Genomic DNA, 144,179 nt, shown 5'->3' with positions numbered 1-144,179 from the left:
GTATTTTGTTTGGTTTAATAATTAACATTTGCGAGTATGACTCTCACTTGGCTTGTGAATGAGCGTAACTTGCACGCAGCCACTGCAAAACTGTTCATGAGCGTCTATGGGTTTGATTTTGGTTGCCATTTGCTGTCCGCTGAATGTGACCCTCCGATTCTCCTCCGTGGTCATATATGGGAATATTATATAAGTGAATATTTACAAAGACAACATTAAAACTACAGTTACATTTACACCCTTCCAACAAAGAAATGGATTGACGTCTGTCAGCTTGTTGAACACATTTTTTTATTTGGACATTTTCTACCATCTGATGTCTGAAGCAGCAGCGCGTTAAACTGTTTCCACAGTAAAAAGTTGTGAACATTGTGAACAGAATTCTACAAAACTGAAGTGAAAACACCAAATGATCATGCAATGGGATAAAATATCTCCTCTTCCCTGCAAACGATACCATGAAGAATGTGATTATTTAACCAAGTCGAAAACAAAAAAGTGAAGCAGGTATCTATATTCATTCCAGTATCAGCAGATGCAAAACGCTATAAAAGGCGACAACTTTTAAAGTTAAAAAACGATAAAAGCTCCTTGTGGTTTCTCGGTTGATTTGACGACGCAAAACATTTGAATTTTGAGTTTGTGATAGGATTAAATCTTCCTGCCCTCCAGCTGCATTTCACGCCACAGCAACGACGTCATGTGCAAACAACCTGTTGAAAGTACACTCTAGAAAATGCTGGGTTAAAAACAACCCAACTTGGGTTGAAAATGGACAAACCCAGCGATTGTGTTGTTTTAACCCAGTGGTTGGGTTAAATGTTTGCCCAACCTGCTGGGTAGTTTTATTTAACCCAACTATTGTTTAAAACTGTATTTCTTGCTTAAACTGAACCCAAAATATGTTGGAAATTAACATTTATTAATATGTTTAATAAATGAACATTTACTAATAAGTTTAATGAAAAATCATTAAACAATAAACATTTATTAAATTGCTTATTAATAAATGTTCACCTTTTGATTATTATTGTTTCCTCTAGTAATTATGTGTCTGATTTGTCTGCAGAACATAGGCAAAATGTTCTTAGAAGGTGTTTTTGTTAGCTGGGTTCATGCTTTATTTGGACTAGTATCAGGGAATCTCAAACATATGCAGATGATGTGCCTGCAGAAGAGAGAGAGGGATGGTGTAGCCCGTCTCAGCCCTCCACGACTCATTAATGTCCTCCTCACTCAGGACTCTGAGCGCTGGCACAGCACCAGCAGCGTGGAGCGGGAAGATAACTGGCTTAAGAAGCAGCCAATTCACACCGCCAGCCAACATCCTCTGCTCCAGCACATATATCTGTCTCCTACCAGACAAAAGCGATGCTATCCATACATCCGCTCCACGCACATTCACCATGTGTTGGGCTAGTAAGTGATATCCCAGCTAACAAAAATATGCACTAAGAACGTAAGAACAGTAGTGTAATTTATTTGATACTGAACTTTTATTCAAAAGCTGACTACCTGATATTCGTGTTTTGTATTTTCATGCTTACAATACCAATTTTTTAGCTTAGCAACATATTAATGTTTGCTTCCTGTGAAATCAGTGTTCTCGTGTGCTGCATGTGAGTAGTGCTGATAAGCCTGTTTAGATGTTCCAAATCACTCTCAGGTTCAGTTTCAGCCTTTGTTTTGTTTTAATTTTGTCACTAAATTGCCATTGTATTGTCAGTTCTTTTGTCATTTGTTTTAAGTCATTATAAGTTTCAGTTATTAATACTTTAAATGCCTTTATTCAATTTAAGAATTATTTTTTTCTTCCGACAATCCAGTTTATTTATCTTTAATCTACTGATGGTGCAAAGAATAATGATTAAATGAGATTGGAAGGTGATTAGAAAACACGATATCTGTGAACACATGACATAAAATAACTGACAGGGAAGCAATTAAAGATAAAGTGCTTGGTTTTGCGTGAGATGGAGTGATTGTGCGTGGATGTGATCACTGAGCTGTTCATCATTCTGACAGTAAGTTGTGTGGTAACTGTGAAAGGCGCGTGCATGAGCTCTGCACGTCAGCCAGAAGACACCAAACAATCCCCATGTCATACTGACACACGAACACATTCACAACAGTATGTGAGCAGGCTCTTTTTGTCTGAACATCAGATTAAGAGGTTTTGCGAATGGATTCATTAATATATATATCAATACATATTGCTAGGCTAACAATGTGACTATCACAGGTGCAATCCAACATAACCGATATAGTATTTTAATATATATAGGGAGAACTAAACGAGACACAGGTGGAGCTAATTGGTAAATAAGCAACTAACAGAAAGTAATTAAGGTCAAACTGAAATGAAACTCAAGTCACAGGAACAAAAACACAAAGAAAACCACCATTACACTGACAGAACTCCCACAAGACATGACCTCATGCCATAAATAACTGTCCAAAGGTGGAGGGCGAGGGCGAGGCACTGGTGATGGACAAGGAACTGGAAGAGCTTGCAGAGAGGAGGAACACCACGGTGGAGCCGATGGAGGGAGGAGCCAAGGTGGAGCACGGATGAACCTCCTGGGCAGAGCCTGGGGGCCGACCAACAGAGGTGGAGCTGGACGAGATGGAGACCCCAGAAAAAACATGAGGAGGATGGCCCAGGGTGACATCGCTGGGCAGGAGGTTCTAGATGAAGCCACCAGCTTGAGGGACCAAGGCGGAGATGGTGGCCTGGCAGAATGGGGTGACACCAGAGGCAGTGACAGGGCCGGACAGATGGAGAGTTGAGGTGCAGCCGGAGACCTGGAAGTCTGCAGCAAAACCAGGAAGACCAGTGACCAAGGTGGAGCCAGAAGGGACGAGGGAGCACGGTGGAGCCAGCGGAGAGGATGGGTACAAAGGGGTGTGGAGATTACGAGGTGGGACTGGGTCATCAAAGAGGTTACTTGGAGCAGGATGAGGGATAGGGTGGGAGCTGGCTCCGTATAAAAGTCAATGAGCTAGTGCTTCTCCACTGGCTCGGGTGTGGATTGTCCTTAGGCTGCAGACTCTGGGATGGACCTGATGGCGGGACAGATCTGGCTCTGGCTCCGTGGCTGGAGGTAGCTCAAACTTGTGGTCCATGGCGGGCACTGGCTTGGGCTCTGGTTCTGAAGCGGGGTCGGATGTCATTGCTGGGTCCAGGGTGGAAGATATTCCTTTAGCTCCAGGGCTCTCCGGGGCTAATTGGCAACTAACAGACAGTAATTAAATTCAAACTGAAATGAAACACAAAGACTCCAAACATAACCCTGACAGTGATATTGTAAGCATGAAAATACAAAACATGCTCAGATATCTGGTAAAATAATAAATTTGATTATTTTTGATTAACATTTCAGTATTGAATAAATTATACTATTATTCAAAAGTTGTGGGTGAAAATGCCTTGTTGAGGTCTGAGGTTAGAGGTCAGAGGAGAGTGACCAGACTGGTTCAGCTGATAGAAAGGCAACAGTAACTCAAATAAGCACTTGTTACAGCCGAGGTCTGCAGAAGAGCATCTCTGAACACGTCCAACCTTGAAGCAGATGAGCTCCAGCAGCAGAAGACATACCGGTGACCCTCCTGTCAGCTGAGAACAGCAAACTGAGGCTACAATTTACACGGACTCACCAAAACTGGACACTAGAAGACTGGAAAAACGTTGCCTGATCTGATGAGCCTCGATTTCTGCTGTGACATTCAGATGGTAGGGTCAGAATTTGGCATAAACAACATAAAAGCATGGATCATCCTGCCTTGTATCAGCGGTTCAGGCTGTTGGTGGTGTAATGGTGTGAGGGATATTTTCCTGGCACACGTTAGGACTCTTAGTACCAATTGAGCATCATTTAAACGCCACAGCTGAGCTGAGTATTGTTGTTGACCATGTCCATCCCTTTGTGACCAAAGTGGACCATCTTCTGATCTACTTCCAGCAGGATAACATGCCATGTCACAAAGCTCAAATCATCTCAAACTGTTTTCTTGAACATGACAGTGAGTTCACTAAACTCAGACGGCCTCTACAGTCACCAGATCTCAGTAGAGCAGCAGAACAATATGGAGCAAAATCACTGAGGAATGTTTCAGGAACCTTGCTGAATCTGTGCCACAAAGAATTAAGGCAGTTCTGAAGGCAAAAGGGGGTCCAACCCGATACTAGCGAGGTGTACCTAATAAAGTGGCTGGTGAGTATGTACTGTATATACACATGTAAATAAACATATTTTCATTGAAATAAAAAAACAAAAACATATAGAAAAATGTATCATTAATTTTAATGTCATTGTTTACTATTTAAAAACTGTGTCACCTTCATTCTTCTTATATTCCTTTTGCATCGATGCCAAAGGTTTCTGATTGAAAGCAATGCTTTGGCATGCAGATGTTGGTGGAGTGGACAGCGCCTGGTGCTGAAAACTACAACCCCAGAGCTGTGATGAGCAAGACAGTGAGAGGAGAAGCCCTGGGTAAAGGATCAGCAGCCCGTGTTCTTACATGTTATCAACAATATTACGCTGAAAAATAGCTGAAACACAGCTGGAAGTTGTAGATTGTGAGAAATAGAGGAGATGACTGTAAATATGTTTGTGTTTTGAAGGAGCGGGGCATTCTGGCTTTGATATGAGGGGGTTGTACAGCTACAGCACACTAATATTTTAGGAACTAGGTCAGGTTTTATAGCCTGCCACACAACACACAGCGAGCAAAAATAGACATTTAGTTCACATGACATTCGAACCACTTACAGCTGAATTCAAATACTCCTGCCAAAGATTAGTGAATCGAACGTTACCAGATTCAGAACGTAAATTTACCATAGCAAAGACGATTAAATGATTTCATGCTCGCAGTAACTGGGGAATGCAAAGTACTGAAATAACAAGCAGTTAATTTCAAGACTGGCAATCAGAATCCCTGAATAATTCCCATATTTCAACTTTTGCATTACAAGAGAGCGTGTGAGCGTTTGCTTCAGCATTCTATTTTGGGATTGAATGAATAATAAAAATGTATTTAAATTCATATATGCTTTTCGTGCAAGCATGGCTGATTTGATACAGACCTGGAGTTTCATGCTCACACCAGGTTTCTGGAACAAGAATCTCCCAGTGTTTTTCTGTAGTGAACTGCAGCTCACAGGGATCTTTGGCTAACGTTCTGGCAAAGTTCTCTCAATGTTACGAACATTATTTCAGTAACGTTAACGGCACAATATGTACGATTTTTGGATTAAAATATCCAAAAACCACTAGAACAGTGTTATATATATTGTTGACTTGTGTACTTACATTATCCTAAACATTTCCAACAATGTTTAAATCCAGAGAAATCAGCAATTTTAACCAGGACACGGACCGTGTCATTTTGTCGCCTGTCAATGATGTCATATCCACGTTACCCTCGATTTCCGGTTTTACTTCCGTAGAAACCATGAAATCACTAAAGACACTTTAATATGTTTTATTGGGCATGTGAGCAACTGTTTAGATTCATTTATCAACAGAAAACTTATTGTTAAACAGCTCAACACGGGTAGTCTTATTGTTTGAATCGCTTGTTTTCTTGATTTACTATGAGTACTATGTTTTTACCATGCCTCAGAGACAACACCATTTTGTCAAGTGGCTAACATAGCATAATCAGAGAGAGCTTTATCCATCATACAATACATTTTTTAATTAATTGCATGTCATTTAGCCACACAAGTCATCCGGTTTTTAGTAATATGACATTCTAATATTGATCTAGATTACTGCAAAGTGCAACAAGTCTCTCAGTCTGTGGAGGTGAAGATGACAACTCCCATGATTCCACGCTCATTCACGGCATCATTAAGCTACGCCTTTGTTTTTGTAATGTTGACATGCATTCTCTGTAAAGCTGCTTTGAAACGATATGTATCGTGAAAAGCGCTATACAAATAAATGTGAATTGAATTGAATTGAATTGTTTTGAATAAGTGACCTCTAGTGGTGAAAATTACATATTGTGCCTTTAATTGAATATTTGTTCAAATCTTTAATAATGTTCTCAAAACATTAGCACAAAAACGTTATTTATACATCGTTCATTAAACGTTTTTTTTCTGGAATGTTATAGTTGGACATTTTTTAATATTACTTCTGGTTTAGAATGTTTAGAAAACATTCAGAATTAACGTTCCTATAATATTTGCAAAATGTTAAAATGTAATGTTCCCTTAATGTTCAGATAACCAAGAAAAAAACATTTGAAACAATTAAAAAAAGTGGATGTTTTGAACATTCAGAAATAATGTTTTCAGAACTTAATGGGAACGTTCGCCAAATGTTTTTAGAACATATTTTTGTCCGCCGGGATGAAGGCCTCCGTTTAGCCCTAACCGTTGTTAGATGACGCTATAATAAAGCTCACAGACTGTTCCAAAGCACAGCCACGTACAGTGAACTCACCAAAATAAACATCTGTGCTAATAATGGTTCACACCCCTACTCGTCCAACCCCCTAAACAAACACACACACACACAACCTCTCTGTCTCTCTCCTTTGCCGCCTCCAAACCCATGGCATATGACCTTCTGTTAAATAGATAAAGAATGCGCTTATCAGTCATGCAAATGAGGCTGAATTCATTTTGCACAACAGATGGTCTCATAGATAATGATGATGGAGGAGAGAAAATTAAATGTCTCTTGTGCGGTGGTCATGGCAACGGAGCCCAGAGTAATATCAATAACAAGCACGGCGCATAATAAGGTTGTCAGTCCTGCTAATCAAAGTCTAAGCCGGGGAAGCCCTCGCAAGTTTACTTCAGAAATACAGCATCGACACTGATGCTGCTGATGACAAATTATGATGATGATGATATTGAAGACAAACGTCATTTAAAAAGTCAAGTCATGTTTATTTATAAAGCAGCTTCACATTAATAAATAGGAAAATTAATGTTGTAAAATTCATCAATTATGAAACAAATTCAGGTTCAGCTGTAAAAAGTACAATTTTACAGAGCTTTAGAATAACATGTACTCATGACAATATGACTGGCTGATTTAAAAAAAAGAAACTAAGTAAATAAAATAATTACAATAATCTTAAAACTCTAATATTGAACTGACTGATTAATAAACTCATATTAAAGAATTAACAGACTGTGTCAACAACAACTTGTGATAAAGTGTTTCTGTTGTCTCACTTTAATGAAGACTTTCTAAACTATTTTAAGTTGTTCACTTTTTTTTCTGCTATTGAAGTGGTCTACCACCTGAAAAGTTTGAGAGCCAGTCATTTTCACAACACATTAATTCTTTCATAGGATTAATACAATAAGCAAGGCCCTACTGCCCCCTACCTGCTCATGCGCTTCCTGTTGTGCCCAGTCCTCAGAGCACTTCCTGTGAGATGAATCAGCGGTTTGCTGATGAGGCTGATGGAGTGACGCATGCGTCTGCCCGTCTGTCTGCTGTGGAGGAGCTCCAGCATTACATTATCTCAGTGCCGGCCGCTAACCTACGCCATTAAAGCCTGCCTGAGAGGCTGGGACAGAAGAAATGATTTAGTGTGATGTGTACGACAGTCAGGCATGAGGAATCACAAATGGTTTTGAAAAGTGACGAGAGAAAGACTGAAGAATAGTGCAGACAAACTACAGGAGTCCAAGAAGACACGCTGCAGGAAAAGACTGAGAAAGTTTGAGAGAAACATGAAAAACACAAGCATTTAAATATTGTGAGAAAAACAGATGGAGGAAACAATCCAGTCTCAGTGATTCTCACAAAACTTGTCAAGTAACATGAAAATCAGATAAAAGGAATATTATATTTGTTATATATTTTTTGGCATGAATCATATTTTGCATGAAGAAAATAAACATTATAGGAGCATTGTGGTGTTTTTGTTAGCACTAAGCACAATTTCCCCTCTTTCTCCATGTCATTCTTTCTTTTTTACATTTTTCAATCTTCCCATGATAAAACATTCTATTTCTGTGTTATTGTGACTATCAGCAGAATAATGATATTGATAATAATAAAATGAGAACAAAGGAGAATACTTTGAAAGACTTGTGCTCTTAACTGTACATTAAACGGAGCAGAACGTGGAAAATTAAAGGGCATCTATTATACAAAATTCACTTTTGCATGGTGTTTGGACATAAATGTGTGTTGGCAGTGTGTGAACACAACCACCCTATAATGATAAAAATCCATCTGCTCCTTGTTTTTAATCCCCATTAAACCAAAGCAGTCTCATTAGACAAGCCGTTTTGATTCTCTGAGCAGAGTGATGTCACACTGCTCAAGCCCCGCCCACAGCTGCTGACTGACAGTCCTGTATTACTATAGTTTCCGCCCTCAGCCAGTTGAACACTGTCCACCATTTTCTCTGTGCTCGAGCAGCTGTAGCGTCAACAGTGTCTTGTAATCCTGGTGTTCTGTTGTTGGATGTAAGACTGAACAAGGTAATACCCCGAAATATATCCAAATTAATTTATGCCTGTGCGAATAATTTCACTCCAGACTGCTTTGTGAATGAGGGAAATACAAAACACAGGTTTTGCTAAAAGGTTGTTACTTCAGGATGGATCAGTAACAACATGATCCAGATTATAATCTCTTCAGAGTAATACTGGATACAGGCAGTAATGAAAGGAGAGCACACACTTTATTACAGTTCATCTGAGTTGTTTTATGGATATTTAAGTGTTTCTGTGTAATTCGCTGTGTATGTTGATGATAACGCAAGAGAGAGAGAGAGTTTATGGATAAGACTTTAATGCGCACTTATTGTACTGTGTTTTATTCAGCTCTTACTGTGATTTTCTAGAGTGAAAACAGACACTTCATCTTTTGTGTGATGTATGATAAAACTCATCAGTAAAGTTTTGGCCATCATTCAGACGGGGTCCGCTACAACAGGCTTGTACTAATAGTGGATAAAAGCAAGTTATAATTAAACTAATCTATACCTGTTCTGTCCATGCAGCAGATATTCTCTGGCTCTATCGGCATCATTGTCTGACTCCGGTTCAATCAAATCAATCTGAACACCACTAATGACAGTTTCCGACATTTTCAGTGCATGAGATTGTCCTGTTTTGTTGTTGCATGAGCTCTTGACGCTCCGCCCTCTTCTGGAAAATGGGCTGCAAAAAAAAATATGACTATGCAAGAGTGCATCTGTTTACTGCTTAGTGTTTAATACACTATAGGAGGCTGTACTGTACTAACTACCTCAGGGGGACTAATGGAGCTTTTCCACTGCGTGGTACGGCACAACTCATTTTACTTGGTTTGCTTTTCCACTGCATTTCTTTTCATTTCTTTTTTCAAGTTGTGTGCGATGGTTGTTTAAAGCAAGTCATTTAAAAAATGATAACAAATGATACTGCGGAAGCTGTTACTGACAATTTCAATCTAGCGGGTTTGGTGTCTCGTGTTTCAAATCCAATGACGCTGGTAGTGACGACTCTCTCTGACCAATCAGTGATCTGCAGTGTTTACACGTCACATTTAGTATCAGTACGGCACGCTGAGAACCTCAACCGAGGTGGTATTATTTAAATGAGCCTGTACCGAGCCGTCCTATGCAGTGGGAAAGCACCATAAATGCCTTTAGGTGGAACAAACAGTGATTTGCACTACTGTCTGTTCAAAATAACTGAAAAGAAACCTAACATTGTGGATTTGTTGCTTTTTCTGGTAACACTTTAGTTTAGTTAATCATTGCTTATTATCATGCATATTACTATGATATTGGCTGTTTATTAGTACTTATTAAGCACATATTAATGCCTTATTCTGCATGACCATATTCTACATCCCTTAATCCTACCAATACCTAGACAGATAGACAGACAGATAGATAGATAGATAGATAGATAGATAGATAGATAGATGATAGATAGATAGATAGATAGACAGACAGATAGACAGATAGATAGATAGATAGATAGATAGATGATAGATAGATAGATAGATAGATAGACAGACAGATAGACAGATAGATAGATAGATAGATAGATAGACAGATAGATAGATAGATAGATAGATAGATAGATAGATAGATAGACAGATAGACAGATAGACAGACAGATAGATAGATAGATAGATAGATAGATAGATAGATAGATAGATGATAGATAGATAGATAGACAGACAGATAGACAGATAGATAGATAGATAGATAGATAGATAGATAGATGGAAAGATAGATGGAAAGATAGATAGATAGATAGATAGATAGATAGATAGATCTCCTTCCCACAGCCAGCACTTATATTCCATACATGTGAGAACGCTGGTATATTACAGCGAGTGTGAGTCGTGTGAGAAACACCCCACAGATGGGCATCTGTGAAGGCTTCTGTGTCCTACTTTAACCGCTCTTGTAAATAATGCATTTGCTCTTCGATTGAGGGAAGAATAAAGAGAGGGATAAATACCCATAATGCAGTGCTCCAGCACAGATGAGAGGATGTGCTCACACTGGAATGTTGAATTACAGCTGCATATACGAGCCTGTACGGCATTTAAATAAACAGAAAAAAGACGCTGTCACAGAGAAACATATGAGCTGTGATAAAAGAGAAAAAACAGAAGATCTTTAAAATATAAAACAGCCAAGTCTTTCTATGTTCCTCTTTTTTTTCTACTTATATGCTATCTTTTCCTCTACCAGATCTCTGACAAATACAGGGTGGATGGTGGAATATTGTGGCAGTGCATAAATATTATTAATATTATTTTTATATTTATTTATTTGCATCATTTTATGATGTAAATCACAGATTTGCAGAATAATTTAGCAGTTCATATGTTTGTGAATTGCACTGCACTGGTTGTGTTTGTTATTGTATGCAACCAGCGAGAACATCACAAAAGACACAATAAAAAGATAAAAATAAAGACAAATAAAAAAATGTGTATTATGTTGCAGTGTCCAGATTTCTCTCATCACATTTAGTTCAAACTGCAAACTGAGTTGTTGTTGTTGTTTTGTTTTTTAAGTTTAACGAACATTTTAGGACAGTGCTCTGTCTGCATGATCGGTCTGTGCCACATCCCTCCTGATAAAACATCTCATCTCATTTTTTAAACTATTTAATGACATCAAACCCCGCGCATTAGATATCACGGGCAGTGCTGCGCGCGGGCTCAGGACGGACTGGTAAAGTCATCTGTGTGCATTTTAAGTCTTTGAGCTTGATTGCAGGTATGTGAGAATCAGCTGGAGGAAAAAATTCAACATTCCTCAACACTGGCTGACTTCCCTGGGGGAGACAAGATGGTTGTCTTCCCAAGCTTATTTTGGGAAGAGCACATCTGGAGACGAGGGCAGAATGGCGGCTGTTTACAAGCCCAACACTGCTTTCAGAAGAGCCTAAACTCTAGCTGAAGGAGAAAGAGGAGAAACGAAAAGATGGAGGAAGACAGGATTTCAAAAACTCTCTTGGAGAGGCTTAGAATTACAAAATATTTGATGTAGATTCTTTTTTATTGTGTCAAATAACCAAAAGGCTGCAGTGAATCAAAAATGAAATCTTTTCTCCTACAAAATGTGTTACTCCAGATATAAAAGCAGAAATGACATGTCTTATTGAACACACAATTAAAGGAACTAGATAAAGCAGTCAACAACAGAGTACTGACATCAAATGACAATGAAAAAAAGGACTATATTGTTAATTGTATTACAGCCAGATGCAAAGCTTTTTGTATCTAATATTGAGAAAACAATCATACAAATCAATCATACAAAAAGACATTATGTATAATGATATATTGCGAAATATTATAACAGTGTAAATCAGCTGTTTTCTATGTGAATATATAGTAAAGTGTAATTTATTCCTGTGATCAAAGCTGAATTTTCAGCATCATTACTCCAGTCTTCAGTGTCACATGATCCTTCAGAAATCATTCTGATATGATGATTTGCTGCTCAAGAAACATTTATGATTATTATCAGTGTTGAAAACAGTTGTGCTGCTTCAGATTTCTGTGGGAACCATGATACATTTTTTGATGCAAGTTTCTCAAGAAGTAGACCTAATCTTTGTAAAACTTTGTAAAGTAAGTTGATAAATTAGCTCTTCAGAAGGGCAGTAATATAGCATGTACAGAAAGGTTGTGCTGCTCCTGTGCAAAATAAATCTGTCTGTTTTAGATTGCCATGTTCTTCGGTTGGGCCGTGTTTGTTTGTTTGCTCTGATGCAGCTGAGTAAACAAACAGCATTTTGCAGGCTCTCAGCATCGTCCAATTAAAGCGTTTCATCAGCCAGAACAGGAAAATGGATGGTTGCAGTAGATGGGTGTAACAGCCTGGATTCTCCGTGCACGTGGCGCCGCTAGACACTTTCATGATATGAAGGACTGCATTTTGCACCGTACTCACATTCAGTTGAAGAAAAAAGCATGATTTTAGAGAAAACAAATAATCAGCCCTATTCTACCCCCTTATAAACGCACTGTGGGCTGGTGTTGCCACTCAAATGTTGACTTCCCAGAACCCCCAGTGTGTCCTTAAAACGGCCGCAGCGCTGGGATGTGTGGCACGCCTCAGTGACCCCTGCCTCGCAGCGGGCAGCAGCATCTGCTGAAGGCAGCCTCTAATGAACCCCGAGCTCCACACAGACCTTCCTCAGCCTCTCATTTACTACCGGCCAGGGGTGCTGCCCGTCCTGGAGAACAAGTCATGCTGTCAGACCGGACAGCAAAAACAGATCAAGGGATTTGGCAGCAAATGCAAAGTCTGTTGATCGTATCGTCATATTATTGCCCGGCTCTTTATAGAAAGTACAGGTGCTGGTCATATAATTAGAATATCATCAAAAAGTTGATTTATTACACTAATTCCATTCAAAAAGCGACACTTGTATATTATATTCATTCATTACACACAGACTGATATATTTCAAATGTTTATTTCTTTTAATTTTGATGATTATAACTGACAACTAAGGAAAATCCCAAATTCAGTATCTCAGAAAATTAGAATATTACTTAAGACCAATACAAAGAAAGGATTTTTAGAAATCTTGGCCAACTGAAAAGTATGAACATGAAAAGTATGAGCATGTACAGCACTCAATACTTAGTTGGGGCTCCTTTTGACTGAATTACTGCAGCAGTGCGGCGTGGCATGGAGTCGATCAGTCTGTGGCACTGCTCAGGTGTTATAAGAGCCCAGGTTGCTCTGATAGTGGCCTTCAGCTCTTCTGCATTGTTGGGTCTGGCATATCGCATCTTCCTCTTCACAATACCCCATAGATTTTCTATGAGGTTAAGGTCAGGCGAGTTAAGTTGGCCAATTAAGAACGGGGATACCGTGGTCCTTAAACCAGGTACTGGTAGCTTTGGCACTGTGTGCAGGTGCCAAGTCCTGTTGGAAAATGAAATCTGCATCTCCATAAAGTTGGTCAGCAGCAGGAAGCATGAAGTGCTCTAAAACTTCCTGGTATACGGCTGCGTTGACCTTGGACCTCAGAAAACACAGTGGACCAACACCAGCAGATGACATGGCACCCCAAACCATCACTGACTGTGGAAACTTTACACTGGACCTCAAGCAACATGGATTGTGTGCCTCTCCTCTCTTCCTCCAGACTCTGGGACCCTGATTTCCAAAAGAAATGCAAAATTGACTTTCATCAGAGAACATAACTTTGGAGCACTCAGCAGCAGTCCAGTCCTTTTTGTCTTTAGCCCAGGCGAGACGCTTCTGACGCTGTCTGTTGTTCAAGAGTGGCTTGACACAAGGAATGCGACAGCTGAAACCCATGTCTTGCATACGTCTGTGCGTAGTGGTTCTTGAAGCACTGACTCCAGCTGCAGTCCACTCTTTGTGAATCTCCCCACATTTTTGAATGGGTTTTGTTTCACAATCCTCTCCAGGGTGCGGTTATCCCTATTGCTTGTACACTTTTTTCTACCACATCTTTTCCTTCCCTTCGCCTCTCTATTAATGTGCTTGGACACAGAGCTCTGTGAACAGCCAGCCTCTTTTGCAATGACCTTTTGTGTCTTGCCCTCCTTGTGCAAGGTGTCAATGGTCGTCTTTTGGACAACTGTCAAGTCAGCAGTCTTCCCCATGATTGTGTAGCCTACAGAACTAGACTGAGAGACCATTTAAAGGCCTTTGCAGGTGTTTTGAGTTAATTAGCTGATTAGAGTGTGGCACCAGGTGTCTTCAATATCGAACCTTTTCACAATATTCTAATTTTCTGAGATACTGAATTTGGGATTTTCCTTAGTTGTCAGTTATAATCATCAAAATTAAAAGAAATAAACATTTGAAATATATCAGTCTGTGTGTAATGAATGAATATAATATACAAGTTTCACTTTCTGAATGGAATTAGTGAAATAAATCAACTTTTTGATGATATTCTAATTATATGACCAGCACCTGTATAAGTGGCAAACTTTATTCGCATACATGCAATACACTCATGTAGGCCAATCTCAGCTACATGATTCTTTATATCAGCGCAAAATGTGTTATTGCTCAGCTCTCTATATAATATATTGTATATATTATGTTTCATACTCGCATAAAGCATTATAGGTTACACTTTATTTTAAGGTGTCTTTGTTACAGTGTAATTATGCATTTAAATACTGAGTAATATTAATTAACTACATGTACTTACTAAAGAGTTACAGTTAGGGTTTGGTTTAGGGTTAGGTACTTTTAATTATGCATAATTTACTGTTTTTACTATAGTAAGTACATGTAGTAATGTGTAACTACATCACCACATTAAAATAAAGTGTTACCGCAATATATACTATATATTACAATATATACACAGATCTTTACACAATATATGAGCACAGTTTAGAACTCTATATAAAGATGGATATATAGGTTTCATCTGCATACATACAGTATAGTCATGTATATATATATATATATATATATATATATATATATATATATTTAAAAGAAAATCTCATTCTCAATTGCATGATTGTTCATATTGTTGTAAAAATGTAAACTGCATTATGCATTATGAATAATATTGTATATATATTATATCCAACTTTATTCACATATCTCAACTGCTTGATCTTTTAATTTGTTGATAAATGTAAACTATATTAAGGCCCACCTCTTCATATAAAGTTAGATGTAGTATATCTAAGTGTATCTGCATGCATACAGATACTCACATACTATATAGAAAATCTCAAGTGCATTAGTGTTTATATCATCGCAAAAATGTAAAATGTATTATTGCTCAGCTCTGTATAAAGCTGAATATAGTATACTATATTGTAAATCTCAGCTGTGTGATTGTTATATCAGCACAAAATGTGACTATATTATCTCACAGCTGACAGCTCTTTATATAAAGTTGGATATGTAAGTATGTTCAAATTTATCTGCATAAATCACATACAGCAATATATGCTATATTTAATCTCAACTGCTTGATTGCTGGTATTTGTAACGCTCAGCTTAAGATAACACAGTGTTTCATAGAATAATCTAAATAGGTAGCCAACATGCTCAGGACACAGACGATACTGGACACTGAACTGAACAGCTGTGATGATGGTTAGTGTCCACAGGTGACTGATGAGTGGCGGCAAATGAGCAAAGAAGACACGTGACAAATGAAAACAACCTGAAAGTCCATGAAAAAGAAACTAACAGAAGAAAACTGTGACAGTATCGTCACAAAATGTAACAATATTATTGTCCAGCTCTAATCTGCTAAATGCGGCTTTAAGTCATGAATAATTTTTGATATTATAAACATCATGAAGCTGTTTTGACAGAGTGTGTATTGTGAAAAGCGCTATACAGATCAGTTTGACTTGACTTGTTTGTTAGATTCGCACAGTTTAGAATCGAGAATCTAGAACTGATAGAAAAACGTAATTTGGTTTAAACTTTGAGATCTCTTCATGTACCATCTCTACCTATAATTACTATGATTATGATGATGATGATAATTATGATAATGATGGTGATGATTAATTCCAAACAGAGTAACAAGCCCCATTATAAAAGGGGGCGCACACTTATGCAGCCAGGTTAATTGTTTGCAGACTTTTCATTTTCTTGGTTTTTCTTAAAATCTTAAAGTTTCACTGGTCTTTTCTTCCCTGTTGTGACGTACTGTACATCTGAGTGAAATGTCTTCATAAACAAGAAGAATGTAGGCCTTGATTTTGTCTGTGGGGAATTGATTGGGTGGTTGTGGTTTGCTATTGGTGGATCTCATGTGAGTGACAGGTTGCCCCGCCCTCATCATCAGAGAAGAGAAGAGATGCTGCATGAGGGAGGAGAAGATATTCTGATTCAAGATTACAAGATACATGAATTTAACATGGTTTTTCTTTGGATTTTTTTTTTTTTTTTTTTTGCACCTTAAAAAAGCTGCAATTTTAACAGGGGTGTGTAGACTTTTATATCCGCTGTATATCCTCACATGTCTCACATTAATACACTCTTGGCTGCTGAAATGCCAGACTCTGAAACCATTGGAAAAGCACTGGAATGAATCGATAGATCTCGTTTCCAGCACCTACGAACACATCTTATCTTTCTGTCCCCCTAGAACTGGCACATCTTGTATTATATAAGTTGTATTATATTTACACATCATTACACACCTAACACACCATTACACTTTACAGCAGGTATATACTAAAGCTGAACTACCGTCACTGGACACACTGAAAACACTGCTAATAAATTTCACAAACATTACTAAGTAACAAATGTGAAATTTTGAAGTAAAAAAATAGCAAAAAAAAAAAAAGCAAAAAAAAAAAAAAAAAAAAAAAAAAAAAAAAAATATATATATATATATATATATATATATATATATATATCACGTGACTTTGCCTCAGCAGAGGCTGTGATTGGATAACTGGACTAACCAGCGGACCAATCGCATCGCAGCATCTCATCAGAATGATTTGGTTTAATTCCTCCAGAAGCGTCTCACACGATTGTGTTCCCAAACACCAGCATCCGAACACAAGAGAACATGACAGCGTTTATTGTGTTTCGTCTGACGCTCTGAGACCAACTCATTTATGATGGAGGAGAAAAGATCCCGATTGAAGCAACTTCCATTTTTAACTGATATTTTGCACCATTTTCCCAGGAAGTGATGATTTTGTTCTCTTGAACACATGGGATGGAAACGCTGCTTTATTCGCAAATGTTTTATGCGATACTCCAAGTTAAATTCGTAGCTTTGGATGGAAACACAGCTAGTGTGTAATGGCAGTGATCTCTGCACATGATCTGGCAAATCAGGCGTCTAATTTGCAGTTGTGAATAAATATTCTGCTTTCATGCGTCCAACATGCACATGATGGATTTGATTTATGACCTCAGCTCATGCATGCATTTGTGTTGGAATTAATTTGAAAAATCACCCTAATATAGTATGCTTGTCATGGTCTTACTATTGCCAGTGTCCGACCTTGTAAATGAATTTTCTTGATTTTTCTCAGTTGATCAAGGAGCTTTCAAAACATTTTATAAAGACTGCACTCACAACAAGCAATTAAATATTTTAACATTTACTGTATGAATTACTTTTTCAGGCTTGAAAAATCTACATGTTAAAATTCCTCCATGAAGAGCCTTTATTTTGATAGTAGTGGTGCTCATGCGTCATTGCCCACATTAAACCTGTGCTGTAACTACAAGAACATTTGCAAATCAGTGTTATTTTAGCATCCCTGATATACTGTTATAGTTTTTGTTATTATTTTGAATTTTGTCAATTTAGTTTTTATTAAGTTTGATTTTTATTTAGTTTCAGTGCTTCAACTGAAACTAAACAAAATAATAAACGTTGCCTTGGCAACTAGCTGTTAAAACTAATGTTCATTTTGAAAAAGTTTATGGTTTTAGTTTTAGTTAAAGATGATAATCCTGTTGGAAAGAATTCCAAAAATATTTTAATTTCACTTATCATGGGGCATTATGCGATTGATGGACAAAAAACAACTCATTTTAAATGTATGCGCACACAATATTAAATAAAAATCTGAACAACACACACAGGATAGATTAGGTGTCCAGTGAATTCATGCTGTCGTTTCTGACTCTCTCTGAGCTCCTCTATCCGTGTTCTCCCCATCTCTCCCTCCATCTGAGGTCTTTAAAAATTAATTCTGTCGGCAGTGACCCTTTGGCCTTTTGCATCTCAGGCAATACTGCGGTTTCTTGCCTCCTCCCACGCTACATCAGTGCGCTGCTGCTACAGCTCAGCACGCTTTTACCCATCAGTCCATGCTGCTGCACATCACCATCCCAATACGCTCTACACACCCTCATAAAACAGACTTTAGTGGAGAAACATGACCTAAATAGTCCCATATATGAGTTAAATTGACTTATAATCATCATAAAGTATACTGTAAATATTTAAATATTTATTGTTGCAAGCATAGGAGGGCATACACTTGACACTTTCCAAAACAAAACATAAGCATTACATTCTGATGAAATATATTCTGTATTTCAGCAAAGTTTGACCCTGCGAAAAAAAAGTGCCAAATCATACATTTTACAACAGATTGTGGAGGTACATACAGTACAAAAAGTCAGAATGTGACAGACATTGATACACACACAACAAACTTAACAAATAAATCATTCTACCCCTCGTGAAACGGAAGTACACATCTGCGTACTTTTAAAAAGGAAATAATATACTTTAAAAGTATATACTTGTGAAATGATTTTTTTGGACATTTAATTGCATGTTGTCTGCAATTAAATAAAAATGTATTATATTTAAATTTTTTATTAAATGCAATTAGTTCAAATTAAGATGGCTTTTTTGATCCACTTAAGCAGGATTTAAAAAAGACATCTTTAATTACAACAGTAAGTAATCTTTAACTATGTGTAATTTCATATTCACTTCTATTGTCTTTGAAATATAGCTCAAATGTACTGACAAGCATTTATGCTAAACTAAAATATACTTTGAAACTTGGATGTCATGTATTTAAATATATTTTGTACTTACACTTCCTCATCTGTTGGTCTCTTCGTCATTGTGTTGAAATATCGACACTAGGGGTCGCTCTTGGGAGCCCAAAACACCTCTGATGTTTTTAGAAAAGGCCAATGTGAATTAGAGAGTGAAATTTGCGTGCTCTGCGCTCGCGGCTCTCGTTCTTTTTTAAGAGACCGAGAGTCACCCTTAGATGCTTCCCATCCTGGTCCTTCTACCTCCAATGTGCACTGAGGGTGAGCAAGGGGTTGAAATGGGAGTGTCTCCACTGGGTGAATCCCCATGGGCCTCCCATTCCTCCACTCGCATATGTCTTCCGGTTGAGCTTCGGGATGAGTTTACCGGCTCGCACCAGGGTATGGCTGAGCTATTAATTGCACCTTCAGAGGCTGAAGACTAGTCTGAGCTTCCACGACGGCTTAGTCTGATGCAGATGCCAATTTGGCAGCTGTGCTTTCCTGGGCGGCCGCGAGCATTGGGCTGGAGTGGATTCCTCCACCCTGGTCCCAAGTGCTTGGTTTGACGATTGGTTCTTGGGGTCTGAGTGCAACACACCACCACACTCTGCCCGAGTTCCTTTCTTCCCAGAGGTGCACGAGGAGCTGACGAATTTGTGGAAGGCACCTTTTTCTGCCAGAACAGGATACACCAGCTCCTCCATCCTTACCACCCTCGGTGATGGGGAAGTGCGGGATACTCAGAGGTTCCTCAGGTGGAACGGGTGGTTGCGATACATATATGTTGGAATTGTCCTAGGCTCCCATCCAGGGTGTGTAAAGCCCCGGGTATACTTCACTTTCCGCGCCCGGACGCGTCTCGTGCGCAGTCGCGTCTGCGCATACTAAACCACGGATGCGCGCAGATGACTGAGTTCGACACATGCGCAGTATAAGTTTTTCTATACTCTTTACCAGACATTGTGTCATCAACGGGACATTCGCTGGGCAGGATCGGAGAAGAAAAATAATGCATCCACCATTGCAACATAGTTCAGAAGATACACCAACAGAACAAGAATCAAAAACGATGGAGAAGGCATGCCTCTAAATTTACTCGTCTTGTTTTTGAATCACTCTTTACACACTCTTCTTCAACGACTGCACATTGTGCTCAGTACTGTGCATATTGCCACCTAGTGGACTCTTCTGTCCTGCTTGCGCATGCGCTGTTGCATGCGCACCGTCTCGAAATTTGGGCTGCACGCGGACGGCCGAAGTATACCCGGGGGTTAAGTTTATCTCGTCTTTCACGGCGAGGGCTTACAACTCCATTGACCAGCACGCTATAGCGATATCAAGCCAAAGCATTGAGAGCTCTGCATGAGGGTGGTCCCAACCCGGAGATGATGCAGGAACTGCATTTGGCAAACAACTATGTCCTACGGGCTACAAAGATCACAGTTCAGGCTCTAGGTCAGGCTATGTCCACACTAGTGGTCCAGGAGCACCACCTGTGGCTTAACCTGACGGAGATACGGGATGCTGAGAAAGTGCACTTTCTCTATGCCCCCATCTCCCAAGGTGGCCTATTCAGTGACACTGTCGTGGACTTTGCACAACAGTTCTTGACAGTCAAGAAAGACGGAGGTGAGAAAACACATCTTGCCTCAGAGCGGGTCGGCTTCCCCACCTGTTCACGCCAAGGGCAGCCCCTGTGAAGGCTGCTCCGACTCTGCCACTGTGTGGACTGGCAGCCAGACCAGCACAGCAGTCCTCACAAAGGTGGCACCGCCGGCCCATTAACAGGCCACCCCCCAAAGAACTCTCTGAAGGCTTCAAAGGGGACCTTAGATGGGCAACCCAGCGAAGGAGGAGGGGCTGCTACCCTGCTCGCACCTGGACTGGGGTCGAGCCTCACTCCCAGTGGAGGGATGGGAGGAGAGCACTTATTTCCTTTGGCCAGATGCCACGACTACCACACAGTCAGCAAAAGAGCAGTTTCCTCTTTCCCTGGTCACACACACGGTGCTTATGGCTCTCGTTATCATGACGGCTAGGCATCGAACATTCGCCACAAAGCCTTGGTGAATGCGCATACCCCACCTCCTCAAATTCTGCTGCATTGGGCCTGCTTACAGGATCAGGCAGACGTGACGAGCTGCGACAAGGCACAGTTTCCTCCACCATCACCCGCCTCTTCTGCAGCGGGCCCCCAGAACCATGTAGATGCTTCAGCACACTGTTTACCATGAGTGTCAACGAGGTACACGAGGTCTCCCGGAATAGTGAACCTTGTTCCACAAAGCCACAAGGACCCCGCCAAGGGTCTAGACGAGAAAAGAACGCTGTTGTGAAGAATGCATTAGAGCCTGTCCTTCCAGCCGAGATGAAGAAGGGGTTCTACAGCTCTTACTTCATTGTACCCAAGAAGGGTGGTGAGCTCAGACCGATTCTGGATCGGGCCTTACACAAGCTCCCGTTCAGAGACACATGTTGACTTGTGTCAGATACCAGGATGGGTTTGCAGCGATACATCTTCCATGTCTCGATCCTTCCTCGGCACAGACCGTTCATAGATCGCACAAATAAATAGAAGGATAAGATTATGACACACGTAATTCTTATTAAATCAATGTCTATTTCACCCCGTCCTCACTACTGATGTATTCAACTTAATTGTTGATCGTTAACAGAACTGGGAGCTTGTTCTGTGATGCATCATGTGATGCATCATCAGCAGACATTAAATATAATTACCACATGATAAGATAAGCTCTAAATCATTTAAGTAAAGACACCTGCATCTCAATCAGAGGAGAAACATTTAGGAGAAAATCTCATTGTCTGCCTCAGTGGTGTTAAATTAATTCTTGGTAAAGCGTTGTTTATGTCCCTTTATAATTGCAGAATTAAAAGAGTGTATGCAGAAAGCAATGATGTCTTTAAATTATGATAAGGATGACTGAAGGTGTAAGTCTCTGTGGTCTGGGACTGTAATACTTTTCATTTTACATTTGTTTAGGATCAGCAAAATTTTTTTGTTTTTAAAAGAAGTATCTAATGCCCTCACCAAGGCTGCATTTACTTGATCAAAAATACAATAAAAACTGTAATATTGTGAAATGTTATTACAATTTAAAAAAAACTAATTTATTCCTGTGATCAAAGCTGAATTTTCAGCATCATTACTCCAATCTTCAGTGTCACATGATCCTTCAGAAATCATTCTGATATGATGATTTGCTGCTCAAGAAATATTTATGATTATAATCAATGTTGAAAACAGTTGTGCTGCTTCAGATTTTTGTGGAAACCGTGATACATATATTTTTTGTCTGGATTCTTTAATGAATAGAAAGTTCAAAAGAACAGAATTCATTTCAAAAAGAATCTTTTGTAACAATGTAAATGTCTTTACTGTCACTTTTGTACAATTTAATGCTTCCTTGCTGAATAAAAGTATTGAAAACATCTTAGTGATGCCAAAATTTTAAACAAAAGTGTATAATTATATTTTTTATATTACAAAATAATTTTTCATGACTTTAAAACATTATTCTGATCACTTGCAGCATTGACTGCCAAATATTTTTGTATTGACTGCTAAATGGTTAATTTAACTGTCTTGAAGATTATAAAAACGGTCAGTTTAGAGCAGCAACAGTTTGAAGAGAATCTTACTGTGGACGTGTAAGCGATAGTGACGTGATAAATAATCCTTGAGTACAGAGGTTTGTTTCTACCATAGTAACACATTAAAGTCGGCATGAAACGTAAGTTGCAATAGTATTTTCTTCTCTATTGTGACGTACATATAAGTGAAACATCTTCTGGAAGAAGAAAAAATGGTGGGGCGGGACTTGATTTTGTCCATAAGGAATTGGTTGGATGGTTGTAATTTGCCATTGGTGGATCTCATGTGAGTGACAGGTTGTTCCTCCCTCACGCCAGTAAACATGTCATCAAAGAAGAGAAGAGATGTCGCTGCAAAAGGGAGGGGCCCAGCTAACCGGGAACATTCTCAGAACTTTCTGGCAAGGTTCTCTCAAAGCTATGAACAAACGTTCTTTCAGTTACGTAAATAGAACGTTTCTTTAAAGTTATCTGGTCTTTAACTATGTTCTCAAAAGGTTAGCAGAAAAACGTTATTTATACATTGTTTGTAGAATGTTTTTTGTATGTCCTTGGAACATTCTTGGAACATTCTTTAAACATTTAGAATGGCAACTAACTTCAAATGAATAAATACTAAGAATGACTAACTCTCTGGCTTAAAAATTGCCTAAGGTTGTGTGCTACACAGCAACATTCCCTGTGTTTAATGAACACCGCTCGGTGTTCATATGTTTCCACACTGCAGAGTGTTAAAAGTAAAACTGAAGCAGTGTTGAAGTTAATTAGATCATTACGTGATGACCTTTAGTGATGACATCTGAAGTTAACAAACAAACAAACATTTGAAGTCACCATTATGGTGATCAGTGCTTCCTTTAGTTGGGCTCTTGACCCTCGACTTCTTATGTTATTTTTTTTTTCTCTGGTTGCTTTGACAGTGTTTTTAGTAAACAATTAGTGTGGCAGAGGAAGTTGAGACACAAGTTGCCTGTATTTAATGGTGACATCATCATGAAGCTGATCACATCAGTATATGAAACTCAACAACGGCGACGTGCTTCTTGTTGCAGTGCAGGCTGGATACCAGCATAGTTCAAAACTCATTCATGGCTCCCAGCATGCATTGTGGCACACACACACAAAAAATATGCAGCTAAATTTTTTACTATTTATATCGATTTTTTTATTATTATTATTATTGTCACCATTGGTGAGGTTTTTATGATGAGCGTTGATGTCTAAGTGTGTCTCAACTTTTATACAAAAGATGTTGTAGCATTTTTGGATGATCTCACAAAGATCTCTTCATCTTTTCAGTGTTGATGCATTACAATGATCTTTGTATTACAATCATTTATTTATGTTATTCATTTTATGCAGTCATTTGACTGCCATTAAAGCACACATGTTGATCTGCTTTTCATCAGTCCCTTTCTTTAGAAATGCAGAAATGTTCTCTGAAAACATTATTGCAATTGCTGAAAGAGAAATAAACGTACAAAAGTCAAGGGTCAAGAGCCCAACTAAAGCAAACACTGACCACCATAAGGGCGATCTTTACATCTAAACCCACAGTGAGTAGTGTTCATTTAACACTGAGGACTGTGCTGTGTCACATCACTATAACGCTCTCCACTGGATCAATTAGTAAAGTTTTTGAGGACTTTATTGTGTAGAATGTTGCATTGTTAATAAAAATGAAGTTGAAAGAATGTTTCAGGAACATCATACTAACCTTAAAACAAACAAACACATGTTCCATTTTTTGTTGACATTTTAACCAAAACCAGAATGTTTGGAAAACATTCTTAGAAAAAAAATTGTTAGCTGGGGGAAGTTATTTTGATTAAAGATTATGAGAGCGTCATTCAAAAAATTATGTGCACGGATAAATAATTTTTAATAAGCAATATTCCATAAAAAAAGACTTGCCCATTTTGATTTCATGCCGACTTTTAGACTACAATATTCTCATGCTAGCTGTGTGTTGGTCATGCTTTCATGTCAGCTTTTGTGTAGAACATGTTTCTAGTTAGGGGTGGGCGATATACCAGTAGACAGGATTAACCCGTAGAAATGTGTCAACCCCTAGAGATATTGGACTATATCGTCTGTATCTGCTCACGTGACATTTCTGTGCAGCACGTTCATGAAAGCTTATCATTTAAATGTGTTTTTAGCATTGTGGTTTAAGTGATTTTAAACCATTGAAGCGCAGTCATTTCGCTAAATGCGAGTACTGTCAGAGAGATTGTTTCTGAGTGCTGTCTGATAGACACATGCACATGAAGCTGCTCATAGAGCGAGTTCTTGGGCTTGAACGGTTAAATACACATACTTATGTGTCAAAGTGACTGTCTTTGCAAGTAAACACAGACATTTATGTCTTGAGTGAACGTAAACAGTTGAGAAAGAAAACGCACGAGTATATTGGATCCATGCAGTCGGTCCTAAAGTGACCAGATATACCTGCTGTCGTCTGTCAATAATGTTAATCGAACAACAAAAAAGGATTTCACTTCCCTTGACTGAACCGATTTTGTAACTTTAGTAAGAATAATAATACATTTATGTATTATTATGTACATATATTATATAATATCATAGTATCAAATTACTATGTATTATTGTATAATACAATAATACATTTACACAGTGAACACTATGCAGTGTTTATATATATATACATACATTTGATTACTTCATACAATTTATGTAGTATTTCTTATTTCTAGTGCTCAAAGTTTTTCAGGTCTATTTCATTTGTGTCTTTGTTATATTATAGTTTGTGTTCCTATATGTTAGTATTGAGCTTCTTTGTTCTTTTTATCACCGTTTACTTGTCTTCAGTAAGCTTGAGTTTTTTTTTTCTTAGGCTAGTATTAATTTGTGATATTGAAAATGGTGACAAGAATTATGAAATTTCAATGGTATAAAACATTTTGATGTCATAAAAAATAAACTTATTTAAAGACAAAATAACTGTATCGTGATATATATCGTTATTGTGAAATAAAATGACTGTGATATAAGATTTTGTTATATCGCCCACCCCTGTTTCTAGCCTTAATTAACAAACCCATATCTGTAATCGACAGTCAATTTTTCAAAACTCATCTATGCGACATTATCATATAGCAAAATGGGTTTTTGACTGTATCCATTAGTACCCATTACAAAAGAAATGTGGTACACAGCTTGATAGCTACTGATATGTTGAGTTTCACTTTAAACCACACGAGCTGCTGCCACATTAAATATATCAGCACCCTGCTAATGAGCATGACAATCAAATCAATTACTGAGCGTTAAAAATAAAGCAAGGACTGCAGCGTATACCCGTGCGCAAACCTCACGCCTGACGTGTGCGCGCAGATGCACCTTACAGTCTATGACACAAGAGCACGCACACACAATGACAGGGGTGTTTACCTTTCTTTTTTCTTTAATTAAAGCATGCTGTAAGTGTGAAATGAACTCTCTCCTGCTCCACGGCTGAAGGCTCTGAGTGGGCGGCTCATTCAGTTTCCTTTTGTCTCTCACGTAATTATCACCCGCTATAATGAGAGCGCAGCACGCGTCCACTAGCAGCAGGATGAAAGCGAAACTGTAGAAATAGTAAAGGACAGACGGAGAGAGAAGGAATGAAGGAAGGAATGAAGAAGAGAAACATGGGGGGTGAAGGAAAAGAAGGGCTGGTTTATTAGCACCTTGAAGAAAGAACCCTGCATGCCGAGTCCCGTGATAATTTACCATTCTGCCACCCTGCTGAAGAAATGCAGAGAGCAGAGAAGACGAGAACAGGAAAGAAACAATATACAAGATGATAGATGGCACAGTTTGGAGGGGGAGTCCTTTATGAGCTGCCGGAGTCTCGATTGAGACAGAACGGCCCTTTAGACTTCCGTAATAACGTGTAGATTCATCCTGATTAGTTTGTCTTGTACTCTGTTATCAAATCGCTTCTTCTCTTTGTCTACATGAGCTACCAGCTGTCCCCTCCGGGTGAAAGACAGATAACTTACACTCTCCCTATGAAAAAAATATCTTTCACTTATATTCTTTAGCATTGGGAAAGTTATTCATAGGGACACCAAAAAATGAAGGTTCACCATTAAAAATAAAGGTTCCTAAAGTTTTTTTTGTTTTGCAGAGATGCCATTAAAGAACCATTTTATTTCCCAGTTCTTAAAAGAACTAAGAACTTTTTAATAATCTTAAGAACGTTTTTTTTCCCCACTTTAAATAACCTTTTGTGAAATGGAAAGGTTCCATGGATGTTTCTGGAGCGATCAATGCAATGATAAAGAACCTTTATACATCTTGCAGAAGATCTCAATGTTCTGCTGATGATTCTACCACATGTACGGACCCTCTGATACTGCACACAAGAACTTCAAATGGCATGCTCCAATATGACTGGTGGTGTCACGATCACCAGCTGGAGTGCCCTTGATAGCCAACAGAGGGCACTCCACCCTAATCAAGGACTACATTTCCCATAACTCACTGCCCTGTCTCGTCATCCATGACTGTCTTTAGCTGTCTCATTAGCTCATATAAGCCTAGTTCATTCTGTCATTCATCGTGAAGTCTTGTATGTGTCATACTACATTTCTGGGCTCTCCTTTGGTTTTGTTTGCCTGTCTCTCGTGGATTTCCCTGTGTTCCTGTGCCCTGTTATGGTTTGGACTTCTTACCCTGTATTTATGACCTTCTGCCTGTTTTTGACTACGATTGTGGATTACCCTTTCAATAAACTACTGCGTTTGGATCCTCAAGTTCATGACAGGCACACTGTACGTATTTTCCGAGCCGCACAGGGATTTATCAGTCCACCTGGAATCAAAGTCATGCTAATAATCTTCCATAACAATGAACACTTCTGAGAACTATGGAGAGTTGCTGGATTTGCCAAAGTTTGTGAGATTTGCAGCATCAAATCTGTGTATGATTTCCAATAGTTTTGTGTCGAAACACATTGTGGCAACTATGTAAAGATATCCTGGAGTAAACCAGTAATCCACAAGGCTTCCAGGGTTATATCCCATTATCTCACAAGCCAGACATTTAACCATTTGAACAAAGTCTGGCACATATTGTAAGTTATTCTGCAACAAACTTTGTTCCCCTCTATCCAGAAGTAATAAACACTGAATGTTTCAGTGACTCAGAATATGCAGATGAGCTCAAAGGATTTTTTGGCAAACAAGAGCCTGGTCATATGTGCTTCATACAAAACTCTTTCTTTCGTTCTTTGAATCGTGATTTCTTGATTTCTTGAAAAAACAATATGCAATTCAACTATTTTTTTCTCAGAAGAATTTACTGAAAAAGTCTTCTTAACTTCTACATAACATTCCAAAATGTTGCTGCATCACATTTCATTGGTCAACTCAATCACACAGTCAAAAATTCAGACTTCATGGATTGATGGATGGATCTGACTACAACAAAAACTGATTTAAAAATAAAAAGCACCTCATACACTATTACAGCATTTTTAAAAACTCTGATTTTCAGTCAGGGCTTTAGCTCGAGACGAGATCCAAATGCAACAGATGATCTGTGTAGAGAATCAAATTTAAAATGATAAACACATGATTGTAAAAGTCAAAGAAGCTGACCTATGATATGGGTTTAAAAATAGAAGCCTGGTCTTCTTCAGAGGCTGAACGCATGTGACAGGCTCTTCTGCCTGGCGCGAGTTGTTTCTCCAGCTTATATGTGGAAAGAAGCAAAGCGTCCAGCCAAACTAGCAGCGAGAGTCAGTCTGGAGCGGCTGTGTTATCTCTCACACATATGGTCACCTCAGGGACATTCAGCTCACTCTGATTATCCACCGACCAAATGTGCACTGCAGGCGCAAAGTTTAGTCCACTTCTCAGTGCTGTCTGTCAGATAAAACAATTAAAATCCTCTGAAGGGCCCTGCAGAGACCACACACTGCTGCTTCTGTCCTCCAGTTCCCCTCTCTGCATTAAACCATTTAAATCGAACAAACTCAAGCACAACAAACTGGTAGTACTGTTGAAAATATACTAGAAGGAAATGGGCAGATCACAGCTACAGTATCAAAGGGACAGTTCACCCAAAAATAAACATTCTGTCATCATTTACTCCAAACCTTGATGATTCTTTTTCCTTTGTAGAACACAAAAGCAGAAATTTCTCTTCAGTCTTCTAAAGTCCTATGAAATCTGTGTGAGGAACAGACTGAAATGTCTGCTGTTATTCACTAAAAAATCATTGATCCAACCCAAAATGACTCACTTACTTCACCAATTAAGTCTCATGCAAACCATATGACTTCAGAAGACCAACAAGCTGCACTGACCACTTTTATGACCCATTTTACATCCTTTTTGAAGCTTAAAAGCCCTAATATTCTGAAATTGCGTGAAGAATAACGTTCAGTTCATTATTCAAAAGGGATCTTTTTGTGTTCCACAGATGAAAGTCTTCTGGGTTTGTGATGAACAGATCTAGACTTTGAGAGTCAAGGCTTGCCAGAAAAAAAAAAAAACATGTTTACAAGCACCCGAATAATTTGTTAATAATCTGTAAACGCCTCAATCTGACGGAGCGTGACTTTGATTAGTTTGGAAGGGATGCTGTAGATCTGCTGTGGAACCCGGAGCATTTGTTTCCCCTGGGTTGACATGTCATTCAATACAAATCCCAGATATGCTCAGTGTGGAATCAGCTATAAATACGAGTAATGTCTTTTAAACGTACGTGATTGAGTACGGTGTCATGAAAGTTTCTGGGTGATGCGAGTGTTATTTGACTGAAACTTTTCACTGATGTCCCAAAGCCATTTACAGAGCCGCTGCACATTTGCTACTGATGTGAAAACATAAAGCGAGACAGTACTGTACATGTCAAAGATCTGAAAAATTATTCCATTAAGCCCTTCGCTTCAAAGTGCGTGGTTGGGAGAGGAATACGAATGGCTTTCACCCACAAACATTCGCATGAATATTACATGATTTCCTGTTTATTATGTGGAATTAACACAATGACTCCGGTGGTTTTTGGTTGCTTGTGCCTACATTATAGCCTGCACTCATTTCACATACTAACGGATCTCCTATTAAAATTCATATGAATCCTGTTCAGTTCTCTAAGCTCATTTACCCGATAGAACCCGTCATAAAACTTGAGTCCTATTAATCCACGGCAAAGAGATGCCAATTGCTAAACGCGGCACACGTGTGTATGGAAATGCCTACAATATGCAGATACATTCACAGGGATAAAGAGACACTCAATTTATGGAAAGCAGGCTGTTGTTTAGGACACACAGGATTAGACGAGTGCCCTTGCTGTGTTTACGGGATTTCTTTGAGAGCTGGCAGAGTCCTCAAATGTTTTGCAGGGACACAACCCTTTATTAACAGTTAACCAGACTGCTGGACCAACAGATGAAACTATAATGCACAATGTCCAGTCATTCCAATTAACTAATTAATCAATCACACAGAATAACGTATGAGGGTGAAAAGTTCCTGGTGTGGATTTTGCTCATTTACACACTGACTAACAGAAAGTGATATCTGTGTGAGCTGTGCTTTATACATCGCAGGCGAGTAATAATTAATTCTAGAATGCAAAATTGAACAGATCAATAACCAGAGTGTTGCAGGTGTAGTTGGAGATTGTGGATTCGTGGATGGTCCAAACAGGTGAGTATACAGGTATGGGAAGCGGCTGAGAAGAGGATTGTTGGGGATTCGGAGACACTAGGTGTTGGAGAAAGATCGCAGAATCGTTGGAGGTGAGTGTTCAGGTGAGACCTCGTCGTAGACCAGACGCCGATGAAGTGTGTGCTCGTATAGTGCTCTTGATGAGGGTGCTGATTGGTGCAGGTGATCAGTAACTGGGTCATGGTGAGGGCTGTGAGGGTGCAGGAACAAACAGGCAGACAAAGGAACTGTGACAGCAATGGATTTATACATTTTTGTTTTTACAGCATAATTTTTGATCAATTATAACACCCAGGAATTTATTTTCATACACTTTTTCTATTTCCTCATTATTAATCCTAATTTTATCTTTGGTATTACTTTGCCGATTACTAAATATTATGAAATTAAATTCAGTGAAAGTCTATTATCATCAAATCACTTTTATAAGACTATCAATTCAATTTCCACTGTATTCAGAAGCAGTTCCAAATTTTTCCCTAAACAATATAAATTTGTGTCATCAGCAAATAGAACAATTTTTAATATTTTAGATACTTTACCAATATCCTTTATATACAGTACAAACAATTTGGGGCCAAGCACCGAACCTTGTGGTACACCACAAGTGACTTCCATTAGATCCGATTGAGCATTATGGTAACACTTTATTTTAGGGTCTTTTAACTAGTTGCTTATTATCATGCATATTACTAGAAAATTGGCTATTTATTAGTACTTATTAAGTGCATATTAATGCCTTATTCTGCATTCTTAATCCTACCCAATACCTAAGCTTAACAACTACCTTACTAACTATTAATAAGCAGTAAATTAGGAGTTTCTTGAGGGGAAAGTCATAGTTAATAGTTTGTGTTCCCTATACTAAAGTTGTCACGGTTGGGTTGTAGTATTTAAAGTCACGATGAATGAGATATCTTCAAGAACATTTAATGGAGTACAAGGAACAAGAAAAAATCACCAGGAAAGTAACTTACAACAGCATGTAACAAACAAAGCTAGACAAAGACTTATGTACAAGGTGAACAAAGGACTAAATGAGACTAATTAACAAGAAACAGCTGAACTCAAACACTAATCAAATGAGTAACCAAGGATACAAACAAGTGGCGGGAAACTGAAAACAAAGGAGAACGTGACTAAAGAAAAACAAACTCATACATGAACAGGACAGGGAAACAGATCAAAAACTCAAACTCAAAACGTGACAAAAGTGTTACCAGCATTATTTATTTATACACATTGATATCTATCAACTTAACCAAGAGTAGGCTTTCCCTCTTATACCATATCTCTCCAGTTTCATCATTTATAAGCCGTGATCAATAGTGTCAAAAACTTTTTAAAATCTAAGAGCACTCCCACAGTATATTCATTATTATCCATTAACCAGTTCCATCACTGCCATTGTGGTCGACCTATTTGTTCTAAAGCCATACTGATGTGATCTATGAAATCATCAAACCTGTGTGCAAACTGGGAAAACAGAGAAATTGGTCTGTAATTGGAAAAAAACATGTCCATCTCCAGAATTCAGGGGTCTCCAGATTACAGAGCCCCTAAAAGGACACGGTGAAGGAAAAAATATATACATTTCAAACGCATTCGCTCGCAAAACTTTTGTGCTCCCCAGAGAAACTTTGCATTCGCTTACAAAGAACTGAAACGTTTCTCAGGGGAACGCAAACATTTTGTGAGTTTCTTGGAGGAGCGCAAAAGATTTGCGAGAGAACACAAAAGCATTGACATAATTTTTCCTCCATCTCATATTTTTTTTCCATCATGTCCCTTTAGAGGCTCCGTACAAGATACCTTTCTGAAATCTATTTTTAACTTGACACGGAGTTATAAACATGCTGTGCTCATGCTGTGAGACTCCTAAAAACAACCAGACATCTAAAGACATCCATCCGCAGACCTACATCTTAAAATTGCCTGTGTCAGGGTGTGTTTTGTGATTTAAATGCTGGTATGTTTTATGTGAATGTTTGTTATGATCATCCAGTCATACCTACACGAAGTCCAACAACCTGTATTTATTTTGTACTAAATGAATAAAATCAGCTGAAATCTCTCAACATCAGCAACCCGACAAAGGAACAATAACAGCAGAGACCAGGAGCTTCAGCCTTTGTCTCTCACTGAACCGCATTACATCGCATCATTTTTGGAGAGCAGTCGTGTTATTCATCCTCTCCTGAATGCAGAATCCAGCTGAAGCAGTGAGGTGGTGGTTATGTAGGTCACTTCCTCCTCCTCACAGGAAAAAGGAAGAGGCACAAATTCTTATTATAGCACACACGCACACATACACAGAGCAGATAAACCAGCTTCAGTCCGTAAAGCAGGCTTACTTATTCTCAAATCATGGACGCAGTGCCTTAGATAGAGGTAATAACAAACTACTGAGAGAGGAGGAGAGGAGAGACGGATATTTTCTCCTCCAGAGGAAGGAGGGGCTGAAAACACCAAGGGAAACGGTCTACCGCCACACACACACACACACACACTCCCTGAAATAACTCCTCTTCACTACATTGTGAGAGCGGGAGGAATATTCATACACTGCTCAGGCTGTAGACGTGTTTGAATAATTACAGTGTTCAATTACATTTGCATCACCAAGACGGTTTCTGGTGATAATAACAACAACAACAACATGAAAACGCATTCCAATAATTGCTGTGCATAAAACAATATAATGACTTAAAATGCTGGCAGCTTGAATGGCGCAAACTGATCATTAAATGGATCCGTAAACTCGAGCTTCTTGACCAAATAATTACATTTTTGTGTGCAGTGATAACATGCATGGGCAAAAGCCAATCAAACATCTATTTCATAATAGAATATTTCATAAGAATAGCAATAATATGTGCACTGATAGAAAGAAATACTACCAATAAATTTAATAAAATGCTAGGAATTGAGTACAGTGTAGTATAGGTAAAAATAACGGAGTGTCGACGCGGGTTCAAATCCACCTTTTGCCGAGCTTGCATTTATTTTTAATAAAAATGAAAATAATGTTCTAAAAGTGGAAATAAACTGTGAACGAGTGATTAATAATATTAAAAGAGTTTATTGGGTAGGGTTAGGGGAAGGTGTGGGGAGGGTTTTTATTCTCCCAATAAGGCAGCATCCACTTAATAGTTTTAATAAATATAATCATTTACACTCTATGATTTTATTGCATCCTGTTAATGTACAAAAATACTGAGGTGCAAATAGTATCTGCCAATTTAAAGTATAGATAGCATCTAATTATTTACTTACTTATTGCAAAGAACTGATACTTTTACATGGTGTAAATAGAATCTATCGCTATTTTCACTTAGTGTAAATAGCCGCTGCCTAAAAATAAAGGTACAGTACAGGCATTGGGTCTCACTGAATTCACTGTAATTATGTTTGTTTGTTTGTTTGCATTGAAACAGAACTTCTCACTGAAAATTTCTGCAAAATTCTGTGCATAGGCATGTGAATTTGTTCTTAACGTTGTTCTAATATTAATTTGGAATATTCCTAATGAGTGACCATGTGCACATAATTTGCATAAAACACACCCAAACCATCTCCATATATAGGCTTTCCACACAGTCTGTCCTATACAGCCATTTCTTTTTCTATTTTCTAAGTGCATGCTATTGATGTTATTAAGAATTTGTATATAAGAATTTGTTCATAGAGTGAAATGAATTTTCAGTTTTAAGAATTAAGAACAACTTCTTAACATTCCAAATACATTTCATTCTCCATTGTCTAAAAATGCATGTTATTGATATAAATGTGGATATGTGAATTTTGTGTACATGTGGTTTCAGTTGTTTCTAAATTTAGAAAAAATGTAAGTGCAAATTTATTGGTGAATCAAGATTTATGTTTGAAGACATTGGCATGCAGACTTTTAAGCACAAATGTGTGTGTTTGTACAGTTAGTGAACGAGAACTGTTTGTTTTGATGCATTTGTTAGTTTACTGCCGTCAGTGTGTTCTTTGAGCTCCAGACAGACGAACCAGGAGCTCATCCTTGTGAAAAAGACTAAATAAAAAGAAAAAAAATGTACTTGCAGATAATATAATATTAATAAAATAAAAGGCCACTAGTGTATTTAAAGAAAGTACACTTTCATGACTGTTGATTAACACACTAAAGTACAATTTTAGAAAGTGAACTTTGTAATAATGTCAAATGAAATGTTTTACTTTTTAATTAAATACATTTTAAATCATTGTTTTAATAATCTTTTGTCGTTTTTTTTTTTAAGAAGTACGTTATTTTGATGTGGTAACTAACATATTAAAGCACATGTAAAGAACTTGATTATAATTTGAACTGTAGTGTGTTATTCGATATTACATTTAAAGTTAATATATTTTAAATGTACTAAATACATTTAAAGGATTAGTTCACTTTAAAATGAAAATTACCCCAAGGTTTATTCCCCCTCAACAAGCCATCCCAGGTGTAAATGACTTTCTTCTTTCTGACGAATACGTCAGTTACTCGTAGGACGTAGCGTAAGCTTTATGAACTGTGAGAGTTTTACACTTTCTCTTGAATACGGAAGGCGGTCTTGCGGAAGCTGCATATTTTACTTTATAACTTGTTAAATATGGATATTTTGGATATTTTTCTTACACAAACGCATCACTTGACTTCAGAAGGCCTTTATTAACTCCGTGTGGAGTACGTTTATGATGGATGGATGAACTTTCTTCAGCTCATACTCGTTGGTATCGTTCACTGCCATTATAAAGCTCAGATACGTCAGAATATTTATTAATACATCTCTGATTGTGTTCATCAGAAAGAAGAAAGTCATGGTACACAATGGTTACACAATCATGGGATAATTTTCATTTTAAAGTGAATTAATTCTTTAAATGACAAGTTTCAATAGAAATTACACTAAAGTATATTTTAGTTTAACATAAATCCTTGTCAGATCATTCAGCAGTAACTTTAACCATATTTTAAAGACAATAGGAGTATTTATGAAATCACATACAGTAAAGATGTACTAAAGTTCACCTGACTGTATTTGATATAAACAGTTTAAACTGTTACATTTTCATGTAATTGTAAATAATAATTAAGTGTATGAAAACATAAGCCTGCAATTAAGCATATTCTTTTACATTATATTATTTCCGTAATAAAAGTGTGTCAAAGAGTCAGCCTCAGGTGAAAATCGACTGACTCTCCAGAGAAGAAACTTGTTTTCTGTTGGTCAGATTTTGCTCTGTATTCCTCAGTGTCACTGACACACATGACGCGCAGAAGTCTGTCTGCGGTGTAATATGGGTAAATGGCAGAACTGCACCTTCCTTAGCGCTCAACATCAACACGGACAGAACAAGGAGAAACGCCTCAGCTGTCTTCTGCGGTATCTTCATTAGACCTTTGAACACGCTGGACCTCGAGGTTACAGATGAGGAATGTTACTGCAGAGGCAGGGGACGACTTTGGACGTGGTTAGGACAGAAATGGCTTCAGTTTAAAAGCAATCAATGGCTGTAACCCAGAAGAAGAGCTCTCGATCTAACACATTCCTCAGAGGGCATATCGCTGGCCACAACAGACATGAGAAATGAACGCAATTACGGCATTCCAGAACCAATTATGTGTTCAATGTGTGGGCAAAAGCCCATAAATAATATCACACTTCACACTTTTAATTGGCACAATGAAGTTCATGTAAGACAAAGGCATGTGGCGTGTTCATATGCCTTCAGATCCTCTTGTGAAGACGCTGCTTATGAAGTTGCTTTAATCAGAAAATGAATGAAATGACAACAACTTAGAAATTTCAAGACTGCTACAGGATCATTGAAGGTAAATGTCACTTTATGTGACTACACATTACTCTTACAACCTACTAGCTTCATTCAGCCTTAAGAAGAAATGGTGCGAACAAAGTTAGTTGAAAAGCAGCCTGTAGTTCTGATTTAAGAATGGCTGGTGCACTGATATATAGCACGATGCTTTATCTAAGAATTTTATCATTTTTATTGAGAAAATATTGCGTTGAATCTTCTCTGTGCTTTTATAGAAAACAAAAGTCCAGAGCAGAAGCTCCAAAACACTAAAAATGAGTCCATATTCCAGTCAGTCAGCATATATCCAAATGTACAAAAATAAGACTGACATCAGACTGGTCCAAATTTTAAGTCATTATTCCAATAAAAATTTTTCCCTCCACTGAAATGGTTGTGCAACGCTCAAACTAGCATGTGCCAAATATAGAGCACACATATTTAATAGCTGGAGGTTTTATGCAAAAATCAAGTAATAGCTGCATGAAGACTGATAGACTTTATCCGGCTGGCGGGTGTCTTACGTTAGCAGTCTCTCCTCATCTGCGTATCACTTGTCACTCATAGTAGCTGTTCACATTTGCTGTATATGGAATATGGAAAAACATCCACTGCCACCAAGCTAATATACTTAAAGAGGCTGTATTCAGAAACTCTTGTGCGACACCGGTGGCTGTTAAGTGAACTGCAGCCTGAAACTTATTGCTCACACTCGTGTACACGTAACGTACAAGAACCTGATTACACGTTACAAAATTAGACTCGGAAGCATGTGTAAACATCACATCCTTAGTCCTCCACATAAAAATCAGTCTACAGGCTTTCAGAGACATCCTAGGAAGTTCGTTTAATGCCTTGTTTTAAAGGGGACCTATAATGCCCCTTTTACAAGATGTAATACATGTTAATCTTTTGTGCAAATCCAGCGTTGAATTGACCCTCGTTTGTGAAGCAGTCCGGCGTAAAATGACGGCATGACAACAACACTCTACTACAACAACTCTTCCTCTTCTGTAAAGCAGCCCAACATGGCCCCGCCCCCTTTGTTGTGTGTTCTCGGGGGCGGGGTTTATGTAAATTTTAGGGTTTGTGATGTCACCAACCCAGGAAGAAGCTCGTTCCTACCAGCCGTTTGTTGTAGTCCTTAAAAAGCGATTTCTGTAAAAGAAAATATCTCTCTTTGCATTGAACTTTGAGCGTCGTAACTTTGTTGTTTATGATCAAACAGCAACATTACACACTAACTAAAGCTAAAAAAGTGAAATCATAATCAACCACCCCTTTAAGGCCTAGTTTTTTAAAGTTTCATTACAAGCTGTTCACTTACTGGCAATAAAAAAGCAATTAATACATGAAAATTCTTACATATAGACCCTTTAAAGCAGATGCAAGTCATTTCAGCTCCACTAGTGGCACCAAATGGAATGGCAAAAAAAAAGAAATAAATAAATTTTAATCCAAACTGGTTTTCCAAAACACTTGAACCGCTCCTTGGGGCCCCGTCAAACAAACAGATAGTCCTGCCCCAAACTCACATAAAACTCAGATTGGAGAAAGTTGTTTCCCAAAAAAATGGTGCTTCACCTCCTTTTAGCCTGAAAGAAACGCGGAGACACAAGACAGTGATTTAATGACACTCGTGCCTGCTCTCATTACTCGTCTGCACTGTCCTTCACTCAGAGAGCAAGGTGAAACATGGAGAGACTGATGCTTCAAATTCAGCTTTGCATCACAGGAATAAATTACATTTTAAAATATATTAAAATAGAAAACAGTTATTTTAAATTGTAATAATAGTTCACAATATTACTGTTTTTACTGTGTTTTTGAACAAATAATTCCAGCCTTTCTAAAACATTAAAAAATCTTACCGACCCCAAACTTTTGAACTGATAAAGGCCTTTCTCAGAAAAATGTCATTCTGAGCCAGAACCATTATCCAAACACAGTAGGACACTAGTCAACTTGTGCAATGGATTCAAACACATTCAACGCTTTTGAAATGCAAATAATCTGAAAGAGAGACGTCAGCTGAGGAAAGCAGACACGCAGCGAGAGTGAAATGAAAGAATCTTCCCCGTGAGGTTTCCACAAATAGAGAAACACTGAGTTCAGAAACATTCCCAAGGCCATCCCAATAGCCTCCGATTACTCATTCCCAACCAGTCCTTTTCTATCCCTCAGTTTGTGCGTTCTTTTCATTTGCTGGGGTTTATTTCTGAATGCTAATCAGAGCTCTTGTGAAGGTAATCATCACCTGGGCTCCCCAAGGGCCGCTCTCCTGCACAAGAGACAGAAATAAATTATTAAATGAAATCTAATTTCATTTAATTCATTTGCGAGCAGCTGAATCCAATTTTGGCAAGGCCCTCTGGGAACTGCACAACAGTGACCCCGTGGTTTTAATATTGAATGTATTCAACAGATTTAACAGTATTTAAATACGACCGATACAAATATACACCACTAGAAACACATGAGAGAGCTCCAAACAGACACAGATAACACTCAAATAATTATATCACAGAAGTATAACACACAGATGAATGACAGTCACTGCAGCGCTGTGAGAAAGTGACCCGACACAGTCTGCTGTACGGATCTGTGCGCTGAATGCAGACTGTTTCGCTTAGAGACATTTTCAGCAGTACTTTTCCCATTCATTTTTGAAAGTTGGCTGGTTTATAGTTTTAAAAAATTTTTATTTTTTCTTACACACTCCTATCGTTTGGGATCACTGGGATCATATCGTCACATTGGCTGTATGTGATTTTTGGTACATCAGCATTTGGACACCCATTCACAAGCATTATATGGACTCAGAGATGGATTATTTTTCACAAAATCTTTGTTCATTTGAAGAAAGAAACTCATATACTGGAATATCTCCTTTTTGTGTGAATGAACCACTCATCCCAGGAACTATTACAGTATCAAATGAAAAACAATGGCAAAACTATTGACTTACAGTCATTGCTTAACTAAAAACATATATTTTAATATACACCGATCAGGCATAACCGATCATGACCACCTTCCTAATATTGTGTTGGTCCCCCTTTTGCTGCCAAAACAGCCCTGACCCATCAAGGCATGGACTCCTCTAGACCCCTGAAGGTGTGCTGTGGTATCTGCACCAAGATGTTAGCAGCAGATCCTTTAAGTCCTGTAAGTTGTGAGGTGGAGCCTCCATGGATCGGACTTGTTTGTTCAGCACATCCCACAGATGCTCGATTGGATTGAGATCTGGGGAATTTGGAGGCCAAGTCAACACCTCAAACTCGTTGTTGTGCTCCTCAAACCATTCCTGAACCATTTTTGCTTTGTGGCAGGAGCATTATCCTGCTGAAAGAGGCCACAGCCACCATGAAAGGGTGTACATGGTCTGCAACAATGCTTAGGTAGGTGGTGCGTGTCAAAGTAACATCCACATGGATGGCAGGACCCAAGGTTTCCCAGCAGAACATTGCCCAAAGCATCACACTGCCTCCGCCGGCTTGCCTTCTTCCCATAGTGCATCCTGGTGCCATGTGTTCCCCAGGTAAGAGACGCACACACACCCGGCCATCCACGTGATGTAAAAGAAAACGTGATTCATCAGACCAGGCCACCTTCTTCCATTGCTCCGTGGTCCAGTTCTGATGCTCACGTGTCCACTGTTGGCTCTTTCGGCGGTGGACAGGGGTCAGCATGGGCACCCTGACTGGTCTGTGTCTATGCAGCTCCATACGCAACAAACTGATGCACTGTGTATTCTGACTCCTTTCTATCAGAACCAGCATTAACTTCTGGAGCAATTTGAGCTACAGCAGCTCGTCTGTTTGATCGGACCACACGGGCCAGCCTTCGCTCCCCACGTGCATCAATGAGCCTCGGCCGCCCATGATCCTGTCGTCGGTTCACCACTGTTCCTTCCTTGGAGCACTTTTGATAGATACTGACCACTGCAGACCGGGAACACCCCACAAGAGCTGCAGTTTTGGAGATGCTCTGACCCAGTCGTCTAGCCATCACAATTTGGCCCTTGTCAAACTCGCTCAAATTCTTACGCTTGCCCATTTTTCCTGCTTCTAACACATCAACTTTGAGGACAAAATGTTCACTTGCTGCCTAATATATCCACCCACTAACAGGTGCCGTGATGAAGAGATGATCAGTGTTATTCACTACTGTCAGTGCTCATAATGTTATGCCTGATCGGTGTATGTTTAAATAATATATTTTGTTAATACACTGTAAAAAATGTCTGTAATGTTTACACTGAAAAATTGTAAATGATTCTGTGAAATACTGTAAAATGTATGGTTTTTGCATGTTGGTGTTTTGTCTTTGCGTTTATGACTCTGTGCACCATATATGAGTACTGGCCAAGTTTTATGAATTGGTAACTTATGATGAACTCTGATCTATCATGTGGCTTTCTATTGTGCCATCTGTATTATTATGGTGGTTATGAGCAGATTTTTTACACTGTATTATTTATGGTGAATTTCTGGCAACCACAGTGTATGGAGACCAACTTTTATAGCACTGAGTAGTACTGCTGAGCTTTTTCATCAACTCTGTTTCTACAGTAACAGCACCTTCTCTGATTGGTGGATTTCTCTTTGGGATTATGGGTAGTGTAGTTCTTCACCGGGAGTTCAGCAGTTCAGAAGTGAACCGTATGGTATCTCATCACTGAATTATCTCAGAGCACACAGCGGGTGTTAAATGTTTTTCATTCTGTATGTAGAAAATGAATAAGATTTTTACTTCCAGAACTTGACAGCTGTGCTCTATTAGGATTTTTGAAGCATGTGAAGGCATGACACATATACAACCTTTCAGGTGGGAGAGTCGAATCTCTCCATGCACTCACATCCGGCACGTTCACAGAAGAACAGGGGCAGCAGGGCTTGTGACAGACCCTTTCAGAGCAAAAAATGAAAGTCCCTAAACTCCAAAACCTTTTAACCTCCCAGCATCACTGACAACAGACGGCGGTACGTAAAAGAATCGGTGCCACTCGAGACGGCGAGCACTGACATTATGCATTCAGAGACTCGTTCCGCCGGCACTGGTATTGACGGATCGGACCGTGGCCATCCCTTGACAGCCCGAGATGTGGAGAGTCAAGCTGCAATTAAAACAGGCTGTCACTGGAGGTGCTTTAACGAACGCTCACGCCGCAATTACAGATGGAGGAGAGGAGAGGCAGATAAGGAGAGAAGGACATCAAATCTTGCTCTTTAATTAAAGCTGTTTTATGGGAAACATACAGGGGTAATTAGGCTCTCTCTGACAGCTCCACAGAGCATTGCTTTTGTTACAGTGTACATGATAAGACACATAATCATAATTAATCTTCAAGGTTCTGATTTCCCACAGCACCAAACAGTACACGCAAAAACACAGAAACACCGATATCTGCATTCATATGAACTAATGCACGGCAAACCAGCCCAATAAATCATCAGGTGTTAAGAAATCACGACACAAATACAGCACAGCTGCTGCAGACGAGTTTACTCCAACTGTCCAGTATGATTTCACTCGTGCAGAAGCTGGGAATGTGAGTTCATTCTGGGAAAGAGAGAGGAAAACGTCTTGCTGTTATTTCTTACACATACTCATTGCTGAATACGTTTTCAAGCGTTGCTCACCTGCTCTACAGTAGGATGCGGTATTTGAGGGCTCGGGGCACTCTGTTGATCACCAGCCGGCCGTCATAGCTGAGGGAGGCGAACAGCCAGGGGTCCGCTGCTGACCACTCCACCGCATACACACTGTCCTCGTGCTCCTCGTATGTGGCGATGATGCTGTCCTGCAGGGGCTCTTTCACCCTTCACACAACATACATGAGCACAGTAAGTCACACTCTTCATATTTTGCTGGACTTGTGCTGTGACACACAGACTGAATGCAAGTGAATCAAATTGAACCAAACTCAAACGAACTGGCATTGTCAAATATACTGTATTTAATGTCTTATTTATTAGATTAAATTCAATTGAATTGATTGAATTGTACTTAATTGTATTTAACTGGACTGACTAAACTAAAATTAACACATACACATTTTGTTCAACTGAAATTAATGAAACTGAATAAACTTGACTGAAATAAACCAAATTGAATAGAATTCAATTGAAAAGATGTAAATTGTGGAATTTAACTGAATCAAACTGGACTGAAAAATACTGAGCTAGACTGACTTGAACTAAACTGGACTGAATTGAATAGAATTGAATAGAACTGTACTGAACTCAATGAAAAAAATAACAAACATATTTTGTGGAATTTAACTGAATTAAACTGGACTGAAAAATACTGAGCTAGAATGAACTGAACTGACCTGAACTAAACTGGACTGAAATCAACAGAAACGAATAAAACCTTTCTGAGCTCAATTGAAAAGAATACATATATTTGGTGGAATTTAACTGAATCAAACTGGACTGAAAAATACTGAGCTAGACTGAATTTAACTGAACTGAACTAAATTGTACTGAACTGGATTGAAATGAACCAAATCAAATAGAATTGTACCAAACTCAATTCAAAAGAACAAATGTTTTTCCTGGAATTTAACTGAATCAAATTTGACTGAAAGATACTGAGCTAGACTGAACTGAACTAAATTGTACTGAACTGGATTGAAATGAACCGAACTGAATAGAATTGTACTGAACTCAATTCAAAACAACAAATGTTTTTCCTGGAATTTAACTGAATCAAACTGCACTGAAAGATACTGAACAAGACTGAACTGAACTAAATTGTACTGAACTGGATTGAAATGAACCAAATTGAATAGAATTGTATTGAACTGGATTCAAAAGAACAAATTTACTTTCTGGAATTTAACTGAATCAAACTGGACTGAAAGATACTGAGCTAAACTGAACTGAACTAAATTGTACTGAACTGGATTGAAATGAACCGAACTGAATAGAATTGTACTGAACTCAATTCAAAACAACAAATGTTTTTCCTGGAATTTAACTGAATCAAACTGCACTGAAAGATACTGAACAAGACTGAACTGAACTAAATTGTACTGAACTGGATTGAAATGAACCAAATTGAATAGAATTGCACTGAACTGGATTTAAAAGAACAAATGTATTTTCTGGAATTTAACTGAATCAAACTGGACTGAAAGATACTGAGCTAGACTGAATTTAACTGAACTGAACTAAATTGCACTGAACTGGATTGAAATTAACCAAATCAAATAGAATTGTACTGAACTTGGTTCAAAAGAACAAATGTTTTTCCTGGAATTTAACTGAATCAAACTGGACAGAAAGATACTGAACTAGACTGAATTTAACTGAACTGAACTAAACTGTACTGAACTGGATTGAAATTAACTGAATTGAAAAGAATTGTGCTGAACTGGATTCAAAGAACAAATTTACTTCCTGGAATTTAACTGAATCAAACTGCACTGAAAGATACTGAGCTAGACTGAACTGAACTAAATTGTACTGAACTGGATTGAAATTAACTGAATTGAATAGAATTGTACTGAACTCGATTCAAAAGAACAAATGTTTTTCTTGAAATTTAACTGATTAAAACTGTACTGAAAGATACTGAGCTAAACTGAACTGAACTAAATTGTACTGAACTGAACCGAACTGAACCGAACTGAATAGAATTGCATTTAACTGGATTTAAAAGAACAAATGTATTTCCTGGAATTTAACTGAATCAAACTGGACTGAAATATACTGAACTAGACTGAATTTAACTGAACTGAACTAAATTGCACTGAACTGGATTGAAATTAACCAAATCAAATAGAATTGTACTGAACTCGATTCAAAAGAACAAATGTATTTTCTGGAATTTAACTGAATCAAACTGGACTGAAAGATACTGAACTAGACTGAACTGAACTGAACTAAATTGCACAGAACTAGATTGAAATGAACTAAATCGAATAGAATTGTAGACTGAACTGAACTAAATTGTATTGAACTGAATTGAAATGAACCGAATTGAATAGAATTGTACTGAACTGGATTTCCTGGAATTTAACTGAATCAAACTGGACTGAAAGTTACTGAACTAGATTCAACTGAACTGACCTGATCTAAACTACATTGAAATGGATTATGAATGGAAAATGAATAGAATTGAATTGTACTGAACTCAACTGAAAAGCTAAATGAATTTCATTGAATTTACCTGTATCAAACTGGACTGAAATATATTGAGCTAGATTGAACTGAACTGACCAATATTGAACTGGATTGAAATGAACAGAACTGTGCTGAACTCAAATGAAAAGAACAAATGCAATTCATTTATTAATTTTATTGAATTAAACTGGACTCAAAACTACTGAACTAAACTGAATTTAATGAAATGAATTAAGTACAATTCAGTATAAAAAAATATGAGAAAAAAAAACAAGTCATGTGGAAGGTAGAGTAAGAGAAAGGGGTGTGTACTTGTCTTCCTGCTGGTTCTCCTCGTTGTCACTGAGGTCATCGTCGTCCACCAGGTGTCCGAACGGCTCTGAGGAGATGGACACCATGTTGGACAGGATGACCCTGCTGTCACTGCTGCCCGTGAGCAGCAGCTGGTCGTGAGAATGATTGTACCTCACACTCCACACCCTGAAACAGCAGCACAGCACAAACCTCAGCGTGACATCCTCATCCTCAAACACGCTGCGCTTCTGTCCTCGCTTCTCCACCTCACCGACGACACCCAGACTTATTTCTCTTTTCTCTTCCTCTGTCTATATAAGCCTCGGGCATGGCTCAGAAAAGGATCCGAGCCCTCATAGCCAGGGATTGTGGGAGGATAACTCAGCTGTCAGCAGTAAAATCTGGCTCAGTCAAGACTTCTCCCTAACTAATCTGTCTCCTATTCCAAAATATTCCCTAATACCTCCCAGCCCGAGGCTTAGCCGAACCCCTGTCGCTGCAAACACAAGAAACGAGGAACATGTGCGGGACGTTGTTGTTGTGGCTCTTTCCTATCTAAATAGGATCAAAACGTCTCTGATTGATTCGGTGCCTCTATCTTTAAGAGATAGCATCCTGTGGCTGACGTGGTGTGTGTGTGTGTGTGTGTGTGTGTGTGTGTGTGTGTGCGCGCGTGTGTAGAAAGTGATACGCGCGATTCTGAGGCAATTATATCCAGTGACTCACACCTACGAGCAGATACTCTCGCACAATCACACACACACACTGAAACAGATCCGCAGTGAGCTAAAACGAGCTATGCTAACACAGCCTTGAGCACTATAACACACAACTACAGCATCAGCAAGATGTAAGAGCACAGATATACACACAATAATTAAAATACTGTCTTTTACATTCAAGATAACCATGTTGGATCCTGACACGCACAGATAAAATAGCACAGGATGGCAGACTTTGACTGTGGCCGGTTTCAAGAGAGATGTGAAAGAGCCTCAAACCCTCGATTATCTTTGATGTGACTAAAATACAATTATAAATGTGGCTGTAAAGGTAAGTCACGTAAGACAGATTAATGGTTAATTAATAGAGATCTCACACACAGACCTTGACATGCGAGTTTTAAAAGCAGCCTGAGACATTTCAACTACTAAAACTGAACATAATCTCATTTTTTCACAGATTTGATTCTGTTTAGTGTGTAAAACAAAATACATTTTCAAAACATATATATATATTTTTTTATCAAATAAATACACTACTATTCAAAAGTTTGAGGTTGGTAAGATTTTTTTTTCTCTTTTTTTCTACTCACCAAGGCTGCATTTATTTGATCAAAAATAAAGTAGAAACAGTAATATTGTGAAATATTATTACAATGTAAAACAGCTGTTTTCTATGTGAATATATAGTAAAGTGTAATTTATTGCTGAATTTTCAGCATCATTACTCCAGTCTTCAGTGTCACATGATCCTTCAGAAATCATTCTGATATGATGATTTGCTGCTTAATATTTTTGTGGCAACCATGACATGTTTTGTCAGGATTCTTTGATGAATAGGAAGTTGAAAAGAACAGCTTTTATTTGAAATAGAATCTTTTGTAACATTATAATGTCTTTACTGTCAATTTTGATCAATTTAATGCAACCTTCTGGAATCAAAGTTTTAATTTCTTTCTTAAAAAAAAATACTGACCCAAAACTGTTGAACAGTAGTGTATTTAATGAGCAAATATAATATATATGTATATTCTGTCTCTTTTTTCTTTCTTTCAGAAATCATTCTTATATGTTGATTTGGTGCTCAAGAAACAAAAATAATAAGCAACAAAAACTGTTTTCAACACTGATAATAAGAAGTTTATTGAAATATTGTTTTTGCTGCTTAATATTTATATATTTATAATATTTTTATGGAAACTGTGATTCACTACCATTCAAAACATTGACGTAAGTAATATTATTATTATTTAAAGAAAAAAGAAATGAACACATTTATTCAAATCAAATCGAAAGATTTCTATTTCAAATAAATGTTGTTTGTTTGAACTGACTATTCATCAAGAATCCCGAAAAAAAATGTATCATGGTTTTCATTAACTGTTTTCAAAATTGACAATAATAAGAAGCATTATTAATTGAGCAGCAAATCATCATATCAGAATGATTTCTGAAGGATCATGTGACACTGAAGACTGGAGTAATGATGCTGAAAATTCAGCTTTGATCACAGGAATAAATTACACTTTACTATATATTCACATAGAAAACAACTGATTTACATTGGAATAATATTTCACTGTTTTTACTGTATTTTTGATCTAATAAATGCAGCTTTGGTAGAAGAGACTCTCTCAAAATCTGAATTAATCATAATTATTTCAAACCTTTGACTGGTAGTGTAAGTGTACATTTTCAGACATGTTTTGGTGTTTGTGTGTCTAACCAGTGCGAGTGCTCCTCCAGACACTTGACGGGCTCGTTGATGTGACGCACGTCCCAGAACTTGACTTTACAGTCGTCTCCACAGCTGGCCAGGTAATACTGCTTGTTGGGGTTGAAGTCCAAGTCACGCACCAGCTGCCCGTGAGCATTCTCAATGCAGTAGATCTGACTGTGTACGACAAAAACATCACATCACACCCTCAGACCAATGTGAGTGATGGAGAGAAGAGAAGTAGAACAACAGACAGAGATGGAAAGAGAGAGATAAGGATGGAGCGCTTCTCATGAATCAAAAGCAGCCTGAGTGTCTGGGTCTGAAGGTCAAACCTCCATCACGCGTCGTATAAAAGTGTGACAAGCCATAAAGCACAGGCTGCTCGCGTCCTTTCGCAAGGTGACGGCTTCCTAGGCTGGATTTGCTTGTAAAGCTGCTGTGTGTGTGTGTGTGTGTGTGTGTGTGTGCTTTAGACGACCTCAGGCTCATCTGTATGGACTAAACACAGTCCAGACGTATTACTACACCATCACGTCTGGATTTTTCTACTCCCATTAGCCGGCTATCTTGCCACACACTCATTAGACAATTAACATGCTAATTAAAAATCTCATTAAAACAGGAAGTGAAATATTTGACATGAGAGTGTGTATTGAGCTTCAATTAAGTCTCCATTCACGTCGAGTCTAACGTAGCCGCTGGAGAACGATATTAACATCCCGTCTTATGGAGTGGGAATATTAAATCAATAGCAGATGATATTAATATTCCATCTAGGGCTGCAACTAACAACTGTTAACTTGATCGATTGATTAATCTGACAATTATTTCTTTCAATAGATTTTTAAAAAATCTTCAGTGGTCAGACTTTAAAAATATATATTTCCTTACTTTATGAAAGAAATATGTTGTTATTCTACACCTTTCTCAGTGTCTCCATCAAATCATTTGTAAAGTGAATCCTATAGACTTTTTGGTAACACTTCAGTTTAGGGTCCAATTCTCACTATTAGTTAGTTGTTTATTATCATGCATATTACTATGATATTGGCTGTTTATTAGTACTTATAAAGCACATATTAATGCCTTATTCTGCATGATCATATTCTACATCCTATAATCATACCCAATACCTGAACTTAACAACTACATTACTAACTATTAATAATTGGGAGTTTATTGAGGCAAATATTGTAGTGTTAACAGTGAGAATTAGACCCTGACCTAAAGTGTGAGCTATATTTTCTCTCATTTTCTGTCAACAGCAGAACAAGGGCTGAACTTGAAAATAGCAAAGCATACGACTCGTCATTTTTCTCCCATATTTTTATAGCGCTGCAAGGTGTATGTGGGTAGTATGCTATTTAGTAATGGCAATAATCACTGTGATATGAATTAATCACATTCACTGATAATAGTATAAAATTTCAACTTCAACGACATAAATAATCTGACATAAATTACAATGACATAATCTGTGAAATACAATTGACCCTCATTGATGCGTTTAATATAAATGTTTTGGACAACTTTATTTCTGCTTGTTCTGTGGCCTTTTTCTTTAAAAGTGTTTTTTTTCCCAATAGAAATTAATTTATTTTTACTTCTGGTGAAGGTTCTCTATGCAATAGTGCACAGATCCAGTTAACTGATCATGACGTTTTGTTGGGGTTATGTTGTGTTTGGTGTTAGTTTTACTCCTGTGTGTTTGTGTCCTGTGCTTTAGCTCTGTGTAGTCTTAATTGCATTCTAGTTAGTCTCCTTGGTTACTGATTACGCTCAGGTGTCTGTCATTATGTTCTCTGTGTATTTATACTCCCTGTGTCTTTCAGTTCATTGTCGGTTCTCGTCTTGGTAAGGTGTGTTTGCTGCTTCCCGTTGGCTGTATTCTAGTCTATGCTAATAAACCTTTGTGTTGGAATTACTATTATCTCCTTCGTCGTCTGCTTCCCTGCAACTCACTGTAACACATTTATTGTTGACTATTATTATTTGTAGTGATTTTGCTGATGTGTAGAGGTTATGCAGAGGTGGCTCTTAGTGTTTGTTCAGCACAGTCTGTTCACTGTCCGTCTGATGCATTCTGCACACAAAACTGCAGTACAGTGACAGATTATCAGACTGTAGAACTGAGGTGCACAGGTTCACATCAGTCCACCAGGAACAAAGATTGTTTTCTGTTTGAAAGTTGACTTGACAATTGACAATCAAACTGATTTGTATGGAAGCTTGTTTACATGGCAGAAAAGCTTTCGTAGACTTAACTTGGACTACAAACGAGAGACTCAATAATAACACAAGTCTTTAGGTCTACAAGGAGAAATATTTATCAGAATATTGTCAGTGTTTAGATAATCTGTGTTATTGAGTCAACATTTACAGAAAGATGTCAGTGTTTTCCCTCCGTTGACGAATAATTTTAAAAGTATGGCATTAAAAATGAAACGATCATTTGAATCACATAAAATTTTATTTTGGATAAGTATGACTTAATGATCAAAGAAATCCATCAGAATGATACAAAATGTGTTGATAATTAGAGATGGACCAATATTGAATTTTTCCACTGATCCTGATTATCCAGAATGATATCTGCTGATACCCATAGTTTGATTTTCTTGAGTAAAAAAATCTCTCCAAACTATGCAGGGAACCCTCTTATTTGTTACATTACTATAATATTAGAGGTAAAAATAACAACAGAGCCCAAACTATTACATTCAACTGCTATTTATTTTTAGATATAGGCTAATAATTACACTCAAATGAAAAATTAAATGTTTGTGTACAACTCAGTCGCAAATAAGGTAGTTTCCATAAACACTTGTCTTCATGGACAAATTTATTTGAACATACATATATAATTAACAGTAAATAAGCTCCTCTCTAGCTTACTAATGAACTGTGAACACTGGACAACGGTTGAGTGACATCTTTCCGCAGTTGAAACTGATGATCGATTACATGAAACATGATTCATTTTGGTATTTTGTACTGTATCTTTCAACATTCCTTCTGATGTTCATTCATGTTTATTTTGTGCTATAACCACCGCTTGAACTGAGGAGCTACAGCGATCTGTCACAACACTTTGAAGAGTGTCAAAACGGCATTTATCGTTTGACCTTCATGATAAAATGGACAGAATTTGAAAGCTGAGATTTTGTTTCTTATCAGAAGTAATAAAGCACAGAGCTCTTTGTGATTATTAGATGGGAGACTATTCAAATAATGTTTGGTGTAGGGAAAACTGCAGGACTTGTCAACCCGGCTTGAACTACGGGTGATTTATGGGGTCAAACAGAGCTTGCATTAAAGGATTAGTCCACTTTCAAATAAAATGTTCCTGATAATTTACTCATCCCCATGTCATCCAAGATGTTCATGTCTTTCTTTCTTCAGTCGAAAAGAAATTAAGGTTTTTGATGAAAACATTCCAGGATTTTTCTCCTTATAGTGGACTTCACTGGCCTCCAAACGGTTGAAGGTCAAAATGTCAGTTTCAGTGCAGCTTCAAAGAGCTTTAAATGATACCAGACGAGGAATAAGAGTCTTATCTAGAGAAACCATCGCTCATTTTCTTTAAAAAAAAAAAAAAAAAAAAATAAATAAATCAAATGTATATGCTTTATAAACACAAATGATCGCCTTGCGAGTGCTTCCGTATTCCGTATTCTTCAAAAAGTTTACGCTGTATGTCATACCCTTCCCTATTCAACTTACGGAAAAAACGGAACTGGCGCCGCGTTCGTTCCGTAAGTTGAATAGGGAAAGCGTAGAACATACAGCGTAAGCTGAATGAAGAATACGGAATACGGAAGCCCTTGCAAGGTGATCATTTGTGTTTATAAAGCATACACTACCGGTCAAAAGTTTGGAAACATTACTATTTTTAATATTTTTGAAGGAAGTCTCTTATGCTCATTAAGGCTGCATTTATTTCATAATAAATACAGAAAAAACAATAATGTTGTGAAATATTATTACAATTTAAATTTTGGTTTTCTATTTTAATATACTTTAAAATATAATTTATGTCTGTGATCAAAGCTGAATTTTCAGCATCATTACTCCAGTCTTCAGTGTCACATGATCCTTCAGAAATCATTCTAATATGATGATTTATTATCAATGTTGGAAACAGTTGTGCTGCTTAATATTATTTTATAACCTGTGATACTTTTTCAGGATTCATTGATGAATAAAAAGTTTAAAAAAATATCAGCATTTATTTAAAATAGAAATCTTTTGTAACAATATACACTACCGTTCAAAAGTTTGGGGTCAGTTATTTTTTTTCTTTATTTTTTTTGAAAGAAATTAATACTTTTATTCAGCACGGATGTGTTAAATTGATAAAAAGTGATAGTAAAGATTTATATTGTTAGAAAAGATTTATATTTTGAATAAATGCTGTTCTTTTTAACCTTTTATTCATCAATGAATCCTGAAAAAAGTATCACAGGTTCCAAAATAATATTAAGCAGCACAACTGTTTCCAACATTGATAATAAATCATCATATTAGAATGATTTCTGAAGGATCATGTGACACTGAAGACTGGAGTAATGATGCTGAAAATTCAGCTTTGATCACAGGAATAAATTACAGTTTAAAGTATATTAAAATAGAAAACCATAATTTTAAATTGTAATAATATTTCACAATATTATTGTTTTTTTCTGTATTTATTATGAAATAAATGCAGCCTTAATGAGCATAAGAGACTTCGTTCAAAACATTAAAAAATAGTAATGTTTCCAAACTTTTGACTGGTAGTGTATACATTTGAATTGTTTAGAAAATGTCCGATGGTTTCTCTAGATAAGACTCTTATTCCTCGTCTGGTATCGTTTAAAGCTCTTTGAAGCTGCACTGAAACTGACATTTTGACCTTCAACTGTTGGAGGCCAGTGAAGTCCACTATATGGAGAAAAATCCTGGAATGTTTTCATCAAAAACCTTCATTTCTTTTCGACTGAAGAAAGAAGGACATGGACATCTTGGATGACATGGGGGTGAGTGAATTATCAGGACAATTTTATTCAGAAGTGAACTAATCCTTTAACGTAGCCATATTTGAATTGTTAACGTGTTTTTGTCACGATAACTTGCACTAAATTCCACATAAGTGATTTTCTTCACACACAGTATTAGTTGCAGTCTGACACTTTTCCTCCTCCTTTGATTGACAGGATATAGTCGGCCCTGATCATCGGCTGTGTTTAAACAATCGGCTGATGGCCAGTAGTGAAAATAATAGCTTTTATCGACCGATACCGATTATTGGCAGATACATCGGTGCATCCCTATTGATAATTTGTCCTGTGACAGGGTTGATGAAACGTACCTACAGTATAATGAAAACAATTCACACAAGCCCCTAAATGTCCCTTAAACATCAGCTAAAAACGGCAGTTTCAGCGTTAGCTCAGATCTCAGATGCACCAGACTTTATGCTGATAGTCAGATCTGCTGCTTGCCCTTCTCAAACCGAGCAGGCGTAACAGAGGAGACCTCCAGCAGATGGAAGGGTTGTGAACTTTATCCCGGTTAAGGAGCAGGGAACGCGTCCGGAGCCACAGCCAGCTCCGACCCCGCCAAGGAAATGGAGCAGGAAATGAGGTTAGCGGCGCTGCTCCTGAGTCCTTCATGCTTGTAAATGTGAAATTGGGATCCGATCAGGCAGAGCCTGGGTGAGCACACGGCACACGCCACACAATCGGACAGAGATTAGTTAGCGTCGATCCGTAAGCCTGCGGACACGGCGCGGGTCAATCTGCATCCCCTTCCCAACGTCCTGTTCCGCACTGCACGGCTGATAAATGGACGTGGCTGAGCGGATCGGGCTGCGTTTCACCAACGCTCGGGAAGCCGGACCTTTGTTTCCATGGCAACATCACGATTAAGACAGGCTGAAGGCCTGATGTCTGCCTCAGTCTAGAAGGAAGACAGTTTAAAAGCATGCGGATTTGAAGCAGCTCTTAAACGCTCTGCAGGAAATGGCACTTTCTAAAGGCTGTGGGTTATTAGATGGACAGCAGGAGAGTTAAAAGGTCAGGAGACGGTATGTGGACGTATGCTGTGAAGACGTCCTCTCTGCTAGCGTTAAAACACTGACGTGCGTCATCCAAACAGCTGATAACCACCTTATTTTTCAATGCGCAAGTAAACTGTTTTCTGTGAATGTGCGAGTCTCCCGATTCATTAGATATAACGAGAGGAATAGTGCAGTAAACGGTACAAACCAGTGTGTTTATAGTTATGACAATACATTAAAATAATATGGTAAGAAATAGCAGTTTGCAATATCAAGTAGCATAAAGAGCTGTTTTGTACAGCTAAAAATAAGTTTCCACTCTTATGATAAAAATAAGGTGGAGTTTAAATTATTGGCATTTTTTTTTTTTTTTTTGCAGTATAGACGTTATGACGTGATGTTTGCGGGATCTGGATCAGGGTTGTCAAAAATAAATAAATAAATGCCTGAGGTTAAGTGACAAATAATACAAAATAATAATACTAATTATTATTATATAAAAAATAAATTATGCTTTTTATTTTAATTTAATGATTTTATTTTAATTATAAGATCATTTTAAAAATGTATCCATTAATTATTTTGCATAATTTATTTTTGCAAAATATATTTTTAGCTATAGCAGCACAGAAAAAAAACAGCTTGTTATATTGCATTTTATAAATTTTATTTTAACTTTTTTTTAATTCATTGTATTGCATGTTTAATTTTATATTATTGTTTTATTTTACATATACATTTTTTAATATATAAAACAAACTAAAAAATGCATCCATTAACTATATTGACGTAATATACATTTATAACATTATAAATAGCACATGCAATCCAACAAACAGAACAAATTACAATGTCTGTTTTTCTGTGCAGATAAACAGATAAAAACAGATAAAATCAGGATTTTGCATATGCAAAGTTTGACTGACAAGCTGTAATTTAAATGAGTCAAACGGTTTCTGTTTGGTCAGTAATCACAGTCAGTTTAGCATGTGTAATCTAAAGGCCCCTGCTGAATGAAATTAGTAAATTTTCAACAGATTTCTACCTAAAATGAAAAATATCAGATGCCAACATTGTGCAGTACATGTATATTTTTTATGACCCTTTAAAAATTCACCTGGAATAGAAACAGATGGAAAACAATGTTCATCACTGTCAGGAGCAAAGTAAATGAATGTACCTTTAGGCAAATTTTACATTATTCTGGAAAAAAGCATTTATGCTGAAACTTTTGATGAAGCAGTTTCCCTTTAACACCTTCCTCACTGAGCTGTAAATGAACGTGCTGACGACTCCTGATATCAGGAGACCATATTTTCATCATAAAAACTCAATCTGACTGTTCTTTCTACCAGAGGATCACATTAAAGTTATTCCAGCTCTGTAGGCGTAATACATTGTTTGATATAAACTGCATTATGAATGGAAATATGACAGATTTCTCATGTTATGACATTCATCATGTAAGGCTAGTTTTTTGTCATCAGCATGTTTATGTGTACATGGTCTGGAAAAGTCATGATGAAATCAATGATCAATTCCTTAATTTAAAAATAAATCAAATCTTTAAAACATTAATTACATTATACATCCACAATGTGATCGAAACTGTGTTCTTCTGTACTGTAAGTGGGTGTTTCGGCCAGAAGAAGCTGAAAAAGTGGACCAGACCTTCTGGCAACAGTCAAAATCCTGACTGTACAAGACTAACTCATGCAGTCCAGAGTGATTCTCTGAATAGAAAGTTTATAAGAACATAATTTCTTTGAAACAATCTTTTTTAAGACAATAAATGTCTTTACTGTAACTTTTGATCAATTTATTGTGTCTTTGCTAAATAAAAGTATTATTATTATTTTTTTAATCTTAACTATCCTAAACTTTCAAAATGTATGACAGTTTCCACAGATAAATAAATTTTCAACATTGATAATAATCGAAATGTTTCTTGAGCATCAAATCATCATATTAGAATGATTTATGAAGGATCATAATGATGCTGAAAATTCAGCTTTGATCACAGGAATAAATTACACTTTACTATATATTCACATTGAAAACAGCTGTTTTACATTGTAAAAATATTTCTCAATTTTTACTGTATTTTTGATCAAATAAATGCAGCCTTGGTGAGCAGAAGAGACTTATTTAAAAAAAAAAAAAAAAATAACAGTAGTGAGGTAATTCATATATTATGGTGCACCATACTTTGTTATAATCATGGTAAATGTCAAAAAATAACATTATGGTAATAGTATTTCTATTGTAAGTTTTGGTACTGATCTGCGTTCATCTAAAGAGGTTGCAGCCGGATTATTTAGAAATAACGTGGTTCACTGAATGCTTTGAACATCAGGCTGAACATGTTTCTCAACACTAATAACGCATTGTCAAACATCACATCTTGAAGAAATGTCACTTAGTTTGTCAAAGTGATCTGTTCCTCAACAGTTGTGCAGTTCAGATTCTCCTGATCCAGGAAGCTAGAATAGCTGTGTGCCGAGTGAAATGAATGTTCATGTGAGCTCTGCTGGAGGAATAATAATCACAGCGCTATTGATCCCTGGATAACAGTCAGACCTGATGAGCTGAGATGAAATGAGATGAGAGAGAGAAGCAGCAGAGAAGAGAAATGAAGACGGAGATGCACAGAACAGAGTTTGAGTCGAGGTACAAAAAAACCACATGAAAACACATGCAAAGTGAAATGCAGAGACAGAAAGACAGAGGATGAGGAGTGAAGCTGCAGAAGAGATGAATCCCTACTGTACTTACAGTACTGGTCAAAAATTTGGAGTAAGATTTTTGAATGTTTTTGAAAGAAGTCACTTACGCTCACCAAGGCATATGTTCAAACGAACAGCATTTATTTGAAATCTTTTTTAATATTATTAATTGTCACTTTTGATCAATTTTAAGCATCCTTACTCAATAAATGTATTCATTTCTTTCAAATATGGTAATAATGTATGGCACCACTACAGATTTTTTTATACAAATGGAAACAAAATATATTTAGTCTTTTAAACTTCCAAAAAAAGAAGCTATAAAGAGATCTGAAGTGTGCATGTTGTGTCTCTTGTGTGGTTTAGTCACCATGAAATCAAAATTGACAGTTTTTTAATGGGATATTGCAGTATTTATTATAAATATGTGTCTCTTAATCTATAATCAGAATAACTTCCCCTCCCTCTTGCAGCATCTCTGAATTTTGAAACATTTTGAAACAACCCAAGCCCAAGTTTGTACAGTAAACATTTGAGATATTAAAAAAAAAAAAAGAAAAGAAAAAGTATATCCAAATGCAGCTTCTCTTGTCTCACCTCATGCTCCGCAGGTCCCAGCCTCGGATGGCAGTGTCGTTGGCTGTGGCCAGCTGGGTGCTGTTGTGATGTGGGCTCCACTTGCCTGTGGTGAACTTCAGCTGCCCTTTGCCCTCCAGGGTGGCGCTGCTGGAGATCTGTGGGAGGAGAATCGATCCACATACATCTCAATCAACGGCTGCATATTCACCAGCAATCTAGAGCACCGTTTATACTGAGAGTTCAGTGCAAAGGGTGCTCTCAGCCTGGAAAGACCTTGCTGGCTTTCTGGATCGGTCAGAATATAGGCAGTCTCCACAACCTTCAGAGAGAATGAAAACATCTGCGACACATGACAGTCCACTGGTGTCTTGGATGGAGGTGTTTGACTATATCAGAGAATGTAAACTTGATGTCCTTATTTGCTTCTGATTGGATTTATTTACAGTGTTAATATAACTGAGTGCAACAACTCGCCCACGTTTCAGTGCCATTGGTTCTGGAAGTATCGTCCATTTTTCCCATTGGCATTTAAAAAAAAAAAAAGAAAGTCTTTGATTTGAAGCAAAAAAGTATATGAAAATCGGACAAAAAGACAAAGGTGCAAAACTGTGAACTTAGTGGCTTTAATGAGGGAAAGAACTACAATCCCACAAAGCATTGTGAATGACAAATTAAAAATGATGGAGAAATAAAAAACTATTGATTTAAAGCTGGTGATAATATATTTCAAGTTTATTGCAAAAAAAAAAAAAAATGCATATACAAATACACACGCTGTTTGATTGACAGCTCCAGCGATTGTAAAGGGAGCGTTCTTTGATCGCTTTCTATAATTTAATCACCATTTAAATAAAAGATTATTTTCATCCTACTAAGAGAAACAAGGTGAAGTGGAGCGTTTAGTCACTGGTTTGATTTACTGACACACAGACAAAGATCATCTGACCGTACATGAATCATTAATATCAGATCAGGCGTTAGAATTAACACAGTTACTGACATGTTGTTGCATTACTGTCGAGTCCATATCGTAAAAATCTGATAATGCCGAAATGCGACTGATTTACCAAAGAATCCACAGTGAAATGTGCCGAATACAAATAAATAAAGCTCAACTGAGACATTCACATTGTTGAAAATAAATAACCATATTCCTAGCATTAGGATCCTTTGAAATGTAATGTTATTTTAGTCCTGTATCGCTCTTCTCTCCTCCTCATCTCACTAACACACCAGTGGGCGGGGCTAATGCTGCAATGATGAAGTAGGCGTTGATTTCTTCTGCGGAGGCGGAGTTTCACCATCTATAGACACATTCCAGGATCAGTCGTTCTCTGGGTCTGGTGTCAATAAAAGCTTTTATTGGACTAACAAGGAAGTTTTCAGTTCTGAAACTTACAGGATATTCTTATAGTACGATGACCTCTTATATATCAAAAGCTCAAGGAAAGGTTGATTTCTCAATTCATGACCCCTTTAACAAAAGCATTTACCATCAATTAACAAACTTGTTGCTCACAGGTTGGTCTTTAAAGGTCTCTTTATCAATTCTCCTATGGATCAAATGCAACTCAGGCTCATTGGAAAAATGTGCATGTGGCGACATTTCTGCAAAATGATATTATGTTTCTTTTTGAGCCTTTTTTGACACATTCAAAGTGAAATGTGCAGTGAGTGGTGCTAAAGGTGTGTTCAGTTTCATTTGAACGTCAATCTGACAACATTTTGTTATTGTTCCCGGTCACTCCACATCATAAATGCAATGCTGTACTAGTTGAGCTACCGAGCAAGTTTACTTCATTAGAAAAGCTAAAGCAAATCATGCACTTGATAAGTGCATGTACATATGAATACGTAAGTTTTAGAGTTTTGTATCAATACAGGAAGAGGCAGGTTCTAAGATAAGATCTGCGATAAAACCAGAATATACTCTACGCAAGTATTTAAAATGTCACTGATATAATACTGACAAACCTCACAACTACTGCTAAATGAATCAAAAACTGGTCCTTTAACTAATAAATAATCACAGAGCACTGAGGGATGGCTTTGTTATTTGTGCTCAGTTGTGAACGCTGTAAGAGAAGCAGATTTTCCCGCTCTCTGAACCTCTCCCGCTAATTTTTCAGGGTTTGTCGCTCATTGACCGCAGAGAAAACAGATTCAATATTCCAGCACAAGCAGCAGCCTGAGCTACTGAACAATAACACATCGATCCACTTCTACCTCGACAGCATTTTAAACACACACTCAACGTGAAAGCCAAACAGTAGGGAGCGTCATTATTTGTATTATAATTATGCTACTTTTAGTTCAATTCTAAGGCAGCTTCACGCGTGTCCTTTGCTAAGAAGAAACCCTGAATGCATTCAAACAAGCTCAGTAAAAAAATTCACAGAGCAAAAGCCTAAATATAAATATATTCAATGCCAAAAAGTACCTATAACAATCAATAAAAAAAAACAGGAATATTTTATCAAATATTTGTGTGCTATACTGTATATATTTAGGGCTATCTTATCTTATTATTGAGCATCATGGTAAGATCACAAATAAAAATGATTTTCTAACTTAGTATTTTTGCCTTGTTTTCCAATACAATTATCAAAACATTCTTTAAATCAAGATACATTTACTTTATCTGCCAATAGGGCAAGACAAATAATTGTGTTTTCCGTTTGATGTTATGTGATTACCCATGTTGGCAACAGAAGGGTTTTGGAGCTTAAGTGTGCAAACGTTAAGTGACGTAAATAGTTAGAATAACAGCATCAGTGTGCTTGTTTTCCCATACATGATATTGGGTTTATCAGGTGAACATGTGTCAGCAGACAGTAGGACTTCTGAAATGAGAAGAAAACAATAGCTGCGTTTACACTGGCACAAAAAATCTGATTGTTTTATTCACGTCTGACACAGATTGGACTTTGTTGCACATGTGTAAACACAAAATTCCACACGCGATCTGATTTTTTTGCATCCGTTCTGAGCCACTTCCAAATGTGGTTTTAAATCAGATACATCTGACCTACGTCTAAACACATATATCCGATTCCCCTTGGAATTCCAAGCCACCACAAGGCACGGGCGACAGGCTTTGCAAACAGACAATATGGATCCAACAGCGATGCCACAAACATGCAAGTAACCATGTTTATTCTAATGCCTGATCTGTGATCAGTGATTTCTGATGTGTAATTATTCATGTTCAGACAGATTTTCTGTCTCAAAATCGTTCAATACTGTTTATGCATCAGTAAATTAAGCCAGTGACTAAACCTTCAACTTCACATTGTTTCTCTTAGTAGCATGAAAATGATCTGTTATTTGTTTGAGAATGCTTCTTCCTTTAGAGAAAACGCCCCAGATACACGTAGACGTGAGCCTGGTGGCTGCTTCTCGCTTTGTGGGATTCAGCGATATCCGAATAAAAACACTGGCAGACGCAGCGTGGTGATAAACACATCAACCTGAGCTATTCTGAAGAACAGAGGGATGAGCGTGTGTGTGTGTGTGTGTGTGTGTGTGTTGTGAGGATGGGGGCGGCATGAGGGAAGATTTGCATGAGGCAGATTAGCATTCTTCACGACACCGCTGGAATCTAGCTGTGCCGAGAGCTTTCCGAACATCCTCTCTCTCTCTCTCTCTCTCTCTTTCAGCCTCCCCCTCGTTTCCCTCTCTCTCGTTTTTAATGGGCGCGCTGCACTCAGCAGGCCTTGCCACTCGATAACCTCCCCTCGCTTTGCATGCAAAGCTGACATTAGAGGGACCTCATGGAGCGGCTCAGTGTGATGTCAACGACGGGCCTTTTCTCCAGCCTCCGTTGGGAGCGAGAGTGTTTTCGCACGTGATGGCTCGTCAAATGTCGAGTCAAGGTTATGTTCGCAAAGGCCTGTGACACTGCAGTCCGTGAGTGCATTAATTAGTAACGACTGCAGCTGATTATTAATGAACATTAGGAGGAAAGCTGTTTCTTACTCAGTGAATCTCCTAAAGTTTAGACTATCAGGCTTTTAGGGATTATGATTTCCAATCAGATGCAAAAACGAAGATGGAATCGTGGAATCCAGTCAAAAATGGAATTTACTGTATAACGAAGAATGTCGTGGAATTTGGCAAAATTTGGATGAATAAATCAAAAGAAGGGCTGTACAGTTAATCAAATCATGATATGGACTGGTGTCTGCCAATATTAAACCGCAAAATGCTTCAATTTTTAACAGTCAGAAAGTGAGATGTAAGATTTAATCAGCTGAACGTTTAATATTTGGCAACTGTATTACGATAGAAATGGTAATATCTAAGGATGTAAACAACTCAACTGGAGCCATTTTCAGCACTTTAGGCATAAGATTAAGAATGAATGTGTGCATATTGTGATGAATTTAATGAACTTTCCTGATAGCCCTTCAGTAAATTCACTTATCATCCTTAGACTTGCACTAGAACATGGTAAAATGTGTGGCTTTGACAAGTGTGTTTATAGACTGTGGTTAGGACAGTCATTTAGCCTATTAAAATATATTATACATTATATATGCTACCAGCAATGTGTGAAATCCGGCACTGTATAGAATGCTTAGGGAATATATAGAATGTTTGTAGGCAAAGTATGAAATGGTTTATATTTCACACATTTCCTAGGCATTCGATACAGTGCCAAAGTATCTATCAAAAGTGCTCCAAGTGCTCTACTGTAGCTCAAATTGCTCAAGAAGTTAATGCTGGTTCTGATAGAAAGGTGTCAGAATACACAGTTCATCACAGTTTGTTGCGTATGGAGCTGCATAGACACAGACCAGTCAGGGTGCCCATGCTGAAATATATATATATATATATATATATATTAGCAAATAGATCAAATGCATTACTTTACAATAAGGTCTAGTTCTTTTAATATTATTCTTCATAAGTCTCATTCTTAATTTAATTAATTTTCTCTTTTTGACAAGAAACCCCTAAGTGTCTTTGTGGTTTGTATGCCCATGGCAGGGTTTTTATAGTTAACTAAAACTAAAACTATTAAAAAAAAAAAAAAAAAAAAAAAAAAAAAAAAAAAAACATTTCTGTTACATGAAATAAAATAAACTTTAACTGAAATAAACAACATAAAATATATAGACATATTTAAAAACAAAACAAAAACAAAGCAAAAAAAAAAAAAAAGTCAAAACACACAATAATACTAAAACTTTAACCAAAATTAAAATAAAAAAAGGAAAATATAAAAATAAAAACTTATTCAAAATGTTAATGTTAATAAAAATTATAATAGTATCTGAATGTCACTAAAATGACACTGGTCAATGGCTGGTCTGTGCTCATAATTTAAATGAGTAGTTCAACTAAAAATGAAAATTCTGTTATCATTTACCTATTCAAAATTTGTCATTCCAAAACAAAATGCTATTTTACATAAAATTTTCCATGGCTGTGTTTACTTTTTTCACTGACATGGACAAAAAAATGATAAAGACTGGCATGGTTTTAAAACTACCCTCCAGACATCTTAAAATGCACATACAGTGTGTGATTTTTGCTTTTTTTTGTCATTTTCAGAGCTTGACAGCCCCTGGTCACGATATGCTTTCATTTTATGAAAAAAAAATGCGGTGCCAGTGTCATAGCTGCAGCACTGAGAGAAAGGCTGTGAAACACGGCAATTATGAAAATAATGAATCTTACTGTGGCCTTGCTGGAGCTCTCCTGAAGGTCCCAGAGCAGCACATGGTTTTCAGCCAGAGACATCACACGCTTTCCATCACCCATGGGTTCCCATAATACACTGCAGGAGACATGAGAGAGGACATTGACAATGGCTGACCATAAATTCAAAGCCATTTCATGGAAGTTAGTATTTAATACAACATTTGAATGGTGCTTTTTACATATGTATGAGGAATGTTGATATGGCTATGAAGTGTAGGGCAATTAACCAAACTACACAGTCTACTATCATTAGCTATCCAGACATCAGAAAATGTTAAGGTAATGCATACACTATATTGCCAAAAGTTTTGGGACGCCTGCCTTTACGTGCACATGAACTTTAATGACATCCCATTCTTAATCCGTAGGGTTTAATATAGAGTTGGCCCACCCTTTGCAGCTATAACAGCCTCAACTCTTCTGGGAAGGCTTTCCACAAGGTTTAGGAGTGTGTTTATGGGAACTTTTGACCATTCTTCTAGAAGCGCATTTGTGAGGTCAGGCAGTGATGTTGGTGAGAAGGCCTGGCTCACAGTCTCCGCTCTAATTCTTCCCAAAGGTGTTCTGTCGGGTTGAGGTCAGGACTCTGTGCAGGCCAGTCAAGTTCCTCCACACCAAACTCGCTCATCCATGTCTTTATGGACCTTGCTTTGTGCACTGGTGCGCAGTCATGTTGGAACAGGAAGGGGCCATCCCCAAACTGTTCCCACAAAGTTGGGAGCATGAAATTGTCCAAAATGTCTTGGTATGCTGAAGCATTAAGAGTTCCTTTCACTGGAACTAAGGGGTCAAGCCCAACCCCTGAAAAACAACCTCACACCATAATCCCCCCTCCACCAAACTTTACACTCTGCACAATGCAGTCAGGCAAGTACCGTTCTCCTGGCAACCGTCAAACCCAGACTCGTCCATCGGATTGCCAGACAGAGAAGCGTGATTGGTCACTCCAGAGAACACGTCTCCACTGCTCTAGAGTCCAGTGGCGGCTGTGCTTTACACCACTGCATCCGACGCTTTGCATTGCACTTGGTGATGTAAGGCTTGGATGCAGCTGCTCGGCCATGGAAACCCATTCCATGAAGCTCTCTACGCACTGTTCTTGAGCTAATCTGAAGGCCACACGAAGTTTGGAGGTCTGTAGCTATTGACTCTGCAGAAAGTTGGCGACTTCTGCGCACTGTGTGCCTCAGCATGTGCTGACCCCGCTCTGTGATTTTACGTGGCCTACCACTTCGTGGCTGAGTTGCTGTTGTTCTCAATTGCTTCCACTGTGTTATGATCCCACTAACAGTTGACCGTGGAATACTTAGTAGGGAGGGAATTTCATGAATGGACTTATTGCACAGGTGGCAACCTATCACGGTACCACGCTTGAATTCACTGAGCTCCTGAGAGCGACCCATTCTTTCACAAATGTTTGTAGAAGCAGTTTGCATGCCTAGTGCTTGATTTTATACACCTGTGGCCATGGAAGTGATTGCAACACCTGAATTCAATGATTTGGAGGGGTGTCCCAATACTTTTGGCAATATAGTGTATATAGAAGAAGTGTATAATTGATGCTTGGGTAAACGGTAAATAATCCAAGTTTGAACTGAGGGAAGAAGGCAAAGTAGGAGGAGAGCGAGGTGTTGCGAGGGAACCCATGTGTAGCAAATGTCCACAATATAAAAGGTGTGCGAGCATCGACTGGCCTCCGAACATCGCAGAGATTACTCCATCATTACTGAAAGTATTGACTGACCTATATAACACAGTTTGCTTTCGTTTCTTCTCAGGCTTCAATTGATCTAGCAGCGGTGGCTCTGATAACCCATCACACAGCCATTAGTCTGTCTCACGCTGCCATCACTGTGCGCTCAGCACGTCCTGTGCACAAATTCTCACAAATGCTCCATTGGCCACAAAGTGCTCAATGGGCATTGATTAAGGGGCGTCCACTAGCTTTCAAAATGAAGCAATTCTATTCTGTGAAATGAAAAAGAAAAAAAAAAACAGAAAAAAACAGAAAACAGGAGGTGACAACAAGTCTTTTTTGGGGGGTACATTTTTCATTGATATTTCGTCTATTTTCTTCAGGGGAGCCTAAATTGGAATGTTTTCAAAACAGGCACATATGTATTTGAGAGAGAGAACAGAGAAAGTTTGTGAAAGGTATGAACATTCCCTGCAATGACAATGACAATAGTTTATTTTTTTCTTCGGGGCAGGTACGCACGAATTTTGGTGTTTGGCTGACTAAGCCAACAACAAGGATAATCTGTTGTTAAAGGATTAGTTCACTTTCAAATGAAAATTAGCCCAAGCTTTACTCACCCTCAAGCCATCCTAGGTGTATCTGACTTTCTTCTTTCTGATGAACACAATCAGAGATATATTAATAAATATCCTGACGTATTCGAGCTTTATAATGGCAGTGAGCGGGATCAACGACTATGACCTGAAGAAAGTTCATCCATCCATCATAAATGTACTCCACACGGCTCAGGGGGGCTAATAAAGGCCCGTCTAAAGCGAAGTGATGCATTTGTGTAAGAAAAAATATCCATATTTAACAAGTTATGAAGTAAAATATCTAGCTTCTGCCAGACTTACGGAAAAAGTTGAATACAGAATATTTTTCATAAGTTGAATATGGAAGGCGGTCTGGAGGAAGCTAGATATTTTACTTTATAACTTGTTAAATATGGATATTTTTCTTACACAAACGCATCACTTCACCTCAGAAGGACTTTATTACCCCCCACCCCACCCCGAAGCCGTGTGGAATACGTTTTGCTTTGGATGGATGAACTTTTTTCAGCTCATACTCGTTGGTCCCGTTCACTGCCATTATAAAGCTCAGATGCGTCAGGATATTTATTAATATAACCCTGATTGTGTTTATCAGAAAGAAGAACGTCATATACATCTAGGATGGCTTGAGGGTGAGTAAAGCTTGGGCTAATTTTCATTTTAAAGTGAACTAATCCTTTAAGCAAGAGCAATCAGTGAGAATGAGGGATATGAGGAAGCAAGACGTGTCGTTCATCTTAAACAGCCGATATCACAACAGCAAACACATTATGGAACTCTCATTGCACACAAAAGAGACAGACATAACCCTGAATCCATACAGACTATATAAATGAATTAAGTGTAAATATGAAAGTCCGTAAAATAAACCTCAATATGATCATCTTTGTGAACCACAGTGCAGCAACTGCATAGTTCTGCTGCTTTATGGTTTACAGTGCAAGGAAAATGAAGTCCTTCTACAACCAATGATCTATTTTGCTCCTTGTCTTCTATTTCATGATTAGATTAGTGCAAATCATACATATAAAATTCCACCAATCGACTTATACCCAAGCTTTGGATCATCAATTACATTTGGGTCTCTACACTGGCTGCCATTAAGTGTTGGTCCTAAATCCATGACTTTCTCTAGCAATGCTGTCAAAGGCCAACCAAACGATTACTGTCACTACACAACCCAGCCACGCTTCTCTGATCAACATCATTCACCCTCACCCAGGTAAGGTACAATTGATCAGGTCACGGCACTATGCTGTTTGACATGCTATCCTTTCTTTATAAGCCATCTTGAAGGTTTTTCAGCTTGATATTACTTTTCCTTCTCATGGTTCCATTTTCTTATCATGGCCTTTTTCCAAATTATCCTCCCAAAGACCAGTCATCTCCAAAAGAATAATGTCAGAGTTTAACTCCAACCCCAATTAAACACACCTGAACCAGCTAATCAAGGTCTAATTAGGCATACTAGAAACTTCAAGGCAGGTGTGTTGAGGCAAGTTGGAGCTAAACTCTGCAGGACAGAGACCCTCCAGGACTGAGACCCTGTCATGACCAATGCGCTAAGGGCCTCGAAGAAAAACTGTGTAAATCCCAAACAACCTTACCTAAATCAGCATACACTTTGCCTACCAGCCCTTTTTCAACAGTCACTGGCCAAATCTTATGCCAGCCATGTGCAGATGCAAGGACCTGGTTTCTGGTCCTGGCTGTTCACCAGCTCTTTCAAAAGTAGAAACACACTCCAGACATCCTCCCCCACCCCAGCATGGGTATCTGGTGTCCTTGTACTACATTAACTTTCTCGCCAGAGATGATAAGGGCAACCGTAGCTTCATAGCTCTGGGGAAAGCTGCTAACCTGCTTACCCAACCACATACACCAACAACAGTCAAAATACCCTTGGGTGCCATGTAGGCCTTGTGCCTTCCAAGCAGACGTGACTGGTTGACTGTTCTCAACCAACCTTTCAGCTTGTGACAGGTGGCCTGAACTGCTGTTGTGGCCTTCAGGCTGCTGCTGAACCATTAAGACCATTGACCTGGACTTTTACACACAGTCCTCCTGTCCTACTGGACAAGGTGGGTAGACAGGTTTTCTAATTTAAAAGACTTCATAATTCACTCTTTTCTCTTCTCTCTGCACTAAAGGTCCCCTATTATGCTCAATTACAGGTTCATAAGTTTGTTTAGGGGTCTACAAGAATAGGTTTACACGAATGTTTGTTTACTGCTTGATGAGGCATACTAGGAGCTTCCAGGCAGGTGTGTTGAGGCAAGTTGGAGCTAAACTCTGCAGGACAGTGGCCCTCCAGGGCCGAGTTTGGAGACTTGGCTTAGAGTGTGTGTCGGAAACATAACGCCCCTTACTATAACCGGCACGTTTCAGCTCTCGGTACTTTAAAAAGGGGATGTAAACACTGTAACTGTAACTACACTAAGGCATCACTTTTGCCATATCAGTTCAAGCCCAAATCCGATAATGACAGTCAAGAGGAACAAGCTGATTCACCTGAACCACCTTGTCAAGCACGACTTGTGCAGGACGTTTCACAGTGGTGGTTTTTATTTGATACCTCTCTTACATTTCAAATGTGATGTTATAAATGCGTAATTTCTCTACATCACGGTAAAAACTGTATGTCCATTAACACGCTGAGCTGCATTGATCCTCACAGCACACAACACAACAAAATGTACTGCTGAGTGCATTAAAATACAATTAAAATACATTTTATTTTATTCTTTTGGAAACAGGGCCTATATTTTTTAATTGCAGCTGTCCTACAACCTACAGCCTATCCCTTACACCTGATCCCCTAATACCTTCTGCAATGCTGTTAGCTGCCTTCACTTCAATCTTACATCACAAGCAGATCGTACAAGGTATCTTGGTGAGGAGAAGTTCTCTTCTCAATAAACTCACTGGGTTTGATCATAAATGTATATGGTTTCTCATATCGCTGTTATGCAGATGACAGACAGCTCTATCTGTTCCTCTACTATCTCGGTTCGAATCTCTGCTTGTCTTTCAGACATCTCAGCCTCGATGAAGAAGTGCCAGCTTTTAGTTTAATCTAAAAAAAAATAAAATAAAAAGCTACTTGCAATCCCAGCCAACCCATCAGTTGATCACAATATTACTGTACAATCGGGTTCCACAATTCTAACGGCAACTAGGACAGCAAGAAGATGGGACTACTGGACAAGGCTGTTGTTTAGCCTTTTGGCCAGCATGACAAAATCTCTGCAGATAATTCTGAACATGACAGTGCATAAAGACTTCAATCATCCAGCAAGGACTCACACACACCCCTCTTGGTCTCACTTTACTGGCTACCTATAGCTGTACTAACATTGGCCTTCAGGACTGATACTGCAAATCCACCGTCCTACTTAAAGGGATAGTTCACCCAAAAATGAAAATGTGATGTTTATCTGCTTACCCCCAGGGCATCCAAGATGTAGGTGACTTTGTTTCTTCAGTAGAACACAAATGATGATTTTTAACTCCAACCGTTGTGGTCTGTCAGTCGTATAATGCATGTCAATGGGAACTCCATCTATAAGAGTAAAAAAAAACATGCACAGACCAATCCAAATTAAACCCTGCGGCTCGTGACGACACATTGATGTCCTAAGACACGAAACGATCGGTTTGTGTGAGAAACCGAACAGTATTTATATCATTTTTTACCTCTAATACACCACTATGTCCAACCTCACCAACCGGATGCTCAAGGCAGTTGGACATAGTGGTGCATTAGAGGTAAAAAAAAAAATGATATAAATACTGTTCGGTTTCTCGCACAAACCGATCGTTTCGTGTCTTAGGACATCAGCGTGTCATCACGAGCCACAGGGTTTCATTTGGATTTGTCTGTGCATGTTCTTATAGACGAAGTTCCCATTGACATGCATAATACGACTGACAGACCGCAACGGTTGGAGTTAAAATCATTTTTGTTAAAATCATAAAATCATCATTTGTGTTCTACTGAAGAAACAAAGTCACCTACATCTTGGATGCCCTGGGGGTAAGCAGATAAACATCAAATTTTCATTTTTGGGTGAACTATCCCTTTAAGTACACTCCTACAAGTATATATTCACTCCCACCATTTATGGTCAGTGAACATGCAGTGCCTGTTGGGTTCTTCACAATCAGGTATAAAGTCGTTTTCTAGAACCTTCCCTCTCTCTGTTTCTCTTTGATAGAATGTGCTACCAACCTCCAACCTCTGCCAAAACCAAAGGCACTTCCTATCCAACCTATTTTTTTTTTTTTAAAACCATTCTTTATTTCTCTACTTTTTCTCATTTCACTTCTGCTCTAGCTAATGTACTAATAAAAGGTTATACTTGAAACCTGCCATTGTGTACTGCAAATATTTTTGACTGTTATAATAGACTGCTTGCAATTTTCTTCAGTAAGTTCTTTGGGTAAAACGTGTTAGATTGTGCCCGCTCTCCTCTACATGTATGTAGCACTTATACAGTAATCAGAGTCGGGGGAAACAATATATCAAATGCTCAAAAGTTGGCTAATTCTCCAGCAAAGACAACAGATGAAAGAAATATCTGCCATGCTGTTCATGGTCATGGATGCATTGGCTAAGAAATGTTCCATCATTATGTCAGTCTCACGTTAGAAGAGCTACATGTGGGTTATTCAGGGTTTATTGTGATTCTGGCATACTGATTCATCACCATGCTATTGTTTATCAAACACTGCGTTTTTATAAGGCGTCTATGTTATAGTTCAAACATTGCAGTTTGTCTAATCAATCTGGCATCTGCTGTTGATGGTCCCGGGGCGGTATATACTGTCCCCTGTCAGACGGATGAATGATGGGGGAAACGAGGTTACCAGGAACATCTTCAATCAAGCAATTTTTGAGGACAGAGTAAAAGGCCGCATTCGTGCTTATGCATATTCAAAGTTGCAAAATGTTGCACCAAGTTTGGCCCCAAAAGTCATCGGTTCTGACTAGGGCTGTCGATTTAACCCGTTAATTAGAGTAATTAGTTACGGTAAAATATAACGCATATAAAACAAGTATATGAATATAAAACAAGTCCAACAAGCCTGAAGAGAACCATTTACTTCACGAATGAATTAGCCGTTAGAATGAATCGAATGAATGAATTAATGAACAACTTAATCATTAAGACATTTACTGCCACTTACTGGCAGTTTTAGTTTCTTATTTAGAGTTCAATAAGACACTAAATTTCTTTTTTTGGTGGTATGGAAAAGAGCAGCTGGGTCATTCTGCATAACATCTGTGTCCACGGAAGAAAAAAAATCTGATGGGTTTAGAACCACATGATGATGAGTAAACCATTTTAATTTTCACATGAACTATTCTTTTAAGCTTTAACTTGGCCATTTATGTTCCAATACAGTGAGTAGGAGATCTCAATTTGTTGAATTTTTTAGTTTAGATGAAGCAAAGATCCATTAGTATGTGTGCAACTCCCTCATCTGATGGATGTGAGTATGATGGCCTGCCATTTGGCAAAACCTTCAAAACACAAGCAGGATTTTTTTCTTCATTCTGTGTTGTGAATTATGGTGCATGAAATAAAGCGTGCAGCTGAGACAAAAGAAATAGGCGGAGGTTGAAAATAAAACCGAACAGATGGGTGCATGAAATACAGTGCAAACAGATTTCTGTAACATCTAGAAAAGAACAGAACAATAGATTGAAGGGAGGCAGAGCCAAAATGCTGCAAGAGACGGAGACAAAGCGAGGCAGAGAGAGAAATGGAAATAAAAGCCATGACGAGAACGATAGCAAAGCTAGGAAAGAGGGAGGCGAATGGGGAAGCTGCAGGGCTAAATCGATAGCGTGTGGCGTACCAGGCCACGCTGCCGTGGGCCGTGTTGTCAAGGTGACAGAGAAGCTCCAAGGTCTGCGGGTTGTTTGATGAATCATCGGGGGACTCGTGGCTGCCTGATTCCCATTCCGGGGGCATCCTCCACACTGCCGCACATGTGAGCACACGGCTCTCAGACGCTGCCGACAGGAAACACACACACAACACACAATCAGAATCTCACATAAGCATGCATATACACAAAACATGCTTAAAAACACATGCACAACAGCTTCAGCTCAACTGTAATCTTGCGCAGACTGAGTGAACACCAACCAAAACTAAATAAAAATGCACACATCACCTACATAAATCATGTGAATAGATTTGATCATATTATTGGAGGGTTAATGTAATATTGGGTAATGAATATGGTTTGTTTCTAATGCATCCTACAGCAGCACATATGAGCAGCACAGGGATGTGCAGCTTTGTTCTCTGTGTAGTGTATACTGCCTCTGGAGGCCAGATCACTTATTGCGCTTTTCATTAAGATTGGTGAAGATCAGTACATATAAACAGAACCTGTCAAAAGTGATGTTTGGAAACATGTTTTTGAAAGAAGTCTCTTCTGCTCACATATATCTCCTCAAAAATACAGTAAAAACAGTAATATTGTGAAATATTACTACAATTGAAAAGATCTGAATTCTATGTGAATATATTGTAAAATGTAATTTATTTCTGTGATCAAAGCTGAATTTTCAGCATCATCACTCCAGTCTTCAGTGTCACATGATCCTTCAGAAATCATCCTAAACATACTGTTATCAGAAAAATAAACCAATAAATAAATAATGTTACTTTGATGTGTGTAAGAATCAGCTAGAGTGCAATCTCATAGTGTTCTTGCTGCCTCTGGTGTAATGGGCACTTTGGGAGATGTCCAGAAATGCATATCAGCACTTTCTGCATCTGCTGAAAACTGTACTGCTAGTTATGGGTTACAGATAAAACCTGTAGGCAACGCTTACACATTTACAACAACATATGGTTTGTGTATTCTCTCAAGTATTTTTTAAAAGTTCATAACTCATACTGTAAAAAAAAATGGCAGTTGTGATTGCGAGAAATTCACTGTAAAAAATACATTGACAATCTTTCCAGTGTTTTACAACTTATAACCATATATCATTAGTGATATAATGTTCAAGGATTCAAGGAAGGTTTATTGTCATTCTGAGATATGACGTAAATAAAGGAACAAAACTATGTACTGAGGTTCCCGTGCCAACAACAAAGAATAAAACACCAAAACCAAGACTAAGTCTAAAAATAAATTAAAACAATAGCACAGTGAAATTTTGTATTGTGGGCAAATAATGCACTTAAAAGGGTCTGTAGTGTGTGGCTACTGTTACAGTGCTTAGAGACGATGATGTATGATTGTTACTGTAAGGGTCTGTGAGTTTGTAAGGCCGCATTTACACTGCAGTCACAAAGACAAAACACCATCAGCATAACATACACGACACTAAAATAATGCAATAAACGTGCTAAATAACAGAATAGAACTGTAAACATCCCAATGAACATTAATGATAACAAACAGGAGAAGAATGTCATGGTTACCGTCGTAACCCTCATTCCCTGATGGAGGGAACAAAGACGTTATGTCGACTAACAAATGGGGTCTCACATGGGAACCTTTGAGGCCAATAGAATTGGCGAGTGGTATTTGCATGCTAAGCGAATCTCCCATACATACAGGTATATAAGATGGCGGCAAGCATCCACTCATTCGGGTTTATGCTGAGGAGCCGAGACAGGATCAGTGGGGTAGTTCAGGGTTGAGGCACGAGGGACATAAGTCACTTACTGGCCCATCCAGACCTAGTCAGTCACTACGACATTATGTCGACTGACGAATGGGGTCCCTATGGAAATCGCCAAATGGATGGGAATGAGGAAGCTCCCTCAATCTCTGGGCTGCCTGTATCAGAGCCACTTTGATGAACATTTGGAGGGATGGGCTGGGTCGCCTTCCTGTGGGAGGCTCAACATTGCAGCCGAGGTGTTGCTTCTGGTTGTGCCAGAGCAGGTTTAGAAGCCACAGGGAGACACCTTTGGTGACGAGCAGACTGGGGGCCAGCCCGCGGCGGCCTGGTGGCGGTGGTATCAAGCTGGGGCAGGATGTGCTTTACGGCCTCCGTCTGCTTCTGGACTGCCAAGAACTGCTGGGAAGAGGTCACCTTGCAAGATAAAAAGGCGTAGAAAAAGCATTGATGGCATTCCATATCTCTGCAAGATTTAGCCAGAGATGGCGTTCCTGGACCACCAAGGTGGATATCGTCTGGCCGAGGGCCCGTGGTGTGACTTTCATTTTACAGGCCTTGGACAGGAGCCGCGGACGGTTCCTCCAGGTGGCGGCACTTTGTGGGCACAAGTGCACTGCAATTATACGCTCCACCTGGGGAATCTCCCCTGGCGGCCCCACCATCGAGGGTAGTAAGAGTGGAGGATGCTTTGGGCAGTGAAAGGTGCCTTCTATGACTTCTGAACCTCTTTGTGCACTTTCAGGAAGGCACTGGGGTGGGAACCGGCTTTGAACCGCGAGCCGCACCCATGAGCCAATCATTCAACCGTGAGCGGACGGGACAAGGTAGAGGGTTCCACTCGAGTCCGGGGAAAACATGACCATCAATTTAGAATCAGATTCACCCAGAAGGGGGAAGCTCAGCCTCATCTTCCTCTCCAGAGGACAATAGCCCTCTCCGATGCAGCTATCAACATCTGATCCTCACCCGGAGAGCCGAATGACACGCTGGGTCCCACCTGGGAAGGACCATCACCCGGCAGCTCGACGGCACACGACACGCTGGAGAAGCGGGAGGTCTGTGGGTTAACCACCCTGTGGTGTGCAGAGGAACCAGGCTGTGTAACAGCAGAGGGGACTCTAGCCTTTACAAGGACGTAGAGTCGCGACCGCAGTGTCGACATGGTCATGTTCTCGCAATAAGGAAATGAACCCTCCACGAACACTGTCTCAGCATGGACGCAGCCCAGACATGTGAGACAGCGATCTTGGCCGTCAGATGAGGGCAGGAAACAAGCGCATCCAGAAACACACATATGGAAAGGCATGTTTAAAAAGACGTTTGCTGTTCGTTTTGCTCTTTTAGGGAAACTGCTCTTTTATGCTGAAGCACCCCGAGGGGAAACGCTGCACTTAACTGTGCAAAACACAGGCGAAACACTGCTGAATGCGCCGTATACACCGGTAAGAGGGCTTACGCTGTCTGTAGAGGTGAACTGGAAGAGTGATCGCTCATTCGGAGAACAACCACTCTGAATGAGGTCATTTTCTCCAACTTCAAAATCGTCCGACATCATTGTTTTACCTTTTTTTGTAAAGGTCGTTTGACTTAGTCTTTGCACGTTCACTTTGTAAACACTCGATCGGTACTTCCATCTACGGCATGCATGACCTTTCCAACATGATCACGTAATGCGTTGCATCACAGAGCAGTGCAAGACAAGCATTTGTGGTTAAAAAGTATATACATTTTTTTTTTTTTTTTTTAGAAAATGGCCGATCATTTCTCTCTTTTTGTCATGTAGAGAGTTTTGAAGCTGCATTAAAACTGCAATTTGGACCTTCAACCCATTGAACCCCAATGAAATTTTAATTCTGAAGTCAACTAATCCTTTAAGTACATACAAAAATAAGAAGAGAAAACAAGTGAAAAGAAGTGTCATCAATTTTACTGTAGATACAAAATGAAAAGAAGAAGTGAATATCTGTCTTCAGTATTTACAGGATTTTTGAACTTCATCCACCACTGCTTAAAGCCTGGGATACACTGCACGATTTTTGCAATCCTTTAAGATCATCACAAATCACACTGTGCGACATGGATCTGCTAAACTTGGGTACGACATGCATGTAAACTGTATGATGACACCTATTGACTCGTAGGCTACGATGCAAGTTTCTATAGAAGAATAAAGCGTCATCAGCATGCGCTAGTGGTTAACAAAAATACCATGTTGAATCACACTTTGGCAGTTGTAATTTTTGCGTGCTGAAAGTAAAAAGGAAGCGGCGAAATAAGAAGGGAAAATAGCTTGAGGTAAGCAGTTTTAAGTTTTAGCGCCATGTCGCATTTTTATTGGCTGGTCAGTAGACGCAGGTCGTAGCAGCAAACACACTGTGCGATGATCATGCTGAATTTCTGACACTGTCAGAAAACTATCGTAGGCTATCTTTGGTCGCAAGACCGGGAAAACAGCCGTCTTTGAACCTCTCTCACTGTACAAAATAGGACCACCGATTAAGAGCCACGATCACAGAAATGACCACGACTGTTTCACGATGCACTCAAAAAACAGTTTATTTAAACGATTTATTTTGATTCAACACCACTCTATCAGGTTTCTGGTTTAAATGTGATTGATTCATGTTAAATTGACTTGAAACGATTACTCTTTGACTTAACTTGACGTTTTCATATTGGAATAACATGTTACAATCAAGTAAACCCAACCAGGACTCAATCAAACAGGATTTTCACTTCCCATCATGCTTTGCAAAGGGGCTGAACTAGGAGTGTAAATATTGAAATAAAGTGTTATTTTAAGCAGTTTTTAGGAAGATGAGAAAATGGAAAGACTTTTTAATGTTTACTGTTCTATTACGTTGGTATTTAAACGTTTCTGTTAATTAATAGTTTTAGGGTTGCCATTGTGGTGAATTGTTGCACTGGTTGAGGACCTGCTAACAAACTTTCAAATTACTTTAATAAGAAAGTAATCACTGTGGTAGTGCTCTGGGTTGCATTTCCCAAAAGCATTGTAAGCCTATGTTGATTGTAAAACCATTGCCACCAGTGGACTTATGATCAATTTAGGCTTTACAATGTTTTTGGTTAAGGCAATTTAGGATGAATCCAGTATCACATCTAGATTTCTAACACAGAACATCACAAAAGTTATATAAATCACAAAATTAAACAAGAAGAATTAATTGTAAAAATCAATGTATATGAAAACAATTTATTATTTATTTATTTATTTATTGCTTTTTATTTATTTTCCAAAACACTGCAAATTAGTTGGGCTGACACTATTAAATTAAGCTGTAAATAAGTTGAATCAACCTTAATAAATTAAGTTGACCCAACGTAAGTACATTAAATTGGAATAACAGAATTGCATAATGCTGAAATAAAGCAACTTAATCATGTGGAAATCCTTTCCATGATTTTTTTATGTTCGTTCAAAGAGTTATTTTTTTGAGTGTGGAAATCTTTCATCTGGGACAGCCAAAAATCGTGCAGTGTATCCCGGGCTTAACTGTGATAAAAATCACTGCAATGCACAGTCACAAACAGCTTACTGGTTTTATAAAATTAGTGTAACAGCAACATGATAAAAGAAAAATAGTTACATTTTGTTATGTAAATAGTTACAGTTTGTTAATGTATAGAGTAATATTCACTAATCCACTAATTGAGCTTGACTTTTTCAATAGTAAAGCTGTTGAAATGTACTGGAGCACAAGTGTACAGCAGCATCAGAATCAGCGCTGTTCTCAGATCAGATAATTCAGCGCTCAGCGCAGCATAAGGTGGCGGGAGGGAGTGATGATGGAGGCAGACTCCGTGCCGCCCGGCTACTCCATTAGCTTGAATGTCACGGTAATTACATTCCTCTTTTGAACTCCACTATGACATCTTGCACATTGGCCTCATCATAATGAAGATGGAAGGAGAAATGAAGAAAAAAAAAAGAAAGTCATATCCTAGTTTTCACTATGTGAACTGTCAGTAACCAGCCACGGGCGTCAGTCTTATAAACACAGGATTTAATTAAAATTTTCACTTTCAATTGTTTCTTCATGTTTGTCTACGTTTTTTAATTGCCTCGAGGCAAGTGCAAGAATGTGTCATATATTGCATTAACAGCCTGTGTGACATGAATGTGAGTGAACTCACAGCACATATACAGTACAGAGTCTTCTGTGAACCGTCACCCGTGATGTTACACTGAAGCAAAATTATTAACAAACAGAAAAACAAGTACAAAACCCTTGTAGATAGCAGAGGAATCATAAATGAAAACATTATGAGCACAACTTGTTGAGAAACTGAGTACTTTAAGACAAGACTCCAAATCAAACCACAACATTTAAAGACATCATAGTCAAAGCTGTTCTAGACAGTAGCAAAATTAAGCTGCCATATAAGATATATTGTTTGATCAAAATATTGAAGCATTACACATATGCAGATGTGGCAATCTCAGAATGCACTGTGATGAGTTTACATTTTTAAAATGGACTTAAAATAGACTATTATAATAGACTACCCCCTCCCACCAAATGCTGGCGTAATGTCTCCCGATCTGGATGAAATATTCTGAACGATATCAATAATCTGACTTGTGATGCAGCCTGGAATTAAACCACCCCATGTTCGTTCGTTGGCCAAAGGAGAACTGTCCCTCCGACTGACCCTGGTTTCTCCCAAGATTTTTTTTTTTTCTCCATTTCTGTCACTGACAAAGTTTGGGTTGCTTTGCTGGAATCACTTAATATTCTGCAATATTAATAATTGACTGCACTGACACTATTGGATGAGATCTGAGCTGGATGATGAGATCACTGTTCTCTACAGAGCTGCTCTATAGATGAATTGAACTCATTCCATAAGAAGCCTTATATAAATAAAGGTGACTTGACTACTATTTTTGAATTATTGGTGCAACAACAGAGTATTCCTGTAGCTCAAACAGTAGAGCGTGGCACTAACACCAAAGTCCTGGGCTTAATTCCCAAGAAAAAACATATAAAATGTGCACTTCAATGTAACATATACCTTCAAATCAAACTAGACTTTAAAACATGAGTGGAAATTACTTGTACAGCCAATTTGACTATGAAAGTTTAAAGGCAGAAACTGAACTTAAATTTTTAAGTTTCATTAGGTGGAATTATTTTAAAGTTTAAGTGATTAAACAAACTGTTACTGAGTGCATCTCTAAAGCTAAAATGAAAAGGCATTCATGAGCCATTTGAATTCTGTAATGTGATGTCTTCTGACTGAAATTATGCATAATAAGACCAGGAATGTGCGTTAAAAAGTGAATACTGTCCAATTTATCTTTAAAGAGCACTTATTATGCTTTTTTACATGTTAAACTTTTTTTAGTGTGTAATGTTGATGTTTGATCATGAAAAAGCTTATTATTCTTCTCTATATCAGTGTCAGTGTTTCTGAAACGCCTCCATCTTGAGTTTTCTTCACAATATTCCTCATTTAAATAATTCATATGCAGAATAAAGGGGCGGGGCCTGGTTGAGTTAGTTAGTAGTGTGTTGAAACTGGCGGTTATGGTAAGGGGCGGGACATTTCCCAAACACCAATCACAACACACCGCTCCAGCCGACCAATCAGAGCACATTGTGCTTTTCAGAAGGAGGGGCTTCATAGAGACAGGAACTAAACAGAGCGTTACTGACAGACTGGGAAGAGAGGAGCTGAACAATGGAGAATATGAGGAAAATAATCAACCTGTTCTAGTAGAGCCAACATCAAGACTTTGAAAGGTCATAATTGGTCCTCTTCAAGAGTTCAAACATGTCGGTCTCTTGTGTGTTTTCCTACACTCTTAAAAATTAAAGTTCTCACAGAAATGCCATAGAAGAAACATTTTTGGTTCCCCAAAAAACCTTTCAGTGAGCAGTTGTTAAAGAACCATGTTTTTCTTAGTGTGAAGAACAGTTTTATAATCTAAAGAACTATAAAGAACCTTTTTGTGCAGTTGAAGGATTGATGGATGTTAAAGTGTCTTCATGGAACCACTGATGCCAATAACGAACCTTGGTTTTTAAGACTCTAGTCAGTTGGCAGAAAACTTGCACATTTCTGTGATCGGTTGCTCAACGTGAACATCTGTAGGCAGTCGTAAAACACAAACTATGTGTGTACATGTGAGGAAGAGAAGGACTCACTCTTGTTGTAGCATGTGGTCAGCACTGCCTTGTCTGCAGGGCTGCCGCTGATGTGCCATATCTCACCAGCATCGTGCAGGAGAACGCTCTTATTAATCATATTATTCTCATCATCAAAGTCAATGATGTGAATCTGCGGAAGAGAAAAAAAAAGCACAGCGCTGAGGCAGTTAAAAGAGCTGGGACTTCACTCGCAGATATTTACTTCAATATGACAGAAAATGAAATCTCGAACGCTTTTTAACTTCACACACTCCTGACACTGATTTCCCAGCTTTGAAGTGACTTTTGAATCTTCTGAACTTATGTTAGATGCATAAAAGTTACGCGAAGCATCACACATTTCAAGAGTTATTATTTTACTGAGAGACTGCAGGTGCACTGTGGGTAATATTCTACTCTAAGTGATTTCATTGTGTGCATAGAGCAATTGTGTAGACTTCACAAAATCCTGTTCAAAAACAAAAATACTTCTAATCTGTGTTTTTGTCCTGTGAAGTGAAGTCCACTATATGGAGAAAAATCCTGGAATGCTTTCCTCAAAAAGAAGAATTTTGTCAGTTATATAGTTGTTATAATTGTTATATTGTATAGTTCAGTATTTATGTTAGTTTAGTAGTTCACTTTTCACACATACGCGAGGGTCAGTGCGCGGCGTGAATTTCGTCATCACAAGAGTACGCACACCGCCGGATTTTTGTAACCGCGCATACTTTGTACGAGCAGGTCAAACATGTGCATTTAATTTTTTTTGCAGTAATTAGTTTATCCACAAGGTGGCAGCCGTGCCCTGAGGGCGTCGATTCACAAGGAAAACCTGCATAAACATAACAGACGGGAACACATGCAAGCTACAGCGACGATGGAGGCCTACATAGACGAGAGATTGTGTGAAGAGGTCAGAAAGTACCCTCATTTGTACAACTCTAGCATGAAAGAATTCAAAGATGTTTACATGGGCTGTGACTCCGAGAGATTGCTCAAACCTGCGCAAGCGCCTGTGCATGCGTATGAGTCAAGTGAAGTATACTTTGCAAGGCTGTGCGTTGGACCATGCGTATACACTAGCAAATGTGTAAAAAGAAACGAGGTGTACCCAGGGCTTGAGAAAGAGAGAGCGCATGCATATGTGAGGGCATCTCTGCCTTTCAGGCTGCTGAAAGTTGGAGAGGAAGCCATTAACCTTGGGTTGGACTGCACTGAAGGAGAATTATTAGGCAACGTTATAATTTTATGGAGGGAAGTAATACAAATAAATTCCAATGGCTGGACAGGATAATTGGAGGCATTGGAAGGTTCTGTAATGAGCGCTGGGGTTGGAGAGACTCTTCGTGATTTATCAGCCTGTGCTCTACAGATGCCGCGTGAATGATCACATGGACCTCGTCTCTTGCCGTAGTCATTATGTGAAGGAGGTGTCAGGGGCTCAGGTAGAGAACGGCCTCCATTTTAGCTTCACTCATGCCCAGCTCTCGACCTGAGGACGCTGGTGAAGTGTCGGATCAGTAATGACACACAGGCCTCGGTGTGTGTCGCTCGAGGGCTGAAGGAAATGACCTGCTGCAAGTGCTTTTGATCACAGCAAATAATCATTTTGATACTGTATATGCTTAAAACAAGAAAAAAAAAACTATTTGGCAGCTTCCAAATGAGAAAATCCGATGGCTCAGTGAGGCCTTCATAGCCAGCAATGACATTTCCTCTCTCAAGATCCATTAATGTACTAAAAAAATATTTAATAATATTTTTGGTGCGCCAAAAAAAACAAAATAACGACTTTTTAACAATATCTAATGATGGCCGATTTCAAAACACTGCTTCATGAAGCTTCGGAGCGTTATGAATCAGCGGTTCGGAGCACCAAAGTCACGTGATTTCAGCAGTTTGGCGGTTTGACACACGATCCGAATCATGATTCGACACGCTGATTCATAACGCTCCGAAGCTTCATGAAGCAGTGTTTTGAAATCGGCCATCACTATATAAGTCGTTATTTTGTTTTTTTGGCGCACCAAAAATATTCTCGTCGCTTTATAATATTAATATTGAACCACTGTACTCACATGAACTGATTTAAATATGTTTTTAGTACATTAATGGATCTTGAGAGAGGAAATGTCATTGCTGGCTATGGCAGGCCTCACTGAGCCATCGGATTTCATCAAAAATATCTCAATTTGTGTTCTGAAGATGAATGAAGGTCTTACGGGTGTGGAACGACATGAGGGTGAGTAATAAATGACATTATTTTCATTTTTGGGTGAACTAACCCTTTAAGCCTTGTCTGTGAAACGGTATTATTGTAACATGTAGTTCTATGTCGGTTTAGTTTCATCGTGTTTTCATGTTCCCTGTTCTGCTTTGCCTGAGTTCTGTTACCTAATTAGTTTCCTTGATTATTAATTAGCTCTTATTAATTAGCTCTACACCTGTTCTGTTTTACCTTGATTGCTCTGTCTGTGTATTTAAGCCCTTAGTTTCCTCAGCTCATTGTCCGGTATTGCTTGTGCTATTCATGGTTGTATAATCTTTCTCCTAAGTTTACCTGTGCTCGTTGGATTTAATTATTAAAGTCTTTTTCCTTGAATCTCGATTGTTGTGCGCTTCACTATAAGAGGAATGTAAACAGTTTCTGATGAGCACGACTCTATCATCTTAAAGGCTAAGAATCTCAAAATCTGTTTGCAGACAGTCACTATTAAAGGCGACATATCATACATTTTCCATATTTAAGTGCTATAATCGGGTCCCCGGTGCATCTACTGGGTTGTCCTGAAAAAGGAGAACCCAGTAACTTTGTTTTGGCAAGCCTTTCTCTGCAAGAATGTGAAAAAATGAGCCACTCAGATTTCACTCCTCTAGTGACGTAGGAAGGGGATCTTATTATAATATTACCACCCCTTAATCTGCACGTTTCCACCCACGGCGCCGCCATTTTGTTTTCGCAAGCGACAGCGGTGTACCAGTTCTAACGCCATGGCAAAAGTTGGATCAAAGCAATGCTAACTGTTCTGTGGTTGGCTGCACAGACGAGCACTGAACACTATTTAGAGTCTCGTTAGCTTGGATAGCCTGAAGTTGACCCTGGCAAGATCGATTGATAAAAAAGGAGCGATATTTTCGAAAAAATATTAGAGCATTCACAGCATTTGATAGCAATCATAAACGTTAGCCTGGTGTGTATGACTCTGATTGGCAAACAGCTACGCTATGTATAGTGAGCGTCCATATGGGTTTAGCACAAAAGATTAACGTGACGGCACATGCTAGTGGATGAGTTGAATCAACTCCACAGCAACTACATAAATTTATCCACTAACCATTCAGAAACATCTAAAAGTTGTAACTTCTTCCTGAGTCTCTCCATCAGTGTCGACTCCGGTTTGAACAATGTAAGGCTGAACACCGTTACTGACAATCCTCATTTTGGCTGCGTGAGATTCTCCAGCTTTGTTGTTGTTGAGCTGTTAAAGCTCCGCCCTCTTCTGGAAAGGGGGCCGGGAGCAGCAGCTCATTTGCATTTAAAGGGACACACACAAAAACGGCGTGTTTTTGCTCACACCTAAATAGGGGCAAATTTGACAAGCTATAATAAATGATCTGTGGGGGATTTTGAGCTGAAACTTCACAGACACATTCTGGAGACACCAGAGACTTATATTACATCTTGTGAAAGGAGCATTATAAGTCCCCTTTAATAACTAATTACTCATGAAGAGTCATGAATTACACCTTGACATGCACTAAAACTGCCTCCGTGTCCTAACAAGGGCTGATGTAACAAAACAACAAGTGATAAACGCTTTCTCTCACATGTTAATCTGTGATTTGGTCCTAACCTGCCACGACTGAGATTCAGATGTTTTGTTGTGCTGTATTTCTGTGGTATCGTCCTAACATTAGTTAGTGTATTATGAAATTAACAATAAATATGAAACTAAAGAGATCTGTTCTGCATATTAAGGTGAATTCGGAGTGATTGGGACACTTTCTGCCATTGAGACGACTGAACCCAATCATCCTGAATTCCCCCTGTGTAACATCAGCCCTGGCATCATTACAGCAAATATGAGGATTCAAGATAAATCCACAGCATATACCATCCCATGTGTACATTCACTCACCTGGTTATCAAATTTGAGTGACTGTGTGCCCACTAGAAACCTGATGGCATCTGTCTCAGCTGTCTGAGCTGTCAGTGCACGCGCCTGAAAACATGCGGAGAAGAAGACAGCCCATGCATTAATCATACACAGCCAAAATACACAAAAATACAATACATTTGTGACACAAAATGCCTGCGAGCTGCTACCTACCTAGACTGCATTTCTGGGTATCATAGGTGGGTTCATTAGTATGTTTTCTTGATCATGTTTTGGTTGTTACCAAAACAACCTGCCATGTTTTTTAATATATGTGTTTGTATTTAGTAATATGCACCTTCTCTTTTATTTTTGCCATGACATATACAATATAAAAATGGCAATCTTAGTATATGTAAGTGTTATGGTAGCCTGTCCTACCATCTGCTTCCATACTTATACAGTGTTTATAATAGATATTTGGAACGGACGGGACATATCTCTCTATTTGTCATGTTTAATACAAAATCATGCCTTAATAACCGCCTGATATTAAACATATTACAAACATAGGTACCAGTTCATAATGTATCTATATGATATTGTTGTGTGTAAGAATGAAAAGGTAAACAGAGATACAGTACCTGAAACTCCAGGCCATAAATAACCGGTGCATCATCCTCCATCTTCAGTCATTCATTTATGATTTAATTCAGAGTAAAACATTCTTCTGTTTATCAAATACTAATGACATGTACAGCAGTTCCGCGAAAGTAAAATAAGATTTACGAAAGCGGCGTACGCAACTCGCGTAACTCTGTTCTCTGTGAGTTCGAGCGTTGTGTTTGTGAACGGAAGTGTTTTCGAGAATTCCAGCCTCCTCCGTAGCGCAGATGTTTGACACCTTTCGCACACCGTAGGGTTCTCATGCGCATGCGTGTGTTTACACTGCTGTCATCACAGCGTTCATTTCACTGAAGGTAAAATCATGTTTTTACTATTTTATTATAATATAGTGTTCTCTCTGTGCGTTAGTATTGTGAAGAATATGACGGTCTCCTGAATGTCAATTCAGCAGTTATTGTATTTTAGTCTTCAATCATCATGTTGTTGATACAGAGCTCTTCAGACATGAGGATATTATTGATAAACTGTTTTAATCTTGTGTCTGTACTAGTTTTACCCTCAAAAATGTTTTGGTTTCTATCATTGTTTATATAATGAGTCCATGGAGCTCATTTGACATTCTGTCATTCTTATTATTCGAAAACGACAAAGGTTCAAGGGTTTTTTATTATTATTAAAAAAAGATAAACGCATTTTTGTCAATTCATATTTCTCTGTTATTTAGTCAGATTATTTGTGTTATGAGTAATAATATAAATGAACGTTTTCTTAAATATTATTATATTTTAAAAAAACTGTACTTGCAGATAATATAATATTAATTAAATACTTAAAGAGAGTAAACTTTAATGATTATGTATGCTTGTAAAAAAAAGTGCACTTTGCAATAATGTCAAATGAAAATTTTTACTTGAAAGTACATTTTAAATCATTATGTTTTAATAAACGATGTCAGGGTTGGGGAACGTTACTTTTAAGAGCAATGCATTACAATATTGCACAAGTCAGAGAGATTTACAACTAATTAGAATTACAATATAACGGGAGAGCGGTCAGTCAATACATGAAACAAACTAACTTACGTTACTTATTTGAAAAAGTGACTCAGATATATTAAAGGGTTAGTTCACCCAAAAATGAAAATAATGTAATTTAATACTCACCCTCATGTCGTTCCACACCCGTAAGACCTTCGTTCATCTTCAGAACACAAATTAAGATATTTTTGATGAAATCCGATGGCTCAGTGAGGCCTGCATAGCCAGCAATGACATTTCCTCTCTCAAGATCCATTAATGTACTAAAAACATATTTAAATCAGTTCATGTGAGTACAGTGGTTCAATATTAATATTATAAAGCCACGAGAATATTTTTTGTGCGCCAAAAAATGACTTTTTAACAATATCTAGTGATGGCCGATTTCAAAACACTGCTTCATGAAGCTTCAGAGCGTTATGAATCTTTTGAGTCGAATCATGATTCGGATCGCGTGTCAAACCACCATACTGCTGAAATCACGTGACTTTGGCGCTCCGAACCGCTGATTCGATTTGTAAAGCTCTGAAGCTTCATGAAGCAGTGTTTTGAAATCGGCCATCATTAGATATTGTTAAAAAGTCCTTATTTTGTTTTTTTTAGTGCACCAAAAATATTCTCGTGGCTTTATAATATTAATATTGAACCACTGTACTCACATGAACTGATTTAAATATGTTTTTAGTACATTAATGGATCTTGAGAGAGGAAATGTCATTGCTGGCTATGGAGGCCTCACTGAGCCATCGGATTTCATCAAAAATATCTTAATTTGCGTTCCGAAGATGAATGAAGGTCTTACGGGTGTGGAACGACATGAGGGAGAGTAATAAATGACATTATTTTCCTTTTTGGGTGAACTAACCCTTTAATGTAAGTTGAAAAGTATAATGCGTTACTTTACTTGAAAAAAGTAATCTGATTACGTAACTTGCATTACATGTAATGCGTTACCCTCAACACTGCTTGTTATGCTTTTAAAGGGGTCATGAACTGCGTTGTTTTATAATATTTCTTGGGGTGCACTTATAATGTTAGTATGCTTTTTACATCAAAGTTGTCATAATTCAGAAATAAAAGGCATTTTTCTACCCTGATTTTATCCTCTGATTTGAACGCTCTGTTTTAAGGGGCGTGTCTGCTGTGAGACTTCAGTGTAAACGCCCACTGCTGTGATTGGATAACATCTTTCTATTTGAAATAGCCAAGTATTACTCTCTTGAAAACTTTTAACACCTTTTTTACTATTACAGCTCTCAAGGTTAAAGGTGAACAGTGTTGATTATAGCATTACATTTAGATCTATGGTATTATATTTAGATCGTGGCATGAAAGGTTGCAGTGATGAACATTGTAGTCGATCACAGACATGTTGTTGAGCTCATGAAAGCAGTGATCTCGTCATTGAAACTCAATTTCTGCACTCTAACGAATGCTTTCATCATAACTAACAGTGCAAACACGATGTAATTAAGAGATTCGTTGAGTAAAATAGGAGTTTTGAGTCCAGAACTCAGTCACTGATAAACTCGTGCTGTTTGATTGACAGCTCCAGCGATTGTAAAGGGAGCGTTCTTTGACCTCTTATATATCAAAAGCTCAAGGAAAAGTTGATTTCTCAATTCATGACCCCTTTAAAGAAGTTCACTTATTTTAATGTTGACTAACATACTAAGCACATGTAAAGTGTTTGATTTTAATTTAATTTTAACTGTAACATGTTATTCAGCATTATACATTTAAAGTTAATATATTTTAAATACTAAAGTGGAACTTCATCATTACAAATGTCTAATTACAAATATATTCAAATGCATGACATACAAGTATGACATTAAAGTATATTTTAGTTTATCATACATGCTTGTCAGTGCAATTTAACCATATTTCACAGACAATAGAATTAATTATGAAATTACATAAATTTGTAATTAAGTGGGTCAAAACATTCATCTAATTGTATTTAGTATACATTTAAGCTATAATACATTTTAATTAAATGGTAAATATCATGCAGTTAAGTGTCTCAAAACATTACTTTCAGTTCACACTTAAGTATATCATATCTGTAATAAGAATGCTAAAGTGTACTTCTTTTTCACAGTGTTTATGTGACTATAATTTTTTAGCCTGATTGATTGATCTCTGTTTTGTGTGACTGGGAATCACAGGGAATATCCAGGCTGGAGTCATGGACAGTAGTGAAGGTCCGGCTCACAGGCCTGTTACACTGGATATAGATGGAGCTGGTGAGACTCTAGAAGCCTCTGTCCCGCCCCAGACCGACCCAGCAGAAACATCTTTCCAAGAGGAGAGCATCGACCTGGACGCCGAAGCGTTCACGTCACCGCAGGATGACAGCACTCACTCTGTGAGCTTAATGGACAAGCTGAACGACCAGATGATGGAGAGCGTGATGATCTCAGACTCCCCCAACAGCGAGGAAGAGGACGTCGTTCCCATCGACTCACTTTTGGGCCAGAATGAAGATGAGGATGTGCTGGAGTCCAAAACACCGGATGGAGATACAGAAGAGCGAAAAGACAACAGTGCTGCTGAACCTGAGGAGACATCAGAGCCTTCATTGGAAGAAGAGAATGAAGAGAAGATTGTACAGACGGATGACAAAAGGGAAATTGTTCCCCCAGACGACCCAAACCCAGAGTCTCCCAAAGCTCAGGAGACGGTGCTTGAGATAAATATGGATACGTCCCCCAAAGAGGAGCCTGTCCCGGTGTGTACTATCTTCAGCCAGGCTGTGCAACCCAAAGCTCAAGCCCTGATACCCGACGGCTTTCAGCCCACACTAGTAAAATCTCCCAGTTTTACCATCGGCAGCTCAGAAACCCCAAACAAACTCATTCCTCAAGTGTGCCAGCCCAGTCCCAGCCTCAGTAAGTTCTTCACAGACAACGCCGTGGTCAACCCTGCCTCGGACTTCTTCGATTCATTCACGACATCCACCTCTTTCATATCAATCAGCAACCCAAATGCAGAGCTGCCCAAGACGGCTACCACTCCAGAATCTCCGCCGGCCCCCGGGCCCCAGGAAGCTGTGCCGACCAGCACGTACTTCACCCCAGTTGCTACAAAACTGCAAGTAAGCCCTACGGAGCCCGTGAACAAGCTCCAGGCCGTGTTCTCAAGCGGCGACGACCCTTTCGCATGTGCCCTGATCACCAGCGAGCTGGATAAGCGCTATGATGCCTGGCTTCCCTCAGAAGACACCAGGAAAGTTCTGATATCAGTGGCCACACAGCAGATCAGTCCTGTTCAGATAGACAGAGAGCAGCTGGCCATGCCTGGACTCAGGTTTGACAACCTACAGGTCAGTGCAATTGTAATATGGTGCATGTTGTGTTCCAAACAAAAACAGCATGCAGATTTGATACGAAATAAGATTATATAATGACAGAATTTTATTATATTTTAGGTGTTCCTTTAAAGTCCACATGAATTCAGAAGTCGAGTTTTGTGCCTTTGGGCCCTATTTTAACGATCTAACCTCATGGTCTGAAGTACAGGTGCACTTAAGGTGTGACCGAATCCACTTTTGCTAGTTTAACGACGGAAAAATGGTCGGCGAATGGCCAGGCGTATGGACCAAAAGGGTTGTACCTAGTCTCTTAATGAGTCATGGGTGTGTTTTGGGCATAACGTGCAATAAACCAATCAGAGTCTCATCTCCCATTCCCTTTAAAAGCCAGTTGCGCCTGCGCCATGGCGGACTCGCTATTTACATGGTGGAATTTGCAAGTGGAAAGACTGAACGCTTATCCAGAGAGGAATCCTTTTAATATTTAAAAATGTTTGTGTGCTGCTGCGCGTCCCTGTGTGTGTAATAAGGAGAGTGTACACGTGTTGTGCACCCACCTATAGGCGCATATTACTAACACGCTCTTTAAATAACAAAAAAAATACTGCAGGTTTTAGTTGGTCAATGGTGCAGTCATGTTCAGTTCCTCAAAATAGCAACACGCCAACAATGCACCTGAACACACCTCGTTTTCAGACCAGCACACCCATGGGTGAACAGATGGGCGCAAGTGCATTTGCTGTTTAAACAATGTGTTATTATTTTCACAGGACCTGAAAATAATAACTGCGTCAGGCTGACACTAGCAAAAAACACTTGCGTCGTGCCTGCCGTCACATTGTGCCGGGTGTATGATAGGGCCCTTTGAGTCCTCATCTATTATAGGCTGATATGTTACATTTAGGGTTACTTTAGCGTAACTAAAGGCTAAAAAAGGCTTTTCATGCACCTCACCTTAACTTTCTGTTTCCGTTTAAAATACGTGAGGGCTACCATGTTTGAAAGGATTTTAAAGACATTAATACTTTTATTCGGCAAGGATGCATTAAATTGGTCAAAAATGACAGTAAAGGCTTTTACATTGTTGCAAATAATTTTTATTTAAAATAAAGGCTGTTCTTTTGAGCTTTCTGTTCTTTAAAGAATCTTGAAAAAAATATTAAAAGTGTCTGCAGTGAATAAAGTATTAAGTATTAAAGAATAAGTATTAAAAGTAACTGCAGTGAATAAAAGTGAAGACATGGTGAATTGGGCTGGGACAATAAATCGTTGAATCACAAATCGAGAAATGATTCTGGATCAATTCTGAGATTTTCCGAATGCATCGCGATTCTCTCTCGAATCTATTCTGAGCTTAGTCTTTAACAGCAGATGGCACTGCGTGCTTTAGAAACAGCCGTACTCTGCTTGCTTCCAATTCCTTACATTCACCACTTGAACCTTCTATAAAATAACCATTCATAAAGTTCAAAAAGATTGAAGTGAATTACAGTGGGCTGTTTACATTAATCTCGCTTCATAAAAGCATTCTGAGTTTCAAGTGCATTCTCAGACTCAGCCGAACACACGAGCGCTCTTCTTCATGAGCATTTGAGCATGCGGTTAAAAACTAGCCTAGAGCGCCATCTGCTGTTAAAAACTAAACCCAGAATCAATTCCAGAGAGAATCACGATGCATTTGGAATATCTCAGAATCGATCCACGAATCGAGATGAATTAAGCCCTATTAGTGAATAATAATCTCGGTCCATCTGCTTCATTGTTCTAGTGTGGGAACACTCTGAAACAGGAATCGTAATCTCTGTGATTTGCAGGGTGACGCAGTGAAAGATCTCATGCAGCGTTTTCTGGGCGATCAGGCAGCTATGAAGAGACAGGTGCTCTCGGCCAACTCAGTGGAGCAGAACTTCCTGGGACTCAAGCGACTTATAGTGAGTAGCAGATCATGATTGTTCCTTCATGGAGTTCTTCACGTCTTCCTAGTTTTTGACTCATTTCAGCAAAGACAGACACATATTTGTGTGTTAAGGCTGGAATACAGTACACATTTTAAAGGGGACCTAATATGCAAAATTCACTTTCATGTTTGAACTCAGATGTGTGTCCACAGTGTGTGTAAACAACCAGCCTCTATTGGTAAAAATCCACCCACACACACTCATATGGTGTTGATAGCACAATCTAATAGGTAGCATTATTCATTAGAACACCGGACTGCTTCACAAACGAGGGTCAATTCAACACTGGATTTGCACAAAAGATTAACATGACGGCACATGCTAGTGGATGAGTTGAATCAACTCCACAGCAACTACATAAATTTATCCACTAACCATTCAGAAACGTCTAAAAGTTGTAACTTCTTCCTGAGTCTCTCCATCAGTGTCGACTCCAGTTTGAACAATGTAAGGATGAACACCGTTACTGACAATCCTCATTTTGGCTGCGTGAGATTCTCCAGCTTTGTTGTTGTTGAGCTGTTAAAGCTCCACCCTCTTCTGGAAAGGGGGCCGGGAGCAGCAGCTCATTTGCATTTAAAGGGACACACACAAAAAAAAAATTCCTCACTGTCACACACCTAGCAAGCTGTCACATGTCTCATGTCTTGTATAGTATGTTTACAGTATCAATTTTCTTTCAAATGTGGCGGGTCGTGACATAGCCTTGTCGTAAACATTTAGGATAGAAAGGCTCAACAACCAACAAAACCAGGTAAGTTCATAAATTCATAGTGTATGTCAGGTTTTTATGATTAGCAAACTTAGTTGGACAATTTCATTCGAGACACTTCAGATGTGCCCTGGTCACCGTGACGGTTTGAATTGACTATATGCATGGAGCGTTCTTTAGAACTTCCACAATAATATAAGCCAGCTGGAAAACTTCCGGTGAGATGTCAGTTTATAATCAATATATAGTCACTTAAATAGTCAGGCATAGCATTAATTTAGTTATTCAAACATAAGATGACATAAAAAATAAAATAAATAAAGACGTAGCCTACCTCAGTGCTCCTCCTCGGCTAAATTCAATTCAACCATCAGTTTTCACACTTTTGCGTCATAAATATTTATTGATATTTATTGATATTTATTGTGCACTTTAGTTAGTTTCATTGAATAAAATGTGTTTTCCCAAGTGTGCTGAAATCATTGATCTTGCGCTGCTCTGACTGACAGCTGCTGTGATTATAAAGGGAGAGCGGTGATCGCTTTCTGTGTAATTCATTCACAAGAAAAGTTATTGTTTTTCATGAGATTTTGTGAGTACTTCATACTTCACCTTGACAAAATGTATTTTTAAACCTAGTTATTTTATAATGTTTAATATTTATTCAAAACCGAAACTAAGTAAAAACCTATTACAGGAAATGGCTAATATGAGCCAATTAATGCTACTCAACAACCAGGAAGTAACCAGGAAGTAACCGTGCATATAATCAATTGCTTGAAATATGATTGGAATCATTTAGAAAAGGAAAATACAGATAAGTGCAACATGTGCAGCACAAGTCTGTCATATAGCCTAGACTACATGAAGTTATAATGAGAACAGGACTGTAAGAGAATGTTGTGATTTCTTTGTCCGGCTGTGTTTTAGCGTGTTGTTACAGGGTATCCAGAATGGAGTTACACCTTTATGACTGTAAGTTCACTTGTGCATTCGCAACTTTAGTTTTGTGCAATTGTAAGTTGTAAAATCATGTTTATTTATTTTGTGTGTGTGTGTATATATATATATATATATATATAAATATATTTATCACATATGCGCTTGGTTAAGAATTACCGTGGTAGTAAAGCGTGCCAGTGATTATCGCATGCGCTTTTATTTTTCTCGTATCATTTTCATCAGCAATATGGTTTAATTGAAATCATTTCGTTATTATCCATGTGGAGGCTATTCCATTTTATTTATCCATGGCACATGCATTTTCTTTATACATCAGTAATCCAGTTGTCCAGTGACTTGTTTGCATTATTTAGGCATTATTTTATTTATTTGCAAGGCAATAGATTTTTTTTTTTTTTTATATAATAAAGAATTGTTGGAGTTGGAGTGTAAAATTAATTTTTGTTTGGTTTATGTTGTGCTTGGGACATGACTTTTAACGGTGAGACTACTGTTTTTGTGATTAGGCTCAAAAATTATATAAATTTAGATTTATTGGCCAATATATCTGTTTTCGGCTTTCAAATGTAAAAAAAATATATCGGTTATCAGTATCGGCCACAATCTTCATATCGGTGCAATTACAAAGAAATGAATTAAATGTGGAATTTTGAAGTTGAAATAATATTTTTTTGTAAAATGTAGGCTATTCCAATAATCTTTGTTTTATTTATTTATTTATTTATTAAAATGTAATTTATTCCTGTGATCAAAGCATCATTACTCCAGTCTTCAGTGTCACATGATCCTTCAGAAATCATTCTGATGCTGATTTGCTGCTGTCACAGTTATGCTCTGTTTTGGTTTCATCTTCATTGTGTTCAGTTCCTGTTTTATCTGCCTTAGTCATCTAGTTAGTTTTCCTTTGTTCTCAGTTTCCTGACACTAGTTTGTCTCTTTGGTTACTCATTATTTAGATCCCACCTGTTTAGGTCCTTATCCTGTGTATACATGCCCTCTGTTTCAGTTCCTTCTTTGTCTGGTGTTAAATGTGTTTAAGTGCACAACCTCTGTGGATTACCTGTATTTACTTTCGCTTATTAAGTCTTTATTTAAAACCTTCTTCATCTGCTGTCATCGTCTCCAGACCTAAAGCATTACAGCTGCTCAAGAAACGTGTCATATAACCAATGTTGAAAACAGTTATGCTGCTTCAGATTTTTGTAGAAACCATGATACATTTTGTTTTTCAGGATTCTTTGATGAATAGAAAGTTCAAAAGAACAGCATTTTTTGAAATAGAATCTTTTTGAAACTTGGGAATTGTAGTTTATCACCGTTTCCACAGAAAATATGAGGGAGCACAACTGTTTTCAACATTGATGATTATAATAAGAAATGTTTCTCGAGCACCAATTTAGCATGTTGGAATGATCTCTGAAGAAACTTGCTTCAAAAGCTTTAAAAAATCTGAATTATTCAACACTTTTGACAAGTAGTGTATCAGGAATGATTGATATATTTGTGGCATATACATGGTATATGGTGTGTGTGTGTGTGTGTGTGTGTGTGTACAGTGCTGTATCAGGCAGCATGAAGTGCCAGCTGTAGCCCTAGGGGCCCAAAATGACTGCCTCACTGATTTACCTCTGAACACGAGCGTCAGACAAATGCAGACAGGCCTGAGATGCACAGCCTTGCCTGCTGTGCCCACGTCCTTCACTGGATGACAAGGATACACTGCGTGTGTGTGTGTGTGTGTGTGTGTGTGTGTGTGTGTGTGTGTGTTAGTGCTGAGGCAGCCTGTAGTGTGGAAGCATGAGCTCTAATCCCCAGATCCTGGACTTCACAGGCAGGATCAAGAGGAGAAACGTGTTTGAGGCTCAGAGTTGCTGAGACACACACAGGATTAGACATTCACAGACACTGCATTGTATCGCTCTTAAAGACCCTATGTGTGTTAACAAATACATTTACATGTGCATCTCGCTTTTATCCAAAGTGACTAACATTGCATTCAAGGTATACATTCATTACACTGCAAAAAAAGATGTTCTTACTGTATTTTTGTCTTGTTTTCCAGTACAAATATCTAAATGTTCTTAAATCAAGATACATTTACTGTTGAAACAAAATTACATAAGATTTTAAATTTGAAAAATGTTCGAAATTAAGTGAATTTGTGCTAAAAAACAAACAAACAAAAAAAATCTGCCAATAGCATAAGAAAAATAATCTTGTTTTCCCTCTGAATTAGGTTTATTGACAGATATATTGTTTTAAGCATAAACTCGCTTAATTTTATTTTTGTTTTCTGTTTACAATGCTTAATATCTTCAATCATTTTGCTTCTCAAGTAAATGTTTCTTGATTTAAGAATGTTTAGATATTTCAACTTAAAAACTTGAGTTGTTGTCTTAAATCAAATTAGTCATTTCAACTTAAATTATATTAAACTAAAAAATGTTTTTAGATGAATCTCATTTAAGTACTAAGTTGCCAAGACTTACTGATCATATCATTTTTTTTGACCGAGTGCCCCCAAGTATTGATAAATACATGACTGACAAAAAAAGCAATTAATTAAAAAATATTGGAAATTAAAAAATGTAATTTGACATGTCCCATTCAAACTTTCAATAGGAAATGTGGACAGAAAACTGAACTCATCAAGCCATTTAATTTTTTAATATGCTTAAATTACCCTTCAAGAAGGGTATGTAAGATGTGTTTCCAAATACCGTCATTTTCTGGTTCACTGCTTCTGTTTGGCTTTTCTCTGGGGCGTGTTAAACTACAAACCCTTGAGGGAGAAGCACCGCTGTGTGTTGACTTGTTATGCTGAATTATATCACATACTTGCTGAGGTCATGTAGTAATTTGACTTTAAACTTTACTTTAAATGTAGTCAAAAACTGGTTATCATAATGTGCGATTGAGCATGTGAATTTGTCTGGTTCTTTGAACTGTAAGCCAGGAGTACAGGCCTCATACTGAGCGTTACGATTTCAAGTCAAGTCAAATTTATTTGTATAGCCCTCTTCATAACACACAACTTTACAGAAAATCATGATGTTAATGTTTGTAATGTCTTAATATTGTCATGGTTGGTTGTGGTTAAGAACATGACAAAAGGAGTAGGGAACAAAAACAGTCTTTAGTAGTAAATTAAGATAAACAATACCGGACAGTGAAACAAAGGAAACTGAGGGATTTATGCTGCCTTCACATGCTCTCGAAATTATTGTAAATACGAGTTTCCAAGGTAAAAATTGAACATGAGCGCCCTCCCATTTTAAAACTTGAATGCGATGAGCTCGTAATAATGACTTCAGAAGTGGGAATTATCAAATTTCCAAAAGTACATGAAGGCAGCATAATTACAAGGGAGAGTAATCAACTGAACAGAAACAGGTGCGTAGAGCTAATTAACAACCAAGGAAACTAACTAGGGAACACAGGCAAATCAGAACAGGAAAAAAAAAAACAGAACCAAAACACAGTGAAACTAAACCAAAACAGAACATACTTGTTACTGAAGCAGATTATCGCTGGGCACCATGAAGTTCACAGTTACAACAATTACAGTAATTACGACTAGTAACTAGAAAAATGGTTTTAAAATGGTTCTTTTAACTGAATAAATTTAATTGTTTTCACAATTAACAGATAATTCTAAGCAATCTGAATGAATGCATTTTGAAATATGACTCTTTAAAATAAATCAAATAGATGCAAATAGTTAATAATAAACTATGCTATCTGTTTCATTTATCTATGACCAACAAATATGCATCACATTAAGTTTATTAGATTGTTTATGTTAAAACTGTGTTATCAAATGGATGAAAATTTTATATGAAATTCAAATACATACATCTTATATTTAGGCCTAATTATTTTATTTTATTTATTTATTTATTTTACAGATAATTTTGTTTGCACTGTGCAAATAGTTTGGAAGGGGTTGAATAACATGATCCTTGTGATTATTTTTCATTTTTATTTTATATATAGCCATGCAATATGGCTGTATATCAGCACGGCTAGGTAATCACAGCATGATAATATAGAGCCATATCGCACGGCTACTAGTGTGATATTGCATTTATACAACAGTTTGATCGCACGAGTGTGCCATGACGCTCGCTGCAAGAAGAGTGATACAAACAGTGAAACGGTTCCAGTGCTGATACTGGGAGAATATCGCACGGCTCTCAATCGGATTCGAGAACCAGAAAGAACTGTTGTAAATACATATATATATATATATATATATCATCTTATATGTACATATATTTAAGGTGTAACTGTTAAAATGGTCCTGAACTGGGACTAGTGTAGAAGTACATACTGATCCAGATCTGTCATCCCCAGAGTAAAACTGCTCAGACAGAGAGGAAAGTCTCACATATACCACAACATGTGCCGTTCATCTGAACCTGAGAGAAAATCACTCATTCTACAGAAGATGGATGCCTCAGCCGCCCTCGTTTCCCCTTGTCTGCTCATTTCTCTCTTCTCCTTTTCTTCTGATCTGGCTCTTGTCGTCTCCGTACGGGGTTCCAGTGATTATTTTTGGCTCTTAATCTTGGTCTTATTTCTTGCGGCACCATCCTGACTTCCTCTCCAGCTGTTCATAATATTGTTATCTATGTTATTTTCTTGGCCGCAAAGGTCTGTCAATGCAGCCCATTAGTGTTCAGTGAGTGTAGACAGTGAGAGAGTTACAAAGACAGCTAACATTTACATTTACAATGAAACCGTTTTAAAGTTGAAGGTTTCAAGGTCTGTCTTTTCCATTTTTGTGTTTTTTCTTACAAAAACCATTTTTATAAATGTAGCATTCACTTCTCTAGCATTTACATTCAAAATGGTTTCAAACTCATTTTCAGCTCCATCTTTTGAAGATACTTTAAATATAAGCATAATTACTTAGAAAATCATTAACGACTCACCAGATCTTGTGATTTTGTTGAACTAGCAGGTAATATAAAAAGGAGAATTTTCATGATGAAGACTGACTTTGATTTTGATTTTTAATAATGATTCAATAAATATCTGATGGTGTTAAAGTGAAGTCAAGCTGTGGAACCTGATAAAGATTTAAATGAGCCTCTTCCTTTTGTCAGACCATAGTCCTGATGTTCCTATACTCTCTCAAACTGTCAAAGAAAGCAGAGATAAGCAAGATAATGGTTTCTGAATGTCTGAAATGAGTAAGAATTTCATTAAAAGCATCCAAAGAAAGTCACTGACCTAAATTTGCCATGTTGTTTTATTAATAGAAATAAAATGATTATCATTTTAACATGAACTTACTGACTATACTAGATTGTTTAAAACATGCTAGAGCTGCACGATTCTGGATAAATTGAGAATCATGATTTTTTGTTTAAAATAGAGATCACAATTCTCCCACGATTCTAACAGACAACTAAAAATATCTTGTAATTTACAAATAGTTTCTAACTGAGTGTTAACTGCTGCAGTCTATTAAATAGATTTGAGTGAATGATTCAATGACTCATTCATAAAGACTTCGCTTGTTTCATCACCGGATGAATCAGCGTTTTTTGAATGAATCTCTTGAATGAATGATTCAATGACAAATACATTTTTAACAGTCTCTTGTCTCCACCTACTGGTGTAACGATGTAATTGATACAGTCGTTATTTGAAGCATCAAGTTCCTTTCAAAAGGTGATTTACTCTATTTTGATCGCTACCGTAGACATCAGTGTTTATATCTGAACTATAAACTTTTATCTCAGTACTTCTGTGATAATTTGAATGTTTGTAAGACAGAAATGATACTGTGTGGTTGAAAAGAGCTGTTTCATACCTATTCATGACAACTGCTCTCCCTGGATCAGAACGCAGACCTGAATGATCGCTGTGATTGTACTTGTCAAAGGTTTAATAGACAGAGACGAATTGCTGTCATTTATGAATAAGATCAAGTGGGTGTTTTGAGATCTTTTATCGATTATTCGTGCAGCTGTAAAACATGGCAATTCTAATTAATGAGTTGCTGTTACTTTAGCTGGTTGATTCATCAGTCCAAACAGGACTTTTGATTCCATCTGCATCACACAAAGTCCATTATTCAGCCTGGGCTCTGCTGGCATGGGCTCTAACGCTTGCCTGTTGTGTCATTAGTTCTCCCATTCAGATTAGCTTTGGTCTTCAGAGGATATGGAATATTTGGTTGATGGTTTACCACCATATACCTTACATGATTTTTTATATATATATATATATCAGATTTGTCTGAAACATTAACAGATGCTTTTCCAACCTGAGAAGATAACAATGCGCCAACAGCAGAATCTTTCTGTGCTGCGTGTAGAAAATACTTCAATGAGGTTAGCATGGATTACTTTCAGTAATTAACCTCTGGTCAGCAGGGTCTACCACGGTCTTCTTTGGTGTTTTAGGTTGTTTGAACTCATTGCTGAATTCTTTCTTCTTTATAATACACCACTAAGCTTGTGATATTTGCTCAGTCTCTGATCAGCCTTCTTTCCTGCCAGACGCTTTTTATTTGCTCAGAAAAGCTAACAAGGAAACAGAATATTACTGGTTTCTCCAGAAATGAGGGAACTGTGTGGGTCAAAATCAGGAAAGGGCTATTATCTCTGATGAAATTATAAACAGAACTTAGTGAACTTACTCTCATAGATCTCTTTATGAGTGAGTCATTGAATCATTCACTCAAATCTATTTAATAGACTGCAGCAGTTTTGAAATCGTTTGGTTTCGTTGTTTCTGTGCATTCATAGTTATTTTTACTGCCTAGTTTGATTTGTTGCCATAGTGCTTTTGTTTATTCCTCACCTGTTCCTTGTATAACTTTACTTACTTTTTTCAGTTCTTGTCATTGTTTCGTTTACAAAGCTGTTAATAACAATGAATAACTGTTAGCTACATATTTAGGATTTAGGAAATGCATTGGTATCCTTTTATGTGAATATTTTCTCCATAATCTCTGTAGCATCAGTGAAGTCTGACTGTAAAGCTGTAAAAAGCATTCTCATCACTTATAAACTCAGAATTTTCAGAACTTGTACTGCTGCAGATTAATTTTGCCGTTGATAGTGTTGTCACAGAAACACATAATTCCAAGTCTGAGGATGTAAACAGCTCCAAGTGGAGTGTCATGTGTTGTCATCTCGTAATTAACGTAATTACAATATGGCGTGAACCCAACACTAGTTTCAATGAGTGTCTTGCTTTAGAACTATACGCAGAAGTATAAATCAACCTTAAAGGGATAGTTCACCCAAAAATGAAAATTCTGTCATCATTTACTCACTCTCAAGTAGTTCCAAACCTGTATGAATTTCTTTGTTCTGCTGAACACAAAGGAAGATATTTGGAAGAATGTCAGTAACCAAACAGATCTCGCCCCCCATTTACTACCATAGTAGGAAAAATAAATACAAATACAGAATAAAAATAACATAAAATTGCTTTGAAAACAGCTGACGAAAAGCAAAAACTAAGGTATCATTACATAAACTTCATGTCTAAAGTTAAAGTTTGTTTATGCTCAAAGAAAGCAGGACTTGCCGACGGGTCTCGCTATGTTCGGGGTTGATCGATGAACCCCGAGTTCACACGCAGAATGTCCGACTTTGAGTGGCGTTCCAGACATTGGAGGGAAAAATCCAAATTCTGATCTGTCTGGAATGCATCATTAGACCCTACTCTAAAGTAGGAGCTAAATTATTCCCCCCAACAGACGTTTCTATAGCTAAAATCATTCCCAGGCCCAGCGTGTACTTCCGCCAATAGTTATAGTAAGCATGAAAACGTTTGCTCTGGTACAAAAGCCCCTAATGATGACAGGGAACTATCCCTTTAAAAGAGCTGAGTCTCTGATCCGTCTTGTGCGTGCATTTGGAGTCCCCAAGTGTGCAGTACATCAGAAAGGACCCTCGTTTCCCCTGTCATTGACTTCTGTTATGTTTTATCTCAGTGGCAGCTGCTGCTTTTGCCCGTTTTCCTGCCAGTGGTTTTCGGCTTCATTTGCCCCTCTAATGAAGATTTAGAGGCTCTGGGGTCTCTGACAGAAGAGAGAGAAAGAGCAGGACAGAAAGAAAGAGCAAGCATTTTCAATGCCTGTGAAAACATAGAAGAAAGACTAAAGTCAGGATGAGAAAAAAACAAAACAGACAAACAGCATCCCATCTAAGGCACATGTCCACACCATGGGCAAAAAGTCCCAAAATCCAGTGTTCTCCTCAAATCCACAGTTAGAATGGTGTGAAAATTGCATGGAGTGTAACCAGCAAATTGCAAAAAATGTCAAATTGTGTGTCTGAATGAATTCACAATGTGAATATGGTCTTATTTATATCCCCTGATTTTATAGATTGTATAGTAAGGGTAGACGTGATATTGAATGTAAGGTGGATGAAAACGATAGATTTTAGGGTTGTTACTAATAATTAGTCAATTAATCTAGCGATTGATTGTTAACAGTTGATTGAATTGAACACAGAATTGAGTTCTCTTTTGCTTGTTCTTGCACTTGCACGAACAAATATACAAAGAAAAATGATGTCAAATACCTGTAATTTGTTTATTTGCTCTTATTTTATTACTGACTGTTCACTTTCATAATGTTTGAACTTTACATTAGTCCGGCTAGTAGTTTTTGCTGTGGTATCGAAATTCACTGTGAAATTTCACTGGTATCTAAAATTCTGGTGTCATAATAAGCTATATATTAGAATATTAACAATTAACAATTAAACCATAATTATCTTATTTTATTTATTTATTTTGTGGCAGGGCAAGTAAAAATGTGAAAACCGCACTGTCTGAACAAACTGATCAAAATTTCATCCATGCAAAATAACACTGCAGACACTCCGTCCTGAAGATCAGATCTGAAAAACAAATCAGACGTATGTGCACAATACGCCACATGTGAGGAAAACTTTAGTGTGAACAAGCCTAATTTGTCAGTCCCTAGTTTGTATTGCAGTTGATTTTCATTTATTTTGCAACATATGCAAGTTTTGAAACTGAAGTCTTGCTGTAACAAATGCCAGCGTCATGTAAAGCGAGTGCTCACAGTGACCTTGTCGTCTCTTTCACGCCTCCTTCTGAGCGAGCAGCTGTTTGTTTAATGACTTCATCTTCTCTCTCGGCACACAGAGCACTAAGAACTGGAGGGCAGCCGTGGACCTGACGGGCAGACTGCTGACGGCTCACGGCCAGGGCTACGGCAAGAGCGGACAGCCCACCAGCCACACCACAGACTCCTTACAGGTGAGCAGAGCACCGTGGTCTCTCTGCAGGGCTGCGTCCGAAAGCTTAAGGCCCACGAAAAATCTTCACAAAAAAGCTTAAGCTTCACGAAAAATAAAGCGAAGATCATGAACGAATGACATGGAAGAAAAAAAATAACATATAGTATACGAGAGTATATACAGGCAAGAGTTTGTTGATAGTCACCAGCAGCACACACTCAAAACCAACGTTACTCACGTATGGAGCAGAAACAACCTCTGCGTCCTTAGCCATCTCTCTTTTTACAGTCTTTCTTCAAATCTCCCTGTTGCTCACTCTCGCCCCTCCCCCATCACGAGTGGACACACCCCCTACTGCTGATTGGCTCACTCTCCTCCTCCATCATGAGTGGACACGCCCCCGACTGCTGATTGGCTCACTCTCTCTCCTCCCCCATCATGAGTAGACACACCCCCTACTGCTGATTGGCTCACTCTCTCTCCTCCTCCATCATGAGTGGACACGCCCCCTACTGCTGATTGGCTCACTCTCTCTCCTTCCCCATCATGAGTGGACACGCCCCCTACTGCTGATTAACTCACTCTCTCTCCTCCCCCATCATAAGTGGACACGCCCCCTACTGCTGATTAGCTCACTCTCCTCCTCCATCATAAGTGGACATGCCCCCTACTGCTGATTGGCTCACTCTCTCTCCTCCCCCATCATGAGTAGACACACCCCCTACTGCTAATTGGCTCACTCTCTCTCCTCCCCCATCATGAGTAGACACACCCCCTACTGCTAATTGGCTCACTCTCTCTCCTCCCCCATCATGAGTGGACACGCCCCCTACTGCTGATTGGCTCACTCTCTCTCCTCACCCATCATGAGTAGACACACCCCCTACTGCTAATTGGCTCACTCTCTCTTCTCCCCCATCATGAGTAGACACACCCCCTACTGCTGATTGGCTCACTCTCTCTTCTCCCCCATCATGAGTGGACACGCCCCCTACTGCTGATTGGCTCACTCTCTCTCCTCCCCCATCATGAGTAGACACACCCCCTACTGCTGATTGGGTCACTCTCTGTTCTCCCCCATCATGAGTAGACACGCCCCCTACTGCTGATTGGCTCACTCTCTCTCCTCCCCCATCGTGGGTGGACACGCCCCCTAGTGCTGATTGATTACAAGTTTGTTGTGTTGCTCGGTCCGATCCACTTTCAACAGCATTTTTCAGAAATCGCTTACTGCACCTTTAAGTGTTCCCTGTATGGTTTACTGCATTAGTTCAGAAAAATTGACACGTACTCTACCTGATATATAATTGGATATTGAATCGTATTGAATCTCAAGCTTGTGAATCGAAATCAAACTATGAAATTTGTGTCGATGCCCAGCCCTAGAGTTGTGTTCAGTTTTCCCACACTGGTACGCTGTACATGTGAAGCAGCGCAGAGCTGTCGGTGTTTTAGCTGCCGTCCCGAGACTCCCGACTCCCACTCAGTCCACAGTAACCCACTGACGGGCCCGCAGCTCATATCAAAGCACCCGCTCGCTTTGATGTGCCGGCCTCACGCGGCTCCGCGCGTATGCTGCAGAGAAGAGCTCGTCTGTAATACATGAAGATCAGAAAGCCCTGCACAACTAAGTTACAGAAGAACAAAATGTTGAATTGTTTTGTTGAAGCAGACACCTCTTTTGTCTCTACAGCTGTGGTTTGTGCGTCTTGCTCTTCTGGTGAAGCTCAACCTTTTCCAGAATGCTGAACTGGAGTTTGAGCCCTTTGGGAATCTTGACCATCCAAACCTCTACTATGAATATTATCCGACGATTTATCCTGGAAGACGAGGTAAAAGTTGTTCAACTACATTTCATGTGCAAAGCAAAATTAAGTTATTCTGAAAAAGCTTCCCATACACTACTATTCACAAGTTTGGGGTCAGTAAGATTTAAAAAAAAAAGAAATTAATACTTTTATTCTTCAAGGACTCATTAAATTGATCTAAAATGACAGCAATGAGATTTATAATGTTACAAAAGATTTCAAATAAATGCTGTTTTTCTGAACTTTGTATTCATCAAAGAATCCTGAAACATTAAGGCCTGGTTTCACAGACAGGGTTTAGATTAAGCCAGGATTAGGCCTTCGTTCAATTAGGACATTTAAGTAGCTTTTATAAACATGTCTTAGAAACAAAAAACATTACTGTTGTGCACCTTGAGATATTTTAAGATATACTTTCAGTTAAAACAGCTCAAACATGCATTCTAGTCTGGGACTAAACTTAAACCTTGTCTGTGAAACCAGGGGAAAATGGATCACAGTTTCCACAGAAATATGAAGCAGCACAACTGTTTTCAACACTGATAATAAGAAATGTTTCTTGAGCATCAAATCATCATATTAGAATGATTTCTGAAGGATCATGTGACACTGAATTACAGTTTATAATATATTCAAATAGAACTGTTGCTGCTGAATTTTAGTAACTGATGACTATCTGTAATCACTGATTGTGTAGACTGTGCCTAAAGTGTTATTAGATTGCGACCGAAAACATTTGAATGGTACTGTAAATATCTTTCAAATGATGCCACGAACCTGGCAAAATTTGGCAAATCCAGCAATTAGTTCATTCTCAAATGCAATCATAATATCAGCCCATTACCCAACAGAGCTTTATTTCCAGTCATACCAATACATATAAAAACCTTTTGCAGTCAGTCAGGTGAAATTTGAAGATAGAGCCCTTGACTCAGGTCTGCGTTACAGGATCCATCCTGATATCAAAGAGTGGTGTGATCAAAGCTACAGCCCCTCGTCTCACCATCATGGAGTCTGTTTCTTCAGTGTATTTTTTGACAGAAAAAGAAGCAAGAATAGAAAATTTGTGCTTGTTAGATTTTGCTTAAGAGAAAGAGTATGCATTAGTATTAATATCCCTAAATGTGTGTCATTTCTCTCTGTCTTGGATGGCCTAGGCTCGATGGTGCCGTTCTCCATGCGTGTTTTGCACGCCGAGCTCCCTCAGTATTTGCAGAAGCCTCAGGAAACTCTGGACCGCCTATATAGAATAAAGAGCGTCTGTCAGAAGGTGAGCTGAACTTTACACCTCACCGGCTGCACCTGCTCCACAGAGCTCTGAAATTTAATTAGCGTAGCTGTAATTGGTGTTGTAAAACTGTTCTCGTCCGTTCACAGATCCTGAATAACCTGCAGGAGGGTTTAGCTGAGGACGGGAGTATGATGAACCTCACACAGGACAACAGACTTGGTACAGACCACTGAAATCTCTCCTCTAGACCTAGTGCAGGTCAAATACAAAAAGAATGAAAAATCAGTCATTGTTCACTCATTTTCGTTTCCAACACCATGCAAAATGGTTATTTATAAGATTCCATATCTGTTATGATGCCTGTGTTAAATTACATCATAGACTTTTAGCAGATATACAGTTGTAGACTTTACAGTCTTTCTTTTTGATGACTTATCTTGCAATCATGGATATCAAAATATTTGTACATAAAAAGCTTTCGAAATTATACAATCCCTTCAGTATGCTCAGAAAAATGTTAACACAAGAAAAAAAACTGTGCTCATTATGTCTGAATGAAACCACCCATGTGGTAAAAATATACTATATATACTTTCAGATATATTTTTAAATATATTTCAGTGTATTACTAATATTGTTGGTAAAATATATTTATAAAAATATATAAATATATTTATGGAGCTATGCACCTATTGCATTGGCGACCGCAAAGCTTGGCTGCTAAGTACACCATCGGCCTGTAACTTGATATGTCTCAGGTCGAACAAGACTGGCATCCAGGTTGGAGGATCCACTGCTGATGTCGGTCCATGCGGCTGGCATCCCTAGCCCAGTGGGCTCAAGTCTGGTGGTCTCAGCGCTCCCCAGCCCAGCGGTCTCTAGTCTCCGTTTTCCCCGGCCCAGTGGTCCCAGAACTCCCAAGCCCGGTAGTCTCTGCATTCCCCGGCTCAGTGGTTTCTAGCCCGGTGGTCCCAGAACTCACAAGCCCAGTAGTCTCCGCATTCCCTGGCCTAGTGGTCTTTAGCCCGGTGGTCTCAGCGCTCCCCAGCCCAGTGGTCTCTAGTCTCTCTGTTCCCCGGCCCAGTGGTCCCAAAACTCACAAGCCCGGTAGTCTCCGCATTCCCTGGCTCAGTGGTCTCTAGCCCAGTGGTCCCAGAACTCACAAGCCCAGAAGTCTCCGCATTCCCTGGCTCAGTGGTCTCTAGCCCAGTGGTCCTAGAACTCACAAGCCCGGTAGTCTCCGCATTCCCTGGCTCAGTGGTCTCTAGCCCAGTGGTCCCAGAACTCACAAGCCCGGTAGTCTCCGCATTCCCTGGCTCAGTGGTCTCTAGCCCAGTGGTCCCAGAACTCACAAGCCCGGTAGTCTCCGCATTCCCTGGCTCAGTGGTCTCTAGCCCAGTGGTCCTAGAACTCACAAGCCCGGTAGTCTCCGCATTCCCTGGCTCAGTGGTCTCTAGCCCAGTGGTCCCAGAACTCACAAGCCCGGTAGTCTCCGCATTCCCTGGCTCAGTGGTCCCTAGCCCGGTGGTCCAAGAACTCACTAGCCTGGTGGTCTCAGTGTTCCCCGGCCTAGTGGTCTTTATCCCGGTGGTCTCAGGGCTCCCCAGCCCAGTGGTCTCTAGCTTGGTGGTCCCAGCACTCACTAGTCTGGTGGTCTCAGTGTTCCCCGGCCCAGTGGTCTCTAGTCCAGTGGTCCTAGCGCTAACAAAGCCCGGTGGTCTCAATGTTCCTCAGCCCAGTGATCTCTAGTCTGGTGGTCCCAGCACTCCCAAGCCTGGTGGTCTTAGCGTTCCCCAGCCCAGTGATCTCTAGTCTGGTGGTCCCAGCACTCCCAACCCCAGTGGTCTCAATGCTCCCAAGCCTGGTGGTCTCAGTTTTCCCCAGCCAAGTGGTCTCTAATGCGGTGGTCCCAGTGGTCCCAAGCCTGGTGGTCTCCGCGTTCCCCGGCCCAGTGGCCTCTAGCCTGGTGGTCCTAACGATCCCAAGACCGGTAGTCTCAGCGCTCTTCAGGCCACTGGTCCAAGCGATCCCAATCCCGATGGTGTCAGCACTCCCCATTCCAGTTGTCTCTAGCCTGGTGGTCCCAGCATTCCCAAGTCCGGTGGTCTCAGTGCTCCCCATACCAGTGGTCTCTAGCCCAGTGGTCTCAGCGCTCCTCATCCCAGTGGTCTCTAGCCCAGTGGTCTCAGCGCTCCCCATCCCAGTGGTCTCTAGCCTGGTGGTCCCAGCGATCCAAATCCCGATGGTGTCAGCACTCCCCATCCCAGTTGTCTCTAGCCTGATGGTCCCAGCATTCCCAAGCCCTGTGGTCTCAGTGCTCCCCATTCCTTTGGTCTCTAGCCCGGTGGTCTCAGCGCTCCCAAGCCCACTGGTCTCAGCACTTCCCAGCCCACTGGACTCTGCGCTTCCCAGTTTACTGGTTTCAGCACTCCCCAACAAGGTGGTCTGAGCGCTCTCCTGCCTGGTGGTCCCAATACTCTCTACTCCGCTGGTCCTGGAGGTCTTTCCCCTCAGCACTTCCAGTAATGGCTACCACCATTTTATGTGTCTGGGCTGCACATACTTCCCCTGAGGTGGTGGTATCCACCACAGAGGCCTACTCTGAACCCTCTGTGCTCTTTGTCACGGCCACGGAGGACACCCCTGAACTTTGTGTGCTTCCTGTCCCTGCTTCTGCCATGGTCCCCTGACCCCCCGTGGCCTTCTGCTCTGCCATGGAGCCATATTCCTAATCCTAGCCCTATAGTAAATACAAGTTGTTAATTAATATCACTGGTAATACTTTACAATAAAGTCCCATTAGTTAACATTAGTTCATGCATTAACTAACATTAACAAACAATAAGCAATACATTTGTTACAGTATTATTAATGTTAGTTAACCATTCATTGTTAGTTCAAGTCCATTAAATGCTATTTACAGAAACTTTTATTTAAAAAAAAAAAATTAAAAACAAATTTTGCATTTACCCAAAATGTATTTTAAGACTGGAAATTATTTTCATGCCCCTTTAAATACATTTTGCAATATATTTTGACATTTATTTTCAGTGTGAAAAAATACAAACACATTATGTTCACAACATATAGAATTTATTTAAAATGTATAGAAAGTTTAAAATGTTTAAAAAAAAAACATCACCGTTTACCATCGCCTATACAATTCGAGTCTAAAGATTCCTCCAGCCAGAGAGAGATCAAGAGCGAGCCGTAGATGGCAGCGATCTATCAGAACAGATAGCTGACGCATTCTATAAGTCTTGCATGCTCGATTGACTTGCTCACATGTTGTTTTGGTGAAGACAGAGATAAATACATGCTTCAGCATAGCTATGAGGAGAGTCTGTGATTTCAGCAGCCCCCCACCGGCCCACCGCCTGTGCGCCTGATGTGGTTTCAGCGGGACGGACTCCCTCCGTCATGGGCACATGTCTCTGAGGGAGCTGCCAAGTGCTGACAGACTGCTGCCGCCCCCTTTACTCTCACCCTGAGTTTTGTGTGGCTGTTCATTGCTCCCGTTTGCCTCTGGCAGCGTGAAGATGTTTTGGTGAGGATGAGAGGTTAATCTGAGGAGGATGGGTTCAGTTTGATGGCAAACATCCTATAATGTGTGTTGAAAGAGCAAATTTTGTCTGAGCTGTGGGTGGCTCACGTTCAAAGCAATATAATTTTCAATATAATCAATATTATTTTCTGTTCTCCATTTAGTGTACTGATAAAATGGCAAAAGCCCCAAAAAACATAAAAAATTTATTTTATTTAGATTTTTACTCTGAATTTCTAAGTCAAGTCAAAACAGACACTGAATTTGTTCATGCACACACAGATCTGAGATCAGATCGGCTCGCTGATGGGGGTCTACAGTGAGCCAGAGAGGGAAAATAAATGTGATTGTCACTGTGTCTTTTCCTCCTGCACTATAATTCCCACCAGCAGACAAATAATTGATGGTTTGTAGACGGGAAAAGGAGGCAAAGACTGCAATTTTCAATTCCATTCCATTTGCTCAGTCGGTCTCTCTCTCTCTGCTCCGTGTTTCAGCCTCGATCCAGCTGTGGAGGTCACGTCTGAGCAGGGTGATGTACTCCATGGCCAACTGTCTGCTAATGATGAAGGTACGTGGGCGAACACAGACGCCTACCACAAGCACTCAGTCCTGAATCATATCTGTACGCATACAAACATACTCTATCTAGGGTTATAAATCACAGGCTTTCCTTCAAGCGGCTGACGACTAGATAGTGTTGAAGTGGGATAAAATTGGTTTTCTGATTATTGGTTCTATTGGTCAACGTGTCTATGCACACATACTATACCTATATAGTATATGCTTAGATTTACATTGCCACTATGCCTGTTTTTTGCAAGTTATCATGTTAAACGAGTGCCATCTGCTGGCTAAAGACTGTAGTGGTTATCAGACGTACAACAAAGAAACTCACAATCACAAACATCGTTGTAGTGAATAAATGTCACACTTGGATTACCTGAGAGTTTTAGCAATGCCAACACAAGGGTTTTGTGAGGTGAAAAACTGTTTAAGAGGCTTCTGTTTCTCTATATCTCTATATATATATATCATTTTATTGAAATGATTTTCCCTTCCTGTCACATTCAGGACTATGTGCTGGCAGTGGAGACGTATCACTCCATCATCGAGTATGAGCCGGAGCAAAGCGTGCAGCTGCTGAGCGGAATTGGGCGCATTTTTCTACAGGTGAGATCAGGGACACCTGAACGCCACTGCAACACTCACCTGACGTCAGGAAGAGCCACTAGATCACATGACATACAGCAAGACAGAGTTAGGGGCATTTTCCGAAGGAAATAGCAGCGTTTTAGAATAGCGGTAAAGTTTTAGTATGTGTCTTGTTTTGGGGTCAGTAAGATTTTTTGAAAAAAATTAATACTTTTATGCATTAAATTGATGAAAAGTCACAGTAAAGACATTTATAATGTAACAAAAGATTCTATTTTTTAATAAATGCTGTTCTCTTGAACTTTCTATTCATCAAAGAATCCTGAAAAATAAAATATATGACGGTTTCCACAGAAATCTGAAGCAGCATAACTGTTTTCAACATTGATAATAATCATAAATGTTTCTTGAGCAGCAAATCATCATATTAGAATGATTTCTGAAGGATCATGTGACACTGAAGACTGGAGTAATGATGCTGAAAATTCAGCTTTGATCACAGGAATAAATTACACTTTACTATATATTCACATAGAAAACAGCTGATTTACACTGGAATAATATTTCACAATATTACTGTATTTTTTAATGAAATAAATGCAGCCTTGGTGAGCAGCAGAAAGATCTTTCAAAAACATTAAAAAATCTACTGATCCCAAACTTTTGAATTGTAGTAGTGTATGAAAATCAACACACACCATCTCTGCAGTGTAAATGGATGCAGAGAAAGAAAAAGACCAATCACAATTCAGTATGCAAATAAATGCAAGAAAGAAGATGAGTTCAGTATTGGTTACATTTTTAATGTGGAACAAACATTATGAGTCAAACATGAGTAAAGTTTCGTAGAAATATATATAAGGTTTGCAAAAAAACAAAACAATAGTAATAATAATAAAAAATAATAATAATAACCTTGTTAAGCACTGTTACATTCAGTATTCAATACAGAAAGATTTGTTCAATGTAAACTGCTGTTGGTTTCACCCAGACCAGGTTAAGCAGAGTAAAATATGATATTTTGTTTAGTTAGAATATGTAATATTTACCTGTAAGAGAAAAGCAAGTGATTATTGCAGAAAACAGCGTGTTATCAAGTCTAGTGGATGAGTGAACGTGTTTTCTTTGAAGAGAATCAAAGAGTCTGTTTTGCTCTTCATGTTTTATCTTCACACAGAGAAGGTAATTAATGTTCTGTTTGTTCATATTTTTAGATTGGAGACATCAAAACTGCTGAGAAGTATTTTCAGGATGTGGAAAAAGCCTGTCAATCAAAGGGAAAAACACCGACTGAAGACACCTCCGTTCTGATGAACAGGTAAAAACTGACTTCTGCTCAACAACTGCAGCACGCTTATTGAAATCTGTTCATGTTCACACTACTGCTCAAATGTGTGATAATTAGTATTAAATATAATTCATCATAATTATTTTTTTAATGTTTTTGAGAGAAGTCTCTTCTGCTCACCAAGGCTGTTTATTTGATCAAAAATACAGTAATATTGTGAAATATTATTCCAATGTAAATCAGCTGTTTTCTATGTGAATATATAGTAAAGTGTAATTTATTCCTGTGATCAAAGCTGAATTTTCAGCATCATTACTCCAGTCTTCAGTGTCACATGATCCTTCAGAAATCATTCTGATATGATGATTTGATGATCAAGAAACATTTATGATTATTATCAATGTTGAAAACAGTTGTGCTGCTTCAGATTTTTGTGGAAACTGTGATGCTTGTTTTTTCAGGATTCTTTGATGAATAGAAAGTTCAAAGGTTCAGCATTTATCTGAAATAGAATCTTTAGTAACATTATAAATGTCTTTACTGTGACTTTTCATCAATTTAATGTGTTCTTGCTGAATAAAAGTATTAATTTCTTCTTCTTTTTTTAATCTTACTTGCACAAAACGTTTGAATGGAAGTGTATCATGGTTTCCACAAAAATATGAATCATGTGACACTGAAGACTGGAGTAATGATGCTGAGCTTTGATCACAGGAATAAATTACACTTTAAAACATATTACAATAAAAAAAGCCACAGTTATTTTAAATGGTAAAAATATCACTGTTTTACTGTATTTTTGATCAAATAAATGCAATCTTGGTGAGCAGAAGAGACTTTATCAAAAACATCATAATAACTCCAGACTTTTGAGCGGTCTGTGCTTCTGTTTTACCTGACTGTGATGTTGTCAACAGGGCTTTTGTTCATCTGAGTCAGAATAACTATGCAGACGCACACGTGTGTTTCTCCAGTGTTTTGAAGATTGATCCCAAGAACCCCGTGGTAAGTGCTCCTTCTCTTTCTCCAACAGTTATGACCAAGTGATGATTAAAGTCGGCATGAAAGGGAAGTTGCGCTGGTCTTTTCTTCCCTATTGTGCCGTATATCGGAGTGAAACGCTTCTGGAACAAGAACAAATGTAGGGCGGGGCTTGATTTTGTCTGTGGGGAATTGATTGGATGGTTGTGGTTTGCTATTGGTGGATCTCATGTGAGTGACAGGTCGCCCCGCCCTCATCATCAGATAAGAGAAGAGACACACTGTAATACTGCAGTATTCCATAATAAAAAAGAATTTTCCATTTTGATTCATGGGGACTTTAACACCACTAGAAAAACAGCAGCTGATGAATATTGGACGCATGTGACAGTACTAACAATTTCAGCTATTTTTCCTCAGGCGAACAACAATGCAGCCGTGTGTCTCCTGTATTTGGGAAGGCTGAAGGAGTCCCTGGGCCAGCTGGAGAGCCTGGTGCACAAGGACCCGGCGCTGTACCTGCACGAGAGCGTTCTGTTCAACCTCACCACCATGTACGAGCTGGAGTCGTCCCGCAGCACGCAAAAGAAACAGGCTCTGCTGGAGGCCGCGGCCTGTCGAGAAGGAGACAGCTTCAACATCCAGTGCCTCAAGCTAGTATGAGACGCCACACCACGACAGTCCAGCACGCAGGACGACACCTCACAACTGCGCCTCAGAGAGTAGGATTGAATGAACAAGTTGTGGCCGTAAATATTGTTCCGCATTTGAAGCTTTTACAAGTCTTACAGTGTACAGACAGGACCAAAGTTAACGTGACATGTCCATATTTGCTCCGCACAGGACAGAAAAAGGGTTGCACACTTTTCCCCGTGTTTCAGGAATCAAGAGAAATGCTTTTAAACACATTAAATGATTGTTTTCCAAGAGTGTAAACTAATCACAACTGTACTGTGTATTTCTGAAAATGAGAAAATAAAATCTTGTTAATAACTGTATGAAAGCCTGTTGTGATGTTGACATGTGCTTCATAAATAAAGTGTGTATTATGAGTCCCAGCACCGTCATTCTACAGTTTGGAGATTTTGGCTTTACATAATGTGTTGTTACAGACTGGTGGAAAGATTATTTATTGAATTATTTTTTTCTCATTCACTGAACCAGAAAACTTCAGCAGCTTTACATACATATCTATATTCTGAAGGCTTTTACTGAGGGGATTGTTCATATGTCATTCGCCTGTTTTTATACATTTTATTCATAATAACATGATGTAAATCGTTTTCTTTTTTTAGCTGGCTATTGACAGTGTTTTCTTATTTATGGAGTGATAAAAAGAGATATTCAAAATCCCCAATAAGACTAATTCAAAAACTGTAATATGTCACCAAAATGAAACAAAAGATTATAAATCTGGCTTTATCCAATGTTCAGATTTATGTTCTGGAAATGTATGCAAATGAGTGTATATTTAAACATTGCATTTCAGACACAAACCATTTTGAAATTCTTCATGTAATCAATCGAAGTATGGTGATATACAGTATCTCACAGAAGTGAGTACACCCCTCACATTTTTGTAAATATTTTATTATATCTTTTCATGTGACAACACTGAAGAAATGACACTTTGCTACCAGAGGGGTAAAGTACTTGAGTACTCCACTACATTTGTGATGAGTCATGCAATTACACATTACATTTTTCATGGCAGTTAATTTTTTCTGCAGCAGTTGTTTCTGATATAAAGAAGCGATATCGACATCTAAGGGCACTGAAGGTACTATATCTTGTGCATTTTGCCTTTACTCACCCAAACTTGTCAACAAGGATGCTTTACGAAATGTGAGTGCATTAGCAGGTAGTTGCTGATCACAGATGTTTGATTTATTAGATGAGGAAATGACTGCAGCTGGTGATGAGGCTCTAACTAGTACATACAGTAGACTTTGACTATTTCATTTTACTTAACATTGTTTTATTGATCCGCTATATTGACATTAATATTGTTATTAATGATATTGATATTGATATTGTTAATCTTGAGTACCTATAGAGTAGTAGTGCAAAAAGTCTAGAAATTTTGGCCAACTGAAAAGTATGAACATGAAAAGTATGAGCATGTACAGCACTCAATACTTAGTTGGGGCTCCTTTTGCCTATTTACTGAAGCAGTGCGGCGTGGCATGGAGTCGATCAGTCTGTGGCACTGCTCAGGTGTTATAAGAGCCCAGGTTGCTCTGATAGTGGCCTTCAGCTCTTATGCATTGTTGGGTCTGGCATATCGCATCTTCCTCTTCACACTACCCCATAGATTTTCTATGGGGTTAAGGTCAGGCGAGTTTGCTGGCCAATTAAGAACAGGGATACCATGGTCCTTAAACCAGGTACAGGTAGCTTTGGCACTGTGTACAGGTGCCAAGTCCTGTTGGAAAATGAAATCTGCATCTCCATAAAGTTGGTCAGCAGCAGGAAGCATGAAGTGCTCTAAAACTTCCTGGTATACGGCTGCGTTGACCTTGGACCTCAGAAAACACAGTGGACCAACACCAGCAGACGACATGGCACCCCAAACCATCACTGACTGTGGAAACTTTACACTGGACCTCAAGCAATGTGGATTGTGTGCCTCTCCTCTCTTCCTCCAGACTCTGGGACCCTGATTTCCAAAGGAAATGCAAAATTTACTTTCATCAGAGAACAAAACTTTGGACCACTCAGCAGCAGTCCAGTCCTTTTTGTCTTTAGCCCAGGCGAGACGCTTCTGACGCTGTCTGTTGTTCAAGAGTGGCTTGACACAAGGAATGCGACAGCTGAAACCCATGTCTTGCATACGTCTGTGCGTAGTGGTTCTTGAAGCACTGACTCCAGCTGCAGTCCACTCTTTGTGAATCTCCCCCACATTTTTGAATGGGTTTTGTTTCACAATCCTCTCCAGGGTGCGGTTATCCCTATTGCTTGTACACTTTTTTCTACCACATCTTTTCCTTCGCTTCGCCTCTCTATTTATGTGCTTGGACACAGAGCTCTGTGAACAGCCAGCCTCTTTTGCAATGACCTTTTGTGTCTTGCCCTCCTTGTGCAAGGTGTCAACGGTCGTCTTTTGGACAACTGTCAAGTCAGCAGTCTTCCCCATGATTGTGTAGCCTACAGAACTAGACTGAGAGACCATTTAAAGGCCTTTGCAGGTGTTTTGAGTTAATTAGCTGATTAGAGTGTGGCACCAGGTGTCTTCAATATTGAACCTTTTCACAATATTCTAATTTTCTGAGATACTGAATTTGGGATTTTCCTTAGTTGTCAGTTATAATCATCAAAATTAAAAGAAATAAACATTTGAAATATATCAGTCTGTGTGTAATGAATGAATATAATATACAAGTTTCACTTTTTGAATGGAATTAGTGAAATAAATCAACTTTTTGATGATATTCTAATTATATGACCAGCACCTGTAATGATAATAATAATGAACATTGTCTTTTTTGCCTTGTCTCACTCTGGGCATGACAGTTTATTTGAAGCACTTGATTGTTTACCACCACTAACTATTTAAGTACTTAAACACTCCACATATAAATCTGATACCTACATTGTAAAAAAAAATGCTGTAAAATTTGCAGTAACTTACTGGCAATTTTGGTCTCCAGCAGGCCTGTAAATTAACAAGAGTGCTGTAAAAACACAGCTCAACTGTAAAAACTGCAAATCAAGAGCAGCTGTGAATTTACATGTGACGTTTTAGTCCAAAGATGGTGATGATGAATCCAAAATAACAAAAGGATTTATTAAACAAACAAAACTCAGATTAGTGTTTTTACTGGATACTTGAACAAATAATCTATGTACAAATAAAGAGCAATAAATAAAATTGTATTTTTATTGTCAATATTTGCTTTCTTTCATCGTTCTTTAGTGTTTGATTCAAGGTTTATAGCATTATACTAAAGTTTTAATGCAAGTTTTGTTACTTAAAACTTTAACCTGAAGAAATCCTGATCTTGTTCTTTGAACCACACCTGATCATAAACTCCACCCTCTTCCAACACTTACCAGGAAGAGACTGACTTATTATTTCTCTTTTCTGTCATACTGACTCTCTTCTCTCTTGACAAAAGCAATAAAGAATCATTGATCAGTGGAGAACGAAGAGAAACACTTTCAAGAAGGATTTTTGAGACATTTGTTTCTGAACAGATCGTTGTGATTCTCAAGGTGATTCATTTTTAAAACCGTCGTTCAGAAAGTGAAAGTAAAGTTTATATTGCTGGAGCTCAAACAAAATGGCTTCACTAAATGATTCTGCTGAAGAACTTTCTTGTCCCGTGTGCTGTGAAATCTTCAAGACTCCTGTTTTTTTATCATGTAGTCACAGTGTCTGTAAAGAGTGTCTTCAACAGTTCTGGAGAACCAAGAAAACTCAGGAGTGTCCTGTCTGCAGGAGAAGATCCTCAAGTGAATGTCCTCCAGTTAATCTTGTGTTAAAAAACTTGTGTGAGTTGGTCCTGAGGGAGAGAAATGAGACGAGTTCATCAGGATCTGAGGAGATCTGCAGTTTACACAGTGAGAAACTCAAACTCTTCTGTCTGGAGGACAAACAGCCTGCGTGTTTAGTGTGCAGAGATTCACAGAAACACGTCAGTCACACATTCAGACCCATCTGTGAAGTTGTTTCATCATATAAGGTAAGAGAAATGACTCTTGTTTCACATGTAATTGAAAGTGACATGAGGGCCAAGTAGGGAGTAGGAGAGTAGTGAGTAGTGAACACACACACACACTATAAACTGATTCACTGTGGCGCACAGGGAGTGATTGGGGGTTTGATGTCTTGCTCAAGGGGCCTCATTTATAAAGCGTGCGTACGCACAGATTTGATCTAGGATGTGCATACGCATAAATCCATGCCTTTGTTTTAATTTCTGAATCAATTTAGTATCAGATGTACATAAAAACAGAAGAAATCAGGATGAGTGCAAATACTTTTTCACAGCATTATATGATCATATCACTGTATTCTCTTCTTCTCTTCACTGTAATCTGGTGTTTTATGTGTTTTTGTTCAATTCCAGGAGGAGCTCAATACAGCACTGAAGTCCTTACAAGAGAAACTTCAACACAATGAAGAAATGAAAGGAGAGTTTGAGAAAACAGTTCAACACATCGAGGTGAGGAAACAGAATCAGAGTCATTTTCATCACAGCTGTAGGATCACTATATACAGTTATGATCTGATATATTTAATATAATCCGTTATATGTCGGTATCCGAGTTTATCTCTGATATGAATGATGTGAAGTGTTGATGTGTGTCGATTGAGATGATTGAAGTGAATGTGATTTGATTTCAGTCTCAAGCTGAGCACACAGAGCGTCAGATTAAACAGCAGTTTGAGAAGCTTCATCAGTTTCTCAGAGATGAAGAAGAAGCTACAATCACTGCACTGAGGGAGGAAGAGGAGCAGAAGAAGCAGATGATGAAGGAGAAGCTGGAGGAGATGAACAGACACATCTCAGCTCTTTCACACACAATCAAAGACACGGAGGAGATGATGAAAGCCAATGACGTCTGCTTTCTGAAGGTCTGATTTCAGATCATTGGTTGATCATTGGTTCATTGATTGAGTTCTTGATGATAAATGGTGTGTTTGTTCTGCAGGAGTTTCCCGTCTCAAAGGAAAGGTGAGTGATCTGCTCCTGTCTCTGGTCTCTCTGGTTCTGATCCAAAGCCACTGCAGTTCTGACTCCTGAATGTTCTTCCAGAGTCCAGAGCTCACAGCCGGATCCACAGATGGCTTCTGGAGCTTTGATTCATGTGCCGCGTTACTTGGGCAACCTGCTGTTCAGAGTCTGGAAGAAGATGCAGGACATCGTCCAAAACAGTGAGTCTGACTGCAGAAGATCTGAGCTCTCACACAGACACTGGAAATGATGGATGGGTGGAGAGAGAAAGGTGCTTCATGACACAAACTAATAGATAGATAGATAGATTAGAAATATTATATATAATCTCAGTTTAACTGAGTCTGTCTGTTTAGATTTGAATTATTATCAGTTGGAGTTTGAACAGTTTTGGATCATTTGATCATTCTGTCAATGACAGTCTGTGGGATTTTTCAGAGTTTTGATCATCATTTTTAGGAAAACTGTAAGTCTGATCAGTTATAAAAGATAAAGAACCAGAGTCAGAACAGACTGAAGATCTGAGCCGAGTTTGGTGGTTGTTAGGAGGAGTTACAGTTAGAAGATTTACTCTCACAATAATAATATTAACTAGAATGTACATTTCCTGAAGAAAATGTGAGTGGAGCTTGGAGTGGCAAAAACTCGGCACTCGTTGCTAGGGTGTTTCTAGGCAGTTGCTAGGGTGTTCTGGGTGTTCTGATGTTGCTCGGCAATTGATAAGGTGTTCTGGGTGGTTGCTAAGGTGTTATGAGTTGTTTCTAGGCAGTTGCTAGGGTGTCCTGAGTGGTTGCTATGGTGTTACTAGGCAGTTTCTAGGACATCGTGGGTGGTTGCTAGAAAGTTGCTAAGGTGCTCTGGCTGGTTGCTAGGGTGTTGTTGATGGTTTTGAGGGTGTTATGAGTTGTTGCTAGGCAGTTGCTAGGGTGTTCTGGGCAATTGCTAGACGGTTGTTAAGGTATTCTAGGTGGTTGCTAGGGCATTGCTAGGTGTTTGCTAGGGTGTCCTGGGTGGTTTCTATGGTGTTGTTAGGCGGTTGGTAGTTGTCACAGATGGTTACTATGGAGTTTTTATAGAGTTCTTAGCGTGTTTTCAGCCTGATTTAACACTTAGCTAATCACTATTAGCATGTAGCTATTCACTGCTAGCATGTTTAGCATGTTGGAAGTTCAGTTTGCTAGCATGAGTCAAAAGAGCCAAACCTCATGTCTCTACGATGTTCTGATGCAGAGATATAGGTCTTGCTGAACGGTCGCTAGGGTAATTTGTGTGGTTGCTAGGGAGTGGCTTTGCAGCTGCCAATCATGATACTTCAAAATCTGCTTGAATGATATAAACCCCCATGCTTCTGACTTTCAGATTTGAAGATATCCCTCTTTGGGTCTGGGTTGCTAGGGTGCTCTAAATGGTTGCTAGGGCTTGGCTAGGAAGTGTTGAAGGTGATTCATGATTGGCTGTTCTCTGTCCAGAGTCAAACAAGACCACCCTCATGTTTCTATGACACTTCTATCCACAGATATTCCCTTTGATCTCTTTGAGTGGAAGTCTATGGAACTTGTTGCTAGGGTGCTCTAAATGGTTGCTAGGGCGTGGCTTGATAGCTTCATGATGATCCTGAGACACTGATTGGTTGCCTGAGTAAAATGAGCCCGCCCCATATCTCTGTGACACTGATCCAGAGTTATGTTCAATACAAAATCCCTAATATAAATATAATATATAAATAATAATCCACAGAATAGTGATAGTGTGCTTCAGCTTTCAGACCAACAGTGAGTGAAACACAACAGACAGAGAGAATAAACTGATTTAAATCAACACTGACTATAAGAGCCGATAAAATGAAGATGATCAGATGCTGCTGAAGATCAGACTCACACTTACAGTTTTTCATCTACAGCATAAATCTCAACAGATCTCATCGATTTATTGTTATTTTAATTGATGGACACAAATGTCTGAATAACACATTTAATGTTTGTAGTTGATGATAAAATGAGTGTGAAACTAATAACAGCACTGACAGTGATCAGAGGAACATGTCTGATGTGTTTGATCAACAGGACGAGTGTCATAATTCATAATAATCTGTGTTGGTTCACTCTTGATCATTATATGAACATCAGAATAAAAGCATCTGTTGATTGTGTCTCATCAGCTCCTGTGATTCTGGATCCAAACACTGTGAGTCCATATCTCGTCCTGTCTGATGATCTGACCAGTGTAAGAAACAGCGGGATCAAACAACCTCTTCCTGATAATCCAGAGAGATTTGACTGTGATCCCTGTGTTCTGGGTTCAGAGGGGTTTAACTCAGGAACACACTGCTGGGATGTGGAGGTTAAAGAGAGTTCAGGCTGGATTCTTGGAGTAACTACAGCATCAAACCAGAGGAAGGGAGTTGTTTTCTTCAACACTGATGTCTGGTGTGTGTCGAACGGTTGGGCTCCATGTTCTGGTTTTCGTGTCAAACAGAAGCTTGATCGTGTGAGAGTGAATCTGGACTATGACAGAGGAACGGTGTCATTCTCTGATCCTGTAACTAACACACATCTACACACACTCACAACCACCTTCACTCACACACTCTTTCCATTCTTCTGGTGTCATGATGGATCTCTGAGGATCAATAGTCAGTAATCGTTACTCCTGTAGGTCTGGATCTTCCTGCTTTCATCATGTTTCCAATATTTAATCCAGATCACATGAGTAAGAGTGCTGTTGATCTGAATATCAGTACGGTGGCTGTGATTGGGCCGTGATGATCACATGACTGATATCAGCACTACAGCAACACTCACACTCTCATATTTCATAAAACAGATCAATAAACAACAAGTTTATTTAATTAGAGTTCAGAAGAAGTTTAAAAAGCACTTTACACAAGAAGAACAATTTTTTTAGACCATTGTAGGATAATGACCTGATTATTTTCAGTGAAGTTCGTCAATTTGCTAATTTTCACATAATTATATTTTTTTTTTCTAGAAACTGAACCTAATTCTACACAGTTTCAGTGAATTTGTAAATGAATAATTGTTTATTTCAGTTTAAATGATCATGTGTTCACTAAAATACATGTAAATGATGAACTCTTAGAAACTCTTGATTAGCAGCATTTATGGATCTAATTTTAAAAAACAAAAAGTCAAAGTTTCTGTGATTCACTGACAAAGACTGAGTTTCAGAACAGAATTTGATGATCTCTAGTTTTAAAAGTTTTGAACTACAGCATCATTCAGACACACAGACATTGAGAATCTCAACAATGACGATCAAAAGCTTCATGCCGCAGTGCATGCTGGGAGTTTTGTGTGCTGGCACCCAGCATGCATTGCAGCATTAAGTTTTTGATTGTCACCATTTCTGATGTGTGAATGATGCAGAACCTCTGAATGTGTTATGTGATGATGAATCATCATGATCGTCTGATTGGCTGATCTCATTCTGTCTATAAATCACAGAGTCTTTCTTTGGTGTCAAATCGTTCCTATCAGATCACATCTAACAATCATTACAGGCAGTAAGTTAGTTTCACGTCATATACTTACTGCTTACAACATTGTGTGGAGCTGCTTGACATTCTTCTTTAGGCAGATGTTTATTAAGATTAAAAGTGGTTTATTTTGTTTAAAATCTTATGAATGTATGAGGTGGTGAGAGGGTCTTTTACCCCACAGACACAAAACCAGCATGAGGAAAAAGACACACAGTACTGATACAAACACTTTAGCTAAAATAATGTTTTTAATAATGTCTAATTTAATACTTGTTTAAAACAGTCACTTTAGCAAAGTTTGTACTATTTTCTGTGTTTATTTTGATAAATAAAAGAATTCATTTTTGTTCAATAAATATACTGTTTTTAAAATATGTTCATTTTAAAAATACAGAAACAAAATTATTTAAAAAAAGTAAAGATTGTGAAAGCATTGAAGAAGATCACATAATAATTGAACCTCTGGTGCTCCTTATTTGTGAATCACACTCATTGTCCTCACGGTCAAAAGTGACCGGACACCTGTAACGTAACCTTATTTTTTCAGTAAAATCATTCTAATTCATTTTTGTTTAATAATATTTTTTCTTTTTGCATTTTGAGAGGGTTTTGTGGTAATATCCATTAATATCCATTTTCCCCATAGAAAATATATATATTTTTCCAATTTATGCAGTATTTCAGGTTAAAGGACTTTAACCAGTCTAAGCCTTTAAAATCAGGCAGATTAGCGCCATCTGTTGAGAGTGTAGAAAGAAAACATGTAATATCATGGTGTAACCACTAGTTGCCTGTATAGCTCTCTGAAGCAGCCTTGTTGTTTTTAGACATAATTACATATTTTTATTAGGTGGAAGATTTGAATATATATAAGGATACTTTTGTCAAGTTTTAGATATTTTTGTTGTTGGAAATAGTGATTTGAAGTGTTTGTTGATTCCAGTCAAACCTGAACATTGTGTTAGAAAGAGAACACAAAGAAGCATTTTGTTGCCAATTTTTTTTATTCAGAATTTAATAATAATAATAATAAATGCAATTCATTCAGTCATAACGCTTTATGTAAACATTTTTCAATGAACATGACTATTTTTTGTAAAATGTCAGTGAACAGTAACAAAGGGAAGGAACCGTAATCAAAAAGGAAACAGAAAAAAAGAATGTAAAGTCTCTTGCAAACTGGATTTTTCTGTATCTCTCTCTTTTTTTTTTTTTTACTACTTGTGCTCGTCACAGAGCTCCTGCAGAAACAACAACAACAAAAATAATAAAATAGATAAATAAAAAAATAAGAATGTTTGGAACGGTGTGAAGAAACAAGCCTGAGCTTCCAAGTGCCCTGACAAACCCAAGCTTCTCATCGCTGTTCGTTGCAGATTTCCCATTCATTTCCAGTGTCTGTTTTGATGTTTTAGAGTCACCCTGTGACACCACATCACTGCTGTGAGCTTTTTCTGCATTATTACTAAATTATTGAATTGATTTTACATACCTTCAAAACCTTGCTCTGTCAGCAGTTTGTGTGTGTGTGTGTGTGTGTGTGTGAATGGATGTTTATTTCACAGCGTTGATGTTTTATCGTGTCACTCCTTCACTGCTGTGAGCTTTTTCTACATTATGACTGAATTATTGAATGGGTTTCACATATTCTCAAAACTTTGCTCCGTGTTACTGATTTGTGTGTGGGCCGCCGTGACCCGCCTCGGCCGCCCTCGGCCTCTGACCCGCCGTGGCCGCCCTCAGCCTCTGACCCGCCATGGCTCATGGATCCGCCCTGGAGACCTCCGTTCCAGTCCGCTCCTCTCCCTGCACCTGCATGAGGTCTCCAGGGCGCCCACCCCCCCTCCCGGTTGTTCCATCTACGGCGCGAGGTCGCGCCTACCAGGAGGGGGAGGTACTGTCACAGTTCCCTTGTCTCCCGGACTCCATTTCCCATGATCCTCTTGTCTCCACACCTGCACTCACTTCCCTCGTCATCTCCCCATCAGCACTCATCACCTGCACCTGGACTTCCTCATCAGCACTCCCTATATAATGGACTCAGTCCCTTCACTCCCTGTCCGTTCTTAATGTAATGTTATGTACTATGTGTTTGGTGTTCTTCTCCATTGTTCATTAAAGTGCCTGTTATTGTGGATTTCCTTGTACTGCCTCATCTCTACACCAGCACCGGTAACAGTAATAGTAATAGTATCTAGGTCTGAATTGAAATATATATTGTATGTTTTAATTGATCACGCTACAAACATAATGATCTTATAATACATGATGCATTGCTGTGTCCGTTATCACATAATTCACACTTTTGGACACTTTTGCTTTAACGGATATTAGCCAACACTGCAAAATCAAGCTGTTAAATTCATATATTTATTGTCCAACATCCCCAATTTTTCTGATGCATGTCCTTAATTTAATTTCATATGTTGGTATTAATTCAGTGTTTATAATGCTAATACTTGAACTTCAAAGAATTTTAACCCAAACTGACTGGGTTTCTAGAGAGCAAAGGTTTTGTGAAAAAAGTGGAAGACTAAAACACAAAGTGTGTAAAATAAACTGTTAAAAGGATTTGATGATCAGTAGTGTTGGTATTTTATTCTGTGTTGTCATCATTCAGGCTGGATTTCAGCTTTAATGTATGTTTTTTTTTTTTTTTTTTTTAACAAAGCAGCTGATATTGCAATAGAAACTAGTGGACTGCCGACTCGCTTTCACCCCAAAATAGCGGTCTGCAGTCCCAACGTCTCCAGTCTGTGTGTGAAGTGTTGTCTGCAGTCATCGTCTCCAGTCAGCAAGTATCATTCTCCATCGGAGAATGCAACCACAAAGTGCAACGGATTCCTCCTGCAATGTTCCCTGACCCTGGAGATGCAACCGCACTTGTTCCCCAACGATTACTCCAGGGTAGCATTTGTGATCTCCCAATTATCCGGCAAAGCGCTGCAATGGGCTGATTCCATTTGGTCACAAAACAACCCTGTGCTTCAGTCATACTCCAGCTTCGTCAAGCACTTCAGAGAAGTATTCAGGAAACCCTCATGGGATGCATCTATTGGTGAGAAACTTTATAATTTGAAACAAGGAAGCATGTCTGTTAACGATTATGCCATTCAATTCAGAACTCTTGCTGCCAGAAGCGGATGGAATGAACAGCTCAACACCTCCCTCTGCCGACCAGAATCCGTCAGCACTCCAGAACCAGCCAACGAACCTATGCAAGTGGAATCTAATCGTCTGTCACCCACTGAACGGCAGAGAAGGCTGACCCAGAAATTATGCCTCTATTGTGGTTCTCCAGGGCATGTACTCTCCGCATGCCCAACACGTCCTCCTCGTCCCATGGTGAGTACCATCATCCCACATATTAATACCATGAAACCACTCACCACTATTGTACAACTTACTGCTGCTGATATCTCCATTCCAGTTACCGCCCTCCTCGATTCTGGGTCAGCAGGAAACTTCATCTCCGGCGCCCTCTGCCGTCAGCTCGGTATCAAGACCAAGTGTACGCCGTCAACCTACCAGATCCACTCGATAACCAGCAAACCTGTGAGCAGAGGACATGTGAGTCGGAGCATAGGTCCTAAACAACTTTAAGTCGGCATTCTTCATGTGGAAGACATCCATCTGCTGGTTCTGGAGGGTTCCACCGCTGACGTGATATTAGGGTGCCCGTGGTTGGAGCAGCACAATCCCATCCTCTCATGAAAGACTGGAGCAGTCCTGAAGTGGGGCGACACCTGCTTCCCATCCTGTTTCTCGGCACTTCCAGTTTCACGACCGCCAAACTCCCATCGTCTCCTTGTTTGCACCACCTCCATTGAAAGTCCCATTGAGAAACGGTCGGTAGACATTCCCTCGTGTTACGCCCCCTTCAGCGACGTATTCTGCCCCAAGAGAGCTTCCAAGCTGCCTCCACACCGGCCATGGGATTGCGCCATTGATCTGCTTCCGGGTGCGTCAGTGCCTAGGGGAAGGATATACCCCCTATCCATCCCGGAGGAGAAGGCCATGGTGGAGTACATCGAGGAGGCTCTGGCTCAAGGATACATATGACCATCTACTTCCCCTGCTGCTTCCAGCTTCTTCTTCGTGGCCAAAAAGGACGGAGGCTTACGGCCTTGTATTGACTACCGAGCTCTCAAGTCCATTACTGTGAAGTTCCGATATCCCCTTCCTCTCATCCCAGCGGCCCTGGAACATCTCCGCAGTGCCACTGTGTTCACCAAGTTGGACCTCCGCAGCACGTATAACCTCATCCGGATACGTGAGGGGGACGAGTGGAAGACCACCTTCGTCACGCCCACCGGCCACTAAGAACACCTCGTGATGCCGTATGGCCTGGTCAACGCCCCCTCCGTATTCCAGGATTTCATCCACGAGGTGCTCCGGGAGTTCCTCCACAAGTTCGTTCTGGTATACATCGACGACATCCGACATGGCCGAACATCACCACCACGTTGCGGAGGTCCTGAAACGCCTGAGAGAAAACCAGCTCTTCCTCAAAGCCTCAAAGAGAAATGTTCCTTCCATCAGTCCTCAGTGCAGTTCCTTGGATATCACATCGACCACAGTGGCATCCGGATGGACGAGAGGAAGGTGGAAGCCATTAAGAACTGGCCCACTCCAACTACGGTAAAGGAACTCCAGCGATTTCTCGGATTCGCCAACTTTTACAGAAGATTCATTCAGAACTACAGCTCCATCACCAACCCTCTTACTAGTCTCCTACGTAACAAGCCCAAGTCTCCTGGACCCAAGCTGCCACGGAGGCCTTCGACAACCTCAAGGAAGCCTTCACCACTGCTCCTCTCCTGGTACATCCTGATCCCAACAGACCATTCGTGGTGGAGGTGGACACCTCCACAACCGGAGTAGGAGCGGTCCTGTCTCAGCAGCAGGGGAACCCGAGCCGCCTCCATCCATGCGCCTTCTTCTCCCGCAAGCTCAACCCGGCGGAGAGGAACTACGACATCGGAAACCGATGCAGTCAAGATGGCCCTCGAGGAGTGGAGGCATTGGCTGGAGGGAGCTAAACATCCCTTCCTGGTCCTAACGGACCATAAGAACCTTGAGTATCTCAGATCCGCTAAAAGACTCAACCCCAGACAGGCCCGCTGGGCGCTGTTTTTCACACGTTTTGACTTCACCATCTCTTATAGACCTGGTTCCAGAAATGTCAAAGCGGATGCTCTATCAAGACTTCATGCTCCAGAAGAAAACACAGAGGAACCTGAACCCATTCTCCCAGAGCAGATTGTTGTCAGCCCTATCACTTGGTCTGCGGAAACTCTGCCCTCCTCCAATGCCTCCACCAACACTTCGCCGGGTTGTCCACCGGACTTGCAATATGTCATCCGCACACGGCACTCCACTGGTTCACTCAGCACATACTTCACTTGGCACTGGCCACCCGGGGGTCAATGAAAACCTCTCGCTGCTCTTTTGGCCCAACATGGCTGCCGATGTCAGAAGGTACGTGCAGGGATGCAGGGACTGCGCCATCTCAAAAACCCCACGCCATTTACCATCCGGCAAGCTTCTTCCTCTGCCCGTTCCAAACAGACCCTGGTCACACCTAGGAGTAGACTTCGTAACCGATCTCCCAGCATCGGATGGATATACCTGTATACTGGTCATTGTTGACAGATTTTCAAAATCCTGTCGTCTCATCCCTCTGAAAGGTCTCCCTACTGCCATGGAAATGGCAGAGATACTTTGGCATCCCTAAAGACATCGTGTCTGATAGAGGACCGCAGTTCATCTCCCGGGTATGGAGAGCTTTCTTCTCGCTCCTAGGTGTGACCGTCAGCCTCTCATCTGGTTACCACCCTCAAACGAACGGGCAGACGGAACGGAAGATCCAGAAGATCGGCCGCTTCCTCCGTACCTTCTGTCATGGCCACCAGGACTCTTGGAACCAGTACCTGGGTTGGGCCGAGTACGCACAGAACTCCCTACGCCAGCCATCCACCGGACTTACACCTTTCAGTGCGTACTCGGCTACCAACCCCCACTGTTCCCCTGGACCAGGGAGCCATCGGACGTACCACCTGTGGACTACTGGTTCCGAGAGAGTGAGAGGGTCTGGGACTCAGCGCATCACCAACTTCAATGAGCTCTTCGTAGGCGCAGAATGACAGCAGACCTTCACTTTTCCGAAGCTCCCTCCTACCAACCGGGACAGAAGGTCTGGCTGTCCACCAAGGACATCCGGCTGCGCCTACCTTGCCGTAAACCCAGGTGTCCCAGGTTCATTGGCCCATTCACCATCCTGGAGCAGATCAACTCTGTCACCTACAAACTCCAGCTACCTCCTGAGTATCGCATTCACCCCACTTTCCATGTTTCTTTGCTCAAGCCTCACCACCCTTCTGTTCCTCTCTCCACAGAGCCTGGTGTGACTGAAGCCAAGACCCCCCTTCCACTTCTACTAGACGACGGAGCTGCATACGAGGTGCGTGAGATCTTGGACTCCCGGCGCCGTGGTGGTCAGCTCGAATACCTGGTGGACTGGGAAGGGTATGGCCCGGAGGAACGCTCATGGATTCCACGTAACGACATTCTGGATCCTAACCTGCTGGACACTTTCCACGCTGCTCATCCCAACAGACCTGCCCCTCATGGAAGAGGTAGACCACCACGACGTCGGGGTCCTCGGCCCTCAGGAGCAGGCCGTGGAGGGGGGGGGTACTGTTACAGACACGCCAGGCTCCAACATCCACCAATCACAGCGCACACCTTCCCCGAGTACTAATCACCGCCACCTGCACCTCATCAGCTCACTCATCACCAGCACTACTTAAGACACTCACACACACAGTCACATTGTCCATTCTCGTTCGCATCTAAGGACTTACCTGTATACTTACCTCAAGGACTCTCCTCGCTACTTACCTGTTCCCTTGTCTCCGAGTTCCCTCCATCGTCTCCAGTCTGTGTGTGAAGTGTTGTCTGCAGTCATCGTCTCCAGTCAGCAAGTATCATTCTCCATCGGCACTCTGCAACCACAAAGGACAGTATCATTCTCTATACCATTCACCAGTCACAAACTTGCATCTGCATACTCACCTGTTGTCACCATCTACTCTGCTTGTGTTCAATAAACTACCTGTTAAACTTATCTCCTATCTCCTGGCTGGTCCTACTGTAACATATTGCTACCTGTCCCAACTTTTTTGGAATGTGTAGCTCTCATGAAATCCAAAATGAGCCAATATTTGGCATGACATTTCAAAATGTCTCACTTTCAACATTTGATATGTTATCTATATTCTATTGTGAATAAAATATAAGTTTATGAGATTTGTAAATTATTGCATTCCTTTTTTATTCACAATTTGTACAGTGTCCCAACTTTTTGGAATCGGGTTTGTAATTAGTTACTGTACTTAAGTATCTTATTGGCTACTTTGTAGTTGTACTGAGTATAAAAGATATTGGCAACTTTTACTCTTTACTTGACTACATTTTTGAGCAAGTAAATGTACTTTTTACTCCACTACATTTGTGATGAGTCATGCAATTACACATTACATTTTTCATGGCAGCTAACCTTTTTCTGCAGCAGTTTGTTTCTGATATAAAGAAGCGATATCGCCATCTAAGGGCATTGAAGGTACTATATCTTGTGCATTTTGCCTTTACTCACCCAAACTTGTCGAAATGTGAGTGCATTAGCAGGTAGTTGCTGATCGCAGATATTTGATTTATTAGATGAGGAAATGACTGCAGCTGGTGATGAGGCTCTAACCAGCACATACAGTAGACTTTGACTATTTCATTTTACTTAACATTGTTTTATTGATCCGCTATATTGACATTAATATTGTTATTAATGATATTGATATTGATATTGTTAATCTTGAGTACCTATAGAGTAGTAGTGCATCCTTCATATCTCCAAAAAGTCTTTAGTTTAATCATATTTATAAAAGATACATACGCTGTACTGAGTATTTCCGAAAACAGCCGAGCTCCTGGAGGCGTGTCGTGTGAGCGGAGCTAAAGAGCGATGAGCACGCGCAGCTTTTGTGTAGAGGTCGTCTGCAAGCTATCGATGGTCAGCTAAACAAATGTATTTTAACACACACAACACACCATAGCATTATCCCTGGATAACTTTTGAATCACTATAATGAATATAGCGTATAGTGAATGATGAATAATGAATTTATGAATTCACTATGTTCGTGTTGTTTACATTATATGCACTTAGACGCCTACTGCCAACAAAACAGACATTTGAAGCAGTTTTACTCTCCACCTGCGGTTCCGACTCATGACCGGGATCATTACCGCTGTGACCGCTCCATCTTTCAGTTTCAAATGATCTGTAAATCCAGTGTAGAACTGGGCCTTGTTTATGAAACCATAAGTGCCGATCCTGAGGGCTCAAGCAGCCACGAGATATTCTCCATTCATTTTAACCAATAAAAAAGTGATTGAAACTATCAGTTTCTATGGTTATTTTAATAACAAATATCGAGAGCGCATCAGCGTGAGCACAAAACTCTCAGCTCCACTTAACACTGGGTTCTTTGGGAAGCAAGGTTATCTTTCCCTCACAACTAAAAACACACTTCTTTGGTGACATCTATTTTATTTCCCCTGTGTTTTATGATTTAATACAAATTTGCCATCAACAATAGTATTTAATGAAATGAATTAATAAAACAATTAATTTACAACATAACATCGCATTTTTATTTTTCGTCAAATAAGATGCTGCACGGCAGATCTGTTTTCATATTAGAACATGGATGAAAAATATTTTGGTTGTATGATATTCCTTACAAACAATGGTAATATTATTATTACTTTGAGGCGTACATTTTACTATAGTAATATATTTCTGTTAAAATTTCTTCCAAGTAAAAGCAAACTTTTATTCTGGCAGTTTGTCATTAAGTTTTTTTCCAAATGAAATGGTGAAAATCTCTAAAGTGCCTCAGAGCAGTTCTGGAGATAAAGTTCATGTGTTCATGTCCTCATATATTGAGAAAACAGATGTTGAAAACACTGTAAGCGTCTCAGGTATGTTTGAGTTTGTGTATTAGACGAAACTACGCTGTTCATTCAAACAGACACGCAAAACATGCAGACTTATAAACGACATGCTTTGACTGGCTGTTGTCGCGTTCATTTCTGCTGTGTGAAGGCCTTGAAATCTCTGCTGCTGGTGAAACTCACGGAATAGTTTGTGGTGACATCAAACGTACCCCATAGAGACAGCATTTCTCATGAAAAAGTGGATAAGTATTCATACACAGCGCAGATCTTAATCAGCGAGCATGTTTTTAAATAAAGTTGTTTTTTAAATAAAGTTTGAGGAAGCTTGGTGGTGGTGATGTTGATCCGCGACCATGGTGTGCTGTAGTCCGTTTATAGCCTACTGTTAGCTTTTTATATCTGACCACTTTATTTAGGCTTCAAAACTTGTAAAGATTATCTTGATAGACAAAACGTGTAAGTGTCATAACCCTTTGTTAAACACAGAGCTTATTTTTTGTGATTTTCCAAAAGTCTATGGGAAAAATGCATTGGCTTTAGATCGAGGGAACCCGTGCGCCGCTAACTTCCGGGTTGGCCTACAAAAACACGTCATCCCTGAGGTACTCTATTGCGTGAGGCTGCGTCCTTGTTTTTTCTGACTTATAACAAAAAACAGAACAATGCCTTAAAGCTGCTGTGTGACAAGGTGTACAGAAAACAAGCTAAAAAAAACCCAAAACCCAGAAGTTTTTATAAGCTACCGAACCGTAAAAGCCAGCCTTTAAGGAGACAAAAGTGACAGAATAACTCCTCATTCAATATAATGGATGGTCTTCTCTTCAAACAAAACTTTATATCAGAACAGGATTTGCTTTCTAGGATGTTATTTTCGTTGTGGATTTTTAGAGAGCAAAAGGTTATTTCTGCGAGTGCTGTTAATGGCATTGGTTTCAATTCTGTTCAAACATTATCTTGTGGAAAACCTCCCACTGTTGTTTGCTGACATTGTCGTCCAGGACACAAAAACTGGAGTTTTTAGTTGTTGTTGTTTTTACCTCAAATAATGAACATTGTCTTTTTTGCCTTGTCTCACTCTGGGCATGACAGTTTATTTGAAGCACTTGATTGTTGACCACCACTAACTATTTAAGTACTTAAACACTCCACATATAAATCTGATACCTACATTGTAAAAAAAAAAAAATGCTGTAAAATTTGCAGTAACTTACTGGCAATTTTGGTCTCCAGCAGGCCTGTAAATTAACAAGAGTGCTGTAAAAACACAGCTCAACTGTAAAAACTGCAAATCAAGAGCAGCTGTGAATTTACATGTGACGTTTTAGTCCAAAGATGGTGATGATGAATCCAAAATAACAAAAGGATTTATTAAACAAACAAAACTCAGATTAGTGTTTTTACTGGATACTTGAACAAATAAACTATGTACAAATAAAGAGCAATAAATAAAATTGTATTTTTATTGTCAATATTTGCTTTCTTTCATCGTTCTTTAGTGTTTGATTCAAGGTTTATAGCATTATACTAAAGTTTTAATGCAAGTTTTGTTACTTAAAACTTTAACCTGAAGAAATCCTGATCTTGTTCTTTGAACCACACCTGATCATAAACTCCACCCTCTTCCAACACTTACCAGGAAGAGACTGACTTATTATTTCTCTTTTCTGTCATTCTGACTCTCTTCTCTCTTGACAAAAGCAATAAAGAATCAGCGATCAGTGGAGAATGAAGAGAAACACTTTCAAGAAGGATTTTTGAGACATTTGTTTCTGAGCAGATCGTTGTGATTCTCAAGGTGATTCATTTTTAAAACCGTCGTTCAGAAAGTGAAAGTAAAGTTTATATTGCTGGAGCTCAAACAGTGAAAATGGCTTCACTAAATGTTTCTGCTGAAGAACTTTCTTGTCCCGTGTGCTGTGAAATCTTCAAGACTCCTGTTATTTTATCATGTAGTCACAGTGTCTGTAAAGAGTGTCTTCAACAGTTCTGGAAAACCAAGAAAGCTCAGGAGTGTCCTGTCTGCAGGAGAAGATCCTCAAAAGAACATCCTCCAGTTAATCTTGTGTTAAAAAACTTATGTGAGTTGGTCCTGACGGAGAGAAATGAGACGAGTTCATCAGGATCTGAGGAGATCTGCAGTTTACACAGTGAGAAACTCAAACTCTTCTGTCTGGAGAACAAACAGCCTGCGTGTTTAGTGTGCAGAGATTCACAGAAACACGTCAGTCACACATTCAGACCCATCTGTGAAGTTGTTTCATCATATAAGGTAAGAGAAATGACTCTGGTTTCACATGTAATTGAAAGAGACATGAGGGCCAAGTAGGGAGTAGGAGAGTAGTGAGTAGTGAACACACACACTACAAACTGATTCACTGTGGCGCACGGGGAGTGATTGGGGGTTTGATGTCTTGCTCAAGGGGCCTCATTTATAAAGCGTGCGTACGCACAGATTTGATCTAGAATGTGCATACACATAAATCCACGCCAACGCTCATATTTATAAATTAATCTTTTTTTTACGTGAAAAAGTGCTTAGTGCCACATCAGGGTCTGAACAGACATACGCACTTTTCCTTGTCAGATTACTGCAGGTTTTTGGAAATCTAAGTTATTTTTGCAGCTCGACATTCTAAATTAAAGGATTTGGATGATGACTGGTGATTTTTTTAAATGTAAATGACATTAATTATCCGTCGTCTACAAGGCGGAGAACATCTCAGGTTACGTATGTAACCATGGTTCCCTGAGAACAGGGAACTGAGACTCTGCGTTTACCGCTATGGGGAACCGTCACTCGTGACAGGTGTCCGAATGCCAAAGAATCACACCACTCCAATCCTATTGGCCGGCGACAGCCTATGACGTCATCATAGCGCGAACCCGGAGTATAAAGGGAGCGCCTGAGGAAGCAGTCGACATCTTCTCGTCTTTTGCGACTGTTCAGCAAGCAGCACGAAGCATGGCAGGACAACGCAGAGTCTCGTTCCCTGTTCTCAGGGAACCATGGTTACATACGTAACCTGAGACGTTCCCTTTCGAAAGGGAACCTCAACTCTGCGTTTACCGCTATGGGGAACGATATACCCACGCCGCCATGCTAAAGGAAAGTGCATGCCAAATGACTAGACAAACGTCCAGCAGTTCCAGAGAAATGCCGGGAGCAACTCCCCTTCAGGTCACGCAAGGCTGTCAGTGACAGCATTCCCTACGGCCAACAGTCCAAGCTGAGCCAAAAAGAGGCCTTCCGCAGAAAGCCTTCCAAGGCTGCTCAAAGCATCTGGGACCAGCATTCCATGGAAAGTGGTCCCTTAAAGGGAATGTGGCCAGGAAACCAAAAGGAACCCTGGCCAGTCACTAGAGGGGAACAAAGTCACCCTCAGCGCCACCAAGGAGGCCGTACTAATCTGGCGAAAGCCAAACTTAGTCTGGGCCAGCCCTGTCTGATACACAGAATCTCCATAACGCATTCTTCAGGGAAGAGAGCAGGTAAGAGCGACTGCGAAAGAGCAGTGAGCAACTCAAACCCACGCGCAGAGAAGGGCATCCTGGAGAGCAGAACTCAGCTGAGCACTATAAACCCTTGTATTGAGGGGAGTATAATCCGCTCATCCTAGGATCTACTCAGTGTCCGATTAAAGCACTGAGGAGGCTGTGCGCTAGAAAGACCCTGTTACAGGGGAGCACAAACCAGCCTAGGGCTGGTCTCAACGGGAGACTTCATAGAAGTCTACAACCAATGACCAGCTTAGGGAGCTAAGCATAATTACACAGTCAACCCAAAGGGAAGTACGAAGCTCAACCTAACAGACAGACCATACTGTAGGCACATAGTCATGGAGGCCGGAAAAAAAAAGGGCCTTCAACATAACTAAAGTTCTAGAAGAAGAACTAAATATCACAGCAGAAACTCAAACCGCATGGCGGCATTCCAGGGTGGCCCATAAGGCCACTCACCTGAAAACATAACATGCTGGGCACATGACCAACCATGTAATTAAGTAGCTGTGAGTGCCCACAAAACAGTCCATCCAACACAATCCAGCGAGCAGTGTACTCGGTAAAGAACCTTTTTACTCTTTACGCAAGAGGAGTACAGCGTACGCCATCACGTGCTAAAGAAGGCCCCATGGGCCTATAACCTCAGCAGACACGTGGCATCAGCTCGTGGCAGTGTTATCAAGCTCCAGGCAGAACAAACCGACTACAAAGGAGGTTAATGAGTCAGCCGGAGCCCTGGCCAGCCAGCGACATAAAGTCCCTTTTACTGTCTTCAGTAAAGAATATAAAAGAAATGTAAAAGGTACATGCCAGCATGTTCCCAAAGGAGGCCCGAGGGCCTACCTGTCACACGCGGCGTCAGCTAGCGGCCACTAAAGTTCTAGGAGCAAAATAGAACCGAGTTAAAAACAAGGTAACTACTTAGCTCAACCAGAGCTAAAGGAGACCATGCTCAAGGAAGTAAATGCATAAAACCACACAACCAGCTGGTTTTAACACAAGAACTTACCCTGAGAGGCAAGCCACTCAGAACATGTACTCAGTAAAAGCACCTTTTACTCTCTAAACGAGAGGAGTACACAGCCAAGCTCCAGCATGATACATAGGAGGCCTACAAAGGCCTACGACTCGAAACACGTGGCGTCAGCTAGTGGCAATCACAACCCATCCATGGTGATGAGTCACATAGAAACCAACACACAACTGTGCCAACATGCAAACTGAAAGGAGTCCCTTGTGGGGCCTTCAACCTCCATGAACACATGGCATCAGCCAGTGGTAGCTTCATGACTAAACCAGCCAGTAGGCCAAGTACTCGATAAGACACCTTAACACTTGGATAAGAGGAGTACACACTGCGCCACAGTGCTCTATGAGAGGCCTGACCTAGGGCCTACTCTACAGCGGTGGGAGTGGCCGATGGCGGTGTGAGTCAGCAAACAAGTCTCAACCATGGAAATGAGTCTAAATATAACCAACCCAGCTGTGCCAACATAAAAACTGAAAAGGAGGCCTGGCAGGGCCTACTACTTTTAGCACCATGTGGCACCAGCCAGTGGTCATAAATAGGGACCAAGCTCAAAAGGGACCAGCTCTAGACCCAACAAGCCAATTGTGGGTAACTAGCTACACAACCTGAGCTAAGCCTACACATTTCAACAGGCAATGTACATGGTACAAATAAACATGCTATCATGGTCTAAGGGAGGCCCACAAGGCCTACCACCTCAAACAAACATGAGCATAAGCCTGAGGCAGTGCTAAGATACGTGAGCAAACTCACGATCGTAAACCAACAGCGCCCGAGATACAAGCTGTACTCAGAAAGAGGCTATCAAAAAGAGCCAACAGACTTAACAGTGTATGTAAAACAGCTGCTGTGGTCATGATCGAATGGGAGCTAACAGAGATCATACTATTCTAACCAGAATAAGACAATACACACTCAACCTGAGTGTGCAATCCAACAGGTGATGCACTCAGTGGAACACAAACCTACCCGGGGAGTAAAACAAAACACCACGTTCTTAGATAGAGGCTAAACACAGCCTGCTATCACAGAACCAGGTGCTAACCTGTGGCAGCACTAGAGTAAGCTCACATATATGAAAGTATGTAGGGCTAAAGCTTAGAACCCAAAGCAAAGGTAAATGCTTTGTAATACATGCCATCCAAACAGGATTAATGTTTTCACAAAACAGATCTGAGATCTGTATTGAACCCTTGAGAACGAAAGCTAAAAACATTTAGCACCGTATGCTCAAACTTGAATATAATTCAAGGGGCTCATACGAAGACATTATAAGCATGACAAAGTTCTACAAAGTGGGGCCTAGCAGTACTGCATAACTTATCTTCTCAAAGATAAGGGCCTAACACCTGGGAAAAACAGCACCAGGAACGCTAATAACAGCCTATAACCTTAGCTGTTAACCTCAGCCATAGCACCTACATAATATCAAAGGGGAAATGGGCATACGGCCAGCAACTCCCTCAGGAGGAGGCCAGAACTAGGAACTATACAACCTCATAGGGATAGTAATAATAAGGGTGATGTAACAAACAAGCACCTAAACCTAGCTCTAGCCTAGCCGCTAGCTAAGGCCTACTGGGCCAAGCAAAGCTTGGGCTCCATTTTGAATCCTTCAAATATGAGGAGAAAATGAAGCACTACAAGCAAACAGTGTCAGGCGGCCGATAAAGCCAACCTGCACACAAATAACTGAAGTGACGAGTGCTAACTCAAACCAAACTAGAGTATTAGCTGAGAAGCTACTCTAACATAGGAGCTACAAAAAAGCGGCCATAAAGCGGCCTGCATGTTTTGAAAACTAGCCAACCTAATGCTACAGTTATTTTGCCCAAAAGAACCCCTTCAAACTTTACTGACTACATGCTCAGGAAAGCTATACAGGAGAAACAAGGTCTACATTTTTTATATACAAAAATATAGACCCAGCTTACCTTCCTGTGGCTCGTAGAACAAAGATTTTCCCTCCTTATTTTTATACATGAAGAAGGATGAAATCAAAAAGTTCTTTTAAGCCTAAAAGCACTTTCACTATCAAGCCAGACGGCAGCCTTTAGAAAAAAATATTATCAAAGGCCCAGCCGTCAGCCTAACTGTAAAAGACGCACCTGAGCATGATATAAAATATATATACACACATATATATATGTATATATATATATATATATATATATATATATATATATAGGAGGTGAAAGAAGAAGAAGAGAGGGTAGATATAAATCGCCCTTTAAATAGCTGGGGGATCGATTACAAACGCAACAGTGTTTACAATTGGTCACCCATCTCACTCTGGCTTCTTCCTCCTCCCGTCTGTCTGGCTCAGATCCAAATCTGAATGGCTAAGGGGGTTTTCCATGCCCTCCCGATCTCAAACGCGGAGATCAGGAAGTAATAAAAAGTCTATGGGAGCCGCAACATTCATGGACAGAAAGGAACCGTTCGTCGAGCCATCCGCGTGCAGCCCCTTTCTTAGCACGCTCTCACGGTGGCTGCAGCACGCCGAAAAGCGCGTAACAAAAACACAGCAGCTCCACATACCCAGCTGCCAAAGGAGTGCTCGCTACGATTGCAGCCGCCGTATTGCCTCAGCACACATGGGGCTAGAATCACCAGGCACAGATGCAGACACCTCTTCCCTCGAGAAGACTGCCGAACGAGAACGGAGCGTCCCGATAGGTAGACGCTCACAGTAAACAACAGACAAACACACCAACAGCACCCTCAAGCACCGTCTATGCGCGCTCCTCTCCAGACAGAAAAAAACGCCAGAAACGTGTAAATCAAGTGTCAAAAACCTGGGACACGGATGAACACATTCTCCTGAATGTTTGTAAGGCATGTACAGTGGGTACAGAAAGTATTCAGACCCCCTTAAATTTTCTCTTTGTTATATTGCAGCCATTTGCTAAAATCATTTAAGTTCATTTTTTTTTCCTCATTAATGTACACACAGCACCCCATATTGACAGAAAAACACAGAATTGTTGACATTTTTGCAGATTTATTAAAAAAGAAAAACTGAAATATCACATGGTCCTAAGTATTCAGACCCTTTGCTCAGTATTTAGTAGAAGCACCCTTTTGATCTAATACAGCCATGAGTCTTTTTGGGAAAGATGCAACAAGTTTTTCACACCTGGATTTGGGGATCCTCTGCCATTCCTCCTTGCAGATCCTCTCCAGTTCTGTCAGGTTGGATGGTAAACGTTGGTGGACAGCCATTTTTAGGTCTCTCCAGAGATGCTCAATTGGGTTTAAGTCAGGGCTCTGGCTGGGCCATTCAAGAACAGTCACGGAGTTGTTGTGAAGCCACTCCTTCATTATTTTAGCTGTGTGCTTAGGGTCATTGTCTTGTTGGAAGGTAAACCTTCGGCCCAGTCTGAGGTCCTGAGCACTCTGGAGAAGGTTTTCGTCCAGGATATCCCTGTACTTGGCCGCATTCATCTTTCCCTCGATTGCAACCAGTCGTCCTGTCCCTGCAGCTGAAAAACTCCCGCACAGCATGATGCTGCCACCACCATGCTTCACTGTTGGGACTGTATTGGACAGGTGAGGAGCAGTGCCTGGTTTTCTCCACACATACCGCTTAGAATTAAGGCCAAAAAGTTCTATCTTGGTCTCATCAGACCAGAGAATCTTATTTCTCACCATCTTAGCAAACTCCATGCGGGCTTTCATGTGTCTTGCACTGAGGAGAGGCTTCCGTCGGGCCACTCTGCCATAAAGCCCCGACTGGTGGAGGGCTGCAGTGATGGTTGACTTTCTACAACTTTCTCCCATCTCCCGACTGCATCTCTGGAGCTCAGCCACAGTGATCTTTGGGTTCTTCTTTACCTCTCTCACCAAGGCTCTTCTCCCCCGATAGCTCAGTTTGGCCGGACGGCCAGCTCTAGGAAGGGTTCTGGTCGTCCCAAACGTCTTCCATTTAAGGATTATGGAGGCCACTGTGCTCTTAGGAACCTTAAGTGCAGCAGAAATTGTTTTGTAACCTTGGCCAGATCTGTGCCTTGCCACAATTCTGTCTCTGAGCTCTTCAGGCAGTTCCTTTGACCTCATGATTCTCATTTGCTCTGACATGCACTGTGAGCTGTAAGGTCTTATATAGACAGGTGTGTGGCTTTCCTAATCAAGTCCAATCAGTATAATCAAACACAGCTGGACTCAAATGAAGGTGTAGAACCATCTCAAGGATGATCAGAAGAAATGGACAGCACCTGAGTTAAATGAGTGTCACAGCAAGGGGCCTGAATACTTAGGACCATGTGATATTTCAGTTTTTATTTTTTAATAAATCTGCAAAAATGTCAACAATTCTGTGTTTTTCTGTCAATATGGGGTGCTGTGTGTACATTAATGAGGAAACAAAATGAACTTAAATGATTTTAGCAAATGGCTGCAATATAACAAAGAGTGAAAAATTTAAGGGGGTCTGAATACTTTCCGTACACACTGTATAGAGTAATTCTTTACTGGAGTTGAAAACAATGGTATAGACAGAACAGTCCCAAAAGACGAGAAGATGTCGACTGCTTCCTCAGGCGCTCCCTTTATACTTGCGGGTTCGCGCCATGTTTACATCATAGGCTGTCGCCGGCCAATAGGATTGGAGTGGTGTGATTCTTTGGCATTCGGACACCTGTCATGAGTGACGGTTCCCCCATAGCGGTAAACGCAGAGTTGAAGTTCCCTTTCGAAAGGGAACTGAAAGCATTCAGCTGCGCACAAGATCATTTGCGATTTATAGATTTCACATCTGAAAGAGAGGCGTACGCTCGTCTTCTGTGTGTACGTTTATTCTATGAATCACATGTACGCACATCTGAGAAATGATCGTAAGATCAAATGTAGGTCAGTTTTAATGCAACATTTTATAATTATATAAGGCCCAAGGGCACCTCAATCATTTCCTGCCGGTATTGAGAATCGACCCCCCTTTAACTGCTGCTAATACATTTATACATTTTCACGCAGGTACAGATAATATTAGATAACCTTGTTTTGCTTTAATAAATAACACTGTCTTTTACAAACTGTACTTTGTGTTTTCTCAGGCTGCCTTTGTTTTAATTTCTGAATCAATTTAGTATCAGATGTACATAAAAACAGAAGAAACCAGGATGAGGGCAAATACTTTTTCACAGCATTATATGATCATATCACTGTATTCTCTTCTTCTCTTCACTGTAATCTGGTGTTTTATGTGTTTTTGTTCAATTCCAGGAGGAGCTCAATACAGCACTGAAGTCCTTACAGAAGAAACTTCAACACAATGAAGAAATGAAAGGAGAGTTTGAGAAAACACTTCAACACATCGAGGTGAGGAAACAGAATCATTTTCATCACAGCTGTAGGATCACTATATACAGTTATGATCTGATATATTTAATATAATGGATTCCAGTTTATTATTTCTGTAAATGACGAGCAGCGATCTGCTTCTGGATCCGTTTTATGTCGGTATCCGAGTTTATCTCTGATATGAATGATGTGAAGTGTTGATGTGTGTCGATTGAGATGATTGAAGTGAATGTGATTTGATTTCAGTCTCAAGCTGAGCACACAGAGCGTCAGATTAAACAGCAGTTTGAGAAGCTTCATCAGTTTCTCAGAGATGAAGAAGAAGCTACAATCACTGCACTGAGGGAGGAAGAGGAGCAGAAGAAGCAGATGATGAAGGAGAAGCTGGAGGAGATGAACAGACACATCTCAGCTCTTTCACACACAATCAAAGACACAGGAGGAGATGATGAAAGCCAATGACGTCTGCTTTCTGAAGGTCTGATTTCAGATCATTGGTTGATCATTGGTTCATTGATTGAGTTCTTGATGATAAATGGTGTGTTTGTTCTGCAGGAGTTTCCCGTCTCAAAGGAAAGGTGAGTGATCTGCTCCTGTCTCTGGTCTCTCTGGTTCTGATCCAAAGCCACTGCAGTTCTGACTCCTGAATGTTCTTCCAGAGTCCAGAGCTCACAGCCGGATCCACAGATGGCTTCTGGAGCTTTGATTCATGTGCCGCGTTACTTGGGCAACCTGCTGTTCAGAGTCTGGAAGAAGATGCAGGACATCGTCCAAAACAGTGAGTCTGACTGCAGAAAGAGAGAAAGAAAGAAAGAAAGAAAGAAAGAAAGAAAAATGACAAGCTCTACTAATAATTTCTCAGTCCAACATAATTAGTTAGTGAAACACAACAGACAGAGAGAATAAACTGATTTAAATCAACACTGACTATAAGAGCCGATAACATGAAGATGATCAGATGCTGCTGAAGATCAAACTCACACTTACAGTTTTTCATCTACAGCATAAATCTCAACAGATCTCATCGATTTATTGTTATTTTAATTGATGGACACAAATGTCTGAATCACACATTTAATGTTTGTAGTTGATGATAAAATGAGTGTGAAACTAATAACAGCACTGACAGTGATCAGAGGAACATGTCTGATGTGTTTGATCAACAGGACGAGTGTCATAATTCATAATAATCTGTGTTGGTTCACTCTTGATCATTATATGAACATCAGAATAAAAGCATCTGTTGATTGTGTCTCATCAGCTCCTGTGATTCTGGATCCAAACACTGCAGATCCACGTCTCGTCCTGTCTGATGATCTGACCAGTGTAAGAAACAGCGGGAACAAACAACCTCTTCCTGATAATCCAGAGAGATTTGACTGTGATCCCTGTGTTCTGGGTTCAGAGGGGTTTAACTCAGGAACACACTGCTGGGATGTGGAGGTTAAAGAGAGTTCAGTCTGGATGCTTGGAGTAACTACAGCATCAAACCAGAGGAAGGGAGTTGTTTTCTTCATCACTGGTGTCTGGAGTGTGTGGTATAGTCAGTACGGATGGGCTCCATGTTCTGGTTTTCGTGTCAAACAGAAGCTTGATCGTGTGAGAGTGAATCTGGACCATGACAGAGGAACGGTGTCATTCTCTGATCCTGTAACTAACACACATCTACACACATTCACAACCACCTTCACTCACACACTCTTTCCATTCTTCTGGTGTCATGATGGATCTCTGAGGATCAATAGTCAGTAATCGTTACTCCTGTAGGTCTGGATCTTCCTGCTTTCATCATGTTTCCAATATTTAATCCAGATCACATGAGTAAGAGTGCTGTTGATCTGAATATCAGTACGGTGGCTGTGATTGGGCCGTGATGATCACATGACTGATATCAGCACTACAGCAACACTCACACTCTCATATTTCATAAAACAGATCAATAAACAACAAGTTTATTTAATTAGAGTTTAGAAGAAGTTTAAAAAGCACTTTACACAAGAAGATCAATTTTTTTAGACCATTGTAGGATAATGACCTGATTATTTTCAGTAAAGTTCGTCAATTTGCTCATTTTCACATATTTTTTTTTTCTAGAAACAGAACCTAATTCTACACAGTTTCAGTGAATTTGTAAATGAATAATTGTTTATTTCAGTTTAAATGATCATGTGTTCACTAAAATACATGTAAATGATGAACTCTTAGAAACTCTTGATTAGCAGCATTTATGGATCTAATTTTAAAAAACAAAAAGTCAAAGTTTCTGTGATTCACTGACAAAGACTGAGTTTCAGAACAGAATTTGATGATCTCTAGTTTTAAAAGTTTTGAACTACAGCATCATTCAGACACACAGACATTGAGAATCTCAACAATGACGATCAAAAGCTTCATGCCGCAGTGCATGCTGGGAGTTTTGTGTGCTGGCACCCAGCATGCATTGCAGCATTAAGTTTTTGATTGTCACCATTTCTGATGTGTGAATGATGCAGAACCTCTGAATGTGTTATGTGATGATGAATCATCATGATCGTCTGATTGGCTGATCTCATTCTGTCTATAAATCACAGAGTCTTTCTTTGGTGTCAAATCGTTCCTATCAGATCACATCTAACAATCATTACAGGCAGTAAGTTAGTTTCACGTCATATACTTACTGCTTACAACATTGTGTGGAGCTGCTTGACATTCTTCTTTAGGCAGATGTTTATTAAGATTAAAAGTGGTTTATTTTGTTTAAAATCTTATGAATGTATGAGGTGGTGAGAGGGTCTTTTACCCCACAGACACTAAACCAGCATGAGGAAAAAGACACACAGTAATGATACAAACACTTTAGCTAAAATAATGTTTTTAATAATGTCTAAGTTAATACTTGTTTAAAACAGTCACTTTAGCAAAGTTTGTACTATTTTCTGTGTTTATTTTGATAAATAAAAGAATTCATTTTTGTTCAATAAATATACTGTTATAAAAATATGTTCATTTTAAAAATACAGAAACAAAATTATTTAAAAAACGTAAAGATTGTGAAAGTATTGAAGAAGATCACATAATAATTGAACCTCTGGTGCTCCTTATTTGTGAATCACACTCATTGTCCTCACGGTCAAAAGTGACCGGACACCTGTAACGTAACCTTATTTTTTCAGTAAAATCATTCCAATTCATTTTTGTTTAATAATATTTTTTCTTTTTGCATTTTGAGAGGGTTTTGTGGTAATATCCATTAATATCCATTTTCCCCATAGAAAATGTATATATATTTTCCAATTTATGCAGTATTTCAGGTTAAAGGACTTTAACCAGTCTAAGCCTTTAAAATCAGGCAGATTAGCGCCATCTGTTGAGAGTGTAGAAAGAAAACATGTAATATCATGGTGTGACCACTAGTTGCCTGTATAGCTCTCTGAAGCAGCCTAGTTGTTTTTAGACATAATTACATATTTTTATTAAGTGGAAGATTTGAATATATATAAGTATACTTTTTGTCAAGTTTTAGATATTTTGTTGTTAGAAATAGTGATTTGAAGTGTTTGTTGATTCCAGTCAAACCTGAACATTGTGTTAGAAAGAGAACACAAAGAAGCATTTTGTTGCCAATTTTGTTTTATTCAGAATTTAATAATAATAATAAAAAAATGCAATTCATTCAGTCATAATGCTTTATGTAAATATTTTTCAATGAACATGACTATTTTTTGTAAAATGTCAGTGAACAGTAACAAAGGGAAGGAACCGTAATCAAAAAGGCAACAGGAAAAAAGAATGTAAAGTCTCTTGCAAACTGGATTTTTCTGTATCTCTCTCTTTTTTTTACTACTTATGCTCATCACAGAGCTCCTGCAGAAACAACAACAACAACAACAACAAAAATAATAAAATAGATAAATAAAAAAAATGGTGTGAAGGAACAAGCCTGAGCTTCCAAGTGCCCTGACAAACCCAAGCTTCTCATCGCTGTTCGTTGCAGATTTCCCATTCATTTCCAGTGTCTGTTTTGATGTTTTAGTCACCCTGTGACACCACATCACTGCTGTGAGCTTTTTCTGCATTATTACTAAATTATTGAATTGATTTTACATACCTTCAAAACTTTGCTCTGTCAGCAGTTTGTGTGTGTGTGTGTGTGTGTGTGTGTGTGTGTGAATGGATGTTTATTTTACAGCGTTGATGTTTTGTCGTGTCACTCCTTCACTGCTGTGAGCTTTTTCTACATTATGACTGAATTATTGAATGGGTTTCACATATTCTCAAAACTTTGCTCTGTGTTACTGATTCATGTGTGTGTGTGTGTGTGTGTGTGTGTAATGTTAGAGTTTAAGTATACGAAACAGTACTCTTCGATCCACGTTATTATACACGCTGCACAAATGAAGTAAAAGTTACTAAATACTTCTTAACAAAAAACTATACTTCAGTGACAGTGACAGTGGGTTTTTATTTTACAGTCTGGTAACTGATTTCCACATACATGCTGTTTGCTTTTCTCACTACAGTAATTTACAGGTAAATGTCGAACCCACCTCATTGGTTGTGTGTCCGTTAAATCCAAACCCGCGTCAAAGACTATAGAACCCAAGAGGCGACACTCTGATACTTTTTGGGTAACAGCCACTAGATGGCGCTCCGGTATCGCGGCCGCCATTATGGGGTGAAAATACTAACTGGACCATAGAATCCTTCACATCTTACGCACCCAAAATCGGCGAATTTCACTGCCAAATTAGAAGCGCAAAAAAACATTTTTCAAATGAAATCATCAGTAAATTGTATGGCTCCTACAGTAAATGTTGTATTGTCTTATATATGTTTTACCAGTTGTGGAATCCAACCATTCAACCATCTGAGGTAACGTAGTTAGCCTACTTCATTGAGTATTTCCATTTTATGCAACTTTACACATTTATTAATAGTAAATTAATAATGAATAAATTTAAGATCATCATGATTGCAGCGAACAATATATTTCAGACCTAGTGGAGTAACAGTAATAGTAGCTATATATATATATATATATTGTATGTTTTAATGGATCACGCTACAAACATAATGATCTTATAACACATGATGCATTGCTGTGTCCGTTATCCCATAATTCCCACTTTTGGACACTTTTGCTTTAATGGATGTAGCCCTCTCTCTTTCGCTCTCCGCGCGTTTACTGGTCTCCAGCACCGCCGCTGCTACTCTGCGCTGTGTTGTGTATGATCATGGGAGGTGGTAGAGGAAGGGGACGTGGACACAGAGGGGTTCAGGATTGTGGCTTGACTGTTTATTTAACATGAACTCAACTTAAGTTTTAAACTATTAAAGTACATTTCAATGCACATGCAATTCAATAGCAAGCTCTCGCTGCTTATATTATAATAGATAGCTTAGTAATAGCCACCACACATTAATCACATTTAAAAGAAAGAACAAAACATTTTAACTTTCCATATTACTCTGCATTTAGGTCTTTAGCAGTTTAAAACACAAAATATCTGAATAAACTGAACTTTAGTGTGATAACAACAAGGATCTTTTTCATTGCAACTTCCACTATCGTTAACATGGCTGACCTATAGCGTTGATAGCATGAACTGAAGAAAAGTATCAACACTACGGTACATCAAGAGGCTCAAACCATGCTAAAGGCACTTGAATCTGCCTTAACACAACAGTGGTATAGCGACATCTTGTGGACAACACAATACACTGCCTTACATCCACCCCTTCCTTAATTGATGGCGTCCCAGCCATCTGATTGACCCAAAACTCAAGTGTGGTCTAATCTATGACACTCAATACAATTGTGTTGTGAGTGAATGTTTATCACATGATGTGTTTAATTAGTGAGGGCGTGGGTAGCTAACTGTTATCAGGGTGCATGCAGTATGGCTCCCTGCTGCTCCTCTTACTTCTGGCCTTTAGCCACAACTTTCTCCCTCTTTCTATCTTTTGGTGGTCACTCTCTAGTTTCACAACTTGGGACTCAAGTGAGAGTTTAGTTGGGGGATGCCGGCTCCTTCTCGGGTTTCTTCTTGGAGGGTTGGGCCCTTGAGTGGG

General features: G+C 39.3%; 4 protein-coding genes and 1 pseudogene across 8 annotated transcripts in view; 3 read left to right on the top strand and 2 right to left on the bottom strand.

Moving 5' to 3' along the window:
- The window catches only part of myt1lb (myelin transcription factor 1-like, b), a 135,584-nt gene extending 134,684 nt beyond the window's left edge, over positions 1 to 900 (bottom strand). For all 4 annotated transcript variants that reach the window (XM_051868518.1, XM_051868520.1, XM_051868521.1 and 1 more), the window contains exon 1: positions 1 to 900. This exon is cut by the window's left edge and continues 3,105 nt beyond it. The gene's annotated coding sequence lies outside the window, so the exon portion shown is untranslated.
- A 40,412-nt stretch (positions 901 to 41,312) lies between these two features.
- eipr1 (EARP complex and GARP complex interacting protein 1) lies at positions 41,313 to 83,081 on the bottom strand. The gene is made up of 10 exons (XM_051868528.1): positions 82,878 to 83,081; positions 82,276 to 82,359; positions 78,152 to 78,284; positions 70,181 to 70,337; positions 61,997 to 62,096; positions 56,330 to 56,466; positions 46,973 to 47,140; positions 44,543 to 44,710; positions 41,741 to 41,920; positions 41,313 to 41,660 (listed from the first exon to the last, which is right to left on the bottom strand). Exons 1-9 carry the CDS (start codon positions 82,917 to 82,919, stop codon positions 41,746 to 41,748), a joined length of 1,164 nt encoding a protein of 387 aa, XP_051724488.1. The 5' UTR covers positions 82,920 to 83,081; the 3' UTR covers positions 41,313 to 41,660; positions 41,741 to 41,745.
- trappc12 (trafficking protein particle complex subunit 12) lies at positions 83,072 to 111,156 on the top strand. The gene is made up of 12 exons (XM_051868522.1): positions 83,072 to 83,213; positions 86,069 to 87,225; positions 89,028 to 89,144; positions 99,997 to 100,110; positions 101,785 to 101,923; positions 103,057 to 103,169; positions 103,277 to 103,349; positions 107,172 to 107,245; positions 107,749 to 107,847; positions 109,044 to 109,147; positions 110,035 to 110,122; positions 110,519 to 111,156. The coding sequence occupies exons 2-12, from the start codon at positions 86,089 to 86,091 to the stop codon at positions 110,759 to 110,761; spliced, it is 2,301 nt and encodes a 766-aa protein (XP_051724482.1). The 5' UTR covers positions 83,072 to 83,213; positions 86,069 to 86,088; the 3' UTR covers positions 110,762 to 111,156.
- Positions 111,157 to 114,136: 2,980 nt separating this feature from the next.
- LOC127498787 (nuclear factor 7, ovary-like) lies at positions 114,137 to 141,560 on the top strand. 2 transcript variants are annotated; one of them, XR_007925977.1, is made up of 7 exons: positions 114,137 to 114,783; positions 115,171 to 115,266; positions 115,449 to 115,679; positions 115,757 to 115,779; positions 115,861 to 115,979; positions 117,938 to 118,488; positions 139,951 to 141,560. XR_007925977.1 is itself a non-coding variant. In XM_051868526.1 (6 exons), the coding sequence occupies exons 1-6, from the start codon at positions 114,382 to 114,384 to the stop codon at positions 118,417 to 118,419; spliced, it is 1,353 nt and encodes a 450-aa protein (XP_051724486.1). In that variant the 5' UTR covers positions 114,137 to 114,381; the 3' UTR covers positions 118,420 to 119,634. The 2 variants fall into 2 exon arrangements, 1 of the variants encoding a protein (XP_051724486.1); XM_051868526.1 differs by lacking the exon at positions 139,951 to 141,560 and having other exon boundaries at positions 117,938 to 119,634.
- On the top strand, positions 129,115 to 141,560 carry LOC127498786 (nuclear factor 7, ovary-like; annotated as a pseudogene).
- Positions 141,561 to 144,179: the final 2,619 nt, after the last annotated feature.

The sequence above is a fragment of the Ctenopharyngodon idella genome, chromosome 17 (genome assembly GCF_019924925.1).
Source record: "Ctenopharyngodon idella isolate HZGC_01 chromosome 17, HZGC01, whole genome shotgun sequence".
Classification (NCBI taxonomy): Eukaryota; Metazoa; Chordata; class Actinopteri; order Cypriniformes; family Xenocyprididae; genus Ctenopharyngodon; species Ctenopharyngodon idella.
This window is presented reverse-complemented; position numbering and strand designations above follow the sequence as displayed.

What these genes read in the sequence shown, in the direction of transcription:
- eipr1 (XM_051868528.1), bottom strand. Translation starts at nt 82,919, where the DNA reads ATGGAGGATGATGCACCGGTTATTTATGGCCTGGAGTTTCAG. An exon ending in TTTATGGCCTGGAGTTTCAG is followed by an intron (nt 82,360 to 82,877) that starts GTACTGTATCTC and finishes GCATGTTTTCAG; the next exon opens with GCGCGTGCACTGACAGCTCA. An exon ending in CTGGAGGAGCACTCGCACTG is followed by an intron (nt 44,711 to 46,972) that starts GTTAGACACACA and finishes CTGCTGTTTCAG; the next exon opens with GGTGTGGAGTGTGAGGTACA.
- LOC127498787 (XM_051868526.1), top strand. Translation starts at nt 114,382, where the DNA reads ATGGCTTCACTAAATGATTCTGCTGAAGAACTTTCTTGTCCCGTGTGC. An exon ending in ATGACGTCTGCTTTCTGAAG is followed by an intron (nt 115,680 to 115,756) that starts GTCTGATTTCAG and finishes TTTGTTCTGCAG; the next exon opens with GAGTTTCCCGTCTCAAAGGA. An exon ending in GCAGGACATCGTCCAAAACA is followed by an intron (nt 115,980 to 117,937) that starts GTGAGTCTGACT and finishes GTGTCTCATCAG; the next exon opens with CTCCTGTGATTCTGGATCCA.
- trappc12 (XM_051868522.1), top strand. Translation starts at nt 86,089, where the DNA reads ATGGACAGTAGTGAAGGTCCGGCTCACAGGCCTGTTACACTGGATATA. An exon ending in TAAAGAGCGTCTGTCAGAAG is followed by an intron (nt 103,170 to 103,276) that starts GTGAGCTGAACT and finishes GTCCGTTCACAG; the next exon opens with ATCCTGAATAACCTGCAGGA. An exon ending in TTGGGCGCATTTTTCTACAG is followed by an intron (nt 107,848 to 109,043) that starts GTGAGATCAGGG and finishes TCATATTTTTAG; the next exon opens with ATTGGAGACATCAAAACTGC.